This window comes from Hibiscus syriacus, unplaced genomic scaffold, assembly GCF_006381635.1.
Source record: "Hibiscus syriacus cultivar Baekdansim isolate YM2019G1 unplaced genomic scaffold, ASM638163v2 tig00109923_pilon, whole genome shotgun sequence".
NCBI lineage: Eukaryota > Viridiplantae > Streptophyta > Magnoliopsida > Malvales > Malvaceae > Hibiscus > Hibiscus syriacus.
The window spans coordinates 379128-523306 of NW_024062529.1; the positions used below are offsets into that span (position 1 = coordinate 379128).

The window sequence follows — 144179 nt, forward strand, 5'->3', positions numbered from 1 at the left end:
TAAAGATAATGGTAAATAAATAATGGGCTTTATCAGTAAATAAAAATGCTTAATGGTAAAATTGGTCCCTACGCTAACATTCAATCATTCTTTCTCTTAAATTTCACAAAAGCAAATGATATAAAAAATTGGTAAAATTGGTCCCTACGCTAACATTCAATCATTCTTTCTCTTAAATTTCACAAATGCAATTGATATAAAAAGAAGTCCATAAATAAATCTTAATTTCCCTTTTCTTTCCTTTAATATCTCTAATCCATATATTTCCTTTTAGTAGGTATTCGTATTCTACTTCTTGACTTAAATTAGATATCTAACTTTTTTTTTAAAATTCGGATTTTCAATTAAACAAATAAGTCAAATTTACGTACCAAACTAACCCAAGAAAACAAGTCCACATATCGATTTGAACCGATAAATCATGTTCATATACCTAATTGGATCAACATTTATTTACCAAATTGAGTCATAAAGTCAAGCTCAGGTAACTAATTGAACAACCGAAAAACTCAAAATCAAATTGCTCCTTAATGTCAATTTCTTGTACTAAAATATATATTAACCTTTTTTAAATATATTTTAAAGATAAAAAATAATTCACGTAAAATATATATTTCATAAATGATTATAGATGGAGTGTTAAAAAATTTATATTTGAAACTTATGGATCATGTATTCAATATTTAAGTATTGATTTTTAGTTGTTTTATCTAAATATTATTTAAAAGTATAAAAAGACAAAAACACTATTACATTAATATTTATTATAATTTTTCTTAGATGGAAGATGTTATTATAAGATAGTGATTATTAATAACTTTCTTAATTTATTGAGATGCATTTACTCGAACTCAATACTTTTAGGGAGAACAATTTTCTCTTTTATCAATGAAGTCATTTGATAGGTTTCATTTATTATACTTTTAAATAGAGTAATTTAATATTTTATAGTTGAATTGATGTTTAGTTGACTCGTGATACTAACTCAATCAAACATTTAATAATATTATAAATATATATAAAGCATCATTAAATATATATTGATAAAAATATTAATATTTTAAATCAACACGGTAGAAATACCAAACTAATTAAAATTTTACATGTATAACAAATACAATTATATTAATAAATTCAACAATTAAATTTTTAAAATTGTAGTCATTAAAAAACATGAAAACTTATAAAACCCACTTAATAATTTAACCCACTTAATAATTTAACCTACTTAATTTATTTTCACATATTTCATGCTGGTCCAATATTCTATGTTTAGGGTTCACAACTAGTCATTGCCCTCTTCCAACAAATGAAAATGTATTTTTTAAATAACATTAAACATTCTACTTACATATAAATTTATTATTAGTTAAATATAATTAATTATATTTAATTATGATCCTAACTATATAGATTAACAATTAAAAATTTAATATCATTACTTTAATAACAACAAATTGGTAATGATATCAATTTATAAGTTTATTTTGCGAAACTTTGTTTTCACAGGTAAAATGGAAAAGTGCAGGCTAGAGAGTCCTAAAACTTGGAACGAAAGAGACTAGTCAAGGGGTCTTTGAAAGACCCTACGGGCCCATGGCTCGTCCTCTATATGGTCAAAACCCTATTCAATGGTGAGACCACTGCGAAAACAATTTTGGTCCTGCGTGGCAGGTAGATAGATAAATGCCGAGAAAAACGGTTCGGGACGTGGCACTGAGGGCTTCTTAATCTCTTGCCCTAAAAGACGAAATCCTCATCTGTGTTTTACTTTTTACCCCCTAAAGGACAAAGCTGTCCTCTTCCTCCCATAATGTCCAAATTGATCCATAAATATTTTTGAGGGATATATATATATATATATATATATATATATATATATATATAATATAATTTTTTTATATAAATTATGAGGTGTATATAAATAAAGTTTTAGAGTGAAACTCATTGGTAAAATGATTAACTAATCGAATAAAATTTAAATTTTAAGATGAAAACGTGTGAACCCTAGACATCTCCATTTTTCCTATTTAAGTGACCTCAATGGTTAAAGTATCTATTATTATCTTTTGAGGTCCCGGATTCAAATACTGTGCATGCAAAGATATGACCATTTATTATTAAAAAATTAATTAAGAGTCTTTAAATAAATATTACTATGTATTCACCTCAAATTTATATATAAAAAGAGTGAATAGAGGTTATCCGTGTATTATTTATTGGCTTCATTAAAAATTAAAAAATGATATTTGTTAGAACTATAATAACTATATGTCAAGAGAACTTATAATAAATCATAATAGATATATGTGATAATTTAATAAATAGTCTATGTGATAAAAATGATTTTAATGATTTTGCTAAGTTTTTCCCTCACTTTCTGGGGAGAGTTTCAACTTTAATTAAACTCTCAAGATTTTCTCTTTTTTCGTGCTTTCTTAATGATTTTAAGGAGATGATCAAGTTTTAAAGTGCAGCAAAAGACTAGTATGCATAGATGGAGAAAGTTTCAAACACAACTTTCATGATCTTTATAATCTTTCAATCTTCCATTTTTGTGTTGAGAGTGATGTTTATGGAGTCAATCATCTTTAGCTTTAATTCCTTTGCCTCAAATGGAAAATCTATGTGATATTTGACCACAGACATCAAATCAGGTCCCAGAGAGTTTACACCTTTAGACCCCCTTGCTTCCCTTTCTTTCCCATCTTTGCTTTGTGTGTTGTTTTAGGATTATTGTGTTGCCATTACATGCACTTGATGATGATGATGGCGGATCAAGGCGGAAACAACGTGGTTACGAGGGAATACAGGAAAGGGAACTGGTCCGTCCACGAAACGATGGTGTTGATCGAGGCGAAGGAGATGGATTACAAGAGGAGGATGAAGAGAAGCAACGACGGCGAAGGGAGAGGCAAACCGACGGAGCTGAGATGGAAATGGGTGGAAGATTATTGCGGGAGAAAAGGGTGTTTGAGGAGCCAAAACCAGTGCAACGACAAGTGGGATAATCTCATGCGGGACTACAAGAAAGTGAGGGAGTACCAGAAGAGAATGGCAGCTGATAGTAAAGGAGGAGGATCGTATTGGGAGATGGAGAAGAACGAAAGGAAAGGAAACAACTTGCCTAGTAACATGTTGCGCCAGATATATGAGCGTTTAGAGGAGGTGGTGGAGAAGAAAGGAGCTCAAACGGTGGGGGCTAGTGGAGACGGCGGCGACGGTGGGTCAGATCCTAATATTCCCAACTTACCCTATGTTCTGGATAGACCGATGGCCATTATGCAACAAGAAGTTCAAGTTCCTATAGCGGCTGCTACTCCATTATCTCCGCCACCAGCACCGCCATCAACAGAACCTACGGCTCCTTCACCACTGTTACAACCACCTCCAATTTCATATGCTCAGCCACTGCCCACCGTAGGTACGTACTCTCTTTCTCTTTCCCTTGCCCTTGGTCGCATATGTTGCATGTTTTTTAGACCTATTTTTCACACCGTTTACATGAAAACCAACGTTCCTGTGTGATGGTATAGCTCAGATTCTGATACGAGTGAGTATTCAGACTCACCGGCAAAGAGAAGGAGAAGAAGAGGAGATAATGGTGAAGGCACCAGCGGTGGTACCGGCACCGGTGCCAACAACTCGAACGAAGTGAGCACCGCCACCGCAATCTCAAAAAGCGCTTCCATTATAGCCGAAGCCATCCAGGCTAGTGAAGAAAGAGAGGAGAGACGACATAGAGATCTCCTAAGCTTCCATGAGAGAAGACTAAAGATCGAAGAATCCAAGACAGAGATCAGTAAACAAGGCATCAATGGCCTGGTCGATGCCATTAACAAGCTTGCTAATTCCATACTTGCTTTAGCTTCCCACAAGAACCAATCATCAGCTCCAAAATGAGATATTATTAATCACATTGGTAGTTTGTATATTGTAATTGGTAATCTCATTTGTCATCTATGTTTCATGTTACATTCATCACTCTAATTCTGTATCTTCGTTTTCCAGTGTTTAAACACATTTTGTGTTTAAACACAAACTAGGGGCTTGGTTGTAATGGCTATAAATAGTGAAATTTAAGCCAATTGTTGTGGATTTGGGTTCAACAACTATATCTAGAGGTGAGAAAAGGATGCATTTATTGTACAAATCTTTGAATTAATTCAATTCAGTCCATAAGTGCTTGACATCCAAATTTGTCATACAAACTTGTAACTTCTTTACCTTTATGGAGATATTAAGGTAATATATATTCAAAAAAATTTATTTTATTGACAATATACATATTCTTTTACAAATTAAGATCCTTCAATGAATTCATATATATATATATATATGATACTTACACTCGAGTTTAAGGAACATTAATTAGACTTTGGAGAGTGAACCGCACATACCATGGTGAGGGAAGTGGAAATAGTTGGGAGATAGCAACTCATCTTATCATTTATGAGGTAGAAATATCGTTGTTGCAGCAAACTGAGAATTGCAGTGACCAGTACTTCTTTGGTACTGGTCAAAAGGCGACCAGTCAATGCATCTCTGAACAGCTCTGTGTGGTGTGGTATGAGGGATGTCTGCTTCCATGAAATTTACAGAAATGCCATTCTAGGGGGGGGCACTATTATTGGAGTTGTAGGTTCTTATTGTATTGTATTTTCCCTGTGGCCTGTGACAAAAGTTGGTTCTTTGTTTCTCTTTTTCTCTTTATTTTTCCACCGAGAGTTGAGATTGAAGAGAAAAGAAGGATGAATGAGGCCCTTATTGGCTAATATGGTAGCCCTTTGGTTTGTAATTTTCTGACAAAAGGGTTCTTATATGCAGCTTTATAGTGTTATTATTATGTTAGAGAGCCTGGATATATAAATTGCCATTCTCAGCCTGTTCCCCCCACTTTTTTTCACCAGTTACTATTTACCCCTCCCTCTATTTGACTTATCTGGTTAAATAATCATGTTTTCAGAACTGGATCGGTTAGCGAACCCGCTATGCTACCGGTTTAACCGATCGAACAGGTCTGACCAGTCGGAAGAACCGGACGACGTCATAATTATTTAAAAAATTAAATAAAAATATCAAAAATATTTAATAAAAAATAATTTTTATATCACAAGTTATATTCAAAGCAAGTCATAACATATATAAAATTAAAAACCATAAAATCAAGTGAAACAAAATGATTCAAATTAACTACAACATAATATTTAAGGTAAAACATAACATAGAAACATAGAAGAGCATCTCAAAAGTCTAAAGAGTAAAAATATGAGAACAAAACAATCCCACATTACTAAGAAACATAGAAGAGCATCACAACTAACTTCTATAAATAATAGAGGTAATTTGGCATTCAAAATCATGGAGTCTTTTGGTGAGCATTGAGTGAACTATTCTTTCACTTCAATCAAGTTCGAATTTTAGGCTTCAATTGAGCTTCTAATTTTTTTTTTATTTCAAGCCTTTTTGAGTTCAAGTTTCAATATTATATTTCGAGTTCAAGTTGAACTTGATAATTTTTAACTTGTGAGTTTGAGTGGAGTTGAGCTTACTTTTAAAGTTTTCAAGTTCGAGCTCATCAATACTCGAGTTCGACTTGAATCGTTTAACAAACGACGTTTGGTTTAATTTTAAAAAACAAAAAAAAAACAAAATTTTCGGTTTTTCCGGTTTTTTCCTATTTTCAGCCGGTCCGGTTCGAACGGTTCAGCGGTTCTGACCGGTTCACTAGTAACGGTTCAACCGGTTTAGATTAAACCGGACTAGGCAACGATTCCCGATTGAACCGGTCCGATTTTCAAATCAGAATAAATAATGTTAGCGATTTTTTTTAATTAAGGTATTTGGAAATTATTTTGATATCTAAATCATTTGTTATATTGTATGTAAAATTTATCACGTGAGGATAGTTTTATAAAATATAATAAATAATTAAAATTCGTCATTCTCATGATAAGTTCCATAAATTTTTGTTTCATTTCATATGAAGAGTTTTATTTTCTTAATATATTTTATGGAATTCGTCACTCCCATGTGACGAGTTTTTCATACACTGTAACATATAATCTAGATATCAAAATAATTCTCTAACACCTCCAACTTTTCAAAAAATTTCCCACCCACAATATTCCTAAAATTTTAACCTATTTTGTTACTACTATTTGGTTAAATGATAAGGGTAAATATTTGTAATTAAAGGTATAAATGAATATAGTGTTCGTGAATTATTAAGTTAAATAAATTAGTATGAATAAAAATTTTATGTTCAATAAACGAATAAACATGAATAAAGGTGTATTCGATTAATTTATGTTCACGAACTAGCTTATTTATTGAATTGTTATAAGCTTCTTTACTCATTTCTTCTTTTTCTTTTTTATATTATAAATATTGGCAAAAATAGGGATTAAATTGACATAAGGTGAACTTTGAACTTTAGATTGTGAAGCCTAAAGAACTTAAGGAATAGTGGTATAGTTTCACCATTTTTTTTAACATGCTACAAAAAGAAGGTATTGGTTGCCGAACATTAAACGAACGTTAAACGAATATATTCACGAATGCTAAACTAATGAACATGAACACCTTTAAAAACTAAATAAATGAAGACGGATACGATAGAGAAAATTTAAATAAACACGAACCAAATATGAATAGGTTCAACAATAAATAATCGAACATAATTTCATTCTTTAAAACTCATTTCATTTAATTATAACTTCATTAATTTCATTTACATCCCTATTTATAACATCGTTAATTATTCGCTGATTTATAAGGGTAAGTGAGTTGTGTTGTGTATGCATGTGAAAGAGTTTTTTTTTTTTTTGAGAAATTAAATGCAACTGGCAGGCAGTGCAGGGGAGGGGGGGCCCATTGATGCCAGCATGAGCTAGAAATGGAGGACCATGACCTTGCAAAGATGCCCGTATAATCAATTAAAGAAGAACAACAACAAACTCCATTGAGCTATCCTTGTGCTGAGAGTCTGAGACTCCAGGTATAAATGGCAAATCTGCTTTTGCTTCTTGCTTGCTTACTTCAAACATGATTCTTCTTTAAAAAAATATGTTTTTTTCTTCTTCTGACATGACAGATCATCAGCATATATTAAGAAAAGAGATGAATGAAGGAACAAGAATCCCACAAGAAACATGAAAATTTTCAAGCCGTATGGCTCATTCATTTGCTTTACACCATCTCTACACACATTTCTGCCCTAAGGGTGCGTTTGGTTCACGGAATATAAGATATTCCGTAAGATTATCAGTGGGAATAAAAAATTACCAGAGAATAAGATTATTGAGAATGTTGTATTTTGTGTTTGGTTGGTTTAGCAAGAATGTAAGATTACCGTGTTTGGTTAAATGAATAAAAGATTATTGTAATGTATATTTGACCAAATTATCCTTATTATATATTTGTATAATATTACAAATTGTAAAATATTTATATATTTTCTTTAAAAAATTAAATTCATAATATTTATATAATTTTTTTACAAAATTAAAAATAAAAAAAAATTAAATATAAAAAAAATTAATGAAAGGGTAAAAAAATTTTAACCTCTGAACTTCATATAAAATTTCAATTATAAATTTTTTTTTGTAAATCTAAAATAATTTAAGGATAAATTTGTAATTTAACCTTCGTATAATTTTTATTATTCAATGACAGAATAAGGATATTTTTGAAAAAAAATAAAAATTTAAGGGCATTTTAGTCCAAAACGCCGGTAATGTTACAATACCTAAGTGAAAGGGGGTAATCACATTCCCAGTAATATACCCCAAAAAATCTACTATTAGTAATAAAACATTACCGGGAATAAATTCCCAGCCAACCAAACATGGGAATATGGGATTCTCATCCCATGAGAATCCATGAGAATCCCGCAATCCTTAAATCAAACACCCCTAAACGTCTTGTCTTTATAGACCCTAGAGTCGTCTAAGAGATTTAGACTCTTTATATTTCTGCCCTAAAGGTTTTTGTTGCAGAACTTTATGACATCAATTAAAAAAAATTGAAATAATAAAGAGCTCCTCTATTGTTGGGTCTCAACACTTTGATTTCTTCAGTTAGGCACAGTTGTCTGTTTAAGATTTGTTCTATTAATGGGGAAATATATCTGGGAAATTCATGAAAGGTTTGAGATAGATGTTTCTGCACATTATCTTGTCTAATAGTTTTTTGTCTTATTTGTTTCATGTTGTTGGCTTGCATGCCCCTTCGGTCCGTCCCTGTCGCATCCATGTTTAAATATGAGCTGTATACAATTATCGAACATGTATGCTTTAGATAAAATGAAAATAACATATCCAGTGTGTCAATCAAGTGACAGTCATAACCCTGCTGCTAAAATGAATAAAGGGACAGTTCTGAAAATCCTCACTATGTTAATCAAGTAATGTGAGTAGCCAAAGATTTCATTGCGAACTCAAAATAATCAATAAATGTTCAAACATCACAATCTTGATGTCAGTTTTGACAGGAAATTGTGTTTATGGAAATGAAATAATTAAAAGATATGGTGCAGGTATACAGATAAATACATTGGAACCATTTACAACAACAATTCCATCTAAATCGTCTGGAAAATCGGATCAGACTCAAATTTCTTTTACTTTACTACTCGGATTTCGACCTTTTCTTTCTTATCTATGGTTTATACATATGGAAGCAGTGGTAGAAAAAATGTACAAATCTCAGGCGGAATGATACCTGAAAAACATTAGACATCTATTCCCAATATCCGTCACCGTCACCGTCCCCGTCACCACCTCTTTGTTAAAACCTTCACCACGCCTCTAAAAATCTTCCCAAACCATATCAAGTTCATGATGGCTAACACGGATGGCACCCCGAAAACCAGCATATAGCCAAAGGCATGCATCTTGATCACCTATTTGAGCCAATCAAGTCAAACAGATTCTTAGCAAATACTTATAACAAATGAAATATTCAGTTATGCCGGAATTGTTCAAACAGTTTACTGTCAGGTTACGGGTTGACCAAGGACGTACAGGCGTATTCAACGAAGGGTCAATATCGGGATGAAAGGGAGACGAAGTAAAAGAGCCGTGCATACACAGAAAGTGGAGGTTTTTTTACTGTCAATTCTGGACCATGGAGGCTGGGATCAATTCTAGCTGGAGCTTTCGTAAACTGTTAAGCATGAGGCCACAAGCTGCCTCTATTCTTGCTTCTGGTGCACAATCAATCAAGGATATTTGGAACCTAATTCGCAACAAAGAGAACAAGGTCACTTGGCATAAGTTGATCTGGTTTCCTCTTCACATTCCAAAGTATAGTATTATTATTTGGATGGCATTCCTTGATAGATTACCAACTAAAGACAGGTTGATTCGAATGGGTTTCAATATTGATGGTACATGTGTGTTTTGTCATGGCTTGATGTAAACTAGAGATCACTTGTTTCTACACTGTACTATGGCCAGTTCGTTATGGAACGCTGTTTTGAATTTCAATGGCATTTGCAGAGGATACTGTTCATGGGGTACTCACATTTCGTGGGCTACAGCTTCCTGGAAAGGTAAATCTTTACTAACCACTATCATGAAGTTAGCTTGGACCACTTTTACATACATTATTTGGGAGGAGAGGAACAAAAGAATTTACCAAAGATGCTCAAGAAGTTTTGCAGACTTACTCCTTGCTATTAAAGATTCTGTTGCTATTCAACTTAGGGGTAGGGAAATTAATAGAAAAGACTATGTCAATAGCACACTTTGTATGCAATGGGGTATTGATTACTGATGTTTTGTTTTGTTGTTTTGCTTGTAAGTAGTGGTATTCTTATAAGAACAGGCTGTATTTTTAAAGCAGTTTCCTGCTCTTGGATATAAAATTCTGATTTATCTCAAAAAAAAATTACCTGTGTATAATGCAAGTACACATGATAGAACATGTAGCCAAATAGCAGAACTCTTGCAATCTGCAATTTAAAATTTACTTCAGTTACTACGAATAGCAGAACATATCCATTTTACCACGAAAATAAAACCGTTTAGCTCACCAGCCAAGCCAAAAAGATAACAACACCATTAATGAGATATGCAGTGGACCTCTTCATACCAGCTGTGTCAAGATACCTTCATCAAAGAAACAGGAGAGAGTTTAATTTAACATCAAAATTTCAACAAATATAAATCTTACTAATTCAAACTAACCATCTTATGTTAATTTCAGGAGTTGTCACCTCGGATGTAAGAACCATGTATGTATAAAGCTGCGCTTCTCCAGTAAACATTGAATACGCCACTGCAATTCCCGAAAGTGTGTGATGGATAACCTGCAATCAGATGCTAGTATCTTATTACTTATCATCTCTTAGCATTGATATACTACATGCACATAAGCACTTTTAAGCATGGGAGACCTGAAAATTTGTGGCCTGGTTCACCTTAAATTATTACCGGTTCTATAAATACTCGACTCTATTCAATTAATGAATCAAAAGGGTTTAAGTTGAATGACGTGAGGGAAACATGAACGGTTACCATCATTCTTTAAAACAGTAACACAAAACAGATAATAAAATGTAAGCCAGAGTGATATCGACATAGAGAATACACTTACATATTCTTTTCCACCTAAAGAGCGATACAGCCACAAAATCATTCCAAGATCTGAAAGGAAGTATCCAACAGAAACCTGTAAAATAATAGTAACAAATATTATAGGAAGTCCTTGGATCAGTACCAAGAGTAGCACTCGATTTTATACAGGAAAGTGAACGAAGAAGCTGCAAACAGCCATAGAGGACTTGCATCCTCGAAATGTTTAGAGTGAAATAGGGCTGATTGCCACTCTGTAGTTTGTTCTAAACATATGCTAATCACGTTCATGCAAAAGTTGAAATGACAAAAGAAACATTCTTCTTCAAAGCAACTATAAGCATATAAATAAGCATCTAACATACATCCTAGTTCACGGATGAAGATTTATACTGTGCAGATAAAATGTCCACATAAGGTTAACACTTACCCCTAACCCAAAAGTAGAAAGTGGTGGGCTTCGGAAGACGAGAAGACCAGCAAGTTCATCAGAAAAGAGATTCGACCCAAACACGAAGTACAACGACAAAGCGGAAATAAAAACAGCATGAACTGTAGATATGCCACTGCCAAAAACATGTTAACGAGCAATGAGAGATAGAACATGGTAACATGAGCAGAAAAAATAAAGAGAAACTAGATCATGCACTATACTAACCGATTGTTCCACTCTACTCGTTGAATTTTAGTAAGACCAGGGTAAGTCTTGCTGTAAAACTGCTGATTAACTGGGTAAGATCATAGGCCTGAGGGATGAGGAGAAATATGTATAATGAATATAAGGAAACGAAGGAAAAGCATCGGATGATTTAGTTAAAAACTCGATATACCACTTTGCAAGCAAGAATGCCACCAAGGATAGAAGTGTATGGAATGAAGGGTCTGCAAATAAGTAGTTCTTAACCAACAACTGAGCCTGGTTATGGTAAGGCTTTATAGCCATCACTGTCTGTTTAGGCACTGTTCTCATAATTGAATCTCGAAATCACCCTAGAAACATGAGTATCTTCTCTTAGTCTCCTCCCTCCTTCAATGACCAATTCCATAATACAAACAAGTAGTCAGAGAGAATAAAATTAGATATTCAGAAGGTTTCTACAATCTACATTTGATACTAGGTTTTTCTACACAGATACTAATATTTCCATCCTAATCCAAGACATATAAGGAATAAATTATTTTTCTATTTAGCAGCTTCATTTCAAGCAAGCTAAAGCAAACAAGAAACAACCAAAATACTAAAGGTTTAATTAAAATGAACAAAGTGAATACTAATGGAAAGATTCAGATCAAACGAACATTTCCATTTCAGGTAAGTTAATGCAAGTAAGCAATGAGAAAGCACTGAAATTTGAAGTAATCCATTTGGAGAACAGCTAGCAAAATAAAGCAATCAAAAGTTAACACAATAGAAGCAAAATAGCTGAGAAATCTGATAAATGTGCTTATCCTAAGCAAGGGTCACTTACACGAAGAAGCAACCATCACATCTAAATATAACGCAGTTGGGTATTCAGAGGAAGAAAGAAAAAGAAAAAGAAATCTTTGGAAGAGAAATCCAGAGACCATAAAAAAGGGTTTTTCCAGGGCTATTCAGTGGACAAGACCCAGAAAAAAGAAAACTTCAAAAACCCAGTACTAAAGAGCAAATACGGGCACTTGATAAAATGGCAAATCAATGGAAAAGTGAAGAACAACCCATGAAAGAAGAAGGCACAAAACTAAAACATAAAATAGAAAAAACAAGGAGAGAAATCAAATCATTGTATACCAAAAAAAACTAAAGAAAATAAAAGTTGCAGTGGCGCCAACCGTGAGATTCAATTAATGTAAGAAGTCTATTTTAGAATCTCCAACCAACTCAGCAATAACCAAAACAATTGAAGGATTAAAAAAAAGGGGGAAAAAAAAGAAAGTAAACAAAAGAAGCTGAAGAAGAAAGATGAATCGGTGGATATACTTGAGGGGTGATGAGTCATGGGATTATTGGCTGATGAAAAGTTTGGTGTGTCAACTTATTTGATTGGTTTTGGGCACTTGACAATGTGGTGGAGTTTGCCATTGTGATCTTATCCCTTGCAAAATCCGGGGAAGATATAATGAGCCAAAAAAAATGGGAAACGTGTGACACTTGTTTTTCTGGGTTTTGTTTATATGTTGGATTTTCTTTAGATTTTCCATAAATTATGTTATCATTTTGCTTGGATCAAAGCTAAAAGTGATGGAATTTGATTTCATTACTCTTTTGTTTTTAACCATGTGGGTTAAAAACTCTTTGACATGGTATAAGGACATTGTTATTCACATGTGATACAATCTTATATTAACACGTCATATACCAACTGGATAGATTTCTAGACCAACCAAACACACGTATGTGTCTTTTCTATTAATATTAATTTTAAAAGTGTGATATCAATTGATTTAGCTTTGAGTAAATGAGATGGATGTGTTCTACCACAGTGCATGGTTTGATAGAGATCTTAATCAAAGAATTGAATCAAAATGAAATAAAGTCGTTCATTTCAACCACGCTTTTGCATTCTTTCTTTTCAAGTTAGTTTATTAAAATCAGTTAGGAATTTAATTTTTATACATTTCATATTAGTATAAACAAGTAAAATAATTTCAGTGTTACAGAAAAACAATGTAAATAGTAACATAGATTTCTTAAATCGGATAAAAAAGTGAATTCAATAATTTTAGTATAACTATAAATATCTGATTAATTGATCGATTTATTTGAATCAGATATAATAAAAAGTGCAACAAATTGGGAACAAAGTGTGTGAATGGATGATTGCATGTTCATGGTAAAAGTTGCACATAATCTAAGTGAAGAATAAAGGTGGATTCCCCTTTGCTCCATCTGGCTAAGCTAAGCTAAAAATTCTTCCCTTACTGCCAGATGAAGCTTCTACTTTCCAGAAAATAAATAAGCAATTCATTATTCTTTTACAGGCATCTGATGCGTTCAACAAAACGAGCAGTTCTACTTTTGCATGGTATATATTCATCGAAATTCTGGAATTCTTTAGTAATGTTATGAACGCGTAAGGATCGGAATCAGACGACGGGTCAATGCGATTGTTAAAGACGATTTCGACAGTGTAGATTGCTATCGATGCAGCAAATAAAGAAATGTTAAAGGAAATGAATCATAGTTGAGAGAATTTTCTATCATCATAGATCTCTAAAGTCGCTAATGAGCATAAAATTCATGTAGGTAATTAATGGTATGTATAACTTTTGCTGCCTTTATCACCAGGGGTTGCTTATAGAACAAGTTTTCGTTGCGATATCCTAGCAGACAAAAGGAATAATTATAAGTTTTGCTCACGAGAAACCCTTACCGACGTACTTTTCTTCATAATTTTCTGTACTTGTAGGGGTCACCGTCTCGTAAGGATGATGATGACGATGATGAAGACAGACTGTTGCAGTTAAACTCAGCCTTGTCCTTGTTAAATGCCTTCTGGACGTCCTCTTTAAGCTCTCTGAAGCGTGTTCTCTCTTTCGTTTGCTCCTCCGAGGTGCCTGTCTCGAAGTAAAACAAATCGGGAAGGTCATCCTCCATGAATTTATCAAGCACTTCCGAGCAATGAGGGAAGTAGCGCCGACCCATCTCCACTGCAAAACAACCGACATGATCGGATTAAGACAATAGCTGCTAAAGAGTGCTTGTTTGGACAGGATATCGACAAAACGAATCACTGAATGCAAAATCGAAAAAAAGAGGACCTAAATACAAGGATATTTAATGCGTTAGCTCACCTGTTTTCATAAGGGTATCCATCCTAGCAAGAATTCTTTTCTTCTGCATAATGGGTGTCTCATTCAAATCAACCTGCCTTAAGTTCCCATTTGAACTTTTTGATGGAAGACCATTAGCAAGTTCGGAGGTTGTTTCGGCATGTGCTATGTCAATGGCAAGTTTTGCTTCACTCGGGAAAAGTAACCTTGCCAATGCCACTGCAATAGACAGAGTTAAACCTCAGACTATGAACCGACAATGAGCACTTGCAGAACGAATGTTACTATTTATCCAGTTCATGGTTATCTTCACAAGCACCGTACTACTCCCACATATTCGATATCACATGTCAAAGACAAATTACAGCACATAATTGTCAATTCATGAACAATTTATTACTAGTAAATGATTTCAGATCGACAACAATTATACTCCATTATGAAATGTTGGGAAACACAATACGATAAACCGATTCTAGAGACAAAGATCCGTATGAAATCCCCACAGAAAGTAGTACCTCTGTTCTCTAAGTACAAAAGTCTCATGTGCAGATCATCAGCCAATGAATGGGAGGTGACAGAAACATCCCCGGCCATTGGATTTCGCCTCATTTCCCTCTCTAGAACATCAATGCATATCCGGTCCTTATTTGTTTCCTTCCCTTGTTCTGTTTCTGCATGATAGTCCTTCGGTCTTGTCAACCTCCGGCAGATGTTAACAGCACTCAGTCCATCGAACGTCAACGTTGAAGCAAAGGCCCCCTTGGCTAGGAGTGACATTATCACCGATGGTTCTTTACGCATAGCAGCTATGTGAAGAACTGCATAACCACGAGAATTTCGCAGGTTGACATCAGCCAGATGCAGGCCAAGGATCTCAGAGACAACCTTGGGGTCACAATATGCTGCAGCATAATGGAGGGCAGCAGCAGCATCCAAAGTTATGTCAGATTCGGTTAAAAGTAGTTTAACAAGTTCAACGTCATCAGAGTCTAATGCTTTGAGTATTCTCCGGATTCTTTTTTCCCTCAAAGGATCAACCAAAGTGTCGTTGTCTTCAGCATCAGATGGAAACTTGCGGCGAAGCAAACGAATACTCTCTGCAACTTCATAAGGAAGCTCTTTCTCGATACAGTTGCTATCAAGATCCGACTTTGCCACTCTATCAACACATTGAGAAACAAGCTGACTGCACTGACAATGGAAGGCAGCCACAAGGATCGGGATGATATCTTCGACTAGGGCTTTCTCAACGAAATTAAGAAGACGTCGCTGCAAATGTGTACTAAAATGAAATAAGTAGCAATTCATTCGTAGTCTAAACAAGTTGAAAATGTTGTATCCATGCTTCAGTTCGATATATTTACTACACATATATAACTATAACTATGATATATCACAAGTCAACTATAACTATAACTAATCACCATGCTAATCATATGCTTACCTGAAAAAGTGGGACAAGCTCCGGTACTTGAAATATCGATGACGCATACATCAACTCGACCGCAAAGTTGATGGCAGGACGACAAGCGTCATGAGCACAAACATTATCGACACATGTGGAAACCTCCATGGGAGAAGGCTTGAGCTTCCCGGTATACAAATAACTCAATAAAACCTGGAAAGCTTCAAGTCCAATCTTGCCATAAGGCAACAAATCAGACATATTATAACTCGGTTTCCCATTAGACTCAGATCCTTTCTTGAAGACCTCATCGAAAAACTTACTCCTAACAGCTAAAATACATCTATGAACACCAACAGGAGTACCTTCAACAACTATATCAGCATCACTAAAAACAGGAGAGTTGTCAACAATGAGTTGCTCCAAGCTGGAGCTGAGCTTGCTCAAACTTATGGCTCCAAGGTTGGTCCCAGTTTCTGGGACTGGGAAGGGAGGTATGTTGTAAGTAATTGAGCCATTTGATAGATGAGAAGATGAACTGAAACTCAAAGAAGATGATGGCTCAGAAAAATAAGCCATTAAAATCTGGGGAAAATTCTTACTTCATGAACAATAAAAGATCCAAGCTTTGGTCCCCAAATATCCAACCCAAGTCAATTGAAAACAGTAAACAGAAAACTGTGTACAAACCCCAAAATAGAACAGTTAAACAAAAAAAAGTTCAAAAAACTAACAATTATTCCTATATAGTTCTTGCTTTGTTTATTTTTAGAAAACAAGTGTTCAAACAAATTCAACACAAAACTGAGTCTTCTGGGGATCTAAACTGATATCACATCATTGCAATTTTTTGACAGCATTATTTTTATCAAATCACATGGGGTGAAAACAATTATACCCAGGCATAAAATACTAACTTGCTTGAATTTTCCAGGCCCTTAAATTAAGCCAATAAGTGGGGGGAATTTAAATTAAAAAAATGGAAAAAGGAAAAGTTTTTAAAGGAGGATCAAGAATCAGATCCTGGAAAAGGAAGAAAAACCCATAAACATTCACCTAATTTACATCATAAACATGCAATAAAAATCGAGACTTTGGCAAAGATCAAAGCTAAATTCGGTTTCTTTTGGTGTTAATGATGATGAAGAAGGAGGTAAAAATATTACATTAAGAAAATAACGATTTTTATGAAATTTCGTTTCTTTGCCGGGGGGGAGAGAAATGAAGACGGCTCCATGACGATGAAGCTGAGGTGGCAAATTGTACCCTGTTTTGGATGACGTCATAGGTGGCATCACATACCTGTGGGAACACTCCCGGTTGTTAGCCTTGTGTACGATACACATAAAAAATCGGTTTCGGTATAATTTAAATTTAAATTTAGGGTATGATTGTTTGTCGTAATTGAAATTACGAAATTGGTTTTTCTTGAATTTTTGTGTTTGTTTCCGAAAAATAGTTTTCCGTGTTTGTTTCACGTAATTCGTTTTTTGGAAAATATTTTCTCCTGTTTGTTTCACGTAATTGATTTTCTGGAATGTAATTCTTTTTCCTAATAACAGAATTTCCTTTTTCCTAGTGAAATAAAATATTATAAATTATATTAATTATTTATTAAATTAATAGTGTTATATTATATTTTAATAATATTTTAAAATATACTAATTAATATTTTTAAAATATAATATAACACTATTAATTTAATAAATAATTAATATAATTTATAATATTTTATTTCACTAAAATATACAAAAATTATTATTTTTATTAATAAAATTATAAAAATAATATTTAATAATAAATAAATTATTTTAATATTTTAAAATAATAATATTAAGTTTTATGATAAATAATATTATTTATTACATTTAATATTTGTAATAAATAATTTTTAAAAAACTCTTCTGGAAAATGGTTTAAATAACATCTTCCAAACATCATAAAACGTTTTCCAGATGTTTTTCAGAAAAATGTAATTTATTTTACGGAAAACAGAAATGTAATTCATTTTTCAGAATTCAAATTACAGTAATTCATTTTCTAGTTCCAGTAATTCAAATTCCAGTAATTCATTTTCCAGAAAACCAATTACAGCCAAACAAACAGACCCTTAAATCAAATCATATTAATATTAATAAATTTAATTGATGGAATATTTATTAATATTTTAATAAGAACTAAAATTTTGTTTGTAGTTTTGCTTTATTTTTAAATATAAATTGAATATTTTATAATATAAAAATAATTATTTTTTTATCAAATTGAGTTAGATTAAATTTTAATTTAATGTAATTTTATTAAAATTTAGTTCCAACACATAAACTAATCAATCTGTTACTACATATGAACAAATTTTGAGTACATAAATTCAATAAGTGGTCTCATTAATATAAGATAATTAGGGATGGGTATGAGTAAGGTCTCGACCGACTCGACCCGAAAATTTTACATCATTCACCGACACCAACATTTTACATCCTTCACTCGATCTGACTCGACCCAAAAAATATATCCTCCAGCAGACTTAAACTCGACCTAATTTTTTTAGATAAAATCCGAATTCAATCTGACCAAACCCGAAATAATAATAAAATATTATTTTTATTCAATAAAAGTAGTGATTTAATTGAAAAATAATAATAAATAGAGATGTATTATTATAATTATTACTAAATATATAAGGTAAAATTATATTTTTTTCCCGGTTCGGGTCGGTGTTTTTCACCCTAAATCCAATCCGACCCAACCCAAACCCGATTTTTTTAAAAAAAAAAATGTTTGGGTCTCATGCCATCCCTAAAGATAGCATGTTATTTATAAGCGATTTAAGTGAAAAATATTGTCCCCAGGATATATATATATCAGGTTAAAATCACACCAAGAATCATAAGAAACCTACAGGTATATATGTAATGGAAAATTTAAGAAATTGCTTAATATCATTTTTTCCATTATATTTTGACTTAGCTTTGAGTTTAGTTCTTATATTATTTTTTACTTTTTAAAATATTTTATTATTACTATAAGAATTTAAGCACGAATAATAAATATAATATAATTATAAAAAAAGAACAACAATATTTAACATGAAAAAATCTTTTCGAAAAAAAATTATGGACAAAAAGAGAAGAAAATCTATTATTCCGAAAAAGAGTGTAAAAAGATTTACGTATAAACACGATTTAGGAGTTAATCAAATTACTTTTGAATCGTATTTCATAATATAATTATAAGGTTAAATTTTCTATTTACAACATAAATTTACATAAAAAATTGTCCAAACTGAGTTTTGTACTCTTCATTAACTTGCAAAGAAAATAAAAGAAAATTTTACACAAACTGAATTTCATCAGCTGTATCCGTCACCATAAATCTTTATTTTAATTTTAAGTAATTTTTTTTCTTAATCATAATAGAACTGATAAAGAAAACTAATTCACACAACTTTAACAATTACACTATATATTTTGTTTTAATAGTAAGATAAATAAGGTAAAGTAAATGACACATTTTAAATATTTATAATAATATAATATAAAGTAGATTAGGTGTCGTGTATGTATAATATTGAAAAACATGTCAAATTTTGCATGATCTTAATGGTTAAGATATTTATTGTTATTCTTTAAAGTTTAGGTTTCGAGTATAATTTATGTAAGAATATAAACTTTTATTTTCAAAAGATTGAAAGTTTTTTAATAGATATTATATTATATCTACTCCAAAATTTTTCGAAAAAATGTTAGGCTCATTCAAATTTCTTTAAATGTAATAATAATTTTATTTTTTAATAATTTTGTAATAAATAGTTATCATAAATTAATTTACATTTTGACGTGAAAAATGTGTGTGCATTTGTGAGGTCGGCAAGGAGAGAGAGAGAGAGAGAGAGAGAGGGAGGGAGAGAGAGAGAATCCAATACCTATAGTTATTGCAGTTTCAAAGATCCTTCCTTTCCACAGTAACATTTACAAATTGAAAGCTCCTTTAAATTATTCTCATTCTTTCCTTGAAAAAATTCCACTCGATTTGTTGAATTTGCATTCACATATGAATCAGTTTATTGTTATAAATTATTTAAGAAAAATTAAAATTTGAATTAAAATAACCTTTTTGGGATGAGTTTAAACAGTAGAAATCTATTATAATCGAAAAATTTATTAAGCATTTTTTAGAAAGGTAATGATAATAACTCGAGGAGAGTTCAGATTAATTGAGAGTTTGTTTATTATCGTAAAGAGAAAAGAGGTTTAGGGATCAAAAAACTTTTATCCTGACATAAAACTTGTATGATTCATAATCTCTAGCAACTTTTAATTTGGGTGAACTCTCTATGGGTGGTTTGGGTGCAAGCTTACATATTGAAGGAGCTGTGTGTTTAGCAGATTTTGCCTTGTCAAGGGAAAGGTTGAGCTTAAAAAAACTACTTAAGTTTAGGGATATGTTGTTGAATATTGGGATCCTATATGGCCTTATAAGGTTAAGGATGCATGAGAGTTGTTAACGAAAAAATAAGATAAAGTAAGAGGGCATAAGGTGATTTAGGTAGCGGGATTATACCTCAGCATAAATTCATCTTTTTTTTTTCTCGGCAAAATAAAGTTTATTTATTAAAAAGCCTAAGTCAAGAGTCTCATTAGAAACCTCCCTAAACTTAAGTGAAAAAAAAGAGTAATCTTGACTAGGAACAAAATACAACTCCAAACAAAACAAACACAAAACACACGAAGATGCCCCTTCAAATTATGAAACCCCTAGACTAAAGACAAGGCTGAGAACATTTCAACGTTACAACAAACAACAACCTTTGTGCAACAGCAACACCTTCAACTGACACTCTAAAAGACTTAACACAAACATCAACTCTAGAACCCCAACACAGACAAACCGAGCATAACGAAACAAAGCTAACATCATCTAGATGAAGAACAAAATACAGCTGCTTAACTCGACAAAAACGCTCCAGACCATACCTCGAAATTTTGATTGGTTATCGACCTAACCGACAAAGACAATGCCAGCTTAATAAGCAGAGCAGCTAACGAAGACTCCATCAACTGAAGAGGTCCTCTAGACCCGAAAAAACCAGCACCGTAAGCATCTACGACATTAACCAACTTCCATCAGAAATAACCCGAAAGCAATCGGTTTTACGCATAATCGTCTGTTTACTAAAGTGAGGATTATATCTTGAGGACTGTAGGGTAGCCTCACATACATTCTATGCGAAGAAGGCGAGAAGAAAGATCATGATCATATGTTCTTGTCCTGTAATTTTGTAAAGTAGGTTTAAGGCTTAGTTCTACAGGTTGGTGGATGAAATATGCAGGTCATGTCATGACTTGAGATGGTGTAGTTGGTTCAAGCTATGGTGGTGATATGTTTTTGCAACATGTTGTTAGAATTACTTGGACAACTTTTGTTTATTTTGTGTGATAAGAAAGAAATGGTAAGTTGCATGGGAAGAAACCTAAAAAGTCCAACTGTTTTTACATTAAATGTATTGTTAGAGATAGATTGTTGGGGCGTGGGATGGGATGCACTTTCACGCTGCGAGACATAAATAAATATCATTTTTAATTCGGAATATTCACTTTGGGAGTGATTAAAGCGGTGGTATAGGTTAAGCAAGGATTTTAATGATCATGTTAAGGAATCTATGTAGTTACATGCCTCAACTTGTTTTTAATATGTTAATCTATCATAAGTCGAGTTTTTATTTCTAAACTATTCTATTCGATTTTTAATAAAAATTTTTGTCTCGGATTGTTATACTTGTAACAACATTTCTCAATTATAACTAAAATTATTATCAATAATTTTTTAAAATTAAACATAACAACATTTTAAATCGAAAACACATTATAAACTAACCTTAAATTAAACCACAACACAGCCCAACTACTTTTTTTTTCTTCTTCTTTTTACATCGACAAAAGTTGCATGCTTTATTTGGACAGCATGCGATACTAGTAAACAAAGAGTTGGATTTTAGCATGCTTTGTGTAATAGCTTGAAATTTTTGCTATTGGATTTCACTTTAATTTTAATATGGAACTTACTATCAGAGTTATGAATAATGGTAGATTAAAAGAGGTTATAATGTATCTACTAAGGAAGTTTAAAAATTTAGATGACAAGAATTTCAAAGTTTGAGAGGTAAATTAATAATTTTTCCAAAATATGGGAAAAATTAAAAATTTTAAGGTCTTATGATAGTTAAAAGGATAACAGTTAAGAAGTTTTGGAGTGATTGGGATTCAAAAAGTACTAAATTGAAGAGAATATAAGAGTTCAGGGACTCAATAGTAGATTTTCTAAAAGTTAGAAAATTGGATTTGGAAAGATTAGTTTATTCCTAACTATTAGTTGTGGATTAAATTGAAATGGAATAAGATGTGAGGTGAAAAGGGATATCTAATTAATGTGTCTTATATTAAAAGGAAAAAAAAGGATGAAATTGACACAAGTGACAATATTTGGTACCAAAAGATAAAAGTTATGCTCTTCTTCCTCTTCCAAACCGTGCAATACCATAAAATAGAGAGATTTTTTTGTGTTTTCGTGTCTTTGAGAATTAAAGAAGAATATCAAAGTTTTGATCAAGAATAAAAAGAATTAAAGGAGAACATAATCCTCCTAATTAATTTTTAAAATATTAAAAAATTAATCGGTGAACAAATAGAATTACGATAAGACTAATAATGGGAAAAACCAACGATTCATGCCTTTTATTCATTATGCATGTTATAGAGAATATGATATTAAGTTTTGAATTTCAATACCTATAAAGGATGTTAAATTATATATGTGTGAAGAGGTTTGATGGGACGGTGGTCTTTATTAAAAAATTCAAATTCTCATCTAATTTATATATTTTTCAATATTTTTTTATTAATAATCTATTTTCGTCTCTTATAATATTATAAGTTCTCCTAACATAAAATCGTACATTCATATATCTTATACGTCAACAAGATTTCAATTTTCATATGAGGAAGTAGATTTCGTTGGTTGGTTAAGTTTGTTTATCTTTATTATCTCATATTCCCTTATGTCACGCGATCTAGATCCACTGGGAGTACTCTTCTTTATTCCATTGGAGTTTTTCTACCCTTTCCTCTAAGTAGGATTAGATTCAATATGATTTCCATTGTCCACAGTCCACATTGTATTGGGATGAGGCCATTGACTTGGACTCCCATTTTCCACCTCCTCTTATCCAGGGCTTTGAGAGGCCTTTGTTGGCCCATGGGGATGCCCATAGGCAATCATTTGGGTTACTTCTCAATTCATCTCTCGATATACACACAATATTCAATCATTTTCCGCTGAAAATACATCAACACACAGGCATGCTTTCCCCCATATATTTCTGAGTTTAGCAAAGTTTTGTTGACCAATTCATGGTGGTCCAACCACTGGAGCTACGGCCACCCACTCGGTACAGCCGATTGTTATGATGATGGGGTCACGTGGCAAATGCAATTTCCTTATGAAAAACAATCTTTGAAGCTAATAAATTAGTTTTCATAGTTTGATGTCATTGGATCCAAAAACAACTCAATACCTAAACTAGGTCAACTTTTTTTACTCATACATTTATCAAATGGAATCAACGTTTATTCGATCAATCAGTAAGTAATTCAGTATGTTTAAGTAGTGATGATCAGGGATTAGTTCAAGATAGATTAATTTTTGATCCACGTAAACCCAAGTCGATTATAATACCTCTCTTTCTGTCATCTGATTTGATTCTACTTAATTCGAAATTCAATCTGACTTTTAAGATAACAACTTTCTTATGACCTGATACATATACATATAATTTTTATTTTTACTTTGGATAAAATAGGATCTAATTGAAAAAAATTATAGATATAGGAGTATTATAGCAATTATGAAGAATATATAAGGCCAATTATACTACTATTTCCAAGTTGAGTTGGATCGAGTATTTTTTACCTTCAACTTGAAATCGACCCGAACCTGAATTTAAAAAATGACCTTGTAAGATCAAATTAGAATTTGTCGGATTCAGATCAAATGTTTATCCCTGTTTTTAAGTAAAGTTAAGGATTCAGATCAAACGTATAGAGAAAATTTTGAGTCTTATTAAGAATTTTGATCTTGACTTCAGATATAATCAAAATTTAATATGATTAAACACGAAGAATCTCAAATTAAAAAGTAAAGAAAGGTGATCGTTCAACTAGGAAAAGGAATAACAAAAAGGACATGTAGTTGCCTAGACATCTTGATTCTTCACCTATATCCTAAGTTTCAAAGTACTATTCCATTTCATATTTTCAACAAATCTCCCCACCCCCCAAAAAAAAACTCCCATACAATATAAAACAATGAATGTTGGGTAGTTGAGTTTTTGGTCACTGGGACCTTTTTTTAAGGATTTTTAAAAGTTCAAAAAGCAAGACAATCATTCCATCCCAATATGGGTGTTGGGTTGATTTGCACTCAACGGCTTTGAGATGCTGCAAAAATCTTCACACACACAAAAAGAACCCATTGATATTCAATGAAAAGGACTCAAAAGGTACAGTGTAGGGTTAGCGCAAAGGAGATTACTATATATATATATATATTGACAATGGGAGAGAGAATGTGCATGTGCTCACCCATATCTTTTATTACACGCCCTAGAAAAAGGAATATTGGCTCATCCTTATTGGGATTTTAATTGATTCAACATTGGAATAATGATCTCTTCACATACATACATATATGTGCCTTAAAAGTAAACACATGGCATGCTTTCAATTTCCCAAAATAAGGGGATTATGCATTGTGGAAGGATCCTATCTTTTATTATCTAACTTTGCTCTTGTGGGTGGGATGACAGGAAATGTGCTGTGGAGGGAACAAAAGAAGCAAAACATCAATATCAATGTGATGCACCAATGAAAAGTGCACCCATATTCCATTCACATATAGGGCTGCTTATAGCCTCTTAATTAGGTCCATATTTCACGTTCGTTGTGTGAACTCCATCCCCTTCAAAACCCCACCCTAGTATATGGAAATGGTATGACACACCTTTCCATCCCTTTTTCTAAACATGGTATGTATTCTTCCTATATTGTTTTAATGATTTTCTCTTCGATTACGCCTATTTGATAACACATTGGATTTGCATATGAACTTCATTAAAAGGTGAAATATCTTTTGATGATCTCGGATTCCTACAATCCCAATGTGAGTTAAGGACACTAAAAATTACACTTCGAGACACTTTCAATTATCATATATAATATATCAGTAATTATGGAGTTACCTTGGACTTAAAGAGTTGACAAAACCCAAATTTTCATTGTCAAGTCATGTGGGATGAAGTAATAGTTGGGTTGTCTTGATAGAGGCATAGAGCATCTTATTCTTCTTTCTTCTTGATTTGTCAAATAAGCATAAGCCTTATTCTCTTTGTGACAATGATCTCAAAGTAATGCATTCACTAGCTTTTCTCAAAGGAACAATTCAATTGATATTATCAGTTAAATAAATTTTATACACTGTCATGTTACTTTAAATAAATTTAATTTTAACTTTTTATAATATATTATCAGTTGATATATTAATAACACAAATAAAACTATATAATATCAATACTTTGAATATAAATTATATATTTATATATTTATGACCCCTCTATTAATTACCTCCAAAGTTGAGTGAATAACAATCACAAAAACAATGAATGAATGTAGATTTTCTTATAAATAATGATAGAATAGTAAATAAGTAAAAAAAAGAAATTAAACAATTTATTAGTCATAAAAATTAGGTCAACTTTCTGTTTAATTAATAATTCCTTTGATATTCAAAAATTATACCTCAATTTATTTAAGTTTAAAATTGAAAAAGAATCTAGAAAGTGTTTAAACCAATATGTAAGCCAACTAACAATAAATTATAGAATCAAAGGTAAAATAATTAAAGTTACTGAATTATGCTCAAATGAATTTTTATTATTAAATTTTAAAATTTATAAAATTATCATTAAATTTATCAAACTGAATAAAATATCATAATATTATAAAATAATTATTAAAATCAACAAAAAAATATTTATTAAATTTATCAAGTTTTATTATTATAACATCGTAATTGTCATTTTACAAGGTTAATTATGTATATTTTATATTAAAAAAAATCAAAATTTAGCTGTGTGACAGATTGATGGGTAATTGGCAACTATTGAGATTTTTTTAATCGATTATCGGTGTTTAATCTATTGACTGATTAATCTTAATCGAGTTTTACATAGCCACTATGAAGGTAATCTTTTCGACCTAACATGTTCTATTTGTAAATATTAAGGTTCAAACTCTTAACTTTATTAAAAAAATCTAGTATTTTATACTACTAAATTAATTTCTTGTTGATTGCAAGACTTTTTGGTTAAAAAAGAATGATGAATTCATGGCGTCTTCATCAACTTTAACTATCAACCCTAGAAGGCAATTTCAAAAAGATAAGTAAACCAAGGAAGAATATGAAAACAAAAGTGGATAAATATTAAAAAAATGGTGGGTCCAAAAAAACATGACATAACATTAACATATGGAACAAGTGGGGGAAACAGCGAACATGGAAATGGCAAAGGTTGTACGTGCGTCAGAAACCCAGAATAGAAGCCATGGTAATGAAAGTGATGCAAAGAAAGTGGCAAACTCATTTCACGTTTGATCCCTCCATCCCATGAAAGGTTTTTTTGTCATTGTTCAAGCCACTGAAATTGATCTGCCAAAATTAGTAGCTTCATGGGTCTTCCTTTTTTCTATTATTATTTAGGTTTATTGGTAAATTTGGTTTTCCATTTTATGGAAATCCAAAAAGTTAATATGGTTTAACAATATTGTTACATTTTTATTTATGAAATAAATTAATTACGATTATTATAGGCGGTTTCATCTCTTTTAATTTAGATGAAAAGTTATAATTGACGAAAGTACAATCACTAATCGATATTTAAGTCCCCGGATTGAATGAATGAGGAGACTAATGAATTTTATCATCCTCTCGTCTCGTTTGAAATATTTTATAATAACTCTTGGAATTATTAATAATGTGTGTGAGAATATTATAACTACTCGTAGATTGATAACTTAAATAGACATGATCAAACGATAATATATTTGACTCTAGTAAGTTATGTTAGTCTTTTTAACGGTAATTTCAAGTTACCGCAGTCTCACAAGAAATGTTTAGGTAATTAGAATTTTTTTCTCCGAAAATACTCTTTCAAAATATTGATTATAGAGGAGGTTTTCCAAAGATCATGAGATACATAAATAACACGTGGAAGACCTTCTATAAAAATATAACAAATTTATTATTAATTAGTTGATATTAAAATTTGCAATTTATTTATACGTAGAGAATTAAGAAAATTTTAATATTTTATATGTGATAAATTATACTAGCTCTTACAATAACTCCTATATATTTTTATAATTAGATAGATAATTTAACTAACTTTTCCAACATTAACTTCTCTCAAAATTTGATGATCTCATGGTGAAAGTTCTAACAAATTAAAATAGAGAGACCAACTTATCAATATTCATAAAATAAAGGATGAAACTAAAAATTAAACCTATTATTTTTAATTTTATCATCTTTGTTTTCGTGCGTTAGTTGTACATTTACACACACACCATACTTTTTTAACAGGGCTCCATCATCTCTCTCAATCTTTCTCTGATATTTGTCGGCTTTGCACCCTCCAAGATTAGCACCCCACACAACAACACAACACAGCACAGCTCTCTGCCAACGCACGCAAAAAGAAAATCAAGTGCTGCATTCATCTGCAGCACTTGCAGAGACTGCAGCAGAAAAAAAGAAAATGGTGGTAAACGCCAAAGTGTTTGGACCCATGATGTTTCATTCACGCTCATCACTCACACTTCCATAAGCCCACCACTATCTTTTCACACCTTTTGCTGCAGTTCATCGGCGTGTTTCCTGCGTTATTTTTTTGCTCTTCTCATGGGGTTTGCCTTTCATTATTCATTATTCATCTCCCTTGGACACTGCTCTCTCTTTGTTTATTTATACCTAAAAGATGTGTCTCTAACCCACACGTTCTTCTATAAACGCCACATTTGTCCCATATTTGCCTATTGATATCGACTCATCTATCATATTGTATGATTTTGATCGGTTATAATGTGATCATTTTTGTTCTTATATTATGCTCCATTCAGAATTTATATTACACGATTTGATTTCTTTTTAATATTTTATTTTAATTTTAACATTGTAATTTTATTCTTATTTTCATCAATACTTAAAATTTTTAAAAATAAAAAAAAGGGAAATCGGGTACACGACTTTGTTCGTAAACATAGAAGAACCGAACACATATGTATATATTCATCTATTTATTAAATCAACATAAAATTTTATTCCGACTACATATAACAAGAGCCATCTTCCCTTCGTGCACGCCATTTCCAAAAGGGTAAAACCGAGAATCACCTCTTAAGCATGTAATACCTCATCACAAATACAGTCTAATAGTTGTGTGAACAACATCAATTATGATTCTGGTTGATGGTAAAATGTGAGTTATAACAGTTGTAAACGTCACTAAAGACAATAAATAATGTAAGAGAAAGAGAAAAAAATATTTATTTCAGTCTCACATGGAGTCTTATATATTGATCTTAAGTAGTTGTGTCATATCTAGAATTATGATTATTATTTGTAAATTTACAAATTAAATTAACCAAATCATTATATATAGAGAGAGAGGAGTCGAAAGTCAAGTTAAGAGGACATGAAATTATGAAGATTTTGATAAACGTAAGATTTGACCAACAAAAGAGATTTAGATAAGTATAACAATACTTTAAATATAATAGAGGGACCGAAATCAGAAATCCACCATTTCGATTATATGATATCCTGAAACGATACCATTGATGAGATGAGAAGATAAGTCATCCAGGTTAGGTCGAGAACCATACACAAATGCAAACAAAAGCAAGTGGATGAAGATGAAATAGTAAGTGAATAATGCTAATTTTGAGGTAGACACAGTGTGTGAAAGTGAAGAGATATCCACCCATATGAAACTATAAAGGATCTCTTTGTGGGGTTCGATGATATATCTTCTGACACAACACACACACAGTGAGTGACATAGACATTTATTAAAAAGGAAAACACTTGGTTTTAGGGCATCTCATGTCATAATTCCTATGATATCTCTTCAACATCTCTTTAATGTCTTTTCTGTGTTTTGTTTTTGCCTTTACCTTGTTTTTTACGCTGCAATATGAGATATTATGGGGGACTGCAATTGCCATTTGCCATGCAGATTTCCCACATCACATTTACTAATTATAATTGCAGGACACTGTTGTTGTTTTGTTGCATTTAAAAAAAAAACTAATGTAATAAATTTATTTCAACCAGCGGGGTCCAGGGGGTTGGGTCTAATTTTTCTATTCAGCGTCAGTTTCATATTGCCTGACGTGTCAGTTTCTTCTTTAATCAATTATTAAAATTAGGGGTAAATAAATACCTAGTCTCTAAACTTAACTGTTTTTCTCAATTCGATCTCTAACTTTTTTTATTCGAAATAGTACATAAATTTTAAGTTTTTAATCATTTTGATGATGTGGTATTCTTGTATTATGTCATGTATCAAAGTACCAAATTTAAAGACTACTACGAATAAAAAAAATAGAGACCAAATGTGTTTTTATCCCTAAGGTTTATATTAAAATAAAAGTCTATTTTTCTAAAAATTTCATTCTTATATTTTATGAAAATTGAGAATTTGATCTATCTACTGTGTTTGTTAGAATTTCATCACTGTACTTCATAAAAAACGAAAAGTTGGTCCAGTTACATAACTCCATTGAACTTTATTGTTAAATTATTGGGCAGATCATTGATTCAATAGTTTATATCCAGCAAACTAACAAAATTAATGTTCCAACTCACATGTTTGCTGCAAGAAGTTTGGCAGACACTTTGCCCCTAAAATGGTAAATATATATTGCTACCCCTCTATATTATAAATTATGACTCTTAAATTAAAACAAAATACTATTTGTTTGTTTTTTACCATTCTTCGACATCTTCTCTGACCACTCAAGATATCGATGAACTCATCCCATTATCTTCAACCACTTTATCAGTTTAGATTTTACTCAAATCATTTTAAAGCTTGTAAAACTCAACCCTAAACACAAATCTCATAAAATCTCAAATCACTCTAACATATACTATTCAACATCATATCAATTTGGAATCAATATACGCAACTCGTTTCCTCCTTCTCTACCACCCCATCGTTGGGATTTGAAAAAATATGTTTTATCATCTAGAAATCAAAGATAATTTAAAACTATGTTTTTTTTTTCAAAAAAAAGTGAAGAAAGTTTTGAGGTCATTTAATAATTTCTAAAAGAACAATATCCAATCATGACCTCGTCAAGTATTTAACAATATAGTAACCAAAATATGAGTAAATCGAAAGTTCAATGAGTGAATTGAAAATTTCTAAATTTAGTGACCAAAATAAGAACAAAGAGAAAGCCAAGTGATGAAATTATAATTTACCCAATATAATAATGACAACAATAGCAAAGCCAGACAAACCAAAAATCTCTCTTAGATAGTTGGATTAGATATATTAACATAATCCTACAACTAAGTCCTAATTAAGTAGCTAGGCAAAGTAAGGCAACCTTACCTAGCTAGTGGGCATATATAGTATTTTAATTAAAAGTAAATGAATAGCAAATTTCATCAGTGAAAAGGAAAGGCAACTAATAGTACTTGAGTTGCATAAATATGATAGCTTTGTTAGTCCCATAATTGCTTTTGCCGGTCCTTTAATTTTTCCTTATTCAAAGGCAAATTATTTTAAACAATACGTAGCTTTATCATGAGATTACATCATAATAATCTTAGCTTTATCAGGATCGAGTCCCACGGATGACATTTCATAATTCAGAGGTCTCCTACGGAAGTTGCTTTTAACCTGACGTTGAGGACAGACTACTATTCTACCTCCCCTTAACCAATTACATATGAGAATAAGGGTCGGCTAATAATATAAAATCTCTAATATAAAATATTGCACCCATATATGATCATGACATGACAATTGGGAAACTAACAGCAATTGTATGTAGCTTTCACAGTCAAATGTGTATGCCTTGTTAATTCAATTATTTCTAGGTAAGATGAATAGAACCAGTTTCCATTAAATTAATGTTTAATATTTTATGTTTAAATAGGGTTGAAATTCTCAGCTGGAGCAACTCAATTAAATTGATTGGTAAAATAATTTTATTTTACTTTTTATTAAATAAAAAGTTATTTCAGATTTTAACTTTATCATTCTTTCTTTTCTTTGTTTATATTACTATTCACTGAATTCCTAATTTATTTTCACAGTTACAAAAAAGAGGAAAAATAATCAATTTCTCCTGCAAATCCTATGTAAATAAATGTTTTTATAAAGAAATAACTCAAATAATATATTTATTTGATTAAAATTTTAAATTAAATTGGAATTGAAAAAAATAGCGATCTTTATATTAAAAAAATCAGATACTATTAATTATTAATTTAAAATAAATATTTAAAAATCAATTATGTTGATTAGATGATAAAATTTGTTATTTTTTAAATATAAAATTAAGTGTGAAAATATAACAAAATTTCTGTGATCCATTTATTAAAACCATATTTGCATTTTACTTTCTTTTTTTTCTGTTTTTTGTTTCGCTAGAACTCTTAAAAATAACAATGCTTTCAGGACATGTTAACATGAACACTGGTATTGGTGAGGGAGTCACAAACAGGGCAAGTGCCTACCAGGGTGGACCCACACGTTGAACAGAGACAAAGATGCCTGCATGGCAGCAACAGCACACTGGACTCCTTCTCCCCACACTTTCTGCACTTCCTTTTACCGTCCTCGACCAGCGCCTCCCGTGGTTTTTGTTGCGGCGGCACCACCACGTTGCGCCACCCTTCATCACAGCTTCCGCAGCTAGACTCCGCATCATCAACCAAATCCGTCAAGCCTCCGTCGTTGGCATTTCGTTCCTCGCCGACATGAGCCAGGACTTGTTCTAAATTGGTGCGTAGAGAATTGGCCGTGGCTTCATTCGTCTGCGCCAAGTCCCGCCATAGTTGGTTCTCTAAACACAGGCTTTTAACCCTTTCTTGAAGAACCCAGTTCAGTTTCCCCATTCTTTGAATCTCCACGTCTTTCTCCTTCAGTTTCTTCACGACGCCGTCTTGGATTGACGTGAACAACATTCTCGACTGTTTTTTCCACTTTTCTTCAATCTCCACCCTCACTTTTTCTATCTGTAAATAAACACACACACACAGACAAAAATCAATAAACTGTCCTTGTTATTTGTTAACCTACACCATTGAGAAAAAAAAACTCACATGTTGGGCAATCAAACGGTCGATTTCCTGCTGCTGCTGTTGTTGGATCTGACAGAAAACACCATTATCGACAACAGAAGAAACGCCCAAAGATTTATTCTTTCGAGGAACAGTGTACGAATCGAAGCAATTGACAAACGATGCATCTCTTGGCCTTTTCCTCGGAGCCGAGACCGGGATGTTCACGTTATACGTAAGGCCACTGTCGGTTTTATTGATTGAAGTTTTGCAAAGGGATTGATAAAGAGCAGCTTCTTGCATTGTATCGACCAAAGAAACACAAGTAAAATCTCTGTTACAATAACAAAAAAATGTTAACAAAACCCAGAATTTATACAGAAACAGAGGTGGATTTAGTTTGAAGTTTACCCGTTGGGGATGAACTGAGGGAAAAGATTCATATTCGGAGCCTCGACTTCCATTTGAGCCTTTGCTTCTACGTTTGTGCTTAAGCTTTGATGTTGTTCTTTGAGAAGGATATATAAGTGAAAGAAGGGAATGAGAGAGAGAGAGAGAGAGAGAGAGAGAGAGAGAGAGAGAAGGAGAGTTCTTTGGCCCTGAAGGAGGAGAGAACAAAGGGAAAATGAGATGAATGAAGAAACAACAGATTAATTTGGGTTTGGTTTTTAATAGTGAGAGAGCAAAAGAGAGAAAAAGTCAGAAAAGACTTTCCTCTTCTTTATATTAAAATTAGAAAAACATGGGGAGGCAGTGGCAGATTTTGTCATTTAGATTAGATTTGGTTTATAATATAAACTCCCCCTTTTTGCCTAACTCAATCCTTGATCCCTGTATTCTTTAAACATTTAAAATTTAGCACCTTCATTTTAATTTTAATAAATTTAGTGGTCTCATGATAAAAGTAAATATTGTATTTCTATATGATCTAGGTTCGAGTAGTTGCATCTGTAGGATATGTGTTTTATCAATGATTATTTTTTTTAAATAAATATTTCCTTATAATCACATCAAATTATTTAAAAATACGTGAAAAATCATATAAGAAAAAAGAATCAACTTTTACTTTGCGTCAATGAGTGTAGTATTGATCACGTGAGCAAATTTATTTAAATATTACCAAATAAATACTTTAATAAAAAATTTCAACCTTGTTACCAGTTAAGGTTCAATTACTAAATCGAAAAAATAAATTCATGGATTAAAAAAGTAAAGAGTACAAATAGAAATATTTGAAGCTCACAGGGACTGAATATGTAATTAGAATTTTAAAATTTTATTAGGTTCGGTTTTACTGACGCCGTGCTGTCTCGGTAAAAGATAGACTCACCATGGGCAAAAAGGGAATTTACCCATTTTCACTTTTTCGGTTCTGTCAAACGTGAGATTTATTAGTGTTTTTAACCAAAAACTGAATTATTGGCTGTCTGTCTGTCTGTCATATATATATATGACGTGCGGCATATCTGCCACGTGTTATCACCATACAGTATTTGCCACGTAAGCCGATATACACGGTCCAAGCACCCATTAACAATTTTTAAATTAAAAAAAAACAGGTGAAGGGTCCGTTGCGAACGTGGCCCAAATTATGGGCCCCACTAACCTATCACGTGTGTGAAGCGTGGGATCTCTCTCTTTTTGGTATTAAGTAACTTTTTGTCAAAAAAAAGAAATAAATGAAAATAAAAAAGACACTTCCCCTTGTCTACGTTTGTGGGACCATGCTAAAGTCGCGGTTTCCCGTTTCACTACCTCTGTCTTTATTGCCTCTTTTACGAAAATAAAATAAATATTAAACAACCATTCAATGGATTTATAAAATACACGATAAATAACAGGAAACACTATTATTATTTTATACCATGTATTTTTTTCATAATTTTTTTAAATGAAATTTCTAATTTCCATAGAACATCTTGAGACAACTTAATTTTGATGTAATTAAGATGGCAAGACTTTATTAATGTCGTCATTAAATTTATTTATTTTAAAATATCATGCTTTTGGGACTGAAATTAAAACAAGGAAAAAGAAGAAAATGTTTGAGTAATTAAAATGTCACATTAATTTTCTTTCCTTTCTAACTATTATCATGCCAAACCAATTGAACTCCTAACCTGTCACGCTAATTTATCTACTTTACTCAATTTAAATATAATACATATTTTTGAAAAACAAATTTATATTAATAATTATATTTTAAATCTATTTTTTTTTGGTTGCATGTAAAAAACATTGCACAAACCTAAAAGGTTTTCTTTATTTTAAAAAGACAAACATTACCTTAAACATAAATAAACTTAATTCTAAACAATTTTCCATAAAACACTAAGTTATTAAACAATTAGATTTTAATTTAAAAATTATTCGAAAGACACAATCTACTAAAAGCGTATTCTAATTAAGACACCACGTAAGATAAAAATATATATAATTAATTATATCTTTTATAAAATGTTTCTGATCAAAAGTGTATTTATTTTACGTAAATAAAATAATTTGTTTATAAACCATAAAAGAAAAATGTTGTTCTACATAAAAAATTATGGTATCAATAATTATGTTTATATGAAATGTATGTATTATTAATAACTAAAAATATTTTTAACATATATTATCTTTTATAAATTCATTGAGTGATTATAGTCATAAAAAATTATGATTCAAATAACTATATTTATAGCATATATATATATATAATTAATAATTAAAAGAATTCTGAATAAATATTACCGTATAATTATTATTTTTAAATAATATAAAGAAATTGAACAAGACATAAATTCACATAGGAAAACATGGAAAAAAGTTTCAAGTTTTATCGGTGGCATACTAGTGCTTAATTTTCCACGAAGGTAAAAAAAATGGGGTAAGAAAAAGGTTAAAACTGCATGAAAATTACCGTGTTTGCAAAATAAGTAAAGTATATACATTGTTGACGGTCAACCCATGCACTTCATTGTATAGGGATTGATGCCAAAATTAATGTGAGTTTGATTAATTAGCTGACAGACAAGTCACGATCCTTCATAAAATCCAAAATTCTCCAAGCGACGAAACTTTGGGTCCCCCCTCCTCTTCCTATTTCCCACATTATCCAAGTGAAGCGATGGCTAAAATCTTGCATACCACAGTCACCATGACCAGCCTCTTCATCGTGTTTATGATATTAGATGGGATATATTTTATTTTTATTAAAATAACGACGATTACAAGTAATTATATATATTTTAAATTTTTTTAATAATTTTGAATAAATGTTTAAATATTATACAATTGATGATTTTTTGGTGTTTGAATTTAGAATCACTAAAAAAACAATCACCCCTTAAGTCATTAAAATAATTTAGTTTATGCATATTAGATGAGATATATGGGTATTAGCATCTGTCGATAGACTGATGACTTGTTCTATAATTATTTTTAAATTTAAACGTCGTTATAAAAGAATAACATTAAAAGAATCTTATTTTTTTTTTTATTTAAGATTCAACTTTAAGTATAATCTAAACTCATTATATGCATTTAGAAGGATAAGAAAATAACGGTGGTTTAGAAATAATTAAGTGTTGATATATAATTTTCTTTTTATAAATTCTGAAACAAATTTTAATCATACTTGAAGGGAAAGAGAAGGTGAACTCTAAGAGAAGAAAAAAAAGTGCTCCAATTTCCAAGTGAGTTTAAAATTCATGATCTAAAAGAATATGAGGGGATAAAAATGAACACGGAATAATTTAATCAGTTGGTTAAATGTGTTTGCTCATTGTTTTCTCTTATAAAGTAATTGAGATTAGACATATTAATGTTATCTATTTAATTTGTGTTTGTATTAACATATAATTTTTTTTAAAAATTTTTTTATGATATTTTTATTAATCATTAAAAGTAATAATACTTTTTAAATTTTCTATCTTTATAATTACTATTGATTTTTACCTAATTGTCCTATGACATCCCAATAAATAATAAGGTTATCCCCTCGTCTTTTCTCTTCCTTTTTCTCCTTATTTTTTCTGTTTCTATTATATTGTTTATTTTTTTTAAAAAATGAAATTCATCTTTCTTAAGGTTATGAATGTGAATTATTGTGTTAATTTTAGGAACAATATTAATTTTAATATTACATCTATTTGACGAAATCGTTTTTAAAATATTAGTTATGCTACAATATAATAAATTTATTTTATTTTATATAATTTACTTTTATAATGAATATTAATATTTTATTTTGAATTCATCAACTGGTCTTAATAGTAAAAGGGAGGTTATTATTCCTAAAATTATTGCTTTTGAATAAATAAGTCTACATGGTATGAGTGTGTTACCAATTGATTAAAAATTTCTGAACATATACTATTTTGTAATCGGCACAAACTATTAAAAAACATTTTATTGTACATCAAATTTATTTTCAACAAATATAATTAATATCCATGTGTATACATGCACCAAAATAGGAATGAGAATGGGATAGATAAGTCTTATTCACCCCACCCTATAAATCTAATACATCCTCCCCTAATTGAATTCCCAATCACACAAACTTTCAACGGGGGGGGGGGGGGAGGTAAAAGGATGCATCAAATTAAAGAAGAAAGAAAAGAGAAATATTGGAGTTAATTGCTTGCCACCCACCGCCAACACTTGTGATAGATATGGGGTTCCCACATCCCACCACCGTCCCCCTGTCATCCATCTTTCACTACTACTCTCCTTTTTCTTTTCTGGCAGTCTCTTCCATTATTGCATTCCTTCCATCATGTCCCATTGGGTTCTGTCACTTTAACCCTCTTTGAATAGATGGCCAAAAAAGAAATGATGAGATAATATACATCAAATATACGAAGCACGGCACAAATGTAGATGAGATGATTACATAAGGTCATGATTATATAACGATGTTTAATCAAATTGAGATCCAGTCATCACATAATTAACATGGAATCTGTACAATTACAAATCTATATTTGATAGATTAACATGTATATTTTTATATATCGTTAGATTATATTTTTATGTTAACATGTATATTTGATATCATTAGGGACATAAATTTAGTCTTTAAATATGGCGTGGGACCATGATTCCTTTACCCCCAAAGGTTTTGCATTTGTGTTGAAAATGGCAGCAGCCTACTCGAGCATTGATTTGGCCTCTTTTGGTTTTATGTTGATTTCCAATGACACGTTTTTTTTTTTGGTTTTTATTTGTGAGGTGGGTCCCTTGATGGTGAAAGGAGAATTTTGATGATTCATAGATTGCTTTGATGGGATTTGGAATTTAAATAATAATAATAATAAAGGAGTGGAGCATACATGTTAAAGACTTTTATTTTGATAGAGATTTGTCTTAAGGTATGAGGTTTCATCATCATTCATCAAACTCGACCAAATACAAAAAAAAATATATAAAAAAAATGGTTATCCCTTGTTCTTATATGTAATGGGGTAAGAGAGAGGTAAGATAGTAACTTACCCCCAATACCAAATTGAGAGCAGCTTCCGTAGAAGACCTCCGAATTATAAAATGCCCTCCGTGAGACTCGATCCCACGAACCTAAAGATTAAGAACCTTGTGCTCTACCAACTGAGTTGAATAGTCATCTCTAAACTCGACCAAATACAGATTGCAGGTTTACATGAGATATGTCCCAACTTGTAAGCAGTTGGATGCTGTATGATTTGACTTGTCTTGCAAGTTGTATGACTTGTGAAAGTGTTTTATACACACTCTTTTCCACGTTTTATAATTATGGAATACAGGATGGGGAAACCACATTCTCAATTGGTTTGAACTCCTATGTTGTATAATAATTAAATTACAAGATATCAAGATTAACCCTACACTTTTAACTTTAATAATATAGTTACTTTGATCCATATTTCTTTTAAGTATTTTATCATTTAACTTTTTTTAATAAAATATATCTAATTAGATGAAAACTGTTAATTGATTAATAATCAATGCTTATCACTGACGTGACAATTGATAAGTCCAATGTGTTTAGATGATGTTGTGACATATATAACATCATCACTTATATACATGTGACATGTACCACATAATCACTTATGTTCATATGGTAAGTGTTATTGTCATCACTTATATATATATGACATGTATTACATTATCACTTATGTTCATGTGCATGTAGAAGAACTTCTCTACGTAGAAGAAATGTAGGTTTCTAGGTGGTGGCATCCCAGGATGGTTACCAGGGTTCCTTGATGTATGTAGGCGGTGTTAATGAGAAATGTGAAAAGAGGTTGACGGGGAAGAGTCGTGGGAGAATCGGAGTTCGGGTTCGCAATGTCGAGCTGACGGTTTCGAAGAGAAATGAGGTGGTGTTAACAAGAAGCATATTTGCGCATGTTTTGTAACTTTGAACAGGCAAAAAATGACAAACAATATTGAGCTGAAGATAGAAGAACATCAAAACCAGTACAAAACAGAGAAATTTGCCAACTGAATGAAGCTCCGTGGTTCCGAAAAGCACATTCATGTAAACAAAATATATATAAAAAAATTACAGGGTATGTTTGCATAAATAAAGTCTATGTATTTTGATATTTTCCTCACAATATTCTCACAAAAGCTGAGGTAGAAGATAGCACGGCTTTCAAGAGTAGCATTCATTTTTTCCCACAGTTGAAACCATGGCAAATAGACAGGACAATGATGAGGATCAAGGCAATCAGTATTCCTAGAACAATCAGCTTGATCTTCATGTTTTGCAGCCACATTTTTCTTCGGATTTTTGTCCCGGTACTTCGAAAGTCTTGAGCCTGCAAAGAAATCATTTCGGAAAGTCGTGAAGAACGAATTGCGTAGCTAACGTGAAGACATCTTAAAATTATGTCTCCCTTGTATGATCTAATATCTAAGGCTCACATGAAATAAATTGGGGGAAAAAGAAACCGCCGTTTAAGTTAATACATGTTTAGATTTTCATGGTTACCCGGAGCGATGCATGAAAGATAGTGAAAGAGGTGACGGCAAGAGTCACTTACCTGATGATGAAGGTTCTCGGTCTTATCCACTAGCAGCTCTATCTTTTCTCCTCTATCTAACACCTGTAGGAAGAGAATTCAGTAACAACTACCAAAAGCATGTTTCTGAGATATGGTTGGTACCAAAATCTTATCATAGTTTATCGTTGGTTAATCGCACTATGCACGAAATAATTGCAGGAAGGCAACATCAACCAGAACATACTGGAAAATGTGACATTTAAGAAGCTAAACCAGATAGTTCCATGGAGGCACAGGACACGTATAGGCATTTCGAAAAACTAGCAAACCATTTGAACTACTAGAACAATTCAATAAATTCAACCCCGGAAAAAGTCCACAAAGACCGCTAAACATTATCGAAATCATGTGTCACTATGACTAAATTAGTAAAAATCAGCCTAAGAGTAAATGACAGGTAAAAAGTAGCTAACAAAGCAAATCTACCTTTTCAATGTTCTCCATCATAACACCTTTGACTTCAGAAACCTGAGCTTTAACCTTAGCAACCTTGCTAAGTTCTTCAGGATGCTCGATACAGTATTGCATATGTTCTTTCAGTTTCGGCCTGTAATTAGTAGCATGTTATATTTCCTACAAATAATAAAATACCCCCCTGTTAAGTGTTTTCAGGAGTTTGGTCAAGATGTCGATACCCGAATTCCTTATTCAGGCTGTTGGCAGGAGCTGTAACAGCCTTTCCATTATCATATTTTGACACAAAGTCATCCTTGATACGCTCCAAAAAGGCCACAGGTATTTGTCTTCCGGCCGACTCGTCTGCAACAACGCAATAAACTGCAACATCGAAAAGTCAGCCAATCTACAAACACAATAGGAAAAAAGGAGCCGACAACGAGAGTGCAAGTGATAACATAGAAGAAGCAAGGAATCAATTAGACTTCATTGAAGCAATATGCATAAACAATAAAATTCCCACTGGCTCCTGAATAGACTACTAAGAATATATTTTCTCCCACATCCCCTCTCCCTACTCTCGTTTCACCATTAACTTGGAATGCGGAATACAGAAAAGATAAACCATATCGATATCCCTTTTTTTTCACCAGAAATTAGTATATACCAATATGAAGATAAGATATATTCAGAAGGAACTCAGAACATAAACAATTTGTGTAGTTTCCAATACTCTATAATGCATAATAACCAGCGATAAACTTTATTAACAAGAAAAACAGCAGCATAAAACACAAAGTTTCTATTTTCGCCCCATTTCTAACAAGTAATGTTCTCCTACACAATCCAATGGCAGAAACCAAAACCCAAACTTTCCCTCTAGATCCTAAATCCCATGTTTTTCCAACGACCAGATTATACTTTAAAAGGGAAATGAAAAAAAATAAAAGCCCCAAAATTTTTTTCTCTCTCATTTTTGCTTTTCATTCATTACAGACAAGACCCAACAATTTTAATTCTTGAAAATAAAAATAAAAATCTTTTAAAAAACCTTAACTGTAGCCATTATGAACAAGATAATTGAAGGTGTGGCCATCGCAGTTGTAAGTGAACTTGTTGTTGGAAGAAGGAAGCTTTTGGAGGCACTGTAGAGCTATGGAATTGAAATTCCCACTGTATTCAGTATACTCAGCTAATACAACATCTCCACGAGATACAAACGCATAGATCAATGATTTCGGTGCCATTTTCTTATAAATTTTTTAAAATGGAAATCTGGGTTTCAAAGAGAAAACAAGTAGAGATCTGGGATTTGAAGCTTTCCCTTCGGAATCACTCTTCTGTTGAAATTTCTTATATATAGAAATCGGAAAAATAAAAGCAGAGTTAACAACAGCAAAATTGAAACTTTGAAATGTTTTTGCGTAATAATAATTGATTTTATTGCTGATAAGCAACTTCGGTTACGTTCAAAGTTAGGATCATGTTTGGAGGGAATTTTAAAGATTTTATGATCATTACAAAAAGTACAAATATTTTAAAATAAATTTTCCATTAAATAAGTTTATTATTATTTATTATTATAAGTATTTAATTTATTTATTAATAAATTTATTAAAGATTTTAATAATAAAAGAGTCTCATCCTTGGTCCTGAATTTCAATAGTTGTGTTGCAAGGTATATTCATATTCGTTGTCAATTAATTAAAAATATATATTAATTTGTAATCACTCATTCTAATAAATAAATTATTTAATAATTAATTTAGATTAAATGATAAATAGATTTATCATAAGAATAATTCTCTTAATTTAATAATTATATTAAATGAATCTTAATTAACAATGACTAATATTTTGCAAAAGAAAAGGCACCAATTTTAAAACCATGATATAGTTCCCCTAATTGAATTTAAATTATTTGACCAAAAGCTGATAATCACTAAGATAATTATTTTAGTGTTTTATTGCATATTAAGATTGCAAATGAATACCAACTTTTTAGGTAAGGACGAGTTGAGCACAGTCCAAAGACAAGAATTGTGAATTCTTGTGAGATGCAATTGATAACTTTGATGATTTTCTTTGTGGAAAACTCTGAGAAAGCTGATGGGTGAAGGGGTCCCAATCACATTGGGATTCTTATAAAATTTAAGAATTTGTTAATTTATTAAAAATATAAACAGATATTATCTTATAATTATCTTAGATTATTTAAAAAAATATATAAATAAATAATTATTTCATTTTATAACAATGAAAGTATTTATGGGGATGATAATTCTTATAATTATTTTTGAATAGTTTAAATGTTTATAAGATAATATCTAAAATATATTAAATTAGTTTTTTAATTAATACTTAAATTTTCTTTTTGTCAAATTGGTACATATGTTATCGTACTACGAACAATTAAATTGTTCGATTCAAATATATTAATTGGATAGTGGAAATAATTAAGAAGATGAATCTATCAAATCTTGACGATTACGAATGAATAAATTAGATTTAGATAGTTGTTCTCTTAATAAATTTTATAAAAACATATCTGATTAAATCAATCAATAGATTACTTACTAATAATTAATTCAGAAAACAATAAACCTACAGCTTTAGTGTATGCTTGTAAAAAAATTATTCCATTATCTATGTAGTAAAAGGTAATGTTGGTATTTTCTAAAAGTCTTAAGTTTAAATAATTACGTTTGCAGAATACATATAACGTTGTCAATTAATTAAAAAAATTAATAAATATTTACCTTAAATAATTTAAAAAATATTTATATAATATTAAATGTTTTGAGGTTTAACGTAATTTTCTTAAAAGTGGAGTAAAAATAAAGAGATTTGGTCCTTCAATCTTCATTATCATCTTTCATATTTGTTTCGAATATACAAAAGATGATACTTAAACTCTTAAAATTTTACCTTTAACATAATTCTATTTAAGTGTGCTTAAATCTGCAACTTTTTTTTTTTGATGTTGGTGAAATCAATCGAATTAATTCTTCTATAACTCGTATTTTATTTCACCATTATAATATTTAATTATTAATATAATAATTAATTTTAGAAAAGGCATAGGCAATTACGTAATTTTCGTTCTTCACCCAAACCCTAAATCCACCGTCTCATATATGAAACCTCAACACAGAAAAAAGTTCTCCCATTTCGAAACAGCAGCCGCGTCAAGATGCAGATCTTCGTCAAAACCCTAACGGGGAAGACCATAACCCTAGAGGTCTAGTCCTCCGACACCATCGACAATGTCAAAGCCAAGATCCAAGACAAGGAAGGCATCCCACCGGACCAACAACGCCTCATCTTCTCCGGCAAGCAGCTCGAGGATGGCCGGACGTTAGCCGATTACAACATCCAGAAGGAATCCACGCTTCACCTCGTCCTCCGTCTAAGAGGCGGCGCAAGAAGAGGAGGAAGAAGACTTACACCAAGCCAAGAAGATCAAGCACAAGAAGAAGAAGGTCAAGCTCGCCGTGCTCCAGTTCTACAAGGTGGACGAGTCTGGGAAGGTTCAGAGGCTGAGGAAAGAGTGCCCTAATGCCGAGTGTGGGGCGGGAACCTTCATGGCTAACCATTTTGATAGGCATTATTGCGGTAAGTGTGGGCTTACTTATGTTTACCAGAAGGCTGGTGGGGATTGATTTGCAGGAGATGGATTTATAGTTTGTTCTTTGTTTGATTTAGAATTTTGGTTATCAATTTAGCTGTTTGGATCAACTTTTTATCAGTTTTGTTATTGATGATTTGTCGTTCTTCTTATTTTATCTATGGCAATGCAGAACTTTTCTCAAACGCCTTAGCTCCGACCTGATTTATCGTAATCGGATTAAAACTCGAAATAACCCGAGCAAGTAATTTGAAATGATTTGAACATGCAATGGCGGTTTTATTATGTTATTACTATGTACAAACGCATTTATAATTTATACACTTAATACTGTTGAATAAACATACAAGTTCAAAGTCATGAGCTTTTATGTACGCAGACTTTACACAGGAGGGTTTTTCTTAGTCTTCAAGTTGCACAATTCAACTCTAAGCATCAACTGATACACTTATGGCATTTAGCTTGACGTGTTGCTTATCCTCATCTTGCGGATGAACTGTGACGGTTGCATGAACTTTAGATTTTGTGGATTGCTTCTTTGCTCCTCTAGAAACAGATATGGAGCTAACAAGTGGGTCTTTACTAGCTGTATTGTCAAGATTGTCTTGATCTTCGGAAATGATTTCCCATTCCTCTTTGACTGATGCCACTTCCAAGCCCTTCTCGTGGAGGCTTTCCCCTTCAAACGCTGTCGGTAATATCACGTAATCGTTTACTGGGTTGTAGAATGGGTCGGGATTGCCTGCCTTCAACCAGTGCTTGAGAATTCGAAATAGATGAGGTTCACAAAGAATTTCTCGGTGCTCACCGGGGACTCCTACCCTTGCTTCAGCATTGAGCCCATCTGCCTAAGAATAACCAGAAATAAAATAAGTCGAGGTATTGCAGGACTATATTACTTTACAGATAAATCACAATAATTCCATAAGAGAGGATAAAACATGAGTTATAGTAAGTACAATGTAAATGATAAAACCATGGCAAATTGTAACTGGGAGAGTTAGCTAACCTTAGCCGATTCCGACGGACTGTTCCGTCACCATCAACACGTACATATGTGGGCTGATAGGCAGAAGAAACTCAGCATTTGTAGCAGAATCCATGAATAGAAATGAAACATACCGAACATTGTGAAGTATCACAAGTAGGCCCTAGAACTACAGCATGAAAATGAGAGCACCCTCAACGACAAATTACCTGAAAAAATCGAAGATCCTGTAGATCTGTGATAGGTGCCTCTTCACTTCCATAGCTGCAAATTTGTGAAAAGATTAACCATAGGATGAATAATGGAACACAAAAAAAAAAGCCAAATAGGGGTATTACCTGACGGTATGTGGTGTCTCAAGATTGATACCATATATATTGTAGAATTTAACTCCAGGAGGAAGCTTAGCTTGAGCCAACACCTTGTGTGTCTCTTTAGCCCATTTCAAGATCTCCAAATTGAATGGAAGTGGAAGATTCTCTCCACCATAATCGAACTGAATGTAAAATACAAGCAATTTAACTCCAGAGGAACCATAGCAAATGTCTTAAGCCATTTACTTAGCTACTCATTATATTGCTTAAAACCACTAAATAAAGGAACACCCTATTTTATCTTAATGTACTAAACACCAAGTTTATTCTTTTCTGTTTATTTCTGGCAATGGACTCAACCTAAGATTAACTACTTTTGCATAAGCAAAGTTCATAGCTTACCGAGTTGCCTGAAAGAGCTTCCTTAAAGATATCAATGCTTTCTCCAGGGCGATAAGACTCTAGAATAGTCCGAGGAGTTCCATCACACCCTTCTTTCTCCTTCCAGATCTCAAGAAGCGGCATATGTTGCCAATGGAAATTTGGACAAGCCATTAACTCATATATCGATGGGCACTCAATCAACTGAATAATGCAGGACAGAAATAAATAATCTTAACCACTTCAAAGATGCAATGAAAAAAAGAGAGGCAAAACAAAATTCAAGTAAACACTTCATCGAGATTGTATGTCGCATCTACTAACTGCGTAAACCACAACGCAACATAATCTTCCATCTGATAATGCAGTGTGTAGTAGGATGAGTTGGCACCAACCAATTTCCAACACTTGTTACATATTAAACTTTAGGGTAAACTAAGCAAATAGTCCCCTATGTTTTCGGTCTGATCGAATTTGGTCACCAATTTAAAAATTAACGGGAAATGGGCCTAATGTTATCGATCCGTTAGAGTTAGTCCCTAATATTATCGATTTGTTCGATTTTAGTCCCTCAGCCATTAACTCCCATTCAATTTTAGACCTCAACCATGTTAGGAACTTAAACAAAAGGGGGTTAACGAGAATTAATAGCAAAAAGACTTAAACCGAACGGACCGATAATGTGAGGGACTGTTTACACTTAATTTTTAAATTGGTGACCAAAGTGGGGCAAACCCTAAACAAAAGGGACTATTTGCATAGTTTACCCTAAACTTTATTACAGCCTTACAGGTTACTCATGTATAATGAACTGGAAAAGAATCAACGCCATTATTCTTTAGGCTTGTTTAATGTAAAATTTTGGCCTAAAAGTAACCACTCTTTAATTCAAATCCCGGAAGCTGAGTCATACACCCCTACGTAACTGCTAGCAGCGGATTTCAGTCATTCTAAACAAAAATAAGCAGATAAAATAGAAAGCAAGGAATTAGGATTGCAGAATTAGGTGAAAGTGAGACATATTAACGGGCTCCAAAAGAAAATTTGGGAAAGAGATTTTTCAGAAACGTTCATAAATAATGGACTTATCAAAGGACAATCCATGCACTCATGTTCATCCAAGTAGAAATGTGTAAAAGAAATAAATAAATAAAAATTGCGTACTAATTGGTGCATGCTCCACTTTGAAATGAAAAAGTTCTGTTCCCACCCTTCAACAAATGATACTCCATTTAGAAAAGTGGAAGCAATATATCCAGGTGCACCTATTGGAAACATTTCAATACAACCCAATAAGCAATTTGAATCAGAATAAAACAAGCTCCTGAGCATATGAAGTTATTTTGAAGTGATTCAATTGACAATTCCAACATACAATTAATTTCAGAAACTTATATACTTCAAATTTTGTGTTAGCAGCAAAAAATAATGAGAAAAATTACTTGTTTTATTTGCCAAGGAAACATAATATATATAAAAGAATAATACTAGGTGTAGATAATGAAAATAAATAAAGTGAATATCTAACTTGTAACCCAAGAATAAATTACAACAATATAAAAATATTTAATTTGATTACAGCCTGTACTTTTGCTTATAAGGAATCACCAATGGAACATATACAAGTAAAAAGAAAATCAAGGGAACTGTACTCCATTATTTAATAAATCTGCATTGTCCTAGACTGTTCATGTGTATCGTAAGAAAGCTTTGAATGAAACATAACGAAGATATTTCTCATTTGGAAATACCAGCAGGTAGTTATACCAAATTATATTTTATAATTTTCACTAAAAGAAAAGAAAAAGAAAAAAAATCTCATCCTAGGATCCATTACTCTGTAGTCTGTGCAGTAATTTCTCCTATAAATCCAATGAATTAACAACTTTCAGTTTTCAGGTTTCAAGAAGCTGAAGAAATGCTCAGGAAAAATTAAAAATCGTAGTGTTCAAAGAAAATCACCTAATATGCATTATGTTATATTTCAAACAGAATTTGTTTAATTCAGAAATTGTTGTATTATTTGCAGTTTCCTCTTGGGCAATTAATGATCCGAAAACTATTGTCTTGTATGCTCAAGTTATAAAGACCATTTACCCCGGAATGGTGCAGCAATTGCAATCCAATTCTTTACATATCTCTCGAAAACCTGCACAATGGAAGAAGCATTGCGTCACAAAGAGATACAATACTTATAGAGAATGGTAAGGTAAATGCAGAAAAAGTTGGGAGTGGATTCCTTACATCACTGTGAAGGCCCATGAAACATTTTACCAGAAGTCCTCCCATAGAATGACTTATGATATTTATCATTTTCCCTCCTGATGCTTTATACACCATCTCTAGTTTGGATGCCAGGCGATCCAACGTGTCTTGCAACCTAAGGGAAACTAGAATGAACCTCTAGAAACAAATACATAAACTACAAGGAAAAAGGGCCACTATCCTTGGTTACAAAGAGGAATAATTAGAAACTAATCAATAAACCTGTTACTTTGGCGAAAATCATAACCGAAACCAAAAGAGTTTTCCCTTCTTGAAAGCCCCACTTTGTCATTTTAATAATCATATCATGGAAATAGTAAACGCAGTCACGTCCGATTATCTACATGAAAACAGAGTCCACGAAACCAGTTAATAGTTTAGGTCATATCCAAACGACTTCTTTTATCAATCAATAAGGTAATGATAGTAAGAAATATATATACCATGTCAGGATCCAATACATCAATGGCGTACAATCCATATCTTTCTTCTGGAACTTTAATACTTGTGTCTGGATCTAAGGACACGGTTCTACCTGTTTCACAATCAATGAACCAATAACATCATAATTACTCCACAATCCAGTGATCCACATAATCCCAAACACAAAAACGGCAAAATTTATAATCGTATAAAAAAGTATGCTCTCAAAAACTTTTTACACCTAATTCATCTGAGATAATTCTTTCATCAAAATTTACCAAATATTAGCTCATAGATTAAAACGACTTAGTTGATTTTAATAGTTTATAAATATAAAGTTTCTCAAATACTCAAAAAAAAAAAAAAAAAAAAAACTCCCCACCCAAAATTAAACAGTTCCACTAAATTCACATATAAAAAAGGAAACAATTACCGGTAGCAGGATCGAAGCGAGACCAGAGCTTGGTACGGAACTTATAATCGGCTTCCAGAATGCGAACCCAAACCCTCTCTTCAATCCCATTCTGATGATCAACAGCTTGCAAAATGGAGCCGGCAATACCCGGGACTAATAAAACCGGGTCGAGATCCGGGTCAACGCAGGGTTGCGGTTTCCTTCTCAGCTTCAACCACATCTCCACCGATTGAACAAGGTCTTGCAGCATCGCCATCCCCAATTAAAACTTAATTGGTTTAGGGTTGGGGAATTTGGGGGGAAACACCGCCAATGGGCAACGACTGTAAAAGTGATATGTACTAATCGACGAACACAAAAACACGAACAACATCTCATTTGTTGTTATTGGTTTGACTTTTGCAAACATTCGTACACAAAACAAAACTGACACATGTATATACTAATATAATTTAGATTGTGGATTTTAATTGTTTTAATTTTAACATTAAAATTATTATTAGCTATAGATTTAGGATAATGTAAATATAGAGTTGAATAATAAAAAAGGACTGATTGAAAATCGATTTTAAACCATATGTATTTGAACAGTGTATGATTTATAAATACATAAATCACGATTACTTGATTTGAAACGAATTCCTTTTTTTATTTAGTTATATAAAATCATTTTTAGGTTTGAAATTGATTTTTCCTTAATTTGCAACTTCGATCGTATTAGAAACGACCGGATATTCACACAATTACTCTTTTTGTATATAAAAAATTAATTTTGAAATTATATTTAAATATAAACTCCAGAATTTATAACCGTAAACCTTAAATAGGACACATAATAACATTAAAACTTCTCATGAAATAGTTTTTCCACCTTTAGCGCATAAAATAAGTATTTTTCGTGTATTTGGAAAATCTTCGAAAACCATATCTCCATGTCTATGCATTAAACGAGTGTCAGATACAAATATTTAAAGTAAAATGATAGTTCAAACAACATATATCCTATGCACTGGTAATGGTAATGTAAGTAAACAAAGAGTACTAGCAGTCAATTACATGGAGTCAACATGTTCCTATGAAGAAAAAAAAGGAGAAAACTTTCCTAAGCCACAGCCAGCATTGTCCTAAACAAAACAAAAAAGCACGTCTTTGTTAGCGCATTTACGCAAAATCCTAAGATTAGAAGAGTAGCGAAATTGAATGAACTGTAAATTTTGTTTGTTGCCATGGTTCCCCATAGGTGGAAGCACATTCATGGTATGACTTACGAGTTTCATTTGCATGAGACGATCTTTCACCACCTGATGATTGCGTTACAAATGCTCCGGACAGAGACGCTTGCAACCGATCCTCCAGCTTTCATCTTAACTGGTTGTAGAAAATACTTCCACATTTAACATTTCATGTATATGAAGCAGTTGAGGGCCTTCCAAAACTAGCAAATTCTCTCTTACCAAATATCCGAAAGATGGCTTTGCTTGATTTCAGGAGAGTCACATTTCTGCAAAAATATGTACACTAATACAAGACCTCCAAGAGGGCCTTTCTCATTTGGTGTTCGGATCGCCTTAGTTCAAAGCACTGATGGAAATCTCGCCACCAACAGGAGTCACGTCTTTTGTCTGTTCAATACTGTAAATGAACTCTCTTTGCAGCTCCATCACCATAATTGTCTTCACGGATTTTTGTAGATGACTCATGTCTACTCACATCATTTCGATCTTGAGACAATTCAGGAGTCAAGTCATGCATCTATTTAATACCGTAAACAAACTCGCTCTTTGCGACTCCATCATCATCCTTATCTTGAGATGGCACATGAATAGAATGACTCACATCATTATCATTGTCTTCACAGATTTTTCGACATGACCCATGAGTGGAATGGCTCACATCAATTTGATCTTAAGACAATCTCCATCCTTGTATCTCTAGTGGTCATATCTTGTTCAACTTCAACATGCCTGTTCCTACAAGAAATTGAAGTCATACTTGAGATGCAGTTATGTTCTGATGATTCCTTTCCACCATCAGCACTTCTTGAATCAATAAAGTTCTCTGCACTAATTTTTTCCGAGTTTGTGTCACTTCCATTGTCACAGTAGTTACCTTTATCAGCAGTCCTAATATTTTCAGTATTTTTGCTTACAGAGTATTCTGTTGAAGGAAATATTGCAAGTTGAGGACCATAACCTGATATGCCCCTCTCAGATGACTCACTCTCACAGAAGTCTGGCCGAATCAATTTTCTCTCTTTACGTTGTGCAGCTGCTGCACTCTTTTCATTCTGAGTTTCACAATGATTTCCAGTCTTATCATCTTCGAGGTTCTTTCTCACCGTACTACGGCGTTTGAAATCGACAAAAGTCACCTCCCCAAACTTTTGGCTGCTATTCTCCTTGCTAAATGAGGTAGACTTCAGATTCATCTCCTCTGAGATCATAGCAGGATCATCTTTCCTAGTGGCCTGCTTTTTATCCCTAAGGTTGGCAGCAGCAACACTGTGCTTGACTATCGATTTGCCAATTGAATTCACCCCATGGTTATGGTTTCGGTGCAGCATATCCACGACTTTATTAATTGAAGTATGCCTATTGATGTCAGCAGTGCTAGGAGAGGTGTTCTTTCTTTTTATGTATCTTACGAGGCAAAGCCAAGCGAGAAAACACACTACTCCTTTTTTCCGGAAATCGGAATTCTGATACGGAGCAGGACTCACCGAAGTAACTTCATGGTAGTCCACATTTATCGGTTCATGAACATGCAGCTGCTGCTGGACCACTTTGTTCTCATATTCCGCCTTATTGTATATAGCAAACCTTTCATCCTCAATTGTTCTGTTATCATTATGAAACGATTCACCATGGGGCTGGCACTCTTTAAACATAAAACCATCATCACCAAATTGTGCATCATTTCCACTCTCATGTACTTGAAAATCATGTCTGTCTTGTAATAACATCGGATACCTGTCACGCTCTTGAGCTTGAAAATCATGTCTGTCCTGTAATAACATAGGATACCTGTCATGCTCTTGCACTTGAAAATCATGTCTATCTTGCAATATCGTGGGATACCTGTAAGAAAAGGTAAGAGAATGGAACTTGCTAGGACTGGTTCTATAAGATGATGAATGCTCACCGATCCTGCCATTGTTTCTAATTTCAGAAGGGACAGGTGCTAAAGAGGGCTTAGGAAGGGAAAGATCTCCAGAGCATTTGAATTGAGAGTATTCAGCTTCTAGGTCATCTATATAGCCATGCCTTTGCAGGATAGTCCTGCTGGAGTGTTCATATGAATTAGAATAGGGCAATGTAACGAAGTCCTTAGAACCAGAGTAGACATCAGAGGTTATGGGTGTTCTTCTAGTCTCTAACAATGAAGGAAATGATTGATTTTGGTAGTACCAATGATGTGACCAACAAAATTATCATGAATAGCATCTTGCAATGAAGCATGGCCCTGATTGAACCCCAAAGATGAGCAGCCCCTATAATTCGTAGTAGGAACATCAGAATCATAAGGAAGACTATTTGCAACAAATGAATCTTCAAAATTCAATGGATAACTAACATTGGTGTTTTGCATCTCCATTGAGGGAAAGTACGTTGAAGATGGCCTTGTTAGATCATTGACAAATGAATCTGTTTCTAGAACATGTTTGCTAGAATACACTAGTGGATTAACTTTAGATTGAAAAGAACTAGGATACTCTGTTGACATGGATGGTGAAAAAGCATCATCCTTGTAACATTTTGTTTCAGTTCTATCACTCTGTGCGAACCTAACATCATTGGAAATGCTTCTGACATTACCTGAAGAAAACCAACTGAAACTGCTTCTTGAAACTCAATACCAGTTTTCCATTCAGTGTCCACCCAGTCATTTGTGGCATATTCACCTGAAGCTATGACCCCTCCATCCTTACCAACAAGATCCCAGAACGACTCATTTAGGAAGGCACTTGCTTTACGCTCATGTCCAAAAGATGTGTCCGTTTCAAATCTGCCATCATCAGTAGGTCTGTCATCATCATAGAAAGAGTTCCCATGGGGAGTAGTGGAAATATCTGGTCTGTGAGGGTTGTCTACACCATATTCACTTGGGGCTTGGTTTCTCCTTGGAGACTTATTAACTAGTCTTCTAATTTTATTTGTAGAGTACCCACTTTGCCTTGCAACTTTACTTTCAGTCAACTGCCGTGAAGGTGCCTGATCTTTCATCCTCTTCAAACTGAACAATGACAGAAGCCTTCGAACCTGCACATTTTAAATAAAGAGACAAAGTTTATAACATTTTTGAAAGGTGGAATTTCAATTATCAAACTGAATTTTGATAGCAAAAGGGCAAACCTGATCTTCAGAGAGTCCAAAGTTAAACTTAGTTTTGGAAAAATAGTTTTCTCTGATAGCATCACGAAATTCATTTTCAGAAAGTGGATGGCAGTGCAGTACCACATGAGGGTGAATTTAACCTGGACGAATATTTGTAAGGATTAAAATCTCCAAGAAAGCAAACTTCCCCATCCTTTTTTGAGAGAGAAAAAAACATAAAATACACAACTGAAATGTACCCATACCTGTGCAGGGAATTGCTTCCCTGACGAACTAAGTACACGAGGCAGAATATTCATTGCACCGCCAGAGCATACTTGAAACACACCATGCAGTTCTCTCCTCTCAAATTCAAACAGGAACAGAATCATCCCAGCTTTCACCTGTTTCACAAAGTGTGAATGCGAAGATGGGAGAGCAAAAACTTTCCTTCTTAAACATTCCTTTTTCGTTGCATTGTCTGAAATGAAGATTGCACCAAACTCGGGACAACTTCCAGGAAAACCATTCTTCTTGGCATCACCCATTTTGCTCACAAGAACACGCTAGCGCTGTCATTCAACAATAGTAACGACAATAACAGCAACCAAATGAAAGTGAATATGTCTAACGTTAACTGGTTAAAGTAACCCAATTAAAAACAGAATCATTGCTTTGATTAAGCTGAACCTATATAGTATCCAAGTTCTTTTAAGGTACAAAAACATCATCAACCAACAACATACCCCTTCCCCTTAATTTCTCCCCTCCTCTTCTTTCCCAAAGCTAGAAAGAAATTTCTATATGCTTTGATCCAATCGCCAGAAAGCTATGATTATCCGATTTACAGTTGAATGTATCTTGTATCTGATGATTCTGATTATTACAAGCCAACACTCAAAAGGATGAATAACTAGAATCATGTTAAATAAGTACTACTAGTCACCAAAAACCAACACGCTAATCTAACATCACGGTAAAGAAACAATACAGCAGCCTTCGATCTCCCAGTAATTTTTTCATTACCAAACAAGCAAAGTCAAAATTACTTCAACAATCAAAACATACATATAATAATGTTTAGTGTAAGCAACATCACATAAACAATCTACAGACTAACTATTTAAGTAAACTAAACAGGAAAAATACTACACGCGCCATAAAAATACCTATATCAACAAAGCTATCAAATTCAAAGTACTGTTTTCCAGAGAACACCGATCAACAAAAATAGGAGAATTTATGACGGGAAAAAACAAAACAAAATAAGAATAATAAGAGAAAAACCTGGAAATCGAAGATTTGCACAATCTAAAAAACGAATGATCAAAACCCACGCCGCGTTCACGCCATCGATTTTAATCGATAATAACACTAAGAAAAAATGGATTTTGATTATAGTAAGAAAGGAAGTTAGCTAAAACGGACAAAATATATGGGAGTTTGGTAGAGTAGATAAGGGCGCCGGAAAGATGGCGTTGTTTCAGTGTTCAAATTGAAGTTTTGAAAACGAACACGTTGCTATGTTTTTGGAGAGAAACCGACGGTTTGCCTGCAAACCTCTGCTATGATATGCTAGGTATTTATACGTGAGTATTTTTGCGGGTTATATATTTATAATAATTACTCTCTCCCTTATGAATAAATTGTATATTTAATAATATTTTAATTTTTCAAATTTTTGGGTAAAAATATGGCTTTGCATCTAATGTAATTCTTAAAATAAAAAATATAATATGATTTTTTAATTAATAAAAAATAATGTTTATTGTAACGATGTTTACGTGCAGTTCATAATATTAATATGATAATTTATATTGTTGATATAACCCGTTTACATTGGATGAAGGCGTAATAGTAATATTTAATTATTTTTTATAAAGTTTGAATACTTAATCGATTTTTTATAAAAAATATTATAGATTTGTTTAAAATAATTTAAAAATACTAAAGTTTAAAATGAAAAATATAAAAATACAATTAAAATATTTATAAAAAATAAACATCAAAATACTAAAAATAAAAAATATTAATATTTTGAACACATTCATAAAATATTCTTCTATTATCTATTATAAATATAAGTCTACTTGTATTTATTAAATATATTTCTAAATAAAAATATATTTTTATTTTTCTTGAATATTTTATGTATACATTTACACACAATTGGAATGCAATTTGTCATCTAGTAATTTTTTTTGAATTAACTACAAATATTTAATCTATTGATAGGTTAATTTAGATTGAGTTTTGCATAGGCATATTACGTAGACAGCTGTTTTAACTCATTTTGCTTAATTCACAATCACCAAAATTCAAACTCTTAATTTCGTTTAAAGAATATAGTGTTATGTCCCATTACAGCAATTGATTGTTGGTCATTCTCGCATCATCTATCAATCTATCATATATTATAAATATTATAATACATAGATTTGAAGATTAAACATATTCATATAAAATAGAAACAAAAGAAATGTAACTATAAACCTATAATATGATATTAATGATAAAATAAAATAATATATTTTTAAAGATTTTAAGATTAATTTTATAAACTGTGATATTATTTTTTGTTAAAATTTTAACTACATTGAATTGATTTGTTAATTTTAAAATAAACGCTCCATAATCGCTGACTATGTGTTTTACCCTATAGAAAACCGTCTTTTGCCTTGCCTTCTTCCCATTCAGAGTAAATAACTTGTCCTTTTCTCTCGTTACAATCTTCACATCCACTGCCTTTTCTTTTAATTTCTCTTCTTCTTTTCCGTTTGTTCAGGATTTTGAATATTTCATAACCATGGGTGATAGTCAATATTCCTTTTCCCTCACAACTTTCAGGTAATCCCTTCGTCCTTTCGATAACTTCGTTAATGAACTGAATTCAAAATTAAATTTTGAATAATCCCACCTCTCTTTTTGTGTGTGTTTCCGAATAGTCCTTCGGGGAAGCTAGTTCAGATCGAGCACGCCTTGACGGCAGTCGGCTCCGGTCAAACATCTCTTGGAATCAAAGGTTCTTTTTTTCCTCTTTTCTGTTTATAAGCGACCGGTTTAGGGTTTGAGAACTAGTGAAATAGTGGGTAATGAGTTAAATTCTTTATGCTTATTAATAAATACATTGGGTTTAATTTGATGTTGGGTTTTAAATTCACAGCTGCAAATGGAGTTGTAATTGCGACAGAGAAGAAATTGCCTTCAATCTTAGTTGATGAAGCCTCTGTGAGTATTTTATTTATTATACCTCGCCTTTCCATCTGTTTTTTTTATATATACTTTTGGTTTGTTAAACTTCCTCATTTTTGCAGTAATATGATTATATGAAAGAGTTACTTTGTATATATTGTCTCACCCATGGTGTCAATGTGACTATTAATGCTTGACTTTATTAAAAGCCGGTGTACTTCTAATTCTGATCTGATGAGTGGCTATTAATCGCTACCGAATGTGATTGTTTGTTATCTGATTTCAGGTTCAGAAAATACAGTGTCTGACACCAAATATTGGAGTTGTTTACAGGTTTGCTTATCATGTCTACAAGCATATAGAAAGCTAATTTCTTTAGTTCATTTTGGTTGGGTTAGTATAGAAATTCGGGTTCACAGGTTGCTAATATAACTTTTATGTTCTATTTGTGTTTAAACTTTTAATCCAGTTCTTTGCTGCTAATATGACTTTTTTATTTTTTACATTTATACATCCTTTGTATCCTTATATTTTCATTATACATCCCTTGTATCCTTATATTTTCATACTGTTCGGCAGTGGAATGGGTCCCGATTTTCGAGTTTTGGTTCGGAAAAGTAGGAAGCAAGCAGAACAATATCATAGGTTATATAAGGTATGGTGACTCTTAATTTTTATTAATCACCTGTCGCATTATGGTTGTAAAATTGCAGCTGTGATATGTTGGTCAAAGTTAAATCTTATATGTACATGTATCTTTATAGATTTTGTTCAATAACTTTACTTCCTATTTCCAACATAAAAAATTGTGTGTTTTTCTACCTTGCATTATTGTCTAACATGCGTGAACATTGTTTCCAGGAACCAATTCCAGTAACACAACTTGTAAGGGAAACGGCAGCTGTTATGCAGGAGTTCACTCAGTCTGGGTAAGAATTATGTCCTTGTGCTAACCAAAAAGGAACTGTTATTTATAACTTTTTACTTCTATTTTTGAATTGTATCGAAGAGTTTGAGTTGTTTGGTAGTCTCTTTTCAGTCAAATCCAGGCTGTGCTTTTCTTCAAGATACATAGTTGGTGACCAAAGAGAAAGTGGGTTCATTCTCATACAATTTTTTCTTAAATTTTTTTCCTGTGAGATAAAGTCCCTTCAAATCTGGTTTTGGCCTTAAGATTCTGCCTCGAGTGGGGGCTGAAAGTGTAAAATTTGAATGAACTTTATTTTTGGGAAAATTTGCAATAGATTGTTAATTTTTCACATACGTTGCTGCTACATTTGGGATTGTTTTGAATAATATCAGAAAATGGAAATTGAAACTCTTGCAACCCTCTGGACTGATATTTCTTTTCATTTGTAGTGGTGTAAGGCCTTTTGGTGTATCTCTACTGGTTGCTGGATATGATGACAATGGTCCACAGTTGTATCAGGTATTTCTCTTAGCTAACATCAGATTGCTTGAGGGAGTGCATAGAATGTTTTACGTGCTTTCAGCTGTATGAATCTGTAACTTTTGGCTAGGTGGATCCATCTGGTTCATATTTCTCATGGAAAGCCTCGCAATGGGGAAGAATGTCTCAAATGCAAAAACATTTCTTGAGAAGAGGTATCTGCAATAAATTGTAGTTTTTATAGCATTCAAATCTAAACCAACTGATGTTTCCTCCCATATGTTACTATTCATTCTGGTATTTGACACTGTTTGTAGTATAACCAGCACTAGTACTCTTAACTCTTTTTGAAACTTTCATATGGATGATTGTGGCATCCGATTCTTTGTCAGTGATGCTTGTGAGTTTTAGGAGTGTTCCTTCAAGATGACGGACAGCCATTGCATGATTAGGATTATTCAATAGCTATGCAAGATTTCCAGAATTGAGTTGCACTTTGTTTTTACTCAACATTTCATTGTCATTGAAACACTGCAAATGCAATTGATTATGGTCTTTCTTTGTAGATACACTGATGATATGGAGCTCGATGATGCCGTGCATACTGCTATCTTGACTCTCAAAGAGGGGTAAGTCGATGTTAAATTTCCTCCCCCTGGTTATGTAAATTTTGGAGTTTAGGAAGATCTATAATCTATTTGTTTACAACCTTGGGAAGAATATTGGTCTAAGGTGGTCTATAACGTTGCACATCTTTTACTAATCTTACAAGCCACTTCTCAAATTTTCAGATTTGAAGGACAAATCTCAGGGAAAAACATCGAAATTGGGATCATTGGGATGGACAAAAAATTCAGGCAAGTCCCTGCTTTGACTCTTCTCCCTTCCTCAAATTTTTGATGATGGGGAAAATGGCCTTTTGGCTTTAGGAAGTGTCAGTCAGTCCTTGTGAAATCAATACCTATATCTTGCTTGTTGCAATTACTGCTATTGTTCATGCGATGTTGTTTCTTAATTTCAGTAACCATTGTTTCTGAATAAACTCTGATTCTGCATTTTATCTTGCAGGGTACTTACGCCAGCTGAAATTGATGATTATTTGGCTGAAGTCGAGTAACTTGTCTTCCCTTTCTAGACTATCTACGAGTGTTTTTTTACACAACATTTGTTTCGAGACATCCGATTCGGTCAAATGTTTATAGTTCATCACTGGAATTGAAGACTAAGAACTTTACCAATGTTTGTTTGATGCTGGAACTGAAATCGAATTGAGTTATGAACTTCGGGTTTAGTTTATTTACTTTATACAATCACTTTCAGTAAATTTAACTTCTAATTCACTCGATCCTTTCCCTCATTTTGAGGGTGTTGTTAGGTAGTATGACAAAAATAATGAATGAAATGAGTAATTTAATAAATTATTGGATAAAGTATATAAGAAGTCATTGAATTATGCTAAAATGATTTTTTTATTATCAAATTTTTATATGTTATGAAATAATTATAAAACTTATTAAAATGTTATATGATATTTTTTTGTTATGAATAATAAAAAAATTATTAAGTTTAATAATTACTTTTGTAATAGTATATTAAATTTTGTGATTATTTTATAATATCTAAAATATAATTAATCAAAATGATCATTTTTATGTGTAAGGATGGACCGAGAGGTGTGTTGGGGGTGCGGTCATACCATTTAGAAATTTTAAAATTTCTTATATTTTACGTATTTTCTTTTTGTATTTTTTATTGATTGTTTAATTTTTCACCCTTAACATTTTATAATTTTGTATTTTCTAAATTTATAATATAACATAAATTCTTGCGTCTGTCCCTATTTACGTGGTTCGAGACTTCTAGTTTAGGCTAAATTTATTACACTCTTTATATAAGTTTAAAGTATATTGGAGATATTAACAACCAGTTAGTCTAATGGGATGAGATAATATATTCTTTAAGCAATGTCAATGGTTCAAACTTTGCGTTTGTGAATGAAACAAACGGAATTGAGAGGGTCGCTCTTGCCTCTGCAATACCTAATCTAGACTAGTAAATAAATAGATCTGATATCATTAATTAATTCAAGAAAAAATATATTTAAATTCAAATCAATAATAAAAGTTAACAATTTAAATTTATTCCATCAAAACCAATTTAAATTAACATGAAAATAATCTGAATTTAAATAAAATAAAGATGACGACAAAATCTTTAGTGTCATATTACAAGATATTTCTAAAACCCGTTGTCCGCATTATTATTGTCGTTCTCTCGGCCACGTTATCTTTTCCAAGGAAATTCTCAAATCTCAAGCATTCAACTGCAAGCTTGTCCTCTTCGGATTCATCATGTTAAGTTCAATTCTTAGCTTTTCTATATATCTGGCGTTTCCATTTTCAATCTTCTTCAACTCCATTGTTATATCCATTTCCGACTCTCTGGGGGCAGTTTTCTGATGTCTGTTTCTTAATTTCTCTCTTGTTTTTGCTGGTTTATGTGGCCTTTGCTTTCTTTTCCGAACTGGGTTTCCATTTTCAGTCACCATTATTACATTAAACGTAATAAACAAACAATGACCTTTCTCAGGCTGGTTGCTGGAAACACGCTCAACCATGTTTACATTCAACCAAGAAGCTATAGGCCCAGATGGATAGCAGCAAAGAGTTCTTCAAGTGATGTTTCTATCCAGAAATGGAAACGTGATGGTGTTTACATTGACAAACGAGGCAAATTGAGGACCTTTAATCACAAAAAACTATCCAGGAAACGATGTAATGCTTTCTGCAAGTGCTTTATAGTTGAATACTTGAATCTATTCGTTTTGAATAGTCTCCAAGAATTCAATCTTATCCGTGTAGGTGGTTCTTTAAGAGGTCAGGGATGGAAATATGGTTCTGGTTTTGTGGATGGAGTTTTCCCTGTTTTGAGCCCCATTGCTCAGCAGATTCTGGATTTTCTCCAGGAGGAGTTCGATGCCGATAGGATTCGGGGTTCACTCGATAATCTTCCTCCCACTCATGCTAATTGGGATGATCTTATCAATGTAGCTGTTCAACTCCGTTTAAACAAAAAATGGGATCCAATTGTGCTGGTTAGAACAATCTACCATTAACCATTAGTACTACTTTCTTCTTATTCTTGTTGATTTGTTATTATTTCTATAGCTTTGTGAATGGATATTGCAAAGGAGCTCCTTTCAGCTGGATGTTATGTGCTTCAATCTGCTGCTAGAAGCTTATGGGCAGAAATCTTTGCACAAAAAGGTCGAATCTACGTACTTGGAACTTCTCGAAGCTCGATGTATACCGACGGAAGATACTTATGCCCTTCTTGTCAAGGCCTACTGCAAAGCCGGGCTGAAACAGAAAGCCGAAGCTGTCTTTGCCGAGATGAGAAAGGATGGTCTCTCCCCAAGTATGTCTGCCTCTCTATATCAATGTGTGATCTTTGATGTTGAATGGTGTTAGTCTATTACATTTTTTGCTTTGGATTTACATAAATGATCTTATCTTCAGGTGCAATTGTTTACAATACTTATATTGATGGGTTGATGAAGGGAGGAAACTCCCAAAAGGCTATAGAAGTCTTTCAGAGGATGAAGAGAGAAGGATGTCAACCGAATACCGAAACTTACACGCTGATGATCAACTTATATGGGAAGGTAAACTAAAACTATCCCGATGATCGGCGAACGTAATTCAGAGGTTCATACATTCTAAGTTGCTGTGCAGGCAAGTAAATCTTATATGGCCTTGAAATTATTTGATGAAATGAGAAGTCAAAAGTGTAAACCGAACATCTGCACATACACGGCTCTGGTGAATGCTTTCGCCAGGGAGGGACTCTGTGAGAAGGCCGAAGAGATTTTCGAACAGCTTCAAGAAGCTGGGCACGAGCCTGATGTGTATTCTTACAATGCACTCATGGAAGCTTACAGGTTCAAATCCCTTATCATTCTGTTACTTCCCTATACCCTGCACTAGCTGAAGTTGAGTTCTTTGACTCCGAGTAACGTTCATCCCCAACAGTCGTGCAGGTTATCCGTACGGAGCGGCAGAAGTTTTTTCACTCATGCAGCACATGGGGTGTGAACCAGACAGAGCATCCTTTAATATCATGGTTGATGCATATGGTAGAGCTGGCCTTTATGAGGGTAAATATCTTTATTGAAAATCGAAAACATGGTGTTACTCAGGAATTACGCCGGACTGCATGCATTTCATCATCACTTGCATGATTTTTGAGATATTATCGGACTCGTATTAGTTACCATATGATATATTTCTAGTCTTGACATACTGCAGATATCTCACCATATACCGATCCTGTATATTTTCAGACGCTGAATCGGTATTCGAAGAGATGAAGAAGCTAGGAATAACGCCGACGATGAAATCTCACATGCTACTTCTCTCTGCCTACTCCAGAGTCGGCAATGTAGCCAAGTGTGAGGATATTGTGAACCAAATACAGGAGTCCGGACTTCAACCGGATACCTTTGTCCTTAACAGTATGTTGAACTTGTATGGCAAGTTGGGTCAATTTGAAAATATGGAGAAAGTTTTGACTGCAATGGAAAAGGGGCCTTATGAAGCTGATATTAGCACATACAACATTTTGATCAATGTTTACGGACGGGCTGGCTTTTTCGACCGAATGGAAGAATTGTTCGAATCGCTTCCTGAGAAGAATTTGACACCTGATGTGGTAACCTGGACTTCACGGCTCGGAGCCTACTCTAGAAAGAAACTATATACAAGATGCTTAGAGATTTTCGAGGAAATGATCGACGCCGGCTGTTATCCAGATGGAGGAACTGCCAAGGTACTTCTCTCTGCATGTTCTAGTGAAGATCAGATTGAGCAGGTTACAACCGTGATTCGAACAATGCACAAGGGCATGAAGACTGTCTTGCCGATTTGATCGAATACTTGCCTGTAAGTGAATCACACCAAATGTATACATATATGTATTCACAGAAGTAAATTGCTGTCTATATATATTTGGATTGGATTGATTAAGAAGTCAACTTTGCCTTGAAAAATGCTTTGCATTTCTTGATCAATATACAGTCAAGTTTGACAGCTTGCATTCAACATTTGATGATTTTCCTGCATCTGAATTCTAAGACTATGTTCGTGTGCTTGATCTCCGATCGGTGAGGGAATGTCTTCGGGTTCTCGTCTCGGTTTAACCCATCTGCCGTGTTCATTACAAACCAATCCTTTGTGAGTCAATTGGTACCAACATTGAGGGATCCTTGGTTCATCCACCAACATATCACATGCCTTGTTCACCAAGATAACATCCCTACGAGCATCGGATCGAAATGCAGACTCTGCACTGTGGAACCCATCAACAAGATTAAGGTACGTCTCGAGGCTATGAAATCCCATCGGATTGAAACCGCGCTTAAGGTAAGGCGACGAACTAACATCGAGCCTCAATTCGGCACCAACATGTGTATAAACCCATTCTAGTGTTCCTGTTATATCATCAAACCTCTGCAAACTCTCATTGAAAACAATCCCTGGCATTCTAGGGACCAAATCTTGCTTAACCACCACTCTTAAAGTTTTGACTCCTAAATCATCGAGCTCGTCTCGGAAGGCGCTGTTGCCGACTTGGGGCGCACCGAAGGAGATCACGCTTACCGGAATGCCGGGGAGATTGACAGCGGCTTCATATGCACTGAGTAGCGCCAATGCACCGCCTAAGCTGTGCCCGGTTACCGTTAAACTCACTTCTTCTCCTTGTCCTCTATAGAATTGAACCAACTTCATCACTTTTTCATCACTTGCTCCGAAGCACTCGACTTATTGTACCTGGTGGATTCGTTCTTGGAAGTGTAAATGCTAAGAAATCCATGCTCAACCTTAGCATCGCCGATTCCAATCGGTTCAAGGTTCCTTTGGAAATCCTCATACCACTCAGATGGTGCCACCGTCCCCCGCCATGCCACCACAATATCCCTCCGCCCGATCCTCTGCGTCTCCTCATCGTCGCTAACCGCAACGTAACCCATCCAGTTGGAATCTTTGCTCCACGTGTCCATCAACCGCGACCTCTCGAGCCACTGCGGCATCTCGATGGAGGACATGGCGTAGATGTATTTCGTCACCTTGTAACCATTTTTGCACAGCCCCAGTTTCTCAAACAGCTTGTTACGATTATACCTGCAACTCCCGCAGTACTCGGAGAAAGAATCGAAGTCAAAGGCATCGTATGTCGCTTGAGCAAACTCGCCGTACTTGACGATTTCACGCCGCAGCCAAGGGTGGAGTGGGTCTAAAAGGCTCCCCCAATCCATAGAACCGTGAAGCTGCCGCCATTTGTTGGCGATCATCTCCTTGGGAGACGTTGTTGGGGTGTTATGTTTATCTTCATCAAACAAATCCCTGTTCGTGTAAACAAGATTTTTCTTTGACGGAGGTTCGATGTTTAGATGGAGAAGACTTGTCAGTGATTCAGCCAAACGTCGAGCACCCCGATTCAGCTTCGTATCGACATCGACTTGTTGATGGGCGGAAATGGCTGGAATCCGGTTAACAGCGCCTCCGTAGAGGGTGGTGGAAAGATGGGTATGGATCATCGTTGAAAGGGCCATTTTTTAAGGAACAGGAAATCTTAAGAGTTGCAGATTATAGCAGGAAATGTTGGGGGTGTTCGATTGCTATTAAAACTTTGAAGTGCAGGAAACTATATATATATATGGTGAAGTTGAAAGCTTTTTTGAGTTCTCATTACGCGTTGGTTTTGACCATTGCAAAATATATACAAATTCATCGGACTTTCACACGTTTGCGCAGACAATGCTAAGAGCGACCTCCGTACCATTTAGATCGATCAAAACTTGACAAGTTCCTTTTGACGATCACCACAAGTTTTCTATCTGCCCTAACTTCCCTAAATATATAATATTTTAAGTACAACCCAAGTTATAACTGGGGAGTACACGTCGAGAGTCGGATCGAATCTTTTATCAATCCGATTCAATTTATAAAGTACACTTTTTGATTTGATATGCACATATACAAAAATATATAGAAAGAAATGTATTATAATTATCTTTAAATATATATAGATATTATTATTTCGGGATAGACAAGATATTTTTTATCCTAAATTAAAACCCAACCTGATATCACCCTTTTATAACACTTGACTTGATTCGAACTAGATTTGTTTAAAAAAATTGATCTTATTAAGTCAGATCATGTCAAAATCTGTTAAATTCAAATTAAAATATCATTTATATTTATAATTTAAAAATATTTCAAATGATAATATATAAATCATAATAATTTTCTTAAGAAAAAAATAATTTATAATTTGATTGAATTTAAAATTTTAAAATTCTAAAAACCTCAATCTTATTATTAAAAAAATATACGTATTTAATATTTGGATATTATATTTATTAATGAAAATAGGTAGGAGGAAGGACTTGGGAGTTTTGACATTCAACGCGTGATATTAGCTCAATATTTCAAAGATATGTCCAATGCATCACATTTATAATATATTTTGTGTTTTCTATTCTTTTATTAATTAAATAATGAAGGTAGTTATGAATGTGTTTTGAGCATCGGTTAGCATGTCTCTAACCACAGTTAGGTTTTCGAAATTTGATAAGATTTTTTAGTACGGGTGATTTATTGTTATATATGTTTGAAATATTTTTTAATAATTGACAACGAACGTTTAAATATTTCTTTTAATGTCGTGCTCGAATATAAGGTATTTAAAAATAATTTTAGATATAATATAATTAAATAATATTTTTATATCAAAAAAGTTATAATAAATTCAAATAATTTATTTTATCAACAAAGAATTATACGATGATGTAGGATGGTAGAGCTAAGAAATGAGAAAAAAAAAGTTTAAAAAAACATATCTTAAAAATGAGAGTGACTTGAATGTCTGATGAGTTTTTTTATAAAATAAAATATTTTTTAGTCCCAAGTATTAAGCACAAGGTTCTTAACCTTGAGGTCGTGGGATCGAGTCCCTCGGAGGGCATTTCATAATTCGGAGGTCTCTTACGGAAGCTGCTCTCAATCTGGTGTTGGGGGTAACCTACTATCTTACCTCCACCTTACCCCATACATATGGGAAAAAGGGACAGTCATTTATTATAATTGGAGTCCAGACAAAACAGCTAACATTCCATCTTTGAATACGATCATATTTGTGGAAATTTAAAATATAATTTTATATAATTTTCTAAATACCTAATTCATGCATGGATTCAAGTGTAGACGATATTATATAAGTCAATATTATATACTTTATTATATAATTGACTATTAAACGTTTTGGAATGAAATTATTTTAAATAAACATAAAAGGATTTATAAAAAAACAAATATAAAAGAAATTAATTAATCATATAGTCTTTGTGGTAAAATATAATATTCTTTTTTTTTAGAGAAATCGAGTTTAGCCTTGATGGTAAAAGATAATATTAATTAATCAAGCCATCTTTCGAGGATAATTGTCATCTCACTGATTGTACATAAACAAAATTCATTAAAAATACATAATACAAGGACCTTCTATATAATTTGACCTTATCTTTTATATTCTTATCCGAGTAATAGCCCCCAATAGCACGTATATGGTTAACCATTAACCAGATTCACTTTAACAACTCGTCATATTTCTATTTGTTTATTTCAGTCCCCAATTAACTTGTCAGTCTCCATCGAGATGTGGGATGGCAGCTCATAACTCAGAAGCTCCTTGCCAGAACGCCTACTCTGAATCACAATTTTATATATAAACCCTTCCATGGCATTTGCATGAAAAAGAAAACCCAGTTTTCAGTTTACAGCACATAATATATATCGTATATATTACAAGCTTTTTTCCTTTGATCAATGGAAAAATGGAGTTGTTGCCAATGAGAAACATGGCCAAGAATAAACCAGAAAAGCAAAGTAGTAACAAAAGGGTGTGGAGATTGAAGCTCAGTGTTACATGGCGGCGTATAAAAAATGCCATGAAATCCCGTCTGAGGAACCGCCTTTCCAATCTCGACCAGCTCTCCACTCTGAAACTCAAACATCATGATCTGGCGATCATTAGGCCGATTCGACACTTGATGAAAAAGAAGAAGAAGACGGTACGTCCCGCGATGCCTTTGGCGCAGCTCATTCGATTGCCGTACACGGCGGCGGATTTCATCGACCGAGGCGATGCTATGACGCCCACCAAGTCACCTGTGGAGAATGTATCCACGCGATGGCGTGAGCTTCATCGTTTGCATGACTGGGATGGGCTAATGGAGCCACTGCACCCTTGGCTGAGGCGAGAGATCGTCAGGTACGGAGAATTCGTCGAGGCCACATACGATGCTTCCTACTTCGATCCATTATCGGAGTTTTGCGGAAGCTGTAGGTACAATCCGAATAATCCGTTTGAAGAACTAGGCCTTACTAAGCACGGTTACAAGGTTACCAAGTACCTTTATGCCATGTCCCATGTCGATGTTCCCGAATGGTTCGAGAGGCCATATTGTACTTGGAGTAAGGATTCCAATTGGATAGGGTATGTTGCCGTCACCGGTGATGCCGAAACCACAGAATCGGGAGGGGAGATATCCTCGTGGCATGGCGGGGACAGTGGCTCCGACCGAGTGGTACAGTGACCTAAGAACAAGCCTCCAGCGTCTTGGCAAGACCAATATCAAGGTCCAAAGTGGATTCCTTGGCGTCTATTGTTCCAAGGGTGAGTTCACAAGGTACAACAAGTTGAGTGCAAAAGAACAAGTCATGGAAGAAATCCGGAGGCTCGTAGCATTCTTCCGAAACCGAGGTGAGGAAGTAAGCTTAACCATCTGTGGTCATAGCCTTGGTGGTGCATTAGCACTCCTCAATGCCTGTGACGCCGCGACTTACTTCCCCGATCTCGTCATCAGCGTCATCTCCTTCGCCGCACCGAGAGTTGGGAACATACATTTCAAAGAGAAGCTCAACGAACTAGGAGTCAAGACGCTGAGGGTTGTCATCAAGCAAGATATAGTCCCGAAATTACCCTGTGGTTATACTCAACACAAGTTCACAGCTATCACAGGGAGATTGAAACGAATATACAGGCATGTCGGCATGCAGTTGAAGCTCGACATGCACCATTCACCCTATTTAATGCGTGATCCCGATTACACGGGGTGTCATAACTTAAGAGATATACCTTCATCTGTTGGATGGATACGTTAGCAAGACATCCAAGTTCAGTTGGAATGCGAGAAGGGACGTTGCCTTGGTGAACAAGTCAACTGATATGTTGATAAAGGAGTTGAAGATCCCAGAGTGTTGGTATGAAAGGACATTCAAGGGACTTGTGCTGAACCAATATGGTAGATGGGTTAAACCAGGGAGACAAGCAGAGAACATTCCTTCTCCACTTGGCATTGAATCCACTCAAAACCAGCCTCCATTTTAGATAAACTGAGTGATTTATTTTTCTTTTTTCTCCGCTGATAAGATTCTTTGAGCAAATATAATTTCGTTACTTGGTTTTAACTAAAATCAATTGTTGAATTCAACATTACACATTGGCGTCCTATGAATTGTTGAATTAGTCATTGGTGAATTAGTATTAATAAGCTGCATGGGCACACTAAGATGATATAATTTTCTCATCAAAATATAATCAAACAGTTTTTTGAAAGCAATAACTTAAAGTCAAATGGCTTTGCTATCAAGTATTTGAAAGACATTCATAATACGTATACAATTCGAGCTAATAACCTACTTATCAGAAGTTATCACAGAACATGCCGTATCTTGCACCAGAAGGTTCGTTGCTCAACACTTGAACCCCCTTGAGCTCGCTTAATTGCACAAAAATGGGTAGAAAGTGGTGAAAATACAGGGCGGAGGAAGGCCGCATACATAAAATCATTCTAACGAACAACAAGAATTGCCCGTTGTCATCTGAAGTTGCAGCAGTGTGCCTTACCTCTCGAAAGCTTGTCCCAAAGACAAATCATCTGCCTTGGGGATTGGTAATGTGCGGTATAGTAGTCTACTAAGCATCCATATTGACAGAACTTCCAGCTGTGGGAATACTGGACGGCCATGGTCTGGTTAAATTGTTCGACCCACATTCCCATACTCACATCCTCCATCTTGAAAAGCTGCAGTTAAATAAAACAACGGAGTTGATCAATCTGAAGTGGTAGATGGGAAGACAACAGATGTATCTTTACAGCCATGAGAGACCATGTAGAAAGAAAAAAGGAGGGGACTAAAATAATATACAATTTTGTAACAAACCCTTAATTTTCGATCGGCATGTTGTGAGACAATAAACTTGGCAATATCACTGGAAATAACATATCCAGGTCCATTGGCATAGGGAGGATAAACTTCTTCTGGCCACTCCTGTTACATCAGAAAATAATTCTTAAGGAATGCTCAGTATTTAGTTCAACTCTTGAAGCAATTAACTCCTAAGAATGCTTCGAAAACAACAAAGTCGATAGTGAAAGACATTTTAGGATTATAGACGTTATATCACGTTTATGAGAAATCACAGCAAGCAATATCATTTGGAAGCTTCTTATGATTGCACGACAAAAATAACAGTTTCAGAATTCAGATACAACTTTTCGTTTCGTAACTGAGAAGTCCAAAATAAAATGAAGTAAATTTGGCCCTTATAAAATGAAGAAAACACACTGGTAAATCACAAAAAAGAAAAGACCAAAAACCCGTATATATGTATATATGCATACCTCATAAGTAACAGCCCACTTTCCATTTCTTAAAGGACGGTGGAGAAGGTTGAGATTGCCCATATAAAGTGACTTTTTAGGAGAGATGCCATCGATTTGTTTCAAGACAGTATCGACTCTAACAAATGTGTCATCGTCACATTTCATGATGTAAGCAGCTGACACATTTTGCACCTGCATTGACATATTCTGGATATTTAGAATCACCTTTAAAAGAAATTCAACCCAGAGAAACACGTAAATCCATAAAAATGATATCCATGGTCCACAAAAGCACATAAATCCATAATAATAAATTGCAGAAAATAAGAACAGTAGGGATTTCAGAGAAAGGAAACAGAAGATACACCATGAACTCACCCCAAATTCACAAATTGCAATAGTTTTAAGAACCACGAGCTCATAGCGGTCCATAAATGGAAAAATTACAATATCACCAAAATAGGCTGCTTCCTTCTTCAGCACTGCATTAACCTCCTTCCTTGGATTCTGCAAGTCATTAGATCATTAAGTAGAGACAAAAAGAAGAAATACAAACAACGTACACATTAATGGCTAGAAAAGAATGTCCTGCAAAGGACAGCTTCTTAAGAACTAGTATAGAATAGGCGAAAGCCACACTGGCCAGGGCAACAGACATTTCAACACATTTTTTTCCATAACCTCACATAGATATTTGAGAAACAAACTGAAATGAGGATTCATAACAGTTATGTATTTAACAAGATCTTAAAATCTATAGAGAGCTCAATGACCTTACCAGTGCAACAAAGAACCGGACTACTACATTTAAAGACTTGATGTCCGAAGATTGCATCCAAGTTTTTCTAACCGCCATGCGTTCCGCAAAGTGATTGGTAGAAGAAAGAATCCCAATAAAAAGTTTAATAGATCTACTAGGCAAGGGAGAAGCTTTCCATTTTGGTGACATTTCCAAAACTCTTTGGGGGGAGAAACTTGGGTGAGAGGTGGGAAGAGAGGTTGCATAAACTGAATGAACATCCACGTCTCCTTTTATGGCCAGCCCTGTTGCATCTTCAAGTGAAAACCCCTGAAAATATAGTTTTAAGTGATCTTAATGTGAGATTTCCAAGGCTATGAACCATGAAAGATGCATTGATATAGATGTTGGAAAGCACAAACATCCCCTTTTAACTAAAAAATAATCAACATACCGTACGATATGCAAATGAAGTCACATGTCGACCCCCAACATTGATATGATATCCGTCAACGCCAGCACGAAGAGTCAGGATAAACAGTCTGCCCTCCACAAAAGGAAATGGCCAGGTAACTTCAGGTTTCTGTTCCCGTCCAATGAACCGTCTGAACCAAGAAGTTGTCTTGGACTCTTTCAAGTCTGCAACATCATTCCGGATCCATTTTTCACATCTTCGCTGTCCATCAACTGCCAAAATTATAGGTACTTGATAAACGTCCTTTGAATTTTTCAAAACGCATACACATACAAAAATAGAAGACAAACTGAAAAAAGTCACAGAACTACTACATGAAAGCTCCCTCATCCACATGCAAAATACCAAACATGTAACATGCCCTTCCTCCTATTCTAGCATGCAATCACATTCGAACACAAGCACTACAAAGATTTTGCAACCGGAAACAACTTCCGTATAGATTACCAGCTTACATGTCTTCCTCTACTACTAGTAAGCACTTTCTAGGACTACCGTTAAAGCATTTAAGTAAAAATCATAAGTTTTTTTTCTAAATAATCGCAGGTTATCATACTGATATATTATGGAAATTAAATCCATTATGCAGACAAACATGATTCATAAATTTGGGTGAAGGTTTTGTTTCTTGACCATGTAGTCACAAATTTGTTTATCCTCAAGCAGAAAATTGGCACAGCATGGCTTATGCTCAAACAGTAATGAACTTCTTAATTCTTTTATCCCTCCAAATAAATGAAAACTTAATATCAGTTTTAGAAAAAGAAATAAGAAAACGAGACAAAAACTGAACACTGGTGATGCTTACCGAGCATGTCTTCATCATCCTTGGATGGCAAACCATCACATCTTTGAGCTGTACCCCATTGCATTCTGTAGCATGTGTTGTGCTCAATGACAGGCTTGTGACTCCAATCTCCTTTCAGTCGAGGATTCAAATGTAAAATCTTCGATGGAGCTTCCCCATCCACAGACTGCAACCCTTGCAATTCAACCATAAACTGTGAAACCATCACTAGGCCATTGCCATTCCTCAATTTTACAAGCTGGGGTACGTACTCCTGATGAGCATAACGAGGAGTACCAACAATTGTAATTGAAGATCCCGCTTTAAGACTGCATGGAAGGAACATTAGCCTGTCTCCACTCGCCAAATCTTCTCCATTTACAGATAACCATGAAGGACACAACTCGGGCTTCCCATCAAACAAAGAATTCTGTTCAATCTCCTTTCCAACAAAGGCATCCACTTCTTCCCACGCTTTCAATCCCAAAGTCCAAGCCTCTTCTGCCATTCTCTCAAGCACCGACAATTCACTAGTTTTATTCATTCGCCGCAAAATCTCACCTGTTATCCGACTGTATGGCTTCTGAAGTGGCTTAATGGGCTTTACTCCACCTCTTCCTTCCTCCAATGGTTCCTCAGTTGGCCTCGTAGGCGCATCCTGGATTAGCTTATCCTCTAATTTACGGTGAAACATATCTTTATACACAGCATTAACCAAGGGTTTACCCAAACCTGCATCATTAACATCCCCGACAACCTTCCCATCCAATCCATCATAATTATCATCTCCACTCAAAGCTGCTGCTATCTCCAAGAAATATGGTAGCTTAAAAGCTATCAAGATTAAGTATAACCCTCCTAAACCTAACAACAAATGAGACAACTTGAACCTCCTGGCAGTGGGATTTCACTTTTTACCCTCTTCATCTTACAATACTCAACAAGCAAAACCACAAAATAACTTCATCAAACTCAAAATCCACTAATTTCTTTAAGCATTCAAAAGAACCATCAAAACAAGAGGCAAAATCTAGAGTCACCCAAGCCTTTAAATTCGCACCTTTACGACCCTACCAACTGAGATCAATAAAACCCTAATGTTTTTCCCAAAGAAAGAAGCAAAGAAAAAATCAAACCTTGTTCTTCAAATCTGGCAATGTCGCAATGAAACAAGGTTTGGGGACCGAAATTTGATCCTTTTCAACGACGTAGAGGCCTAGCTCCTCAACATTTCGCCGGCATTCTTGATATGAGGTTCGACCTCAAGAAGCGGGGGCCGAACTTCAGAGATTATTGCACGGGAAAAATGCAACATTCTGAGTTTCTGAATTAATATGACTTGAAAGGACCAAAAAAATATCCAAAAAAAACGAAAAACAGAAGAAAGAGGACGGGTACGGACCGAAATCTTTAACGCGTGCAATGCGTAAAATGGAAAACTACAAACCTGTTAAGGGGGAATAAGTGAAAGTTGAAGGACTTAACTGACAAGAAACAAATTTATATCTGTTGGAGTGGATCGCATATAATGTGATACTGTAGGATTAAAAAAATGCATGCGATACGGACCTTATTGTTTAGCTATTTGTTTTTTATTTTAATAATTTGATGTAAATATTTTTTATTAAAAGTTTAAAACTAAATAAGACATATATAATAATTCAATATTTATCCAATTTTATTTATTAAAATTCTAATTTATTAAGTTTTGATATAATAATGAAATATTAATACACAAAATATTTAGTATTTTAACATAAAATTCTAATTTTATGCTAGCACAAAAATTTAAAAAAAATATCGATTAAATTTAATTCGATTAATGTTATTCATACATGAAACAATTAATGGTATCAAGTTACCTAATTGAATTATAAAAATAATAAATAATAAGTTTAAGGAAATATAAATCAAAATTATAAGATATTACTTATTGATAAAATTAAATCATAATTAAAAAGTATAATCAAAATTGGATGTGTAATTCAATATAATTAATTTTATTCATTCAGTTTGTAACAATGGATATACACAGAACATATTAAAATTTAGATAAATACTATAATATTGTAATAATTTATATTTTCTGTTAACACTTTATGTGTCATATTATAACATTTTAAGTTGTTTATCCTTTTTATTTTAAATAGAGATTTATTTTTCTAGAATTTTTATATAGTAGGTACTTATTAAGTCTAAACTTATTATAGTTCCAAGTGTTATTAGTGATAGTTTATTTAATTATTAAAATGTCAAGTTATAGCTAAATATTAATTTTTTTAAAATAAAGTTTACAGATTAATTTAATTAAAAATGTTTTAAATATAAAATTGAGAAAAATCTGTCAGATTTAAATATTAATTTGTATATTAATATAAATTATAAAGTTACACTTTGGTCCAAAGACTTGTAATTCCATGGCCCAATTTCTTAAAAAGGCTTGGATAGATTTAGAGCTGATTGAATCCAACAGCCAATACATGGAAAACTTTATTTATTTTTCATATGATTATACGGTAATATATTTGAAAAATTCTTAATTCTTTAATAATAAAAGCTTGAATAATCCTGGAGACGTCGTGCTCGTACTCAAAACTTCTAGAGATAATAATCATCATTTAACTACTAAATTTGTTTGATTTGTACTTACACAATTCGTTATTGAATTTGCTTTACCTATGGAATCACTAGTTTGTTCTGGTGCGTATCGAACTTGGGTATAATACTTCCTATTTTCATTCGATTCAAATAGTAAATTTAATATTATTAAATTATATAAATTGAATTTAAATTTGAATCATATATATATATATATATTCAATAATGTGACAGGCATAAAGATTGAGCTGTTGTACCTTAATTTATTCTCCCAATGTCCCACAGTATTTATCTTGATGACCTTTGGAAGACTTTAAAGAACATTTTACATTATTTATTTATTGTTTTTAATGGAATTTATTTTTTAAAAACAAATAAATGTGTTGTACTTATTTAAATGATATTATGTCAAATATTTTCAATTAGTTTTTAATTTTTAAGATCTGATTTCCAAACGTTCATTCTTCTACATTTAATAAAAAATATAAGAAGATCTACATCTGAAATTGGAGATTATTTTAAACAGACCCATACTTTTGTGCACCTGATTTGATGTAAGTGCTTCAAAAAGTTATTATTATTATTATTATTATTATTATTATTATAATACAACATTAGTTTATTCTTATTTAATACCTCAAATATTATATAATTAATGTTAGAATTTCCATTCAGATTTCAAATATTCAAATTCCTTTTTATGGTTAACCTTAGTATTTGTAGCTATAACTATTTTCTTATACAAATAAAAATCGTTAGTTTTATTAAAGAAAATATAAAATTATAATAAAAGTTTATAACTATAAGGTAAACTAAACATACAATTAAGATATTTCCTATAATCATTGACACTATAAATTAAATATTTAAGATCACATAAGGACCATAAAATGAAAAAGTTAAAAACGTATCTAACAAATTCAAACAAAATATAAATGTGTGTAGACACCCCTCATTTCATCCATTTATACGTATATATATTATTTATTTATTTTATTTTATTTACATTTTACAGGTTATGAAACCCAACAGTAGACCCAACGGCCCACATGTGCTAAAAATCCCTAACCCGTATCAGTGAGGGTTTGTCCCAAACCGGCGATGCATGTCTCATTGTGCTTCACGCCTCTCATGGCCGCACGGTTCTCTTCTCCAACAACCCCGAACTTTCCGGCGCAAGGATCTCGTCCATCACCAACAACCAATAGCAAATATTAGAGTCCTATTAGGATTCAAATATGTCCAAAAATAGCACAAATCTAAGCTATCAATAAATGTAAATCAACACAAATCAGGGGACGGAGGGGGTTGATACGATTTTACACAAAGATTACACGAAAATTACCCAAGAACATTAGCAGAGATACGAAAGGCAAAAGCAAGCATTTTTTTGTAAGATTCCTCGGAAATAAATAAGAGAAGGTATCGTTTTTACCTTGTTCATTTGTTTTTCACTCTTGCATGTGGATTCCTCCTTGCGATTTAGCTCGAAAATACCAAATAAAAAAAAAATTTTGGCCGATGAACGGGAAAAGTTTCTGAGATCTATCTTTGTAGATCTAGCAATCCCGAGGCCCGATCAAAAAAAACTATTCGGATTTTTGGAAAACCAGAGGAAAAGAGCTTCGAAAAAAAAAAAGGTTTTGCCGCCGATGAACGGCGGCCGTCACCGTTCAGCGGCGGCGGCGAGGCGGCGCAAGGTGGTCATCGGCCGTTTCCTGGATTTCATGGTGGCCGTGTTCTTCAATTGAAGAACACGGAAGAACACGGTTGAATGTGGAGAGGAAATGAGAGAGGGACGAGTATTCGGTTAAGGAGAAGAGAGCAAATGATTTTCTTAAAACAATTTTAAGTTATATACTAAACCCAAATCCACGTGTTTTTCTTAACAAAAGGAGAAACTGCACGCTTGGTCCTCTCGTTTCGTTTAAGAGCTCGATTTGGTCCCCGATTTCAATTTTGAACTCAATTTACATTAAGATTCAGTCTCTGTTTCTGATTTTCTTTTAATTCGGCCACCCAAGGTTGTTTTATTTTATTATGGTCCTTTATATATATATACGTTTATATACATTGTTATAGTATACTTTATTTTTCTTAGTTTTTTTATTTATTTATGCTATAGTATATTACATTTTATGTATAGACATTATTTATATTTCTTTTTCGTTCTTTATATATTTTATTCTATTGCATATATTTTTCTTACGTAAATTTTTATATATGTTTGTATCATTTTTCCTATTTTTATCTATTTATTTGTTCATATCCTTATTTCATTTTTTTTCTCTATTCATTTTTTTCTTTATATTTATTCATACTGCTGTGTGTACCTTGTTATTTTCTTTATTCCGTCTGGTTGCCTCATATCTTTCCTAGTACTTTTATCTTCCATGTCTTTATTTTTATTTATATATGTACATTAATTGTTTTTTCCACTTTCCTCACTTCATTTTTACCATCCTTTTTTTACGTTCTTTGACTTTTAAAGGGTTCGTTTTCAATCAATCAGAGGTAAGCAATTAGGATCGTTATTTTACCTTTTTAATTTAAACTTTCTATTTTCTTAATCTAAGACAACTGGAAATTATGTAGTACCGAGAGGGCGGTTCAAGGGTGCTAATCCTTCCTTGACCGTAACCGACTCCCGAACTCGACATATCACTGGTAAGATGCAGATCAGGTAAGACCTAGGGTATCCGGTCAACCCATTTATTTTAAAATAAATAACCGGTGGCGACTCCAACCCAATCAATTCAAGTCGAAGCCCAATTTCGGGCCCGACCGAAAGACGGTTGCGACAGCTTAGCGACTCCGCTGGGGACCAGGTAAGTGAGTCAGGCTAAGGTAATTTCCAGTTGTCTTTTTTAACGAAAAGGGTAAGTTTGAACTTTAAGGTAACATTTCGATCATTATTACTTACTTTTGGTTATATATTTTTTCGAGTAAATAGTTGGACTGACCGTTTTCTAATGATTTCAGCTTTCCAAACGTTTTCATCCAAAGGCTTTATACCCGAGCTCCGAACCCTTTAAGTGGGGGGTGAAAGCGACGCATTCGTGTGAATTTATTCACCGCATATGCCTAGCAAGTAGCCTTCGGGATTCATATACCTTATGTCTTCGTGTGAATTTATTCTCCGCATAGACATAAGGGAATGTGTCCCCTCGAGTTTAACTTAGTCCACACAAGCCTGTGATGGGTTTAGGACTAAGGGTCTGGTAAGCCCAAGGGGGCACCGGCAAGGAGAACTCGAGTACCTTTTAGAACCTAAACCGGGAGACTTTTGAAGAAAGCCTACCCCAAAACCACATTCCAAAACCTAGGGCATTGTTTACCTAACCATGTTTTTGTCCCTATGCTTTTTCCCCTCTGACATTTTTTTTCTTTTTTTCATTTATTTATTTATTTCTACTTTTACTAACTTGTTACCTTTGTGTTTGTTTTTTTTAGCATTTGCATCATAACAAGAGGCCATTGATCCCTAAAAAGACGTTCATTACGCACAAAATAATCTGAATTAATGGATAAAGGTGTTGTAATACAAGAGATTAAAAACCCTGAGGTACGACTATGGTCCGAGAAGACTCAGAAGGAAAAGGGAGACAGTCTTCAAGGCAGCTATGTGTCAGAGCTGGTTAGCTACGCCTCGATCAGCCTAAAGCAGAATGACGTACAAGAGCTCCGGGACATCTGGGATAGTTGGAAGAACGAGGTGAAACAGAAGTTCAGCCAACGGTACGGTGATGTTGCACTTTTGCTTCATGTTAAGATTGATGAGCCCTTAATTAGAGCTTTGGTTCAATTCTGGAACCCGGGATACAGTTGCTTCACCTTTAACCGGGAAGACATGGTGCCCACCATAGAAGAGTACACTACACTGCTGCATTGTGAAAACATCAAACTCGAGCGGGCCTACCTTAAGCACATTAAAAGTCAACCTTTCAAAAATGCACTAGCTAAGGTTGCCGGAGTTGATGAAAAATGGGTAACTGACCGAGCTCGATGTAAGGGTAGTGGAGAAGGAATCGCTTGGCTTCATATCAAACAATTAATGAAGCACCATCCCGATGAGTGGAAGACAATAGACCTGTTTGCATTAGGTCTGTATGGTCTAATTTTATTTCCAAAGACCTTAGGATACATCGATGCCACCGTAGTGGAGCTATTCGAACAACTCTCGAGAAGAGTCAATCCAGCACCAGCCATCTTGGCTGAGACCTTTCGATCTCTCAATCATTGCCGAAGAACTGGCGGAGGAAGATTTTCCGGGTGTGTTCAACTCCTTCAGGTCTGGATTCACAGCCACTTCTGGAAGACTAACGGGGTTGCCTACCGCCGTTTCAACACCACCTATTCACCTCTAGGTGAATTCATCACCTTGAAATGGCATGAAGGCGCTTCGAAAGAAAAATTGATGAAGGTCTTTACGCATCTTCAGGACCGGGATATTGTCTGGAGAGCCCCCTGGCTATTTCTCAGTGACGTTATTTTCCGATGTGGTGACTCTGACACTGTGACCTTACTTGGACTTTGGGGAGCAGTCGGGTATGCTCCGCTATTAGCACTTAGACAATATGGAGCACGTCAGTTTGTCCCAGCAACATGCGGGTTGGCTAGGTCAGAGTTTGAGTATCACGGCGACAGCTATAAAAAGATGATCAAAGAAGCAGCCGATTCGTGGAGGAAAGTATTCCGGATGGATGTTGTAGCTGCCAGAAGCATGCTCACTCCGGATTATGTGGAATGGCGAAGATTAATAAAGAATGACAACATCCCTGTGCCAGACTATGATGACACCCGGACCATGGAAGAACATCTCATGCATGTCCCTTCTGAACTCGAGATAGCCAAGACCGAGTTTGAAGCAGTGAATAATGAGCTGAAGCAAAGGATAAAGGAACTTGAAGCTGAACGTTATCAGTGGAAGCTTGATGCTGACTCTCAGAAAGATCGGGCAGAAAAATTGGAAAAAGAACAAAAAAGAGTCCGTTTTGAGCTCGAAGACTTGAGAAAGGGGTATCAAGATAAGGTCAAGGATAACTCCAAGTTGAAGGTAACCTCTGAATACTGGAAAGACGAAGCTCATAGCCTGAAAAGGAAGTTCGAGGGGCCTGATGAGAGAGCTTGGAAAGAACAAACAAAGACTGCCCAAAGACGCTTGGCAGATAGTCAATACCAGAACCAACGCTTGAGAGTTCGGGTAGCTGACTTAGAGAAACAACATGAGAAAGATGGCAAGACGATAGCTGAGTTAGAAGCTATTGTAGATGGGTTCAACAGGCAAGCGAACGAGCTTCAGATGGTGCCCTTCGACGGAGGATTACAATGGTGTTTCCGTTGGGAACAAGCACAACGAAGGGTGAGGGCTAGAGACGCAACCATACGAGATTTCCTGGATCAAGTGCAAAAAGCAGCCCGTCATCTTCACGGCCTAGCAAGGGAAGCTGGTGTGGTTCGACAAGGCATTCAACCAGTGACAGATGAAGGCAGAAGACTTGTCAACCTACTGGAAGCAGTTCGGGGTCTAGAGGATTTTAGTCCAAATGTACCTTTAATCTGTTTTTATGTCTCTAAAAAGATAAAACATTTTTACCTGAATAAGGATTATTTATAATAATGAACACTTTTCTGGATCAATGCCTCCAATTGCATACATCATACATTGCATTTCTTGCATTTTATATTTCATGTTTGTTTATTTTATATTTTCCATGTTTTTACATTCGTATTAACTAACAGAACATGTCTCAGACACCGAGCTTACCACCACAAGCATCAGATACACATCACCCGCACAATACTCGAACAAAAAAGAGAGACAAATGGAAGCCAGAATGGAGAAGATCGAAGAGCACATGGCAAGACTTCAAAAGGAACTAGAAGATAAGATGGCTCAGAACAGTGAAAGTACTCTTGAGTCCATCAAGAAAAATCAAGAGTCATTGGTCGACCAAATCGTAGCCAAGTTGTCGGGTTTACAGCAAGCTAGTGCATCAGGGGGCATTTCTTCCGAGGGAGTGGCCATACCACCAACCCCGCAAGTGGTTATCTCACCTGGAATATTACCCGGGGACGCATCTGCTACTAAAGGAAAAGCCGCACTACCTTGGGACTCATTCGTTACTAAAACGAAAGTTACACCTGCTGCGAAGATGCAAACTTCTACAATCGTCCCTGATGATCATCCGGATGATTATCATGTCCCAGACTTTGACGAAGAAGATAAAGCTAAAAAAATGGAAGAAAAGATAAAAATATTAGAAGATCAAATAAAGATGGTCCAGGGAGACCATGATTATTATGGAGTGGACGCAATGGAGCTGAGCCTAGTTCCAGACTTGGTGCTTCCACCAAAGTTTAAAGTTCCTGAGTTTGAGAAGTTCGACGGGAACAGTTGCCCTTCAGCCCATATTACTATGTTCTGTCGAAAGATGACAGGATATGGCGGGAATGACCAACTCCTGATCCATTGTTTTCAAGAGAGCCTGTCCGGTTCAGCTATTCGGTGGTACAACCAGCTTAGTCGAACTCATATCAAGACGTGGAAAGACTTAGCCAAGTCTTTCTTGGAGCAGTATAAGCATATCAACGATATGAGACCAGACCGGGTCATGCTACAAAGCCTGGAGAAGAAACACAATGAGAGTTTTTCGACAATACGCACAGAGATGGAGGGATTTATCTGTGCAAGTTCATCCACCCTTGGATGAAAAGGAAACAAGAAAGCTATTTGTACAGACCTTGAAGGCACCTTACTTCGGGCATTTGGTAGCAATCACGTCAGGGAGTTTTTCAGATTTAGTCATGGCCGGTGAAATGATCGAGTTGGCCATTAAACAAGGGAAGATTGAGGGAGAAGACTCCAGTAAAAAAGCCTCCCATGAAAAACAAGGAGCGAGAGATCAACAATGTGAACACCTACAATGTCAGCAAAGGGGTTACGATCTCAAGCTCAAATTCCACAGCAGCTGTACCATCCGGTACTTCTAGACAGAACCAGAGAGAACCAAGAAGAGAAAGGGAAAGGGAGCAGTTTGATCCCATCCCCATGACGTATAAAGAGCTATACCAACAGCTCTTCGACACTCATGCAGTGTCGCCTTATCCTATGAATCCATTAAATCCCCCTTACCCGAAATGGTATGACGAGAGCGCTCACTGCGAATATCATGGCGGTGTGCAGGGGCATTCGATTGAAAGTTGTCTCGCATTCAAGAGACTTGTGCAACGGATGAGAAACAAGAATTGGATCACTTTCAACTCCGGAGCACCAAATGTCGCCCAGAATCCCTTGCCCAATCATCAGGAGACAGGAATTAATGCCATTACTACTGAAGGGGAAGGAGAATTAAATCAAGGGTTTCAGAAATTAAATCTCCTTTGGCTTGGGTATGGAGCCAAATGGTAAAGGCAGGATTTCTTGCACCATATTCAGATACGATAGAAAATGAAGATGGTAACCATTGTTGTTACCACAACAAAGATGGGCATAAAGTGCAAGATTGCCCAGAGTTCAGATTGTTAGTCCAACTCATGATGGATCGCAAGGAGTTGGAATTTTACGAAGAAATTCAAGATTCTTGGGAAGCAGATGTTTGTGCCACCGGAGAATCATCAGATAGAAAATTTGGTAGGGTAGTCCTTTGATAATTACCCCTAAGGCAAGCATGACAGTGACAACACCAGCCAAGGTGGTAATCTCCGCACCGCGGCCTTTTCAATATAAGGACAATCGGCAAGTGCCATGGAAGTACGAGTGTCAGGTGAGCACTTCCGGAGGAGGTAATAGTAAAGTGGGGCAAAGACCACTGGAGCCATTCAAAGAAGATGTGCTAGTCGTCAATGAACCTATAAAGGAGGAAGAAGCTAAAGAGTTCCTCAAGATCTTGAAGCACAGCGAGTACAACATTGTAGAACAGCTCCACAACTTACCTACACGTACTTCAATGCTAGCACTATTTTTAAACTCAGAAGCACACCGAGAAGCGTTGTTGAATGTCCTTAATCAAACGTTCGTGCCACAAGACATACCAGTCAGCAAAATGGATCGACTGGTGAACAATATTCAAGCTGATAATCTCATCTCGTTTTCAGATGATGAGATTCCATCAGGAGGAAGAGGCCGAACGAAGGCGTTACACATTACTACCTACTGTAAGGGGCACGCTTTACCAAGTGTCTTAATCGATAATGGTTCAGCCCTAAACGTGATGCCTTTGATTACATTGAAGAGGCTACCAATAGATACCTCTCATATGAGAGCTTGTCAGAATGTGGTCCGAGCATTTGATGGGACCAAAAGAGAGGTGATCGAAAAGATCAAGATACCATTGACCATTGGACCAGCCACCTATGATGTTGAGTTCCTTGTGATGGATATCATGCCATCCTACAGTTGTCTTTTGGGAAGGCCGTGGATTCATCAAGCAGGTGCAATACCCTCCACGTTGCACCAGAAAGTCAAATTTGTCATTGATGGGGCCTTAGTAATTATCAACGCTGAGGAAGATATCGTGGCTAGCGTGATCACGGAGGCTCCATACATCGAAGTAGACGAGGAAGCGGTAGAATGTTCGTTCCGCTCCTTGGAGTTTGTGAATGCCACATTTGTGGCAGAAGGAAAGAGAATCCCAAGACCTCGACTCTCCAAATGCACAAGGATGGAGATCAAGCAAACCCTAGGCCGAGGCGCCAGAACCGGGAGAGGTTTTGGGAAATATTTGCAAGGGATGATCAATCCTGTCATTCCTATCTCAAAATTAGACCAATTTGGGCTCGGTTTTCAGCCCAGTTATCATGAAAAGAGAAAGGAGATCCAAAAGAACCGGGAGAGAAGATTGGCCAGATTGATTGGGAACGAATTTCAAAGGAAGCCCATGACATTCCCGCCGCTTTTCAGAACATTCAAGTCAGGTGGTTATGTGTTTGAGACCACCACATCCGAGTTAGAAACGGCTCTGGAAGATCTGAACGTTAATGCCGTGACCACAGAAGATGTTGACAACGGAGATAGATCCGGGATATGCCTTCTGCCACATGGGTTCGTGCCTAGCAGTTGGTCGGTGGAAGAATTACCTGTGGTTTACAAGAATCTTTCAGAGTAATATTCGAACTATCCCTATTTGCCTATACCCGGGGAAATAGGTGATCTTTTGTAAGGGTGAATAAATGTTTTGTTTAAGTTTAATAAAGGATGCATTTTTCTTTTCCATGGCAAACAAATTTTTCTTTTATTTATTATCTATCTCCCTCATTCCAGTACTTCATTTCCAGTTACTCTCAAAGTTAGTTCTTGACCATTCCGTGTGGGATATTATCCTCTCACACATACACATCTTCCTCCTTTCAGGTTCCCAGATAACGATAATGTGGGCACTAATGACCCTGATCCGGAGGTGGATTTTGAATCAACCATTTGTCTTGGGGAATTTGAAGAATGCGATAATGAAGAATAGTACAACTTGCCTACCGAATTGTTGAGAATGATAGAAAAAGAAGAAAAGCAAATACTGCCACATGAGGAGGCGATCGAAATCTTAAATTTGGGCACTGAGGAAGATCGAAAAGAGGTTAAAATCGGCACAACTCTTTCGACTGAAGCAAGAAAAAACCTGATAGCCTTACTTCAGGAGTACGAAGATGTGTTTGCTTGGTCGTATCAAGACATGCCGGGACTAGACACAGATATGGTAGTTCACAAACTGCCAATCAAACCAGAATTCAAACCAGTGCAGCAAAAACTGAGAAGAATGCGACCAGAAATGCTCCTTAAGATCAAGGAGGAAGTCAAGAAGCAATTTGATGCCGGTTTTCTCCAAGTAGCCAAATACCCAGAATGGGTGGCCAACATAGTGCCTGTGCCGAAGAAGGACGGGAAAGTACGCATGTGTGTCGATTACCGGGACCTTAATAAGGCCAGTCCCAAGGACAACTTTCCTCTGCCACACATAGACACTCTGGTGGACAATACGGCCGGGAACGCCTACTTTTCATTCATGGATGGATTTTCGGGGTACAATCAGATCAAGATGCTTCCCGAATACATGGAAAAGACCACTTTCGTCACAATGTGGGGAACTTTCTGTTACAAAGTGATGCCTTTCGGATTAAAGAATGCTGGGGCAACATATCAGAGAGCTATGGTGACCCTGTTCCACGACATGATACACAAAGAAATCGAGGTTTATGTCGACGACATGATTGTCAAAGCACAGACCGAGAGTGAACAAGTCAAGAATCTGAGGAAGCTCTTCCAGAGATTGAGAAAGTTCCAACTGAGACTAAACCCTAGCAAGTGTACCTTCGGGGTAACATCTGGAAAACTACTAGGCTTTATAGTCAGCAGGAGAGGCATACAGGTCGATCCTGATAAGGTTAAGGCTATCCAGAATCTACCTCCACCACGAACCCAAAAAGAAGTCCGAGGTTTTCTGGGCAGACTAAACTACATAGCTCGGTTCATCTCTCAGTTAACCGACAAATGTGACCCCATCTTTCGTCTCCTCCGAAAGAATAGCCCTGGAGCATGGGATAAAAACTGCCAGATTGCATTTGAGAAGGTAAAAGAGTACTTGTCTCACACTCCTGTCCTGATGTCCCCTATCCCAGGTAAACCTCTATTTTTGTATCTCTCCATATTCGAGAACTCCATGGGATGTGTTCTGGGTCAACACGACGAGTCTGGGAAGAAGGAAAGAGCCATCTACTACTTAAGCAAGAAGTTCACCGATTGCGAGGTCCGATATCCCCCTATTGAGAAGGTTTGTTGCGCCCTGGTATGGGCTACAAAAAGACTTCGACAATACATGTTGTATCACACCACTTGGCTAATTTCCAAGTTAGACCCACTAAAATACATGATGGGTGTACCTGCTCTATCCGGAAGGTTAGCTCGATGGCAGATGCTTTTGTCTGAATTTGACATCGAATACGTGAGCCAAAAAGCGGTAAAAGGCAGCGCCATATCCGATTTTTTGGCAAGCAGAACTGATGAGAGCTATGAGCCGCTGGACTTTGATTTCCCGGACGAGGACTTAATGGCCATATCTTTAGAGAAAGCAAGCATTTCAACGGACGGTTCCTGGAGAATGCACTTCGATGGGGCATCAAATGCACTAGGACATGGCATCGGGGCAATTCTAGTCTCCCCAGAAGGGAGTCACTACCCATTTACCAGCAGACTGAACTTTGATTGTACCAATAACATGGCAGAATATGAAGCCTGTGTCTTGGGAATTCGGGCTGCACTGGGGCAAAATATAAAGACTTTACGGGTGTATGGAGACTCAGCCTTAGTAATCTATCAGCTCCGAGGAGAGTGGGAAACCAAGGATATAAAGCTGTTAGAGTACCGAAAGCTAGTGTTGGGTCTGCTCGAAGAGTTCGACGAAGTCACCTTCCACTACGTGCCTAGAGAAGAAAATCAAATGGCTGACGCTCTGGCTACCTTGGCAGCCACATTCAAGGCTGGCAGGGAGTCTGAAATGATGCCAATTAATATGCGGTCGTATGAGTACCCAGCTCATTGTTACCAAATTGAAGAAATGAAAGACACTAAGCCTTGGTACTACGACATTCTGCAGTATATCAAGCATCGGAGTTATCCAGAAAAAACCACTGAAATCGAGAAGAGAACCCTTAGAAGGTTGGCAGCTGGATATGTCCTTGACAGAGAGGTTTTATACAAGAAAAGCCATAACCAAGTTCTGTTAAGGTGCGTCGATGCTGAAGAGGCAAAAATGATAGTGGAAGAAGTACATGATGGGGTTTGTGGAGCACATGCAAATGGGCATATGATGTCAAGACAAATAATGAGATGCGGATATTTTTGGTCCACACTGGAAAGTGATTGCATCAGCTATGCTAGGAGATGTCATAAATGTCAGATTTATGGAGACAAGATAAATGTTTCACCCCATCCGCTTCATGTAATGACGTCACCATGGCCTTTCTCTATGTGGGGCATGGACGTTATCGGGCAAATCCACCCGAAGGCTTCGAATGGTCACCGTTTCATTCTCGTAGCAATTGATTATTTCACGAAATGGGTAGAGGCTGCGTCATACGCCAGTGTCACTCAATCCACTATTTGCAAGTTTCTGAAGAAAGAAATTATATGTCGGTATGGTCTACCTGAAAGGATTATCACCGATAACGCAACAAACTTGAACAACAAGATGATGAGTGCTGCTTGCGAACAGTTCAAAATAAAACATCACAATTCCACTGCTTACAGACCAAAGATGAACGGAGCAGTAGAAGCAGCAAACAAAAATATTAAGAAGATAGTGGAGAAAACAACTGAAACCTACAAAGACTGGCATGAGAAGTTGCCTTTTGCTTTGTTCGCCTATCGAACCTCGGTACGTACATCGACTGGGGCAACTCCATTTTCACTAGCCTATGGAATGGAAGCAGTGCTACCCATTGAAGTCGAGATTCCGTCTCTCAGGGTCTTGTCAGAAGTCAAACTAGATGATGCAGAGTGGGCACAATCCAGATATGATCAGCTTAATCTGATAGATGAAAAAAGACTGAAAGCCATTCATCATGGTCAAATCTATCAGAAACGAATGATCCGAGCACACGACAAAAAGGTGCGCCCGAGAATATTCCGTGAAGGGGATCTAGTGCTAAAAAGAATTTGGCCAGTCCAGAAAGATTTCTGAGGAAAATGGACGCCAAATTGGGAAGGACCTTATGTCGTGAAGAAGGCTTTCTCCGGAGGAGCCCTTATCCTGGATGAAATGGACGGACCTGAGCTGCCACATCCCATTAACTCGGACGCAGTCAAGAAATACTTCGCTTAGGATGAAAACCCGAGAGGGCGTCCTAAGTTGAAAAAAAAATATGAAAAAAACAAAAACAAAAAAACAAAAAAACGCTTAGGGTGAAAACCCGAAAGGGCGCCCTAAATTGAAAAAAGAAGAGAAAATAAGGTGGGTTCAAGACGAAAACCCGCAAAGGGCGTCTTGCAACCAAGGATGGGTCCAAGTTGAAAACCCGGAAAGGGCGATTTGGATATCAACGGTGGAAACATCCCGGCACATGAATCTTCTACGAACCCAACAAATCGGAGAAATGTTGCACCCTCCCAAACGTTGTCGCATTTTCAAAGATCCTTTGGCAAAGGCTGCACTCAAAGTCACCAAACGGCTTTTGAACTCAGAAGTGCCCACGTTATCGAGATCTAAGACATTCATTTACACATCATTGTGTATTCGTTTTCTAGAATGTTTGCCATGTATTATTTGTTCTTCTCCTCCCTTATGAATAAAGACCATCTTTCCTCCAATACCTTTTGAGCATCTTGAATTAGATTTAAACCTAATGGTTTATTTATTTTTATGAAAGATAATCACATATTGTTGTACAAAGATTCATTGAAAAGTACAGGTACTCAGAAGCCGATCAAGGCTCATGCACATGCTTGAGATGGTTGAGGGGCATCTTCAAAAAAAAAAATCATCAAACATTTGAAGAATTTAAGATCAGAGATCGGAACTTCAAGCTCAAGAGTCAACAACGACAGGACACCGGAGATCGAGATTACTCTCCAGAGCTCAGAATAACATATGTTGCATATGCATTTTAGGCATACCTAAGAGCATGACATCCATAATATCACATATATGCATATCTTTGCAGGTTTTACCCAGAGCCAATTTCAACTTCACAACGAAGGATATTGGACTCCAGACAACGCAAGTTCAACTTCACGACGAAGGGACCGCTGGTTGTCAACAAACATTTCTCAATTTCAGAGCCAATTTCAACTTCACAACGAAGGACATTGGACTCCAGACAACGCAAGTTCAACTTCACGACGAAGGGACCGCTGGTTGTCAACAAACATTTCTCAATTTCAGAGCCAATTTCAACTTCACAACGAAGGATATTGGACTCCAGACAACGTAAGTTCAACTTCACGACGAAGGGACCGCTGGTTGTCAACAAACATTTCTCAATTTCAGAGCCAATTTCAACGTCACAACGAAGGATATTGGACTCCAGACAACGCAAGTTCAACTTCACGACGAAGGGACCGCTGGTTGTCAACAAACATTTCTCAATTTCAGAGCCAATTTCAACTTCACAACGAAGGATATTGGACTCCAGACAACGCAAGTTCAACTTCACGACGAAGGGACCGCTAGTTGTCAACGAACATTTCTCAATTTCAGAGCCGATTTCAACTTCACAACGAAGGATATTGGACTCCAGACAACGCAAGTTCAACTTCACGACGAAGGGACCGCTGGTTGTCAACGAACATTTCTTAATTTCAGAGCCAATTGCTGCTTCACAACGAAGGATATTGGCCTCGAAACAACGCAACTTGTATGGGATTTCAACCTCACGACGGGGGATATCCAATTCTCAGGCTCAACCTCACGACGAAGGAGCCATATACAATTCCAACTTCATAAACAGATTGACCCAACTTCGCGACGAAGGAGTCATCTGTAACACCACAACACCACAGTCTTCAGATCAAGGGTCACCTTCACGACGAAGTACCTTGAACCAGAAGATGATTCAGAGGCCACTTGCCAAAAGCTCCGAGTTCAATTTCGACTTCACAATAAAGGATTTCCAGGCTCAGTTTGAACTCAACCTCACGACGATGAAGTCATTTTGTGATTGACAAACCAGTTGCAGCGTCGGATTCCAACTCTACGACAGAGGACATTCGATATGGATGAAATTTGTGTCTATTAATCTTTGCTTCATTATCGTTGCACGATAATAAGCAAAGAGGGGCAGCTGTAGACACCCCTCATTTCATCCATTTATACGTATATATATTATTTATTTATTTATTTTATTTTATTTACATTTTACAGGTTATGAAACCCAATAGTAGACCCAACGGCCCACATGTGCTAATAATCCCTAACCCGTATCAGTGAGGGTTTATCCCAAACCGGCGATGCATGTCTCCTTGTGCTTCACGCCTCTCATGGCCGTACGGTTCTCTTCTCCAACAACCCCGAACTTTCCGACGCAAGGATCTCGTCCATCACTAACAACCAACAGCAAATATTAGAGTCCTATTAGGATTCAAATATGTCCAAAAATAGCACAAATCTAAGCTATAAATAAATGTAAATCAACACAAATCAGGGGACGGAAGGGGTTGATACGATTTTACACAAAGATTACACGAAAATTACCCAAGAACATTAGCAGAGATACGAAAGGCAAAAGCAAGCATTTTTTTGTAAGATTCCTCGGAAATAAATAAGAGAAGGTATCGTTTTTACCTTGTTCATTTGTTTTTCACTCTTGCATGTGGATTCCTCCTTGCGATTTAGCTCGAAAATACCAAATAAAAAAAAAATTTTGGCCGATGAACGGGAAAAGTTTCTGAGATCTATCTTTGTAGATCTAGCAATCCCGAGGCCCGATCAAAAAAAACTATTCGGATTTTTGGAAAACCAGAGGAAAAGAGCTTCGAAAAAAAAAAAAAAGGTTTTGCCGCCGATGAACGGCGGCCGTCACCGTTCAGCGGCGGCGGCGAGGCGGCGCAAGGTGGTCATCGGCTGTTTCCTGGATTTCATGGTGGCCGTGTTCTTCAATTGAAGAACACGGTTGAATGTGGAGAGGAAATGAGAGAGGGACGAGTATTCGGTTAAGGATAAGAGAGCAAATGATTTTCTTAAAACAATTTCAAGTTATATACTAAACCCAAATCCACGTGTTTTTCTTAACAAAAGGAGAAACTGCACGCTTGGTCCTCTCGTTTCGTTTAAGAGCTCGATTTGGTCCCCGATTTCAATTTTGAACTCAATTTACATTAAGATTCAATCTCTGTTTCTGATTTTCTTTTAATTCGGCCACCCAAGGTTGTTTTATTTTATTATGGTCCTTTATATATATACGTTTATATACATTGTTATAGTATACTTTATTTTTCTTAGTTTTTTTTATTTATTTATGCTATAGTATATTACATTTTATGTATAGACATTATTTATATTTCTTTTTCGTTCTTTATATATTTTATTCTATTGCATATATTTTTCTTACGTAAATTTTTATATATGTTTGTATCATTTTTCCTATTTTTATCTATTTATTTGTTCATATTCTTATTTCATTTTTTTTTCTCTATTCATTTTTTTCTTTATATTTATTCATACTGCTTTGTGTACCTTGTTATTTTCTTTATTCCGTCTGGTTGCCTCATATCTTTCCTAGTACTTTTATCTTCCATGTCTTTATTTTTATTTATATATGTATATTAACTGTTTTTTCCACTTTCCTCACTTCATTTTTACCATCCTTTTTTTACGTTCTTTGACTTTTAAAGGGTTCGTTTTCAATCAATCAGAGGTAAGCAATTAGGATCGTTATTTTACCTTTTTAATTTAAACTTTCTATTTTCTTAATCTAAGACAACTGGAAATTATGTAGTACCGAGAGGGAGATTCAAGGGTGCTAATCCTTCCTTGACCGTAACCGACTCCCGAACTCGACATATCACTGGTAAGATGCAGATCAGGTAAGACCTAGGGTATCCGGTCAACCCATTTATTTTAAAATAAATAACCGGTGGCGACTCCAACCCAATCAATTCAAGTCGAAGCCCAATTTCGGGCCCGACCGAAAGACGGTTGCGACAATGTGAATATATTTGACTACATTGACAAACGAACCACAACAGATGATAAAACTACTGAAAGACCATCAATAATAATAAATCAGAATCGAACATCGTACAAAAATTATATATGAACTCAAATTGCATATCTAAATCAAATATGAAGATCCAAAACAAGTCAAATCAATACAAGAATAAATAATACCATTTTAAGCATAGTAGAGAGACTAATACCACAATAAAACCCTTTTAAGATACAGTTTAGTGGTTTGTTGCAGACTCTTTGTCACCCTAGACACTATCAAGAAAAAAAATCCTACGATTTGTCGGTCTATGTCTTGCGCCCTTTAGATTATTATTATTGTTATTAATCTAATCATTGATTAACGATGCTTTCAGGTTTCAACGTCAATTTCTGAGATGTTGTGATTAGACAGAACATTAAACGTGATTAAAACACAAAGAGGCTCTAAACACAGTTAATGTCTTCCGTTGGCTCTCCATTAGTAGTGTATTTTTTTTATCAAATTGTCTTATACATATTAATTAAAGATTACGACACACTTTAAGTTCAATGTTTGAAAATAGACAGTGATTAGGACCAACCAATTTTGTCTTAATTATGTCAGTCTAATGTTTCACTAAGTTCCAACTTTGGCCATTACATAAAGCATATATGTAGTTAATGTTGAATGCATTGGTAGTGTTATTGTCAAAAACAATATTAAATTAATAAATAAAGATTAAATCAGTTAAATTTTATTTTGTAAAAAATTATAAATTTTTATTTAACTAATATTGAACTGATAATTAAATAAAAATTGATGATCTGATCGATTCAATAACTGATCCAATTCTTATAATATGAATAGTAATATGTAATTCACTAATCCTATATATTATCATTAAATCAAATAATATCATGTCCTTAAAAATTTATACTGTATAATATATCAAATATTAACCACTGGGTGTTTCTTGGGTTAGGCATCTCACTTTTCTGAATTAATACTCCAAATTATGTGCTTTTGTATGATATAAGGCCAAAAGGCATGTTTCTGAACAAGTAGATTAAGAAAAAGTATAATCAACAACCTCAAGACTGCTTTTTTATTTATTTACTGTTGAAAGTAAAACAACCTTAAAAAAGCAAATAGTTTCCGTTGTGAACCACAATTGAGAAAAACAAAGGTTATTCGACAACCTTACAAAGAAAATAGTTCCCACTGTTAACAACCGTCCAGCTCAGTAAGTTAGAGCGCAAGTCTCTTAATCTTGTGGTCGTGAGATCGAGTCTCACGGAGGGCATTTCATAATTCGGAGGTCTCCCACGGAAGTTGCTCTCAACCTGGCATTAGGGGCAGTCTACTATCCTACCTCCCCTTACCCTATTACATATGAGAATACGGGTCAACCAATTTTTTAGTTGTTAGGGAATTCCAACACAAAGGAAAGTACGTGTTAGGGAGTTCCAAATATAGTAAAACTTGTATAAAATAATAATATTGAGATTATGTAATTTTATTAATTTTAAAATGTATTAATTAATTAAACTAATAATTTATTAATTTAAAGATTTTTTTATGATTCAACAAACATATATTAGTCTTCGTGATATAAATTTATCGAGTGGCTTTACAACAACAACAGAAGATTATCAAATGAATTTGCAACCAATTACATAGAAGGAAACACTTATAGCCGCAACAACTCTTCACGATTTTTTGTTGCGGTATGAGAATGCATCACCATAAATTTTATATGAAGTAAGGAAAGTTAGAGATTATATCGAAATTATTAATTTAGACTTTGGGTCCAAGTCGGGACTAAGAAAAATTATTATTTTAGAGAGTTTATTAATTTATAGAGTTTACGGGAATGAAAACTTACCATTAATAAAAGAAAGGGTAAACTACCTATTTGATAATTCATCCTTTCTTGTATTTTTATTTTGGTCACATTTTTTTTAAAGAAATCATATCTAATGTTATATTTCATTTATATAATGGTCATTCAATTTAAAAAATTAAAGAAAATGATTACTTGTCTTGGTATAATAATAGTTTTAATCCTAAAAATTATACATTCATCCACTTAATATTAAGTATTTTTTTTAAAATAAGCGATTAAATCATAAATACTAAATAAATAGTGATCAAATAATTTTTTTTTGTATTAAAAAATACAATTTATTTATTGGTTAATCATATTTGTGAATGGTCTTGAAACCGTAATAGGTATGGTACGTCGCTACATATACGTACGTAGTAGTGGAAAAAATTGTCCGTAAATAATAAAAGAAGTGAAGAAAAATGGTAAGAGCCGAGCCGGGTGTTTGGAGCGGCGTCAAATTAGGGGAGGTGGGAACCACTAAATCTAAAGAGGTAAAATGGATGGATCCCACAAATCTAACTGCTGAGCTGTTGCTTTTTGACATCTTTTCCACTTTCTCTCTCTTTCATTTTCCTCTTTTAATTTTTTAATACGTCAAATCAAAACTATATGTTACTAATAAAAAAATAATTAATTTTAGATAAAAGTTTGTTTTTTAATTTTATAAAATTACATAAATGGTTAAAAAAAACCAGGCAAAAAAGTTGTAAGCTTGATAGATTTTTTGGGCTAAATTATTAAAATAAGTTTATTTTATTTTATTATAATGCACACATACAAATTTATTTTTTAAATGACATATATCTATCACAACATGTTTATGTCGTAACACATTTTTAAAGGAAGAGTTTATGTTTAAGTAACATGCCTTGGATAAAGCGGTAGTTCTGCGGTGCGGCGTCTAAAAATACATGTCGTTTTCATCCTACATAATAAAAATACATGTCGTTTTGAGAATTAATTTTTTACATATTATTTTGTTTAAAAAATTAAAAGAGTATTATTTTAATAATTTATTCATTTTATGTAATTAAAAGTTTTCGTAGTTCTAATAATTCATGTAATTTCTGCAACAATTTGTGTACTTTCATATAACATTATCCAAACTCTAATAACTTATGTGATTTAATAACATTTTGAGTAATTTTCTCAATTACACAAAATATCGTACCAATTTCTGTAATTATTATAACAAGATCTATAATTTTTCACGCTTCTAAAGTATTTTTTCTTAAATTCATGGTTTATATTATAAATAGTACCTAGCTTATATATTCTTTTTTATTTAAGTACCTAAAATGTTTTTTAGTGAAAGTAAGTATCTAAAGTTTTATTGTCTAAATAAATACTTACTGTTTTCAATTTTTTCATATAAGTTCTAAAAAGGTTAACACGTGATATTATTTAAAGAATATTTTAGGTATTTAGATGAAAAAAATAATTTAATTACAGATTTTAACTAAAAAATATTTAAATATTTATTTTGATAAAAAATAACTTTAAATACTTATTTTTATGAAAAAATATTTTTAAATAATTTTAAAAAATAGCTTATTTATGATATAAGCATAAATTAATTATATTACCCTACTCCTTTTTGTGTACTAATGTTGTGCATGGAATTTACGTAGGTTGACAGGAGTCGGTGTTAACCTTTGAGTCAGAATGGAGACATAAAATATCTTAGTCGCTCTTTTGAAATAAAAATAATAAATAAATAAAATACATTAACGGATTAATGAAATTCAATATTAGCCGACGTTCTTGATGTTTTGCTACTTTTTTATATTAAAGACAATTTTGAACCGAATATAATTATTTAGTATAAAGAGAACGAAATGAAAATATTATCAGTATGGTATAAATATATAATAAGGATTAATATATTAAAAATAATATATTAGATAAATTAGTATTATATATAATAATAAATTAATTACCATTTTTAATTTTTTTGGTCTAGTTAAGAATTTAATCTTTATATTTTATGAAAATCGAAAGGATAGTCATTATACTTTAATTTATTTAAATTTAGTCATTATAATCTTATGAAATCTGATTAGTTAGTTTAATTATGTAACTTGTTAAACTCTCTCATTAAATAACTGCCATGGAAATCAATATGGAATAAGTTGGGGGGGGGGGACAACAATTCAAATTCACGTGTTCATCAATAATTGGATTAACTTCTTATTTTTATAAAGTGCAATATCAATATAATTAAACTCAATGGATTTTTTTTTACAAAAAATTGTAATATTTCTCTATATATAACACTCTTCTTTTGAGGGAAATTTATACATTATTTTGCATGAATAAAAACGTGGTGAAACTATTATAAAATATTTATTTACACATTAAGACAAAAAGTTGGTAGTTTATTTGACCTAATGTCGAGGTTGTGGGATCGAGTCCCATGAAGGGCATTTCATAATTTGGAGGTCTCATACGGAAGTTGCTCTCAACCTAGTGTTGGGGGCAGCCTACTATCTTACCTTCCCCTTGTTCCCATTTTTTTTATTATTAGTTCAACTAATCCCATTAATTAATAGAATTTCCCCCAAATAAATCAATACATTCTTTTAAATAAAGACTTACAAATAATCAACTTCATGAATGTTCCAAGCCAAAAATTGAGTTTTGATGCTTATGTTTCAACCATCATTCTGTAGGTTGGAACAGTGTTTTCAAAACTCTCAATCACCAAAACATTGCATTCAAAAGGGGTTGTTTTTCTTTTTCCTCTTTTAACATTTTGTGCACAAATTGATAAGTCATTGGATGTGGACTCACCCTTTTGTTTGAATTTTATTTATAAAGTTTTTATTGATATCACCAATCAAAATAAAACAATTTCAATTTAAAATTTTTAAGGGTATTCAAATTTTGATTTTATTAATATATTTATATATATTTACATTAAGACTGTGATGATGAGAATTTTGAGATATCGACTTGGAGTTTTTATAATACGAGAGTTTGAGTCCATATTTAGTTTATTTTATGTCTAGATATAATTTAAGTATCACCCTAATTATGAATTGTAATGATTGATTTTAATCAATATTATACTTTTCCGTAATTATATAGCGGTGGATTCATCTTATGATTGGGGGCGAATAAGTGTCCATTTTAAAATTTGAATCTTTTTATTAGTTATTTTTTTTATTGGTTGTATAAATTTTATTTATATCTACCAATTTTGCACTGTTAGTGCATGTATATAAACATATATTATATGCTCACATTTAACAATATTTCTGAATTAATCATTCTACTTATATGATTGTCACATTTTTATATAAGTACGTTTAGGTTATGCAAATTTACCAAAATAATTGATGTATATACAGTTAAAATATGCAGAGAGATGCACATTACTTTGTTCCACAATTACATAATTAATAATGTATAGTTTCCCATTTTTGCATGAGGCAATAGGTGTTGGAAGTAAACCTTAAATGGAATGAGGTAATTTTTTTGTATTTCCAATTTGATAATATAATAGTTTTTTTATTATGATAATATATATAGTTTTGAATGATTTTAAAGGCGTCGTTATCCATCAAATGTGAATAATAATAATAATAATAATAATAATGCAGGGGGACACATGGAGATGGGGATGGACATGCCATTGCCCAACATATTCAAAGCGGTTCGGAAGTTCCAGCCAAGTGATTATTAATTCAAAACATCAATCGAAAGGGATCGTACGGTCACTGTGGGTCACCTCAAATATTTACTTGCAAAAGGTCAATTCGAATTCTAATAATAATCTTTAATATTTATACTATTAATAAGGGTTAAACACGAAACAAATTATTTTAGTAATTTAAAAAATATTATTATTTTTAAAGTTATCGGATTTAAATATTAAAATCTATAAAGATATATTTAAAGAATTCTCTATAACCGTTTTTTATTTTTTTATTTTTTTTACAAATGATGATACTAATTATAGTATTGGTTATTGATCACCCGCATTTTTTTATATATCATATTTTATTTGTTTTTTTTTTATTTTCAATAACTATGTCTTTATGATATTTTTTTTATTTTTATTATATGTTCTCGATCTTTTTTATCAATCATTTGACATTTTTTATTTAATTTTCTTTAGATTGAATTTAATATCGCTCGACTGGTGAATATGAAACTTATTTATTAATATGTTGATCTTATTCAACTCTGATTAACGATTGTTGGTGGGTGGTCTTTAAATAATTCGATTCCTTATTGTGGTTTGTTTTCTCATAACATTTGCCTCTTATAGCATTTATATGATCACACGTAACTAGTTTCTTATATAAATAATTAAAAAAATTATCCTAATTATATATTTAAATTATAATTATGGTTATAAACCGCTATATTCCCCCCCCCCCAATAAAAGTAGCCACTTGAATAAAAAGTATTGGATATAATGGTAAAATATAATACATTTCAATGAGAGATCACAAATTCAGGTCTTGAAAGAGATTATTGAGAGCGACAAAGATAATAACGTACTCCAATCATAAAATGAATATTAAAAAGTATTAAAATTGAGCTAAAAAAATAATTAGTATAAGTGTATGATTAGCAATCAAGCATGTCCATAACCTATGAATCACAAGAAAACAAAACAAATCAACCAAAAGAAAATGATTTGAAAGAAAAAGGAAAAATAATTGAAACAAAGAGGGAGAAGAAATGACAATGTTGTTTCATTTTCATCCCCTTGTTTTTATTTTATTTTGAAAATGCCCCCACCTTATTTCATTTTAAAAAATGGATGTCCCTTGTTCCCATATATAATGGGGTAAGGGGAGGTAAGAAAGTAGACTGCCCCCAACACCAGGTTGAGAGCAACTTTCGTAGAAGATCTCCGAATTATTAAATGCCCTCCGTGGGACTCGATCCCATGACCTCAAGGTTAAGAACCTCAAGTTGGTTAATATTTACAATTGCTGCCACTTTTCCCCAACTGTTTCTATATTGTTTTTTGGAAAACAAAATACCAAGGGTATAGTATACAATTGGTCACTAAATTATATTAAAATATTTTTTTATCTACTGAAGTTTTAGAAGTTATAAAATAATCATTAAATTATTATAAAATGACCATTACATGTAATAAAATAGTGTAGAGGTCCATGTGATATTCTTAATTCAATTTACTTCATTCACAATGTAATAATTCGAACTTTTAACATTATTTAAATATCTAATATCTTATTCTATTCGATCAACTAGTTATTGATTAATTTACATTGTTTGTAAGCCTTTTAAGTCTAACATTTTAAAGTTAATCATAATAATTGACATTTTCCTTTGTTTTCATAATAATAAATATAAATACTATCATAGAATAAAAGTATATAATAAAAATATAATTAGATTTATAAATATATAAATAATTGTAACAATATATCACTTTAAATAGATAAATCAAATTAATTTAACCCTTAGTTTAAAATAAATCTTTTAACTCCTAAATAAGAAACTCTATTTTGAAGTTTAAAATTATTTTTTGTCTTAAAAATGAAAATATAAAACTATTTTCTTACGAGATAAACTAATTAAAAAAAAAATATGTGTTTTCTTTGTTCTGACTGAATGGACCCATGCACTTTGTATGTAATCTATGCACCACTTGCTTTTGTTATTGTTTATATATGTATAGGGAGAGAAAGAGAGGGGCATGGTTTATAATGTAAATTCTTTTAGTTTTATATTTTTTAATCATTGTATAAGTAAAAGTAAATGATTAAAATTAACGAGTTATTCTTTTTATAAAAGAAAATTGAGTAAATTATATTTAATTTAAAAAATATAATATTAGTCATTAAATTTAAATAATTTAATGCTTTTAAAAATATTAAAAAAATAAAAAATATTATATTACTTAAGTGTCATGCATTGAAAAAATGAAAGACATTAATCCAATATCAGGAAAAAAATAGAGATTTTAAAATTTAAAAGTGGTAATGTTATACATCTTATCAAACATTATTTTTTTAAAAATATGATATTAAAACTTATTTGATTATCTGATTTTATGTCGACCAAATCCATAAATAAAATGAGTAAAATGAATATCCGTGAGTACTAGAAAATATCGTACTTTAAAAGGATTAGAGACATTAATCTCATTATAAATATATATATATCTTTTAAGAATTGTGTAACATTGCATGTCATAAATAAATACTAACTCATATAACTTTTTTTTGGACTTAATTAAAGAAATTTTGTGTTTATTATCATCACTCAATCAAATAAAATATAAATGTAATGGCGGTCTTATGTTCATTGATAAGTGGAGCAAAGCAATATTGGGAAAAAAAGAGAGGGAAACGGGATAAGAGGAAGAAAGCAAACAGTAATGGCAAACATCAGTAAATAGTACAAGTAGTCAGCAGCACGGAACTCTCTCTCTCTCTCTCACTTTCCATTTCCCAATAGTCATCACTCACCCAACTATTTCCGTTACTGGAAACAAGATCAGCTCCCCATTTTCTTAAAAACCCAGTAAAAAAAAGTTTCCCTTACTCCTCAACCGTAGTCCAGTGGATAACATAGATTATACTGTACCAAAAGTATCTACAAATACCCAATACTTCTTATAAATACACTTGGAATGCAAAACAGTAACGGCACTTGTGTTTTTGGTTTGTGAGTGTGAATAAAGATCTGGGCATTTTCTTATTTTTTTGGTGAGGAACTGGGGAAAAACAAATCTTTATATCCGAGATCTGTTGTGTGTTTTTCGGTTGCTGGGGTTAGTGGTTTACAAGCTTCGAGGAACTCAAAGAGAGAGAAAAAAAGCTGTTGTTTTGGTGTCATACTTAGGATCAAAAGTCCTTTTTTTGTTGGGAGCTGAAATGTGGGGATAAAGTGTTGGAAACATAGCAGAAGAGAAGATTATGTTGTTTTAGCATTAACGTTTCGGATCAAGAGAAAGAACTCTTGGGTTCTTTTGAGGTGGGGGAAGAAGAAGATAGGAGGCGGATGAGGCCGAAAGCTATAGTCTTTAGTAGTAAAACCGGTTTCGGTTGAATAAAAAAAGACAGCAAGTATTGGGGCTTTGAGTTCTTTGTTCTGTTTTTTTTAAAGACTTTTTGCTCAATTGTGGTTGGTTCTTGTTAAGGCATGGTGTTTTTTTTTTTTGTGGAGACAAAGGAGTAAAAAGAAAGGTTTTGGAGTTTGGGTGTCTTTTGGAGGACTCTGGTCTGGTTAAAGGAGGTGTTTTGGGGTGGTGATCTTTTTTCTCGGAGGTACAAACTTGGGATTCTAAAGGTGTTATTCGACTTACCTAGTAAAAAATGAGACTTTCTTCAGCTGGTGTCAATCCACAACATCAGGAAGGTATGCTTCTCCTTTTGTTTTGTGTCCTCTCTGTGTGTAAAGGAATAGATTGAGTTCCTTGGGAGAGGTGAAGTTGAAATTATCTTATGGATGTTGATGTTTGGGGTGTCAATTGGCTTTGTTTTTGGCTTTAGAAAGGAAGAAGCTGAAATCTTAAAATGTTAAATCCCAGATCAGAGATTTCAGTTTATTTAGATTTTCATTTGTTGGTTTGTTGAAGTTGTTTTTATTAGTCCCTTTTCTGGGGCCAAGAAGATTTTTAAAACTTCATTCTACCTTTGATTTCATTATCCCTTTTTCCATGTCAAACTGTTGTTTGATATGCTATATCTTGCTGAATTTATGTTTATTTATTTTTTATTTTTTCGGCTCTTCTCAAACCTCTCTTTGGAGCTTAATGCAAAACTCAAATTTGTTGGAAGTTTGGATTTTCCATCTTTCAAGCATCCCCCGACCTTTGGATTACATGTTTAACTTTTTTTATTTTCTCTTTTATGGTTTTACATTAATGCAAGAACAGACCCTGCAGGGGAGGAGAGAGTTTTGAACTCTGAGCTTTGGCATGCATGTGCTGGTCCTCTTGTTTCTCTACCTCTGGTTGGAAGTAGGGTTGTTTATTTCCCACAGGGTCATAGTGAACAGGTTGGTATGCTTGAATTTTGGATTAGCTTGTTCTTGGTAATGGATGGTGTGTATGCATCAAGTTACATTTGCTTTATGGAGAATAAATCATGAAATATTGTTTCACTGTCTTTTCCGAGGAAAAAAAGCAAAAAAAAGTTATTTGCAGGCATATCATCATTATTGCCCTTTCTCCTGTATGGATATTGAAAGAATGTAAATATTTAAAGTTTGATCTTTTTAGATGTGTCTTTGGTAGCACCAAATACCATTTTACTGTATGGGAGTTTGTGTGACATGAGAACATTCCAGCCTGACTTCAATTCATCTGCTTTTTAGATATCATAATTGATGCTGCTCCAGTAGATCTAATAGTGGACTTGAATCTTCCATTTTACTTTTACCAGGGTTCTTACTGGTCTGGAATTTTCCGACTTAAGAGACTCTTAACTCTGACATTAAAACGTGCAATATACTTGTAATTGTATTTGAAAATCCCTGGGGGAACTGAGATTGTTTAGTCATTAGTGTTTGGAAAAGAAACGGTTCATCATATATGGTGGTAACCATTGGATGTTGTACGTTTAGTGCTTGCATAGTCATGGATCATAGGGAATTGTATGTGGAGCTCTATGAAATACATTTCTGGATCTTTCCATGTACCGAGGTTCTTTGTACTTGATTAGACATCATATTCAGTAACCAAGCATTTATTGGGTTTTCTTTTAGGTAGCCGCAACAACCAATAAGGAAGTGGATGCCCACATACCTAACTACCCGAGCTTACCCCCACAACTTTTTTGTCAGCTTCACAATGTTACCATGCATGTAAGGCTTGTTTAATTTGGTTTTCCGATGCTATCTTCCATTTCATTTGTCTCTGAAGCCTTGGAATTTGTAAACTTCAGGCAGATGTTGAAACAGATGAAGTATATGCACAAATGACCTTGCAACCACTGACTCCGGTATGTTATTTTTTGTTGGGTTTCTTTTGAGCTTTTAGTCTTATTGATTGTTTCAAGTATTGAAGATTACTTGTTCTGCAGCAAGAACAAAAGGAGGCTTATCTGCCTGCAGAATTCGGTACTCCCAGCAAACAACCGACAATTTATTTCTGTAAAACGTTAACAGCCAGTGACACAAGTACTCATGGAGGGTTCTCTGTTCCTCGCCGTGCAGCTGAAAAAGTTTTTCCTCCACTGGTACACAGTTGTTATCATTAGTGTTGATATCCATTTAAGCTTTTAGTTGCATTGATGTATTTGTAATTTTATTCTTTTAATTGCTTTCAGGACTTCTCCCAACAGCCTCCAGCTCAAGAGTTGATCGCAAGGGACTTGCATGATAATGAATGGAAATTTAGGCATATATTTCGTGGTTAGCTTATTAAGAATTCCCTTTTCCTCTTAAAATATGAATCTTTTTTCTTCAGTGCCAGCATATTCCTTAACTAACAGTCATTGACTTGTTCCCATTCAGGCCAGCCCAAAAGGCACCTCCTGACAACAGGATGGAGTGTATTTGTTAGTGCTAAAAGACTAGTTGCGGGTGATTCAGTGCTTTTCATCTGGTAGGTTGCTGGCTTGTTTTCCATTTTAGCTTGCTCCAGCGGAAATTCTAGATTGTAGCTATGTTGATGCTCAAACCTGTGTATGGGTTATATTGACAGGAATGACAAAAACCAATTACTTCTTGGTATCCGGCGAGCTAATCGACCTCAAACTGTAATGCCTTCATCAGTCTTATCAAGTGATAGCATGCACTTAGGGCTTCTTGCCGCCGCTGCTCATGCGGCTGCAACAAATAGTCGCTTCACTATATTTTATAACCCAAGGTATGACGATACTGCTATGCTTCGCAGATTTTCACTATTGCCATGTTCTGATTATTGATTCCTTAACGTGTCTAAATTTATTCCTGTTCAATCCAGGGCTAGTCCATCAGAATTTGTCATACCTCTCACAAAATATATCAAAGCTGTTTATCATACTCGAGTTTCTGTTGGTATGCGCTTTAGAATGCTGTTTGAAACAGAAGAATCAAGTGTTCGTCGGTAAGCTTCTTTTTTTTAACAGTTGATTCTTATAACTGTATAAAGTGGCTTTCCTTACACAAAAATAAAATAAAATAGAAGATTATCTCTTTTAACCTGGGAACTGATGCCTGACTGGCATAGCTTTCCTTGCAAAGGATTGATTTGCAGTTATGCGAAGATATGTTGTTCCATTTATGCTCTTTTCTAATGTCATTTCAATGATTCTTTGCTTGAGTCCCATCTCTTATGTTTACTTGTGAACGTTATTTAATTTGTATCTGATGATTGTGCATGGCCTAGATACATGGGGACGATAACTGGCATAAGTGACTTAGATCCTGCTCGGTGGCCAAATTCACATTGGCGATCAGTTAAGGCATGTTTAGAATGGTTGCATTGATCGTTTGTTTTTTGAGTATTTGTACATTTGTTGTTTTAGAGTTCCTATGTATGTTGATGATAGCGTGGAGTTTTAACTTATTCGTGCAGGTTGGCTGGGATGAATCAACAGCTGGTGAAAGGCAGCCAAGAGTTTCCTTATGGGAGATTGAACCGTTGACAACATTCCCAATGTATCCATCTCCATTTTCTTTAAGGCTCAAGCGACCATGGCCACCGGGATTACCTTCTTTTAATGGTATGCTAGTCTAATGCTAATTCCATGGCTGTACAGGGTCAACTACTCAAAGTTTTCTCATTTCTGCAGCATCCTTATTCCTTTTAATTTGTCTCTATTTGTTTATAGGCATCAAGGATGACAGTCTAGGCATTAGTTCTCCACTTATGTGGCTACGAGGAGATGCAGCTCAAGGAATGCAGCAGCTGAATTTTCAGGGGATTGGAGTTACCCCATGGATGCAGCCGACGCTAGATGCCTCGATGCTGGGTTTGCAGAATGACATGTACCAAGCTATGGCTGATGCAGCATTGCAAGAGATGAGGACTGTGGATCCTTCCAGATCAGCAACTGCTTCCCTTCTGCAATTCCAGCAACCCCAAAATTTCCCCGGCAGAACTGCCTCTCTAATGCATCCCCAAATGCTTCAGCAGTCTCAGCCTTCTGTCATTCTTCAGGGTGTTGTCGACAACCAGCATCAATCTCAACCTCAAACTCAGCCACATGTACTTCAGCAACATTTGCAACGTCAGAATTCATTTAATAAACAACAGCAACACCACGCCACCAGCATCCGTTGTTTAATAATCAGCAGCCCCAGCAGCCGCTATTTACTAGCCAACAACAACGGCAGCCACAGCAGCAACTGGTTGATCAGCAGCAGATTTCCAATGCAATGTCGGGCATATCACAGTATGCTTCAGCCTCTCAATCCCAATCATCTCCATTGCAACCCATACATTCACTATGCCAACAACAGAGTTTTTCTGATTCCAATGGAAACCTTGTGACCAGCCCTGTCGTTTCTCCTTTGCATGGTCTTTTGGGTTCCTTCCCCCAAGATGAATCTTCCAATCTGCTCAACTTGGCCCGAACCAACCCAATAATAACTTCTGCTGCATGGCCAGCAGCTAAGCGGGCTGCTGTTGATGTTCTCTCATCCGGGTCTCCACAGGTGGAACAGTCGGGTCCATCCCAAACAAACATGTCTCAAAATTCAATCTCATTGCCACCTTTTCCTGGCAGGGAGTGCTCGATAGACCAAGGGGGTACAGATCCACAGAGCAATTTCTTATTTGGTGTTAATATAGAGCCTTCATCTGTTCTAATGCAAAACGGGATGACAGGCCTTAGGGGAGTTGGCACTGATAGTGATTCCACTTCTATACCCTTCTTTTCTAATTATATGAGTACTGCAGGGACTGATTTTTCGGTTAATCCAACAATGACACCTTCCAGTTGCATTGATGAATCCGGATTCTTGCAGTCTCAGGAAAACGTGGGACAAGGAAACCAACAAACTAGAACCTTTGTTAAGGTTTGTTCCTTTTACTTCTTTTTTTTGTTTGTACGAGTTCGACTAGGTTTTTGAAGTTTGATTCGCTTCATCATGTTGCAAGCCTGATCTGTCAGCAGTGCTAAATGTGTTGATAATTGATGCTACTGTTTTCACCGTGAACAGGTTTATAAATCAGGGTCCTTCGGGAGATCATTGGATATATCTGCATTCAGCAGCTACAATGAACTCCGCAGTGAACTTGCTCGTATGTTTGGCCTTGAGGGCCAGTTGGAGGACCCCCTGAGATCAGGCTGGCAGCTTGTATTTGTTGATCGGGAGAATGATGATCTTCTCCTCGGTGATGACCCTTGGCCGTGAGTTTCCATTCTCCTTACTACATTGTATAGATGTTTTTCGTCAACCCTAGGTTGCATGTTCGAATTCATCTAGTAAATAACTAATTATTGCATTGTCCTACTATTGTATAGATATTGTTTTCCAATGCCGATTACTTTTTACTAAATCCGAATTATTGTTACCTTTCGTTTTTACTTCAACCAGGGAGTTTGTTAACAGCGTCTGGTGTATCAAGATACTTTCTCCACAGGAAGTGCAACAAATGGGCAAACAAGGCCCGGAGCTTCTAAACCCAGTTCCGAGGCTCTCAAATGGCATGACTACGTGAACAGACAGGATTTATAAATCTGAGCTCCGGTAGCGCCTCTGTTGGTTCTTTGGACCACTGTACGAATTCTCGACCGGTTATGATACTGTTTTTCTCTTGTAATATCAGTCTCTTGCAAAAACGAAAACTATTATAGTTGGTGGAAACAGCTGCCTAACTAGCTTGAAGAGTATTGTTCATAAAAGCTACACACCATATATATATATTATTAGGATATATCAAATATTTATGAAGCAAGCTTAGCTTTTTTCAACTCACATTTCTTGAATAGTCAATTGTCGATGAACTTGATGTTCAACTATTTTTGAAGTCCCCTAAGTTCTGTTTTTTTTAGTGCGAGATAATTTACTAATATATATTTAAAATTTTCTTATTAGTCTAAGACAATTTACTAGTACATATTTAAAAAAAAATTAGATTGTTGATAATGTATATACCTTGTAAATTTAGTTGTTCAAATTCGAATATTTTAAATGTCATGTGATGGGTTCCATGTAGGTGCATTATGTGTCAATATTTGGACATGTTCCCTCAATCTATTTGATGAAATGGGAGGGTTTCTCAATAATTTCCATTAGAGCCTAATTGAGATGGAGTCGGGGTTTGATGTCGGCAGACCATGACATGTGAGAGAACATGGTTATAGTTTGGGGTTAGAAATTTGTTCAAATAAATTGAATAATTTCAAATTAAATAAATTAAGTTTTTTAACTTTGAGTTAAATTTTAAATAAATGGAATTCAAATAAATCGAATAAAAATTGATATAACCTTTGGGGTTTGGTCAGTTTTAAAAATGTATAAATTAATCCATCTCGACTGATATTACCAAAAAAACCTTCATAAATTGAACAAATATAAATAACTATTTCCAAAATTTATAAAATCGTAAAAGAAACTATATAAAGTTCAATAAAAAAAATAAGTTATAGAAATTTTAACACTTTCTAAAAAAAATTGAGGTTGACCAACAGTGTCTTGTTGTCTTATTTTGATTTAGAACAATTTTTGAACTTATATTTTTTAAAATGTATTTACTCTTAACTTAAAATATAATCATGTTGTCAACAATTTTTTTTTTGTTTATCATTAAAAAATTAATTTGAACAAGTTTTTTCGACTCAATTTCAAGTACAAAATTAGGGTCAAACATTTGAGAATGATCAAATTGTTTAACTTTAAAAGAATGAAAATTTATTAAATATTTAAATATTAAAATTGAAGATTACTGATAATTAAACTAAAAATGGCCTAAATTTGAGGGAGTGGTCAAATTGTTTAATTATAAAAGAATAAGAATCTGTTTAGTATTTAAATCGGGAGTTGAAGCTTAATTTGACTAATAAATTAAATTGAGAGAGATCTAAAATATTATTAGACAAATATATTTCTTATATTTTAGGGGGAGTCGAGACTAGAGCTCCTCCCAAACACAACGCAACTGGATTCCAATTTTATTTTATCTAATTCGATCATTAAATATTTTGAAATTAAATGAAAATAATAAAACATAATTCGTCGATTAATTCAAAATTTTCACTCGATTAGATCGCACTCTAGGAAGACAAGTGCCTTACCGAGTGCATGTCCCTTTTACAAGGGGAATTTGACACCCATATGGATACTCAAGGAACACAATTGAACTACTAATTTCATCCTTCCATGTAAAATCACAAAATTAAGCCACACCATAAACACAACCACCCTTCTTGTGACCCATTTGCATGAGCAATTTTGCATTTTATGGATTGTTACATTATTACAACCAACCACAACACGTGAAATGAGACGACGGCATTCTTCCGGTCCGGCGAATATATTCTACTTGAGCGGCAGTTCTTTCGGCGTCTCGGTTTTTTCTGGCCTCGGCTGCAGCTCGTTTCTCCTCTGCTCTTTTCCTTGCCATTGCATTCTTCTTTACCATCTGTGCTTGAGCTTGGGCCCTCATTTGCTCTACTTTTGCCTGAAAAAAAGTAACAAGACTTGTAACTATGATCGATCGCACCTGTTTCGATTACGAGAAGACTCAAATCATATAGCTTTAGAACTTATGAAGGCATGTGATTCGGTTAATTGCATGATCTCAACCGAAAACTAACTGTGTTTCGAGGTTTACTCATGATTTTCGAGTATGTCATGATTAAAGGGCTTTTAAATACCTCGATTCTCTGCATTTCAGCTTCTAGTTTTGCTCTCTGCTGACTCTCCCATGCTTGATTTTGATCTCCTCGCGCTTATACCTGATAAATCGAAATATGCAACTGGAAAACGTAACTCGACCGGAAAGAGTTTTAAGAGTATACATCAGTACAAACGATTTTACAAAATGTTCGGTCGTTTTAGAACCTTGCAGTAAGCTTAGACTTCTAGGCTTCCTCCCATGCAGCTGCTCGTTTTTCATATTCGATTTGTTCAAGCTCCTTTACGTTATCGGTTTCGACCAAAGATGCCCTTTTTCCCTTCTCGTCTCTGCTCGCCCAAGCGGCAATATTCATCTTCCCAAGCTGGACACCAAGGGCTACAATCTCTCTTCTTGTTTTCAGCTTCATGTCTTGCTCGGACAATTCTCTCTTGCCGTTATCAAAGCGATGATGTGACTCGGAATCCATTGTGTGATTCAAAGGTGTCGATGTCCCTCTATGCGAAGTAGACCAGACTGAAGATGTCGGAGTTCGAAGTGGGGTTGCCGCCCCTGCAGGTGTGGAAGTCCTTGATGGCTCTGGACTTGTAGCAGGGGTCATTTCAGTTCCCATATCTCTCATACAAACCGATCGAATGGTAGGCAAAACTACAAGCACAAATCAAAAGGTATGAGATTAAGATTAGATCAAAAACAACGACTCGAACATTTCGATGTTCTTAATCACATTGTAAGCAAGAGTCCATCATGCTGATCAAATCATACAACATTTCCTTGTAATCAACCAGGAAGCACAATATGTATTATCTTCAAGTAGCAAATATATATAATCAAAGCAACCTGTTTTATCTTCTGCTGAACTTTTCGAACAAAACAAATCTGTCCGAACCATTTCCCTCGATTCCCGACTTAGCATCTGCATGGCAGGATGACCGAAATTGACAGTCTTAGCATCGGTTACCCCATTCACAAGCAATCTATGATCAGAGTTTGCAGATTCCGGAGCATCTCTCACCATATCGGTAATCGGAAATCGAATAGCCTGGCTTTGAAATGAATTCTTCTTAGCATTCATAGCCTGCACATTTTGCTTGCTCAGTATCCATTTCTCAGCGTCATTCCACTTCGACGACATCGGTCTCGAGTACGACCTTGCCATCGAAGCCGGTAACGCTCTCTCCCCTTTATGAAACTCGAAGCTAGATGAACTGGCATTACTATCCGAATCAGGATTTTCATCTTCAACTGTCCTCATTGGATGAATTGAGCTCGAAATACCGTTATCGTTCTTCGGAAAACGCATCGATTTCGCACGGCCTACTTCAATGCTCTCCCTTGGCAATGATTCTTTCGACTGACTAGTAATTTGCTCATTTAGACTAGAATCCTTCATTGAATCATCGGATACTTTGACTGCAATTCAATTGAATTTATTTAAACCAGCAGATTTATATAACACAATGCTCAAAGCCTCAAACAGAAAGGAAATGTTTACTTACATGTAATTCACAGACACCATGAAACTTCAAAAGTGGAAGATTTCCAGTAAATGAGAGAAGATAATGAAGAAGATAGAGAAAATGACAAACCTTGTTCATCAAAGTGTCCATTTTTAGAGGCTAAGAGACTGTTCACAAACTCAGAATCTTCAATCCTAGTAGGAGATGTCCTTGAAGAATTGCTATTTGATCCATCTTTCTTTCTCAGATGATGAGGCCCCATCAGCTTCATCCTCAATTTACTTGGTGAAATACTACTCTGCAAGTGTATATAAAATAAAGGATTTTGAAGGGAAAAAAACAACTCATGAACCACAAACTTCAAAGCACACATTAACATAGAAAAACTTACCTGAACCTTTTCTATTCTTTCATACTCCATTAGATGTCTTTCTCTCTCTCTAAAGTTCCTATCTTTCTAGACAAAGGAGAGGGAAAAGGAAACCTGAGAGATTATGTTTTTAGTCTTTTGTAGTTGACAAATGTATAAGAGTTTGACCACTGTTCAAATCATGATTCTCCACCCACCTCATTATACAACCTTCTGCATCCAATATAATATCGCCACATCATCACCCTTTGGGTCCACCTGATGTGGCCTTATCGGTGTGCCGGCGCCGTTTTGAAGTTTCAAAGTTTGGACTCAAAAGGAAACCAGGGAATTCCCATTACTACAGGAGTACATTGCGAAATGTACTAGACTTTATATTTACTACTATTCTGGTAACAAAATTTTAAAATGATTCAATTTAATCACTGAACTTTTGAAATTGTTCATTTTTTTACTTTCTTTCAATTTTCTATATTTCTTCATCGTCTATTGTGATCAACTATCATGCTGGCCGCTTTCGGTCGTCGTAAATGCCAAAATTTTTCTGCTAAATTAGTTTTGCACTTATAAACAAAAATATATTGTCTATTTAAGCGAAAAATATTCTAAATTTCATGAATCTAATAAAATTGGATTAGATATGGATTAGTATCCAATCGATTAGGTAATGATTGTACGAGTTTCGCATATTATATGTCTATTGTATCAATATCAGATTATAAATCAAGAATGATGTCATTAAAGATTTGGTCTTTAAGATAATCGTTGAGAATTTGAGATTTAGGATAACGAGGTGAAACATACAATGGTTTGAGATTTACAATAGTAATGTAAGGTTAGTGAGGGTTTATGATTTGAGACGATGAATGTGGAATGATGAGGGTGATGGCATAAAGGGTTCGAGGTTTGAGATGATTGATGAAGGTTCAATGTATAAAATAAGAATGAAGATAAAATTAAATGATGAAATTTGTAATTTACCATTACTATAAACAACTAATCTTTGCAGTAATTAGTGAAAATGTTTTGGTTCTTGTAAAGGGTTTTTCAACAAAATAAAAAGAATATCATGGAAATGATGAAGACCACCATGGTCATCTCAAGAACAGCAATGATAAGGGGGGAGAGGTGGGAATTTCATTTTGCTCTGTATAGTAACTTGCATGGCCTGCATAAAACAATGATTGGGTCACTGTCATTGTTGTATCTTGTAAAGGAAGAAGCTTGATATCCCTTTCAAAATTAAAAATACAAAATTGATTCAGTTGGTTCTGAACTTATTCACTGTTCTTATGAGCACCTGAATTGGCAGAACACATAAATAGAGTAATAGACTGTAATAAATAATCATCACTGCAAATTTAGACTGATTTCCTAAAAGGAAGATTGTGTTTGTTTCTTGTGTTTTGACCGAATTGCAAGCAAAATATAACAACAGTTGTGCTGCAGAAAGAAAGTAGAACAGATTAAAATGTTCAAGAGAGGGAAAATGATGAGAGTGGTTGAGATTTTTGAAAATATTTTGGTGAATGATTGAAAGATTTGCAGGTTTTGTTGTTCCTTGTGAGTTTCTTCATAAAATTTCAGCTGATTTCTAGCAACATTAGATTTGATATGGTACACAAGTCTTCAAACTTGGTCCTCCATGAAGGTACACGTACCTCTACGAAACATTATTATTATTATTATTTTAAAATAAAAAACAATATTATTATCTATCCTTAAATATTGTATTTGAATTTTGTCACTGTCGACCCTATAGAAATGTATCTGTCTGCCAGGAAAGCTGCTGCCTTTTGCTTTAAAGCTGAAAGCTTGGAACCTCTATTATTATTAGGATAAAAAATACTAAATATCATTAATTTATATGCGACAAATTATTGTAATAAAATTATAATTATAGATTAGTCCTTAAATTTATCAAATTTTACAATAAATATTATAAAAAATACTTAAAATTTTGAAATATTTTAATGATAATTTTATAATAGTTCAATAAATTTAATAATTTTTGAAAATTTTATAACCAAGACAATAATTTAAGGTACTAACAATAATGTTATAACAATTCACCTCAGTGGTCAAGGAACTTGTTTTTCACGCTAGAGGTCACAAGTTCGAGTATCGACATGGGTATAAGAATTCATAGTTAATTGGTTGAAAGTCTTTGAATAAATATTACATTGTATTTAAAGATATGTATATAAAAAACTTTATTTTTCTAACAATAAAATTTAAAGTAAATTACAAAAAAAATTACTAATTATATTTAAAGGCTTAAATATACAAAATGTCATAATCTCGTAATTTTGGAATTTCTTTTTTAAATATTATTATATTTATAAAAAATCCTTATTTCTTTTAAATTACAAAAAAAAACTCAAAATCCCTAAAATCCCCAAATTCTAACACTAACTCCTCGTCATCGCTCTATTCGGCCTCGACCACTGCCGCCGACATAGTCCTTGTCATCATCATAGTTATAGGTTGCCGTAGTTGTCATCGATTAGCCGTCGAAATCGCTTGGGATTGTGATTTTCATCCTAGGGTTCGCGGGGTATAAAACGTTGATTCACCGTCGATTGACAATTGATCAGTCACGATGTCATAGGGGTTTTGGTCGCTAGGGAAAGGTGAAGTCAGGCAGAGCTTCGTCGACGACAAAGGGTGGCGGTCGGCGTGGGTTAATGAGTTGAAATGAATGTTTTCAAAATTTTGGGGTTATTTTGAAATTTATATATTTTTTAAATATATAATTTTAATTTATTAATTTTATATAAATTTTTTACAATTATCATATTGTGACACATGTTACTTAACAGAGGAAATTAACGGTTCGTCACGGCTTGACCTATTTTGAGTAACAGAATGAAACGTTAGGCACCAAATTGGAATGAAATAAATATTAGGTACTAAATTGGAAAAAAGGGTATAGGTTTGACACCTTTTGTATATTTAAGCCATATTTAAATGATTATTTTGATTATAACGTTTTTAAAAGATAAAAATATTAATTAAAATTAATGAACTATTATAAAATGAATATTAAATTTTATCAATTTATTATAAAATAGTCGTTAAATTTTATCAAATTGTTACAAAATAAGCATTAAATTTATCATATTTTACACTTATTATAACATTATATTGATTATTTTATAATAATTCCATTAATTTATTGACTACTATGTAAATTCTGAAAGTTCAATAGCTAATATAATTCAGTGGTCTTTGATATAATTTATCCTAAAAGTTTTGAATGCCTTTTCTTTTAAGAAAAGGCATAGTTTTTTTTTTTTGAAATCTTTGTGTGTATATTCCCTCCAATTTCATTCAATTAATGCAACAAACTTTCTCTACTAATTGGATAAATTTTAGACCAACTAGACATGCATGGCCTAGGGGTTTAGAAAACAACAGCTCTTACTTGAACATGATTTTGCAATGGAAATTCCATTGCATGTGGAGGGAATAATAATGATAAGTTGGACTTCAAACAAAAGGAAAAAGAGTGTTTTGAAGATGGGCAGCATGATTTTCATCTTTTCTCAAATGGGTCCCTTTTGTTTCTCAAATAGCTCTCTCTTCTTCATGTGGGTCATGGAAATTATTGGTAAAGAGGGGCATGGCTAGGGAGGGACATAAGATTTTGTGTCAGAGGTGCAAATTTTTACAAAATATATAAGAAATTTAGAAATACAAGATTAGATTATAAAAAAAAAGAGAAAAAAATACTAGTTTTTATGATAATTTAAAAATTTCAAGGAATACAACGTTCTCCAGCCCCTCAGTCTATCTCTCGGCATAACCTTCAAAAAGCTTGGGACTTTATGTTAAAACTTGAGGAAACATGCAGCAATTTGGGGCTAAAAAGTGAATCAAAAAAAATTATTTGATAGCTTGAGGAAACATGACTCAAGGCGTTTTCTTTTGTTAAGAAACTTTAATGGGCTAATGCATTATACCCCCAAAGTTTCAGGGTCCAAAGCCCGAAGAGTCCAAGTCTCAGCCTTGGTCATCAAGCCTCAAAGCAACGCCTAAGGAGCAGAGGAAGGTGCAAAACGAGACGGACCAACTCAGACTGGGAGATTTGAAGAAGCTTGACGAACTCAACTGAGTCGCTCTACGCAAATATACAAAGTTTCCCAGGTCATATCAGTTAAACTTTTTACAAAATGCACTCTGGTTTCTTCTCTTATCATAGATTTCAGAGAATCCTAGCTCGGCGTTCTAAATGTGTTGGTTTGTTTGAGTTTCACACTTGTTTTTATTGTACTAAGGTTGGATTTGTTGCAAAAAAGCTTCCTTGTGAGCCGATAGGCAGATTTTATGGTTACCCATTTGTCTATAGTAGACTTAATGCGTATTTATCATATTCTTCAGAAAGGAATTTCAATCCTGGTTCTCGTTCATCGAGTGATTCTAGTGTTCATATTTTGGAAAGAGATGATTTTGATGAAAGAGATGTTAATTATGGTAAATTTAGAGAGATGGGTGTCAAGGATTCTGGGGAGTTGAATTCGTTTGGTGACAATAATGGTGGGTGTCAAAAGAGTCGAAGCCTGAATTTTGGTGGCTTTGATGAATTTGAAGAGGAAGAAGGAGAGGCTTGCCGTGATGATGACGACAACGACAACGGTGATTTTGTGGCATTAAATTCATATAGTGTGCAATGTGAGAGAACCGATGATGTTTGGAAAATTGAGTTAGAGGAAGATGAATTTAGGCATCCTTTGGTGAGAGAGATTTGTAGATTGATTCAATTAAGGTCGTCTTGGAATTCAAAGCTCGAAAGTGAAATGAGGCACCTGCTGAGAAGTCTCAAACCTCGTCAAGTTTGTGCTGTCTTGCTTTCACAGGATGATGAACGTGTTGCTTTGCAGTTCTTTTATTGGGCTGATCGGCAATGGCGGTACCGTCACAACCTGATTGTATATTATGCAATGCTTGAGATCCTTAGTAAGACTAAATTGTGTCAAGGTGCTAGACGGGTTCTTCGGCTCATGGCACGTAGGGGTATTCAGTGTCAACCTGAAGCATTTGGTTATTTGATGGTATCATATAGTAGGGCTGGCAACTTGAGGAACGCACTGAAGGTTCTGACTTTAATGCAAAAGGCCGGAGTTGAGCTGAATTTGGCACTATGTAATACTGCAATCCATGTTTTGGTGATGGCAAATAGTTTAGAGAAGGCACTGAGATTCTTCGAAAGAATGAAAATTGTCGGAATTATCCCTAATGCTGTCACTTACAACTGTTTAATCAAGGGGTACTGTAATCTAAATCAGGTTGAAAAGGCTTTGCAGTTGATTGCTGATATGTCATCAAAAAACTGTTCACCGGATAAAGTTAGTTATTACACCATAATGAGTTTCTTTTGTAAAGAAAAACAAGTCAGTGAAGTGAGGGGCTTAATGAAGAAGATGGTGAAAGAAAGTAATCTGTTACGGACATGGTTACGTATAACACTCTTATCCATATGCTTTCGAAGCATGGCCATGCAGATGAGGCTCTTGAATTTTTACGGGAATCTGAAGAGAGAGGATTTCAGATTGATAAAGTTGGGCATAGTGCAATAGTTCACTCATACTGCAAACAGGGAAAAATAGACAAGGCAAAAAGTATTGTGAGTGAAATGTTGTCAAAGGGTTGCCATCCTGACGTGGTTACTTATACAGCTGTTGTTGATGGCTTTTGTCGCATTGGGAAGGTGGACCAAGCTAAAAAAATGCTTCAGCATATGTACAAGCATGACTGCAAGCCCAACACTGTATCATACACGGCTCTATTAACCGGGCTTTGTCGGAGTGGGAATTCGTTACAGGCAAGAGAGATGATGGATGGTAGTGAGGAAGAGTTTTGGACCCCAAATGCCATCACTTATAGTGCTGTGATGCATGGGCTGCGTAAGGAAGGAAAATTATCTGAGGCATGTGATGTAGCGAAGAAGATGATTAGCAAGGGCTTTTTCCCAAACCCGGTTGAAATTAACTTGATAATCGAGTCACTATGTCGAGAGGGGAAAATGGATGAGGCTAAAAGGTTTTTGGAGGAGTGTCTGAATAAGGGGTGTGCTGTTAATTTTGTAAACTTTACTACTCTTATTCATGGATATTGTCGAAAAGATGACTTGGAAGCAGCTTTGTCATTGCTTGATGATATGTATCTAAGTAACAAACATCCGGATGCCATCACTTATACGGCAATAATTGATGCACTCGGAAAGAATGGTAGAATAGAAGAGGCAACTGATCTTACTATGAAGATGCTAAAAAAGGGGTTGCTTCCAACATCTGTTACATACAGAACAGTCATTCATCGATATTGCCAGATGGGAAGAGTGGAAGATCTGTTGAAATTATTGGAGAAAATGCTTTTAAGGCAGAACTGCAAAACAGTTTATAATCAAGTCATTGAAAAGCTCTGCAGTTTTGGGAACCTTCAGGAGGCTGATAAATTGTTGTCTAGGATTTTGAAAACGGCATCCAGAAACGATGCTAACACCTGTAACATGCTTATGGAAAGTTACTTGAGCAAAGAGATGCCTCTATCAGCATATAAAGTTGCTTGTCAAATGTTTAACAGAAATTTGATTCCCGATCTTAAATTATCTGAGAAGGTGAGTAAGAGACTGATGTTAGAAGGAAAATCTGCAGAGGCAGATAACCTCATGCTACGGTTTGTTGAGCGTGGACACCTTTCACCTCATTGTGAGTGATATTTGGTGGATATTGAGGCTGTTCGCTATCAGGCTGCTGTAGATGTGTCTCTGATGCCATATTCCAACGTCTTGAAAACGGTAATCCTAAACTCTTCTTCCTCTTTCGGCTTGGCCTTTATTCGGGTGGGGTCTAAGTGGCATGTTAACACCTTCATTTAAATTTGTGGGACAAGATAAATAACTTTATTGTATGTTTTGGATCTTCCAGTGAGATTTGGTACATCCTATGGTGTCTAAAGTCTAAATTAGAGCTGTTAAACGTTAAAACTTTATTTTGTCAAATCACAGAAATGATGAGAAGTGACAAACATATGCTTAAAAGTACATATTTATTGCAATTGTATAATCATGTAGATTTTCAAAGGGTAAGGTGATTGTTTACTAGAGAATTCCTATAGCAGGTGTGTTAGGATATTAGAATGGACTCAACTTCCATCTCGATTGATATGATCCTTTTTCAGCTTCATCTAATTATATTGACAAATAACATGATAAGGAAAACTGTCATATTTGCAAGTTATAACCTACCTAGTTTGGATATATGGTAAATGATGAATAAAAATAACATTAGTTCCTTACAATAGTTATATCTAAAATGCAGATTAGCCTGGTGCTTTGTTATATTTTTTTATTTGGTTGCATGCTGCAGTTAATTCTGGACACGACATTATTAAGAGATTTGGAGATAGATCCTTGGAAACAGGACTGTTATGCAATCAATAGTTTGTACACGGAGAATATAACTCCTGATAGGAACTGCAAAATCCTTTTGCTAACTGAGGTGTCTTCTCCCGGACACTGCAAATTTGCTGCATTGCTGCCGCTGTGGACGCATATGACGTGCAATTATAATGTTTCAAATTGGGAGTACTGCAGTACACCACTGATCACTTCCTTGATGTTGGTCTTTAAAGACAAAGCTGCTTTTTCTCTCATATGGCTAATCACCATGCTTTCATTTCTGTCCAGTAAATATGAATTGAAATAGGGTTGGCTAAGGGAAGCAGATTCTTTGCAGATAGAGCTAAGTGGTCTTAAACAAGAGTTCAGAACAAATGAAGGGTCCCGATCATCAGATGTTAACATAAACCACCTGGTTGTTTGCAAATACTCATTGAAAGCATCTAGTGAAATGAGCCAAAAAATCCAGGAAAAGGGAGAAATGCAAAAGGAGGGGCCCTGGTTCAAGAAAACGGTGGCATTTCTATTCTAAAGGGGTATTACTCTTGCATGTTTGCTTCATCCGTGACCCATCCATATTTGGAGTTCTGGCTCACATTCTTTTGTACAAGAGTTTAGGCTCTTTTGCTTGTAAAACTTATGATTCCTCTGTTCAGGAAAAAGATATTCTCCTACCGAAGATTCGAATATTCATTCCCTTTTTGGTGTATTAATGAAATTTCTTTAGCTCAGAAACAACAATTTACAACAAAAAAATTATTTTATTATGAACATTTTTGTAATAATTGAGCCATAGACTTAAACAAGCAGGGGGGTTTCCCCTTGAAGGAACAACGATTAACAACAATAAGCAAAACCTCTTGGCACAATGCAGAATGCGTTGGTATAAGATGAGTCTTCATCTATTATGTCTCACTTGGTTCTTGAGATTACTCTGAGTAAGTTCTACTAGTGCCCGCCTCGACTTTATCACATGGTCATCATTGCTCTCCGGTAGAGAATCAATTGCCGCAGCAGCGAGGTTGGCATGCTTCATGGCTAGCTCTCTTGTCCTTTGTATTCCATGACTCTTCCCAAGGTACTCAAGAGCCTATTTTTTTCGTACATGGATCAGTTCAAGTGAATTTGGACAAGATAAAGGTTCATATAGTTGCTAAAACATAGGATGTCAAGAATTATGACGAAAGAAGCACCAAAATGATGACAAACAAGTCAAGTCTGCAACCGTGTAAAAAGTTAAACGGGAAATTAATCACTTACTACTTGAGTTGTTTACTCCCTTGATCATCGATCGTTTGAAGAGTAAAATAACACATTCTATGCAGAGGCCAAAGCGAATATAAATAATGTTTGATACATCAGTTATACATACTTACAATGTCAATGTTTTCAGGGCTGTCGAAACCTTGATAAACAACAGCATGTAACTGGGGAAACTCTTCCACGGCAAACAATATTGGAGCTGTTACGATTCCCTGCAACAACAGATGGTTGTGATGAACTCACCATTATGTAAGCCATTTAAAAGCATATTGTGAACCTAGTATGTCCTAGAAAAGAAAGGCTTTGTCGAAGTCGGTGAGAAAAGGATCTTTTTACACTTCCTACATAGACACTAGCAAAAAGGTATTTGACAAGTGCCGTAGAAAACAATACCAGTTTAAAGGCATTTAAAATTTGCTTAAGACATCAAGGATAGAGAATTACATGCCGGATGTCAGATAGAGAACCCTTTCCGAGTGACGATGATGTGCCACTGAAATCAAGAACATCGTCTATCAATTGAAATGCCAAACCCTGAAAAAAAGGGAAAACAATAGATAGATAGAAGGGTTTCAGCCGCTTAAGAGGTTACTGCCAGGTCAAACATCATTCAAGTCTAATTCACCGGGAAGCATGCAGATCTTGCAATTTAGGACGAGTTGAAGGTAAGTGAAACATAAGCTAAAATACAAACCAGATTTTTGCCGTACTCAAACGCACAACTTCAGTTGTTTGCCCAGCAAGAAGTGCAATTGCCTTGCAACTGTTTGAAATCAGGGAAGCGATCTTGTAGTATGTCTTTTGCATGTAATATTCCATGCTGCATATTGGACATTGTTCCAGTAAATACAAGCAAAAGATCCTTAAATCCGAATCAGATCAAGAAGATCTACCTATCAGCAATTATTTGCATGTAAATGCATAATATGCCAGGAAAAAAAAGAAACCATTTTCACTCGTAGAGCTGTGATTACAAATTCCATAACAATTTATGACTGTAAACGCAGGTTTTACCTTCAATATAAACAGTGTGTACTAAAAGACGGACACTTAGTCGAAGTTTCTAAATTTTTAAGCTTTGTGGTAACGTTAGACTACAGTAAGCTTTAACTATTATTCACTTATTAACTCAATAAAAGACAAGCATAAACATATGAAATCATATATGCATGCTAATCGTGTTATCTGGTTTGCCGCTTCCATAGGGGCTATCATGGGGCCCAAACATAGCAGGACAATAATATAAAAGCGTACCTACAACGTTGTTCAGATGAAGTATTCATTTGCATGGTCTCACCCATAACCAGATTCTCCACAACTGTTGCTAGTAATGATACAACCTACAGCCATTACAAGCCACTGATTTTTAACTTAACATTTCCATTTGCAAATTCACCACACAGACCATGTAAGTAGTAATAAAAATAATATAAAAGCACCTCTGTATTTTTTAAAGCAGCAAGGGCTACACAAGCTCGTGAAAGCAGAAAATCTCCAGCTAATACAGCCAACTGCATTATAAACAAACGGGAAGAGTTAAGCAATTGCTTAGCTACAAAGTTTTTTTCGTCAGCCGCAGCAGAATAAGAAAAGAAGAGTACCTCGTTGCCCATTATAGCATTCAATGAACCAATACCACGTCTTTGATCCGCATCATCCAAAACATCATCATGGAGGAGGCTAGCAACCTAGATGAGAAAATGATCATATTAGACTAAAGGGAGTTATGAAGAAGCATCAGTGCATGAAACACATAATAAAGAAAATTTAAATAGAAAGGAAATGACATGTATCATCTCTGTTATCTCGGCTATAGACTGCTGTCTTGTACGCAATTCAGTTGTCAAAAAATCTCCTACACCAGCAGCAGCCGGTTTGGGTATATAAACAATAACCATTCTGGAGATTTCCATAAAATTATTTGTACATAAAGCAACCATCTTGATAAAAAGTAACAGAGAATAAGTTCAATTTTGGTGAAATGAGTTTTAGTTTGAAATGAGTCGGGAACTGACTGTGGCTAAGTTTAATTTTCATCAAAATTATGACAATCTTCTGGTAACCTCAAGATTACCACATCGGTAAAGATACATTACCGTGGGACGGAATCTCTTTCCTTCCACCCCTAATTTGAAGAAGTACTCAGCAGCTGATGCAAGCTTAGGAACCTGGATACATGAACATGAAGTTTTCATGATGTGACAATTTTTTATTTTTTGCTTTCTTAGATAAGGAAATGTAATAAACTCATTCACTAAACAAGAAAAAGAACAATATGATACCTCAGCAACAACCATGGCCCGTAACCTGTCGGCGACCAGTGACAGCTCATCGGCAACAAGTGAAAATGGGTCAAATTCCTCCTGAAGGAAATGCCAGGCCATCTCAATATTGCAGTAAACAAAAACGAGATTAAAAAAAGGGTGAAACGCGAGAGAGTGGAGAGGGTAAGAGATACACAGACTAGTAGCCAACAATTAAGAATAACAAACATGACAAAAGGGAAAGTAATCAACTTAAGGTTAAAGTAGTATAACTTGTTTCATCTTTGAGCACTAGAAAAGTTGATATATTAGAGAAAAATCCTATCCCTGGAAACCATGTTCTTGTCCTAAAACTGTAAGAAATTTGGCAAATGAACAAAGGAAATCCCAGATTTTAGAAGAGGAGCAATGAAAGGATGACCTCTATTACAGAGCTGCTCTGATGAATTTGTCTTCCAAGGCCAAGCATCGAAGGCAAACTCCAAGACGGAGTTCCTCTGCCACTACAAACCTACTAATCCACAGAAACAGCAACAAGAAAAAGGGTAAGTGATTAGTAAATATACAATATTTACAATCAAGCTTTCCTGTCACATACATTTCATCAGAAATAAATTGATCAAAAGAAAGAACCGGACGACAGATCGGGAAAAAATTGATCTAGAACATAGTCCTCTCAAATTATCCATTTGATTCAGTCATCATCTAACCTAAATTCACTGTACCAACTCCACTTTGAATATAAAGAAGTAGCTTTGACCATTGATTCATTCCGAGTAGTGACAACATCATTGCATTTCAGAAGTGCATCCAATACATGCTTTAAGGATTACCATTAAAACCCAAGGCAAGAATAAAGCAGCACATAATCGATTAACAAAATAGATTAACTCTTACTAATTAACAAATTAATCAATAAATAAACAACTGGAATTAAGGATCAGCTGCCGATCACAAATTTGCAGTCTTTCAAAACTCGAACAAAAAAACCAAAGAAAAAAGCAAGAGGTAGAGTCTTGGTATTACCTTTATAGTAGAATGAACATAATGATTAGGAAAAACGGATTGGGAAGGGCCAGCTGAACGAGAGAGAATGGAACCGAACAAGTTTTTACTGGGAATTGCAGAAATCCTGTAAAATCCCCGGAAAAATAACATCATCACCTTGTTTCTATCTCTGTGTTTCTCTTACTACTACTTTTCCAGTAACCCAAACAGAAGATCTTGGGGTTTATGATCTCGAAGCAGCCCAAAGCTAAAGTCTGCTGAATAGTAAACTCGTATGAGTCACCGAATTAATAAATTCGGCACCGCTTTAGCCACGTAACCAAAAAAAACATCTTTTTCCTTTTATTAGTTCTCTTTTGCTTGTAATGGAAATCTTGTTTTTAGTTCAACCAACTATTTTAGTGCAAATTTATGTTTTTGATTGGTTTAGCCATTAACATGGGTGGATGAAATGAAATGCAAATAATTTTGGGAGAAATTAGTGAGCTTTTCACTAATGTGAATAGCAATGACTCCCAAATAAAGAAAGTGTGGCATTAATAGTAATCACGAGGTTGGAGACTTGATTCCTGGAATAACTTGGTTGATTTATTTGTATTGGATGATGTCATCAACAAATTTGTAAGCTCTACTACATGATAATTCATGGTGATTGATTTCTCTTTGTACAGGTTGCGTGGTGATCATTTTTGTATTACGTTACTTACAAGCTCTCGCTTCTTAGTTGTCAGCTGACGATAAAAGGAGTTTGGACCTTGCAAGCCCTATGATCTCTTTGGACCAACCCAAGTTTATTTGGGTTGTACCCTAATGACAACGTTAACCTATTAACGTCGAATGACATGATAATTTGATATTGACTTAGAAGTTAAAATATTAATTTTTAATTCACCTTATCATTTTTTATTAAAGTTAAGATTTTTTTTCACCTATTTTTAGTCGTCTTCGAAAACCATCATTTTTCAACATCTTTTGTAGCCATTCTAAACACCAACAAACTCGTCTCATCGTCTTTTAAATTTTCTCAAAACCTTTAAAACTCACGAAATTAAATTTTTTTTTGAGTTTAAGAGTTTTTCTTAGATTTGAGGAGTTTGTTCGAAAATTCGAATAATGAGAAGCATTCTTTCAAGAAGACGAATAATTTACCTCAAAGTAAATCTCATCGAGTGATCATATTAGAGTATTGTAACTTCAGTCTTTTAAATAGATTTTCTTTGATTTTTGAGTGAATTTTGTGGAAAACTAATCCTAAAGAGAAGAAAGATGAGTGAGATGAGAACACTTTGATACTGATATTGTCGTGAATGACACACGATAACGAGTTATGATTGACTAACAACAATGATCGAAGTAGTTCATGATTGTTTATAGGGATTAAAATGATATGCAAACTAAAGTTTAGTGTCTAGAAATAAAACATTTTAAAGTTTAATGACAAAATTGATACACAATTTTAAGTTCATGAGAAAAAATTGACCACATCATCATATCATTTTCAGTTTAACAAATTAATACTTATGTTGAAGTCAAAATCAAAATTTAGTGTTATAATTAAATAATTTTAAAATTCAATGGTAAAATTTAACCCAAAAATATATTTCAAGCTATTCCATTCCAAAACCGAATAGGGGGATCTGAATTTTTGAGAGAACAAAACAATATTTTAATGAAACATCTTTAACAACTTTGGATTGTTTCCTTTACAAACCACCGTATGGAACTGCCAAATTTACATATGAAACAAGTTACACAAACAAGAATATAAACATACACATAAGATCATCATCAGCTATTAGCCTCATTATTTCTCAGCAACTCTTTAAACTCTTCATCAGTGCTCTTTAGAATGATAGCCAATGGCATTTTAACCCCACTTTTCATGACTTCAATGTGCCTTGGTTTTATTCTCTTCTCCAAACTAAAAGCAAAGAACTGAGGGAACTCCTTCAACTCCTCCAAATTCCTTCATCTCCTCCTTGAAGTAGTTAAATTTCGGCTTGTAGTTGCTTTCTATGCTGAAAGTAAACAAACCAGGACACCTCAACACCATGCTTTTAGCCTCACCAGTTGAAAACCCCATACTTTCCAAGAACTTTAGTTTGGGTATCAAGGTGTGTTCCACACTGGACACTATCAAGACAGGGTCTTGATAAGCCAGATCTTCTAAGTCTTTAAACCCAAGCCTTTGGAGATAGAACAAAGCTGGTTTCAGCTGGTCTCTGACACTTGAAGTAAGCAGTCTTGGACACTTGTTTATGACCTTCCTGTAGTTGTTTTCTGGGACATTAAGTCTTGGGAGAGGAAACTGAAAACTGGGTTAAGGTCAGTTTTGATGTTGGAGGTCAAGATTTTGGGGCACATGCCGAAGATTCTAGGGAAGTCCTTTTGGTGGATGCCTTTGGATTGCAGGAAGGAGATGATGGAGTTGAGGGAATCAAGGGAAGTGGTGTGAAGAGAAGGGTTGAGAGAGAGTGCTTTACCTGAGTCAATGCCCATGATTTCGAGGCACAAGATTTTCTCCTTGATTTGAAGGGAGAGGTTGTGGTGAGCCGATGAGTAGAGTGGGTGTTTGTGGAGGAGACTTTTTGGTTTTGATGCTAAATGGGTGTTCGGTTCTTGGGAATTTGTGGGAGAAAATGAAGGTTTCTGGGAAGAGATACAAAGGGAAGATTGGAATGCTGTTGCAGCTGTTGCAGACATGGTGAAGAAACAGGGAGAGATAAGCTTATTGTCTGAAAACCCATCTTATTGGCCTTTATTTGTATGTTATGTGGCAATGACACGTGGAGATTGAGCTGATAAATGATTGGATCAAGCCAGATTTCTTTAGATGACTTAACTGGATCCCGAATGGACCATGAACTAACCTATCCTATCGCTTGCTACTGCTGATTACATCATTGCCTCAAGTACATCGAGGTCTGATTAAATCATAATTAGGGCGCAAATAAATAGAGTTATTCCAATAAAATTGTATTTATATTCATTTTTCTATTTTTATTTGTATTCACTTAATATTTCAGGCCGATCAACCGTTTTTGCGGAGCGAACGAATCACGTCTTACCTCTGGAGCAACATAATTAGGTGTTCCTCGTGTAAAGTAAACCGTTCTCCTACAAGAAAAGGATAAGACGTTGCATAAATATTATCACACACACAGAGATGTCAAAAGACACGGAGACGTCGCACTTACATCAACTTGTTGAGATAAAGCACTCAAACCGAAGCCTGAAGCTTTAAGCATCATTTTAGAATCTAGCAGCAAATTCTCAGCCTGTAAATGACAGAAGACAGATCCACTATATCAGATAATTGAACATAAAACTGTATCCCACACCTCTGCTATGGCAATAATCTACAGCATTAATAAGCTGTTGGAAATACTTTCTAGCTCTATCTTCCTTTAACCTCCCCCTGGTAGCCTGGTACAGCAAGACGGATACGACAGAACGCCGGACTGATTATTTCGTATTAAACACCGATGAAGAAACATAGTTGTTTTGATTGCTTTCTTACGGTTCTGTCGAAAAGTTCACCGCCGGTGATGAATTCCAGAACGATGTAAATCTTCCTTTTGCTAGCCATTACATCGTAAATACGGATGACATTCGGGTGTTGAATGAGCTTCATGGTCGAAATTTCACGTTTAACTGGGACTAAAGTAAATTGAAACATTAAAAAAGGAAGAGAAGATTTACCTGAGCAATCATTTTATGCTTCAAAACTCTATTTTTATCAATAATCTTGATTGCTACACCCTCTTCAGTCTCTATATTCCTGGCATGTTTCATCTTTGCCGATGTTCCTTCTCCCAACGTCCTCCCAACCTCGTACTTCCTTCCCCACACGCATCCCACTATTCGAATTCGTGCGAGTCGCCATCGTTCGTCTTTTGTTTGTGTGTTTCAACTAAAGCTTGCTATTGATCAAGGAGACCTCTTCTTCTTGCATGGTTGCATATCTGAGACTAGCCACCCTCATTTATTTTCACTCCTCTAAAATTTATAAATTCAAGAACATCAATATCCTATTAATGGAGATTAAAATTCGAAAAAGAAACAACGCTGGATGATTATGGGGGAAATAGTGGAAAGAAAGCAGAAGAGGTGGACGTGGAACCTATGAAATCGGATAAATGAACGGCGGAGGAAATCGGTTCATTACAAAAATTTCATGTGCACTAAATTGATGAGTAGATTGAATGAAATGCACGTAACTAATATTAATTTGATTCATATCGTTGCTAGTATGCAAACGGTTCAAGATAATAAACTTTTAACTAAAGTTTTTATTGATCAAAATTTCTGTCTGTACACGCACATATGTACCAACAAAAGTCTAGGTCAGTGGTCATCTGTCCAATGCCTTGTTAATAAGGAAGAAAGGGTTTAAAGAAGAAACAAAACTGGAAAATGAACTGAAGATACATCTTCAATACACCGTTTTCTAGTTATCAAAAATCGAAAAACTTGACACTCCTTTGAGAAAAACATATGGAGTGAGCCGTCACGTTGGTGGCAGAAGACGATGAACCAGCAGCAGCAGCAGGAGCCACAGGGACCGAAGTATCAGTGTAGCTTCCATCTCTATCCTCTTCACTAATTGTGTCCAACATCGTCATCGTTCTTTTCCTCATCACGGTAACAAACTGCGGCGGAGCAACCTCGGTGATGAACCTATGGATACGCAAGTTCGCCATGTCTGTAACAGATTTCTGAAACAAGTAAATCCCAAGAAGGAAAACCCTGGTATTTGGATATGCAGAAGCTAAGAGCTAAGGTGAGGTTTATATAAGAACATGGCTTGGCTTCAATCGAGACAAGGGTCTTTGTCTCTCATTAATGAAAAATTACCAACTAGTGCCGCCACTTACCTTTTGAAATTAATTTGCAAAAGTGATCTGATGTTTGATGTTTCAGAAACAAGATCCAAAGAGATAAGTACACAGTGGGGGACCTTTTTAGATTTGCAATTCGTTCATTTGTTGGGGGGTCATTGATTGCTTTAAATTTGCAGTTTTATGAGCTCAACCGGCCATCTTATTTTGTGCCATCTGCTATTTGATTTGACTCGTCCACTGTTGCCTTTGTGGAATGATGAAAGGGCAGCCTGGTTACTTGCATGGGAGGACTCTCTCAAGTCATTTAGTATTGTCCCTTACGTGTTTGTTTCTATGACATGAGGAAACTTGGACTTTTTATCTTCATCGAGTAAAAAAATTGTTGTACCTCTTCCGATTTTTTTTTTAAATTAATTTTCATATAATAAAACTTTCAAAGAATTTCTGTGTAGTGAAAGTTCGTAACTTCTTGACACAATTTTTAATAATCAGGTGATATATCAGAATTAAATTTATTGTCAACTGATCATATTTATTGGACTTGTTAACCTACGAGTAACTATCATGAGTTTATAACTAACACCAACATTAAAAATTATATAAAAATTCTCCATTAAAATTGAGAAAAAAATATAAAACTTTCACCTTTATTTTCTTCCTCTCTTTTATCATAAAAACATAAAATCATATACTAATCAATTCTCGTTTATCTATTATCTATAATTATTCATCTAAATACAGAGAAATAAACCAACGAACACTCTGAAATATTTCAAAACTCAATCTATGAAAAACGCACAAAGAAACTTTATAATCAACGGGGTTCTCTATACTTTTGAGCCAATTACAAGGATAGCTCATAGCTTGTGTTCTTTAAGCCTGTAATGGCCCATTACTACTCACATTTGCAAAGAGTCTAAAACCCTAGAAACCCCCCTAAATTGCCTTTTCCTTTAGCTGCTTCCCCAACCCTCCATTAGAGAAGGTGGTGTAGCTCCGTAAAACAGTTCACAATTTCCTTTCTATACCTGGGTCTTCTTTCTGGGTTTTCGTGTAATTGCGTGAAAGTTCTGATCTTTCCTTCTTTTTTACACTTTGCATCTCTTTTGATTGGATAAGATGTATCTCCAGTTCTACATAAACGAGAATGGAGACAAAGTTTACACCACTAAGGTAAATCCCATAGAGCCATGATTTCTTTCCATTGATAATTAGGTAAAACTACAGATAAATGTTCTTAGGCATGTAGAAATTCCTTAAGTTTACATGTTTTGTTTATGGTGTTTGAGATTATGGGAAGGTCAATCTTTATATGTACTGAAACTGAAACCATCTCCAGAAATGGCACTTTGAAGTTTTAACTTTTAACCCTTTTTTGTTTTATTTTCAAAATTGGGTTTTACTCTGGAAGCTAAGAACTTATTGGTAGGATATGTTTTACTTTTCCATAATAATTTAGGGTGTTTCTGGCTGAATAAATTGCCTGGCTATATAATGCATTGAAGTTTGAGACAGTAATTAAGTTTTAATCTCTGTGTAGATTGGCTGTCGTCATATGATCTTGTTATAGCAATATTTTAAGGTTTCTAATTCATGGATAATGAACATACCATTGGTTATTTCTCTATGTTTACATTTGCATTGACTTTGTGTGCAGAAAGAATCACCATTGGGGTTGCCTACTCAGTCTGCTCATCCGGGTAATATGGCCTGAATCATTTATTTCCTTTCTGGCTTACATCTTATGTTTGGCCTGGTTGCCTATGGAGGCATGTATATATGCATACGTATTTGCACACAGTCACACACACATTCGTATTAGCTTCTTTGATCTATTTTTTCTTGTTCTGTTGGTCTTGATTGGAACTCAACACAAGATGTCTATTCTGGTTGAGAATTGCAAGTGTTCTGAGTTCTGACTACAAGTTCATTAGCTATCTCTCTCTTATTTATCGTGCCATTGGTGTTGGTACCACTTTGTGTCGTCAATGGCATCGGGCAGTAACGGGTGATAACATCAGCTTGAACATGTTAGGCTATTATATGATCTTTTTTCTGGTTGTGTCGAAGTTTATTATAGGATTATGAAATTTTGTTGAAAGTTGCACAAAAATCTTATTCACAAGTATTGTAATGTTTTCTGGTGATTGTTTCTTTTTCTCTTATTTATGCAGCTCGTTTCTCCCCCGATGACAAATTCTCAAGACAGAGAGTTCTTTTGAAGAAGCGTTTTGGGTTGTTGCCGACCCAGCAGCCGGCTCCGAAATATTGAAACCGTCGAAAATGTCATGCATGTTGTACTATCACGCTTTAATGATTATTATTGGAGTGTCTTTGGATGTATAATGAAGTTTCTAGCTCATAGTAGAGTCTCTTTAGGAGGATGAGGATGAGTTAAAACTACAAACACTTTAATGTCTGGTTGCAAGAACATCTTAAGTAATGCGAGTAGTTTGATTTCTGAGATTGTTGACTATGTTAAGTGGTGTTATCCCAAGTTTGTTACGTTCATTTAATTTTTTGTACATATTCGGACGTTTAAGCACCTGTTAGCTGATACTTGTTTGAACAAAACATGTCGAAAGCGGTGCAGCCATTGCTGTATTATCTTCACCTGTGCCGTATCCATAAGGGCAGATACCGAAATCCTATCGCCTAATACGTCCGATCTGGATACCACCAAATACCTGCTTTTGGGGTTTGATTGACCTTTTAGTCTTTATCAGTATCATAAAGGCAAAAAGCAGGGTTGAGGACACAGCTGTGAACTTTGCATTTAAGACCGAAAGCTTAGCAGCAATACCATGGCTGAAGTCCCCTAGCCCTTGAATTCTGATCTGTAGTAAAGCGTATGGAAGACATGTACCGTGTCTACCAAGGCAAACAATGGAAACGAAATGCCAAATATGTCTCCATGGAAAAATCCTGAAGAAACTGAAAGATTATAGATCGTTAATCTGATAATATTTTATAATAAATATTCGGATATAACACACAAAATAACATAAACCTGATAGCTGGCCTTGAGCAGCTTGTTTGAACAAAACACCGCCAAAATCAATGCAGCAGCCGTCACTGTATTATCTTCACCTGTGCCGTTTCCATGAGGGCAACGACCGAAAGCTATTCGCCTGATATGTCCGATTCAGATATCTCCAAAAACCAACTTTTTGGGGTCTGGTTGTCCTTTCAATTTTTATCCGTACCGAAAAGGCAAAAATGGGGTTGCAAACAAAGCTCCAAACTTTGCATTTAAGACCCAAACCCCACAGCTAAAAACCCCTAGCTCTTACAACCTGTATAAATCATGGAATTCAACATTTTTTGACATCCATTCATTCAAGTTTCCATAATTCCATTACAGAAAAGAAGCTTAATTTCCCCATGGCTGATATCGTCTCTGTCACCACTCTCCAACAAACACCCTGCATAGTTACTCCACCACCTCGCACTCCCTTCTCCACCATCGTGCCGGCCCAGTTCATTTCCGAGCATAGGCTCAACATCCATATAACACTAGAGACCATTCATGAAGAAGAGGAAATCAACATGGAGGTGTTACTCCAAAATTCGTCACCAGCTGACATCAACTTGTTTCTTAGAAGTGAAGAACGGCCCCTTTCCGTCATGTAATCGTGTTAGACGAACATATCTGATGTAGTGCATGGATTCTTCTCTTCTTTTCGTTTCCCCCCTTTTGAGGGTCCTAATTTTGGCAATAGTCTATAATTCACCCTTTTCATGTCTGAAATTTAACTGTCCATATTCATTCCAAGACATAAGATTATCTGTCCTTTTTGCGTGACTAACAACCTTATAGTTCCAATCTCCCATTAAAACATATATAATAATCCAAAGCTTTTAGCAATTTGATTCAACATACATCTCCGAATCCAATACAAGTTCCCAGTTTAACATCAAAGCCTCATTCTCCTACAAAACAACAATGGCAAAGGATATTAGATACATGCAAGAATTTGGAGAAGTGGCGCCATCTCTCGTGATATCCCACTACAAACCTAAGAGTTGCCCTCGATTGGAACCCATACTTGAAGAGGAATGTGGCGATGTAGAGGTGTTGAACAAGACGGTCTTTGTTCTTCTTCCTGTTCTGCTTTCGTTGTCTGTCTATGTGTTTTGGCATAAGTAGAGAATAAACATATGTTTCATACTCGAAAATCTGACCAAACCAGTTCAAATTTAAATCTTACACAACTCGAATTGATCATGAAAAAACAACAATTATTCGAAGTTGTTTAATTTATTCTATTCGCTTTCATTGATTGAATTCAAGGTTCTTTAAGAATACAAATCCAGAAAAGAAATTAATTACAAACCGATAGGTTTCTCACAAATAATTACGATCCAAGTTCATTGAAATCCATAATTCAAATTCACGTTCATATTGGTGAAACAATTACAATGACCCATCTAATGGTCTCAATGGTAAAATGAGTGTTGTTCTCACTAGAAAATTCGGACTCGAGCAACTGTATTAAATGTGTGTTGTCAAAACTGAATTGGACAGAGACACACAATGGATAGAACTGCAAGTGTCTGAAAAGTGTGGTTAGTTCTGGTATCTTTCAAAGGCTATATACAAGAGGAAGATGATAATAACAAATCAGACAAATGGAACACAATCTTGTTTGGGGATAAGACCCTAAACAAGGTGTTTTTTTAACATTATTACATGAAACATCAAGGTGGATTCAAAGAGAACTTATCTATTTTGCATTAATTACGTTTCCAAGATTTTACATGAGGTGTGTTATATTTGTTCTTTTTAGTACCGAAATCCAGAGTTTTGTTAAAATAAAAAAAATCAAACAATTTAAAAATTTAAAATGAAATAAAAGAAAAATAATATTGGAAGGTGATTATTATATGTTAATCTTTGTATGGACACATTTGATTAAGTATTATTAATAATAATTTTCGGTACTCCTTTTTCCTTTCAATTTTCGATGTTTTGATCTTTGATCAAATGCTCGATTACGAAGGGATTTTGAACAGACTCCGCTTTTTTTTTTTTTTTAAAAAAAAGATAATGGTCATATAGGCTATATAGCCGCCAAATGATCTCTGCGGTTCAAAAATTAAATGCTTTCCGCTCAACGATCAGGACAAGTTCTTAGCTCATTCCCGCGCTTTCTGGCCACCCAAACAAGGCTTTTCAGCAGCATCGTCTCCTCCCTGTTAAACTTATGCAAGAAACAACGCCATCTCCCACAAATCCATGCAAGATTCGTCCTCCATGGCCTTCACCAGAATACATCAGTTTCGATTCATCTAATCGATTCCTATGCCAACTTTGGCCTCCTCAACCTCTCTTTGCAACTCTTTGATTCCATTACCAACCCAAGTCCACACCTGCACAACACGGTGTTAAGAAATTTAGTGACTTTGGGTGAATTTAAAAGGACCCTGTTGGTTTACAAGGACATGGTAGCAAAAAGGCCCATGTCTCCGGATGAAAACTCTTACCCTTTTGTTCTAAGAGCCTGTTCTTGTTTGTCAGATGCTGAGTATGGGAAAATGGTTCATGGGCAGTTGACAAAACTGGGTTTTGATTCATTTGAGACTGTTTTTGATGCATTGTTATAGTTTTACATGGGGTTTGGCGAGTTTGAGCATAAGGTGGTTGACGAAAAGCCTGTTAGGGAATTGGATTATTGGAGAAGTCTGGTTCTTGAAGCTTCACAAAGAGGAAGTGTGGTCTCTTTTATTGATTTTTTAAGGGCAAGTGTTGATTTTGGTTCATTGAGAGCAGGAAAAGCTGTCCATTGTTTGGCTCTAGTTAGTGCTTCTAGTAAGGATTTGTCTGTGAATACTGCTTTGTTGTCGATGTATTCAAAACTAGGTAGTCTCAAAGATATGAGATTGGTGTTTAAAAATATGCCTGAGAAGGACCTTGTTGTGTGGAACATAATGGTTTCTGCATATTCTCAACATGGAAAACCAACGGAGTCGGTCAAGAATGTGAGGTGCATGGTAAATTCTGGGATTAGAGCTGATATGTTTACTGCTATTCCTGCTATTTCCTCTATCAGGAAGTTGAAATCTACTGAGTGGGGCAAACAAATGCATGCTTATGTGATGAGAAACGGTTTAGACTATCAAGTTTCTGTTCATAATTCTCTTATTGATATGTATTATGAATGCGATTGTTTAACTTATGCTCGAAAGATTTTCGAAAATGTAACAGAAAAAACTGTGGTTTCATGGAGCTCAATGATCAAAGGATATGTAAACCGTGACCAGAATCATGATGCTCTTTCTCTTTTCTCCAGGATGAAAACAGATGGAGTTAAAGCAGATTTCATTACAGTTATCAACATCTTGCCTGCATGTGTGAATACAGGGGCACTGGAGCAAGTTAGAGCCCTTCATGGATACTCATTGAAGCTCGGTCTGAATTTGATGTCATCGGTTAATTCTTCATTTCCTATTGGTAATGCAAAATGCGGATGCATAGTTTTGGCCAGAAAGCTTTTTGATGAAGAGGAAATTGATGTCAAGGATATCATAACATGGAATTCAATGATCAGTGCTCATGCTAAGCATGGAGACTGGTCACAATGTTTCGAGTTGTATAACCGGATGAAGTGGTTGAATATGAAACTGGATCAAGTTACTTTTCTTGGCCTACTGACTGCTTGCATCAATTCAGGGCTTGTTAAAGAAGGTGGGACATTTTTTAAGGAGATGAGGGAAATCTATGGTTGCCAACCCAACCAAGAACACTATGCTTGCATGGTGGATTTACTAGGGCGTGCTGGACGTATTGATGAAGCCAGAGAACTTGTCGATGAAATGCCATTCAAACCAGATACTCGAGTGTGGGGGCCTTTGTTGAGTGCATGTAAGCTGCACTCGGAAACCAAGTTAGCGGAATCTGCTGCTGAGAAACTATTAACAATGGAACCAGAAAATGCTGGAAACTATGTTTTACTATCAAACATATATGCAGCCGCCGGGAAGTGGGACAAATTTGCTAAAATGAGGAGACTTCTTAGAGAGAAAGGACTAAGGAAAATCCCTGGTTGTAGTTGGCTACAACTAAATGGACATGTAAATGAGTTTCTTGTTGCTGATAAATCACATCCAAAGGCAAATGACATATATGCTTTACTTGGAATCCTAGAATTTTCAATCAAGGAGGCCAGAGAATACAACTGCTGGGAAAGTATGCTAAATGCTTATTTCATTCATGGGTGAATCCACAACAAATTTTAGCTAGTTCTGGTCACAGGATTAACCTACATGTTGAATGAAAATTTACGCCGAAGATATCGCCTTAGCAGGCACAAGGAAGAAAATGAAGCAGGCAGCACACGTTGGTGGTACCTTCTCCTTTGAACCACCCACATAACATATTTTAATGTTTGCAAATTTTCTTCATGGTTTCTAATGGATTTCACTTCAATATTTAATCCAAAGAATAGACTTTAGCATTAGCTTCTAAAATTTGGCATTCAACCATAATGGATAGTTTAATGAGAATCTCAATTAAGTATAAAATTTAAATAAAATGATACAACTTAGCATTCAAAATCAATATGAACAGAATTATCAGTTGTGTCAATCAAAAACTGGAGTTTCACAGCAACCATGAGAGCTCCTAAAACCCCTTTTGTAAAGTTCAACCTCACTGGAATAACTTGTTATACTTATTCTGCAGCGTCCTCTTCTTTGGAAGCACTCTTCCCATTCTTCGGTCGTTTAAAAGATGAAAAAGAGAGATACCAAATCATTGAATACCAATTTCAATTCACAATAAATCAAGCAAGGACTTCAGAATATCAACAATGTCATATAAAAATGCCAGAAAAAAAAACAGATTATGGTGCGCGCTGCCGTATTCAGTGTCATAATCTTTAAGAGTTGTGAAATACAAGTTAATATGAAGTGAAAGAACCACAAATAATACATATACTCGCGCACAAAATGCAGCCAATATAACCGGTTAGATAAATCACATTAAAAGACGTTCCCATAAGAATTTAAGGTTATAAATTATTCCATCATTTCAACAGCACATAAAAACTACTAGAATGGATATATTTGTGGCAATGAAAGATATCAACGTGGCCATAAGTTTACTAGACAGACAAAAGAAAATAAGTTATCTAGAACAAGCAGACTACTCACATTTGAGGGATGATCCGGCAAGACAAGTCAGCCTGGACTTTGAATTTGCCTCAGCCAATGGATTTGGCTTCCCCTTGATGGCGGCCATTCGAACATCCCAAACGTATAAGCCCGTCGGATGATGCAGACGCCACTAAATATGGATCATCCTTACTGCCACCATCTTTGGTAAGCACAAGAATACCGTTTACACGGGTAGACTGTGCATCCTGGATGGAATAAGCAACCTTACGCTGTTTGTGTCCCATGCTGTAATACTACGGGTCTCACCACCAGGAAATAAAATTCCACTCTGGAAAAACCATAACAGTCTTTAGAAATTAGATCTAAATGACAGGGGCCATTATAAGAGTATTTTAAGAAATCTTCCACAACAAAGGATCTTCATCCACCATATCATTATTCTTTTAGGTTTTAAACCACTTAACTTTCGAAGGATGCCAACGTCTGAAAAAAACAGCTCCTCTTTCAAGGTAAACTATGCCCATTATAATTATACGCCCTAAATTTATCAATAAAAAAATTCTAATTATACAAATATATAATCAATTTTTAAAAATATTTTGAATTATAGGGAACTCTTGATGTGTTGCTCATGGTATGGTTATTGTTGGATCGATACTTGGTTGATATAGGGAAATTTCTTTTAAGTATTTGTGTTCACTTTGAACTATTGTGTATGGATTCGATTTTTTGTTTTGTTTTAGTATGTGATGAATAATATGGTAGAATTTGTTTATAATCTTTTTTAACCATTGATAACATATATACACTCTGCAGACGTAATTGTTCGAATTCAAAACCTCTAGAGAGAACAACAGTCCCCTTAATCAATGAGACCACTTGATGAGTTCGTATGGATTCAAATTCTAATCAGTAATTAAATTATATTTTATTATAATTCTAGTAGTTGATTAATCATTTTCATTATGTAGGTAAGTATTCTTGGTGGCTATGTTTATTTTCTCTATAAATATTGATTATATCTTAACCTTTAGAATTAGGGGAACCAATTATTTCGGTGAGATATAATATTTTTATGATCTGATAACTCTTGGAGTATCAATTACATAAATATTTTAAATTAAGTATTAATAGATTTTAAAATAACGAGGTTTTTTGAAAATATTTAATCATTTATTTTATTTAGAATATCAGAATGTTTAATTAAATTTTTTAATTAATTAAATCTTAATTCAATTAACATTATTGTTATTGCAATATAGAAGAGGTGCATGTTCATGATAAATTCCTTTATTTATTCTTGTCATTTTAGTATTAGAAAAGTTCGTGTCATTGAAAAAACTAAAAATCTTTTTCTTCTCGCCACCAACGATATTGAAATCTAACGAGGAATGAATGGTTTTAACAATTTCACGTTCTCTTTTTTAATGATTACAAAGAGAGAGAGAGAGATTATAAGAAATAAAAAGATTGAAAAAGAAACTAAATTCCATTTAAATACATCATTTTGGGATTAGTCGGTTCAAGTTTGGGTCATTTGGATTACTTGTTCAAGTCTTGAAGTTCATATTGAAGTCTTGAGCATGATTGAATTGTTGAACTTTTATGATCAATTCGAGTTGAATCGAATTTAAACTCGGAATGATCTACTCAGATTTTCGAGTTCTAGCCACATATCTTCCTACGCAAAAACACATAGGTGGACAAAGAAAGAAGAAGAGGAAGAAGAACAAAGACACCTTCTTCAACACATGTACATCGTCACATTCCTCCTCGGGTATGGGCTCCAACCGAGGACAACTCTTAGATTTGTAGTGAGACCGCAACTTCTCTCAATTCTTGCATGTTTCTAATATCCTTCGCCATTGTTGTTTTGCAGGAGAATGAGGCTTTGATGTTAACTTGGGAACTTGTATTGAAATTGGAAATACATGTTGAGTCAATCGCTAAAAGGTTTGGATTGTTTATATGCATTTAATGGGAGAATTAAAATATAAGGCAGTTAGTAGCGCACGATGTTTGTTCCAGTAATCTATAATGAGTGCAAACGACAGATAGTCTTATGAACTGCTGCTAAACTTAGAAGCATCACAGGAAAACATCCATGGTAATATCTGTTGTATTTGCTAATCGATTCATGAAATAACAACCAATATGAACTTGAATTTAAATCAGTGTTTCAATGAACTTATAAGCACGTTGTTTGTTTTAGATTTCCTCCACAAGCAACTTCGGAATAAGAGATCTTTCGAAAGGTATCCTCTTTGGACTATTCATGCTCTACGATCAGCCATCCTCCTTTTAAAATTCTTGACATGAATACTGACAAATTCACAAGATTTGAGATTTAGTGGCGTAAAGTTCTTATGAGATAAAGGAACCTAGATGACTGTGTGAAGTTTTGAGCACTTATAAAACTAAAGCGTGGAAGAGCACATTGCTGATGAGATTAAGAAGAAAGTAAGTGAGGAGAGTTCTAGCAAAAAAGACTTCCCTCGACGGAAGGAAGTCGCAAGTTACCAGAGAAGGTATCTTGTTTTATCAAATTCTTCAACTTTATGGCTCAAAGATGGAAAGTAAACGCAACTCCTTGAATACTTGTTATGGACACTTAAGGCTATGATTATCCAGAATCTGACCAAAAACTAAGGGCAAAAAAGTAGAACTTAGTGGTGGGTATGTTAAAGAAAGTAGCTAGGAAAAATAGTTCAAAAAAAAAATGAAGGAATCGGATGCATGTGAAGTTTCATTTGAGAATGACTCACAACTATAGTTGCTTTGAAAAATCTTTTTGGGGGAGACCTAAAGTAATTCAAGTCCCACACTATACGACTTAATGTAATATCTTAATAGCATCAAGTGTCGAATGAATTAATACATGACAAACAATATTTATATGTATTTTTAACAAATTATTCTAGCCCCAGTTTCTCTTTGCGCCATTTGCCCTTTTTTTATTTTTAATTTTAGTGTTAGCCACTTATTTTCCCTTATTTTTTTATATTGCATTTTGTCTTTCTCTTATTTTTTTAGTTTCTAATAATTTTGTCTTTGTGGAATAGTTTCGGTCTTTTTTATCGGTTGTTTGACTGTTTTTATTGTTTAATTTTCTGAGGGTTGGAATTGACACCGCATCAACTCTTCAAGATGACACTTAATTTATTATCATATTGATATGTCCTACTTTGGATCTTCGGATTGGATTTAGATATGTGATTTGAATTCAGAGATAGTTTACTCACAACATTCGACCATGATTTGTGATTTTCGATAGTTTTCTAGTAACTTAATATCTTTTTTTGGTTCGTTTGTCGAGTCAATCAGATATTTTTTTTATCTATTTTTTGTGTTTAGTTTTTAACATTTTGTTTGTATGATCATTATATACTCTTAAGTGGTTAGTTTTTTGCGACAATGATTATAGGAAATGTATTAATCATATATTTAATCTACGCTTGTAATTGTAATTTTAAACTTTTCTTTTGTTATATAAAATCAATTGCATGTACTTACGTAAAAGAACAAATGATGACATGATTTTGGTTTCCTTAGATAACTTCATATTATAATTACTTATCAAAGAAATTATAAGGCAATAGTTTCCTTCAACCCTAAAAGACAAAAAGCAAAAGACCATCTATGTATTTTTCATAATAAAATGATTTCAATTGCACCTTACATGGTTCCAAGCCAAGTAGGGCAAATGAAAGATACATACAACTTCTTTATTAAAAAAGGATTTTTAGATATTAACAATCAAATAATTTAATATGATATAATATTACATCCTTTAAATGAAATTAGGCGTGACGTTATAACTAAAATTAATTAAATTGAGAAGATCGTTTCTATAATATATCTCTACAGTACTTAATCTAGATTAATCGGTTTCGATGTGATTTATCAATGGAGAAAGAAATTTTGAATTAAAAATTAAACTACATGAACCCCAAATTCCATGGGTCAATATCCAAATACAAATAAAAGAATGATAGGCACAAAAATAGATAGATAAAGGAAGGGAATCTAATAGACTTCAATTTCTTCCATTGCCTACAGTCCAACTTTGTCACGATATTAACATTAAAAGTAAGGTCCAATTCCCTTTATTTCTTTTTCTTGCTTTATTCATTTTGACCTTTAAATTATTTGTTTTTTCCAGTTTGGTACGTAATAACTTCTTTTTGGAACTTTAACCATCATTTCCTTCCATTTTATCCAAAATTACTTGCACCCAATTAGAACATATCACGTGCCACGATTTTATTAGAAGATTTTTCTCTAAACTGAGATGAAAGTTATAAGTATTAAATGGAAAAGTAAATATAAATTTGGGATCAAATTATGAATGAAACCTCATTTTTTTACAAACAACTTTTGCAACAATCAATATTTCTTCCTTAAATTATGAGTGAATTGATCATTCTATTTGAATTCTCAAAGTATTTATATTATTGTAATGAAGTTAAACTATTAATTATTAGCAAACAATTGTCCTTTTTCTTTCTATTTTGATTAGAAGCCTGACATGTGATTTTCTGGTTGAGATGTAGGCCATTTTAGTTCCGGTGAGCATTATAGAAACATGGTACATGCGCATGCCTTAAAAAAAAACAAATCTGATGGGACAAAGAGACAAATTGCTGCTGGAAACATATGCATATTACCTGCCATATCTGTATCGGTTTCGCCTGTTTGATAGTCAATTGCAGATGGTAAATGCTATCAGAACATTCATCGGGCTTCTTTACCCAATATTTTTTTTATTAAAACATGGGGCCACCAAGATGACTTGGAGCCAACAGTTGTTCACCGTTAAGTGCAATTAGTGTATCTCCTTCGAAGAACAGTGTCGAACAGGATCAGGAAGGATCAAGTAGACGCCGGTCTTCAGCTGCAAATCGGAGAACTATATTCGGCGCTTCCTCTACCCAGAAACGATCTATGGTACTGGTAAGACCTTCAGCCGCCATTGCATGTGCAGTCTTGTTACCGTTTCTTCCAACAAAGCTGAAGTCATTGGAGTGGAAGTTGCGCACGAGGAGCTTTGCATCTAGAGTGAGAGCACCGATTTCCCGATAGGTCAGTTTCGTTGCTCTTCAGTTTGTTGATGATGGGTTTTGCACCACTCTCAATTATAATCCTGCTGAGGCCAATGTCTAATGCAAATTGTATCCCCTGTAAGGCAGTTAGGTAGCTAATGCCTCGGCCATGAAGACAGATGTGACCGGATGATTGTTAATACGACAAGAACCCAATATGGCCTTCATTATCGCAAATGATGATACCTGAGCAAGCTTTATTTTCCTCTTGAATGAAACTCGCATCAACATTAACTTTGGCGATCGGATTAGGTGAAGGTTCCCATTTGGCTTGATTGTATGCGGGTGGGTCAAGGCCAAATAAACTGATGATAATTCCCTGCGGTGTCTATGAATGGAGGTAAGTAAGCTTGAAACTGTTTGCTTTTGTCCTTCATAGATGTACATGTTTCGTGCTCCCCATAGATACCAAATAGTGATGCCAATTAATCATGTTTTTTAAAAAAACGTGATTGATCAGCGTGTCTTTGTCATATTTGACGCGTCAGATTAATTTAAAAATTATTTTATTTAATTAAAATTTTTAAGTTTTATCAACTAAAGTCTAATTGATTTAAGGTTTTTTTTTTGAGTTGTTTGAATTTATAATTTATGAAATGATTGTTTTAAAAACAACCTTTTATGAATAAATATTAATATAAATAGTTTAAATATAATAAATTTGTACGAATCAAGTAACTTCAATGGTTAAGAAATTGTTGTTATCCCTTGAGGTTTCGAGTTCAAGCACGTCGTCTGTATAGGTGTATGACTGTTCATTATCAAATGGTTGAGAGTCTTTCGAATATACACTACCTTATATTCACATCATATTAATAAGAGAATAATATTAAATCTAAATCTTAACGTGAAAAAGCAACTTGTTTGAAAATTATTAATCTTAAAAAAGAGTGATGTATCATTTTACTTAATATTCTGATCTCATCCTGTTAAAGAAAAATAACCAATAAGAACTTTCAAAGTTCGATACTATAAAATTCCACGTTCGATTACTTGATAAGTTGATTTTCACACTGAAAGTGACTGCTTAATTTGCATACTATTCTCAATTAAATTTTTCTGTAGATTATTCAGCTACTATTAAACTTTAGACGTATATAGTATATTATTAAGTTTTATTTTTAATTATTGAATTTTATCTTTTATTTCAAGTGTATCACCAAATTATTAAAATTCAAACAATATAATAACAGAAATAAAACGATATAGTTTTGATGTGATTATTTATTTTTATATTAAATAGATAGAATTATCATGTATAAATATTTAATGATAAAATAATATTATATGGATGTGAATTTAAATAATTATTTATGAATATAATTATAACCGATAACTATTAGTTGTCTAAATAAAAAAAGGAAAAAAGGTCCACATTTGATGTAAGGTTATGTATTTGAAGGAAGCAGACGACAAACACGGTAGACTCTTGACTTGTGCTTTGAGTGAGACTCCCGACTTATTTATCCTTCACATCTTCCCTGTTTTCGCCCTCATTTTCTTTATCCTTCCATTTTCCCCTTATTTTCTCTCCGTTTTCCAGGAAAATACACACACAAAATAAGTATTTTATCATCCCCCAAGAAAAATTGAAGTGATTTTCATCAAAAATGGAAGGAGTGGTACATACAGGCAGTGATGCCTCAGCTTTCAAAGAATGTTTCTCTTTGACATGGAAGAATCCTTATGTTCTTCGCCTTGCTTTCTCTGCTGGGATTGGTGGACTTCTTTTCGGCTATGACACCGGTCCATCTTCTTCATTACCTTCAAATCTTATGTTTAATTTTTTTGTTTTTCCCCCCTAAGCTTTGGTTCTCAAAATGATATCTTCTTCTTCTTGGAGTTGCAGGTGTTATATCTGGTGCTTTGCTTTACATCAGAGATGATTTCAAGTCTGTGGACCGACAAACTGTTCTACAGGTTACTTGATATGTACATCTTTCCTGGTTCTTGTCTGAATTTTTTGGTGAATCCGTCCATTTTTGGACTATGGTTGTCTCTTTGAAATCTGTCTTTATTACCCCCACCAACCACTCTGTTCTCTGCAAATTTCCAACCTTTTCCCTAGACCCTGAAATGGCTGACAAATTGCTTGTTAAATTGGTGAACTTGCACTTGTATTGTTTGCTTAAAAGCTCGAACTAATTTAGTGAAGACGTATGGTGCAAATCTCTTTATCCAAATCTTGTTTTTCTAGGTCTTGCATGTAACGATTAATGTACTTATGAACAGGAGAGCATTGTGAGTATGGCAGTTGCTGGAGCCATCATAGGAGCTGCAATCGGAGGGTGGATGAATGATCGATACGGAAGGAGAACTACAATCCTCATTGCTGATTTCCTGTTTTTCATTGGAGCTGTAGTCATGGCCTCGGCTCCTGGCGCTCCTCTCCTTATCGTTGGCCGAGTTTTCGTGGGACTCGGCGTCGGAATGGCATCGATGACGTCTCCTCTTTATATCTCTGAAGCGTCGCCTGCCAAAATCCGTGGTGCCCTTGTTAGCACCAATGGATTTCTTATCACCGGTGGCCAGTTCCTCTCTTACCTCATCAACTTGGCTTTTACAAAAGTAAGCTACCAGAAGAACATGTTAATAGGTTATAAGGGGAAATGGAGATTAAGGTGTTGAACTTTGATGATTTTTTCCTTTTCTCCAGGCACCAGGGACATGGAGGTGGATGCTCGGAATTGCCAGTCTTCCAGCACTTCTGCAGTTCATTCTCATGTTGCTTCTTCCAGAATCGCCCCGTTGGCTATATCGCAAGGTTTGTGATCATATTCCGAATTCCCTGATTCTTTAACTCGCTGTTCATGTATTCAACCTTTTGACCGATTTACTGTCAAAACAGGGAAGAGAAGAAGAAGCCAAAGTGATATTGAGGAAAATTTACCCGGCAGAAGACGTCGAAAAAGAAATTCAAGATTTGAAAGAATCAGTCGAGGCTGAAATCAGTGAAGAAGGCTCTGCAAAAATAAACATCATGAAGCTGTTGAAAACCAAAACAGTGAGGAGAGGGCTCATAGCCGGTGTCGGACTCCAAGTTTTCCAACAATTTGTAGGCATAAACACAGTCATGTATTACAGTCCCACCATAGTTCAATTAGCCGGTTTTGCCTCTAACCGAACGGCTCTTCTACTTTCCCTCATCACCGCCGGACTCAACGCCTTAGGCTCCATCGTAAGTATATACTTCATTGATAGAACCGGGAGGAAGAAGCTGATACTAATCAGTTTGTTCGGAGTAGCACTTTCACTCGGTCGGTCTTCTAGCTGGAGTCTTCCACGAGACCACATCACATGCTCCGATGATTAGCGAAGTTCAAACATCTCACTTTTCAAATTATACGTGCCCCGATTACAGCTCAGCTAGAAACCCTGGTGCTTGGAATTGCATGAAGTGTTTGAAGGCTTCATCTCCAAGTTGTGGATTCTGTGCTTCACCAACAAACAAGGTTAAAACAAATTATATTTCTATATTTTTCGAGTCCCGTATTTATTTTTCCTTCATTGATTAGTATTTTGTTGTTGCAGCTGCTGCCAGGAGCATGTCTGCTCTCAAATGACACAGTGAAGCATCTGTGCCATGGTGAAAGTAGGCTATGGTACACAAGGGGATGTCCGAGCAATTTTGGATGGCTTGCCCTGATTGGTCTAGCTCTCTACATCATATTCTTCTCTCCCCCGGAATGGGAACTGCACCATGGATAGTCAACTCCGAGATTTATCCTCTCAGGTTCAGAGGTGTATGTGGTGGGATTGCTGCAACTGCTAACTGGATCTCGAACCTCATCGTGGCTCAGTCGTTTTTATCGCTCACGGAAGCGATAGGTACTTCTTGGACATTCCTAATATTCGGGGTCATATCTGTGGTAGCTTTATTCTTCGTAATTGTCTATGTGCCGGAAACCAAGGGACTGCCTATTGAGGAGATTGAAAAGATGCTCGAAACTCGAACTTTGCACTTCAGATTCTGGGAGAGAAGCCAAAAATCACAAGAAAAGATCCAAGCAGTTTGAATAAATTAGTCAAATCCATATGGAAAGGATGCTGAAATGAAGAAAAAAAATGCCAAATCCTGAAAATATGTAAACAATTCATTCCACAAGAGTGGAATTAATGTGATAATAAAAAGTTGCTTTTGTTTTCTCTGCAATCTCCATTCTCTCAAATCTCCATTCTCTCATTGGAAACAATGCTGAAAAAAATAGAACCTTAATTTCAGTGTTTTGCAATCTACATGCATACAGTATCCTCTTGAATGCCTGAGGCAATGTGCTCTGCTAAGGTTAGGATCTTGACATGCTTTTTCTACCTCAGCTCATGGGGGACTGGTCCAAATACTCCGGTCCCCATCAGTAGTTTTCGCTTGTCAACAAGGACAACTGCATTATTGTCAAACTTGACCTCACTCCCATCGCAACGACCTCGCTGCATGGCAGCACGTACAAGTACAACCACATTGTATACTACCTTTCCTTTCTTCACCTTTCCATTAGACATGGCTTCTTTTACAGATGCAATTACGATGTCCCCGTACCTTGCCCCCTTCAAGGTTTTATGCATATCACCTTCTTTGCACCAAACTACCAGAGTTGTCCGCTACTTTGAGAACAGTTCTCATCTGTATAAAGATATATGGAGTTACATACGGAACGATCAACCTTTTCGAACCTGAGACGAGATTAAAGTGAATGCGTTTCATAGATCACGGTACAAGCTTAAAAGAAACATCATGCTAGAAATCGATACTTCTCTGACCACGTGTAATCCCACTTGATGTGCTTGGTAAATTAGATAAGTTTCCAAGGCCACCCATCAAAGAACATAGAATCAAAGAAAAGCTAAGGAAACAAGATGTACATGTCGGTGTCTCGATCTTCTGATTGAGCAATGTATACACTTAAACTGTGCCAAAGACCAATATAAATGCATTTCTGCATATAGATAACAAGCACTAAGAAGGTAAAAAGGAATCAGAACACCGTGGAACAAAGTCCAAACATACAAGTTGTGGACAAAATACCAAGTGCTAATGAATCACCATTGCAACGACTTAAATGGTGATTAGCAGGAACAAACTCATTGCTAGACTCAACAGTCAAAACCCTTCACTCATCTTCGCTCAAATTCATTGCTAACAACAAGGAATTTTCCACGATATCAATTAAAAATAAAACCTTTTCGAGAAAAAAAAAAAAGACAACTTTGTGCATAAGGCATCTCATATTGGATAGGAAAAATCAAAGCAAACAAATAATCATATCAAGAAACACATCACATACTCCTGAAGCATCTGGAACCTAAGCTTACAGTCATCATCTTCCTCGTGCTTGATTCTCCAACTTTTAACAGGGGGAAAAGAAGCTGACTGAAATAAATGCGAAACTAAGAACAGTTGAACTGACAGGGCATAGGAGGGAGAGAACAGGGAAGAGTTTGGGTTTGAGCTCAAGCTTAAGCAAGCATGGCCCAAATCAAAATAGCAACTATAAAACGCATTTTAAGTAATCCCACTTGGGTAAGAGTTTCATGGACTAATAACTGCGTCTGCGGAAGATAGCAGCCTACTTGAGGCTTCTAATGGTGGGTGCAAAGTACAAGTTTCAACCAATCCTATTGTAGGAACAGGCAATTTAACCAAGACTAATCTCATTGAGTCGAATAAGATTAAAAAGTCGATAAATCTTTTTTCATCGAGTTTTTTAACACAACAACATTCTTTAAAATTTTGGAAATAAAAATATTTGAGTCATTATATTCGCATAGTATATAAATAATCTCTCGATTATAATACACTACTTTATTGAGTTTCAACTATTAAAAGTTACAAAATTGTTTCTTGATTATATGACATTATTTTGTTGAGTCTTCCAACTATTAAAAGTTACAAAATAG

General features: G+C 34.7%; 8 protein-coding genes and 14 pseudogenes across 14 annotated transcripts; 10 read left to right on the forward strand and 12 right to left on the reverse strand.

Annotated features, from left to right (window-relative positions):
• Positions 1-2675: 2675 nt before the first annotated feature.
• On the forward strand, positions 2676-3974 carry LOC120210323 (trihelix transcription factor ASR3-like). 3 transcript variants are annotated; one of them, XM_039209088.1, is made up of 3 exons: positions 2679-3205; positions 3311-3424; positions 3542-3974. In XM_039209088.1, the coding sequence occupies exons 1-3, from the start codon at positions 2752-2754 to the stop codon at positions 3901-3903; spliced, it is 930 nt and encodes a 309-aa protein (XP_039065019.1). In that variant the 5' UTR covers positions 2679-2751; the 3' UTR covers positions 3904-3974. The 3 variants fall into 3 exon arrangements, with proteins under 3 accessions (XP_039065020.1, XP_039065019.1, XP_039065018.1); XM_039209089.1 differs by having other exon boundaries at positions 2676-3424; positions 3537-3795; XM_039209087.1 differs by having other exon boundaries at positions 2679-3424.
• A 4568-nt stretch (positions 3975-8542) lies between these two features.
• Positions 8543-12773, reverse strand: LOC120210324 (annotated as a pseudogene).
• Positions 12774-13768: 995 nt separating this feature from the next.
• Positions 13769-16320, reverse strand: LOC120210322 (BTB/POZ domain and ankyrin repeat-containing protein NPR1-like). Its single transcript, XM_039209086.1, has 4 exons — positions 15781-16320; positions 14852-15605; positions 14355-14552; positions 13769-14210 (listed from the first exon to the last, which is right to left on the reverse strand). Exons 1-4 carry the CDS (start codon positions 16318-16320, stop codon positions 13948-13950), a joined length of 1755 nt encoding a protein of 584 aa, XP_039065017.1. The 3' UTR covers positions 13769-13947.
• A 15120-nt stretch (positions 16321-31440) lies between these two features.
• Positions 31441-32661, reverse strand: LOC120210327 (E3 ubiquitin-protein ligase BOI-like). The gene is made up of 3 exons (XM_039209091.1): positions 32563-32661; positions 32194-32485; positions 31441-32106 (listed from the first exon to the last, which is right to left on the reverse strand). The coding sequence occupies exons 1-3, from the start codon at positions 32613-32615 to the stop codon at positions 31543-31545; spliced, it is 909 nt and encodes a 302-aa protein (XP_039065022.1). The 5' UTR covers positions 32616-32661; the 3' UTR covers positions 31441-31542.
• Positions 32662-38710: 6049 nt separating this feature from the next.
• On the reverse strand, positions 38711-40907 carry LOC120210328 (vesicle-associated membrane protein 721-like). The gene is made up of 5 exons (XM_039209092.1): positions 40642-40907; positions 39824-39965; positions 39615-39735; positions 39168-39230; positions 38711-38942 (listed from the first exon to the last, which is right to left on the reverse strand). The coding sequence occupies exons 1-5, from the start codon at positions 40829-40831 to the stop codon at positions 38790-38792; spliced, it is 669 nt and encodes a 222-aa protein (XP_039065023.1). The 5' UTR covers positions 40832-40907; the 3' UTR covers positions 38711-38789.
• Positions 40908-42762: 1855 nt separating this feature from the next.
• Positions 42763-43293, forward strand: LOC120210329 (annotated as a pseudogene).
• A 199-nt stretch (positions 43294-43492) lies between these two features.
• Positions 43493-48343, reverse strand: LOC120210290 (annotated as a pseudogene).
• A 779-nt stretch (positions 48344-49122) lies between these two features.
• On the reverse strand, positions 49123-53749 carry LOC120210330. Of its 2 annotated transcripts, XM_039209094.1 has the most exons (5): positions 53599-53749; positions 52578-52877; positions 52351-52472; positions 50989-52257; positions 49123-50949 (listed from the first exon to the last, which is right to left on the reverse strand). In XM_039209094.1, exons 4-5 carry the CDS (start codon positions 51012-51014, stop codon positions 49893-49895), a joined length of 1083 nt encoding a protein of 360 aa, XP_039065025.1. In that variant the 5' UTR covers positions 51015-52257; positions 52351-52472; positions 52578-52877; positions 53599-53749; the 3' UTR covers positions 49123-49892. The 2 variants fall into 2 exon arrangements, with proteins under 2 accessions (XP_039065025.1, XP_039065024.1); XM_039209093.1 differs by having other exon boundaries at positions 49123-52257.
• Positions 53750-54955: 1206 nt separating this feature from the next.
• Positions 54956-58091, forward strand: LOC120210331 (annotated as a pseudogene).
• Positions 58092-59062: 971 nt separating this feature from the next.
• On the forward strand, positions 59063-61901 carry LOC120210335 (pentatricopeptide repeat-containing protein At2g35130-like). Of its 4 annotated transcripts, none has more exons than XM_039209098.1 (8): positions 59063-59243; positions 59483-59667; positions 59755-59987; positions 60061-60310; positions 60412-60557; positions 60628-60833; positions 60925-61049; positions 61236-61900. In XM_039209098.1, coding segments are annotated over exons 1-8 (1731 nt in total). In that variant the 5' UTR covers positions 59063-59241; the 3' UTR covers positions 61820-61900. The 4 variants fall into 4 exon arrangements, with proteins under 4 accessions (XP_039065029.1, XP_039065031.1, XP_039065030.1 ...); XM_039209100.1 differs by having other exon boundaries at positions 59090-59246; positions 61236-61901; XM_039209099.1 differs by lacking the exon at positions 59063-59243 and adding an exon at positions 59346-59353.
• An 8-nt stretch (positions 61902-61909) lies between these two features.
• Positions 61910-63603, reverse strand: LOC120210339 (annotated as a pseudogene).
• A 2116-nt stretch (positions 63604-65719) lies between these two features.
• Positions 65720-67421, forward strand: LOC120210338 (annotated as a pseudogene).
• A 154-nt stretch (positions 67422-67575) lies between these two features.
• On the reverse strand, positions 67576-72006 carry LOC120210334 (hydroxyproline O-galactosyltransferase GALT2-like). The gene is given in 8 exon segments (XM_039209095.1): positions 67576-68042; positions 68182-68289; positions 68643-68816; positions 69003-69131; positions 69403-69693; positions 69818-70050; positions 70647-71528; positions 71531-72006. Coding segments are annotated over 8 exon segments (2046 nt in total). The 5' UTR covers positions 71553-72006; the 3' UTR covers positions 67576-67835.
• A 26442-nt stretch (positions 72007-98448) lies between these two features.
• Positions 98449-104494, forward strand: LOC120210332 (annotated as a pseudogene).
• Positions 104495-105969: 1475 nt separating this feature from the next.
• On the reverse strand, positions 105970-108378 carry LOC120210340 (annotated as a pseudogene).
• A 3871-nt stretch (positions 108379-112249) lies between these two features.
• LOC120210333 lies at positions 112250-116322 on the forward strand (annotated as a pseudogene).
• Positions 116323-116446: 124 nt separating this feature from the next.
• Positions 116447-130723, reverse strand: LOC120210343 (annotated as a pseudogene).
• LOC120210341 lies at positions 121885-123067 on the reverse strand (annotated as a pseudogene).
• Positions 125911-127532, forward strand: LOC120210342 (H/ACA ribonucleoprotein complex subunit 3-like protein). Its single transcript, XM_039209102.1, has 4 exons — positions 125911-126049; positions 126159-126237; positions 126722-126764; positions 127239-127532. The coding sequence occupies exons 2-4, from the start codon at positions 126184-126186 to the stop codon at positions 127334-127336; spliced, it is 195 nt and encodes a 64-aa protein (XP_039065033.1). The 5' UTR covers positions 125911-126049; positions 126159-126183; the 3' UTR covers positions 127337-127532.
• On the forward strand, positions 130141-132285 carry LOC120210387 (annotated as a pseudogene).
• Positions 132286-139894: 7609 nt separating this feature from the next.
• On the forward strand, positions 139895-142437 carry LOC120210337 (annotated as a pseudogene).
• An 80-nt stretch (positions 142438-142517) lies between these two features.
• On the reverse strand, positions 142518-143937 carry LOC120210388 (annotated as a pseudogene).
• Between the last annotated feature and the right edge of the window lie 242 nt (positions 143938-144179).

Excerpts from the sequence above, each read along its gene's own strand:
- LOC120210335 (XM_039209096.1), top strand. The coding sequence starts at position 59,391 with ATGTGGCCTTTGCTTTCTTTTCCGAACTGGGTTTCCATTTTCAGTCAC. Across the intron at positions 59,668-59,754 it reads AAAACTATCCAGGAAACGAT|GTGGTTCTTTAAGAGGTCAG; the intron begins GTAATGCTTTCT and ends TTATCCGTGTAG. Across the intron at positions 59,988-60,060 it reads AATGGGATCCAATTGTGCTG|CTTTGTGAATGGATATTGCA; the intron begins GTTAGAACAATC and ends TTATTTCTATAG.
- LOC120210328 (XM_039209092.1), bottom strand. The coding sequence starts at position 40,831 with ATGGCACCGAAATCATTGATCTATGCGTTTGTATCTCGTGGAGATGTT. Across the intron at positions 39,966-40,641 it reads TCTTGTTCATAATGGCTACA|TTTATTGCGTTGTTGCAGAC; the intron begins GTTAAGGTTTTT and ends TCGATGTTGCAG. Across the intron at positions 39,736-39,823 it reads AGCCTGAATAAGGAATTCGG|GCCGAAACTGAAAGAACATA; the intron begins GTATCGACATCT and ends TACTAATTACAG.
- LOC120210323 (XM_039209087.1), top strand. The coding sequence starts at position 2,752 with ATGCACTTGATGATGATGATGGCGGATCAAGGCGGAAACAACGTGGTT. Across the intron at positions 3,425-3,541 it reads TCAGCCACTGCCCACCGTAG|ATTCTGATACGAGTGAGTAT; the intron begins GTACGTACTCTC and ends GGTATAGCTCAG.
- LOC120210322 (XM_039209086.1), bottom strand. The coding sequence starts at position 16,320 with ATGGCTTATTTTTCTGAGCCATCATCTTCTTTGAGTTTCAGTTCATCT. Across the intron at positions 15,606-15,780 it reads AGCTTGTCCCACTTTTTCAG|CGACGTCTTCTTAATTTCGT; the intron begins GTAAGCATATGA and ends ACACATTTGCAG. Across the intron at positions 14,211-14,354 it reads GGATACCCTTATGAAAACAG|TGGAGATGGGTCGGCGCTAC; the intron begins GTGAGCTAACGC and ends GTTGTTTTGCAG.
- LOC120210342 (XM_039209102.1), top strand. The coding sequence starts at position 126,184 with ATGTATCTCCAGTTCTACATAAACGAGAATGGAGACAAAGTTTACACC. Across the intron at positions 126,238-126,721 it reads ACAAAGTTTACACCACTAAG|AAAGAATCACCATTGGGGTT; the intron begins GTAAATCCCATA and ends CTTTGTGTGCAG. Across the intron at positions 126,765-127,238 it reads TACTCAGTCTGCTCATCCGG|CTCGTTTCTCCCCCGATGAC; the intron begins GTAATATGGCCT and ends TTATTTATGCAG.
- LOC120210330 (XM_039209093.1), bottom strand. The coding sequence starts at position 51,014 with ATGTTATTACAGGACAGACATGATTTTCAAGCTCAAGAGCGTGACAGG.
- LOC120210327 (XM_039209091.1), bottom strand. The coding sequence starts at position 32,615 with ATGGAAGTCGAGGCTCCGAATATGAATCTTTTCCCTCAGTTCATCCCC. Across the intron at positions 32,486-32,562 it reads CCTCAGTTCATCCCCAACGG|AGATTTTACTTGTGTTTCTT; the intron begins GTAAACTTCAAA and ends TTATTGTAACAG. Across the intron at positions 32,107-32,193 it reads ACCGTTTGATTGCCCAACAT|ATAGAAAAAGTGAGGGTGGA; the intron begins GTGAGTTTTTTT and ends GTTTATTTACAG.